Genomic DNA, 121,621 nt, shown 5'->3' with positions numbered 1-121,621 from the left:
AATTAGTTCCTTACACCTGCCTTGTATATACCATGACTTATTTAACCATTTTGTTGTTGACGGTGTTTTGGTTTATTTTCTCAATGTTTCACTTTTGTTACCCACTCAGGTCCTCGGAGTCTGTAATCAATAGAAATTGATAAGAGGCCAAAGGAGAAATTCAGGAAAGGTCTCTTTGGGACTCGCTGTGAGGGAGTGAAAACAAGCAACAGGTGCCCTTGCTCGCCCTCCGAGGGGGTTGGATGGTTCCGTAAATGGGGTGGGGGGGGCAGACCTGGGTCGGGCCGGAGGCGTGGCTTAGACGGTCTGCCCCCGCTGCCGGTGGTGCCGTGTGCCGGGATCATGCACAGGACCCTGCTTTTCCTCGGCACCTCAGAAATGGCAGTTGTGTTTTGGCCTTTTCCTATCTTATGTTCTTAATTGTCCCCGCTGGGCATGTTTGCAGTTACTTTTAGTCCCTTAGAGTTTCTTTGTATCCTGTTGCCGGAGAAGACGTTTGTCCAAGGGCAAGTGCAAGCACTGCAGTACAGGGTCCCAGCCTATCTCACTTTCACACACACCACCCATCCTTGCCCTTGAATCCTGTATGCAGCTGTGACAGTGGTCCAGAGAGGCGGTGCACAATCACAGGATCATTAACAGTTTGGTGACACAATTTTTATGGAGCCCCGTGTTTAAATATCACGATTTACGTGGAACACTTATGTGATTTGTGTCGCTAATTGAACAAATTCTCTGTGTGAAAAATTGGGCAAAGTATGGTACCAAATGGTATACTGTGAAAAGAGGTCCCATGCCAGTCCCCATGTCACTTCGTTGGGCCCATTGAAAGCCATCAGAATTTCCAGGTGCTTGTGGGGTTTTCAGATCTCTGCGTGTATCGACGTGTGATCTGTAAGCCCGAATGACCACTGACATGTACGTTTTAAATTGTAATAGAAACTGCCAGATTGTCGTTGGAATGGCTCCCAGGGTCTGAGAAGGGCTGTTCTCCCCCATTCTGGGCAATAGCTCTGAAGTTCATGGTCACATGGAAGGGTTGAGTCAGCCCTCAGTTGTGTTAGCTGGGTTCACCTTACTCACCGAAGCTAGCTTTGCATCTTTTCGAAGTTTCCTTCTATGGCAAGATTCCCTCGCCAGGTTTTGCAGAACTAGAAGATTTGATTCTTCTATTAATTTTAGTCCACACTTCTTTTTTTCCTACCATGTCTGACTTCTCAGAGTGAATTCTGGAAATTTTCAGTGTCCTACACGCTGTGGTTTTTCTGTTGTTTTTCTTTAACGGAGGCATGTGCTCTCCAATATGATAGCCAGTAGCCACCATGTGTCAATGCTTCCTTCCTTTTCAAGACAGAATAATCGGCTGTGTTGATGGCTCACATCGGGTTTATCCACCCATCTGTTGATGGACACTTGAGTTGTTTCCACCTTTCAGTTGTGAGTAATACTGCAATGAACATTGATACACAAGTATCTATTTGAGTACTTGTTTTCAATTCCTTTGGATATATTTTGTTGACCTAAAACTATAAAACAGCAAAATGGGTTTATTTGGGAACAGCAAAATTGCAGTCCCGGACTTGTAATTTATGGTGAGCCACAGGCAAGTCTGGAGGACAAAAGAGAGCAGGATTCTTCTATAGAGGAGAAGGGGGAGTTGGGAGGGGCTGTTATAAACAGAGTCCATTGGAGGAAACTGGGGGTTCAGACTGTAGTGGTTTTTCATTGGCTGAGTGCTGGTGCTCTCTCATTGGCTGGGCTGTTGCCAGACAAGGAGAAATTCTTCCTCCTCCTGCTGAGTAGTAAAGTAGTAACCTTCCTGCTAGAGATGCAGAGATATGTCTCTTACTATTGAGTTAGAAAGGCTTAAGAGCTCCCCCTTCTGGCCTCCCGAAATTTTAAGTGAGGATTTTGTTTATTTTCAGAATACCTAGGAGTGGAATTAATAGATCATATGCTAATTCTCTGTTTAACTTTTTGAGGAACCACCAAATATTTCTATAGCACCTGCCCCATCTTACACTCCCACCAGAAGTGTACAGGGGTTCCAGTTTCTCCACCTCCTCACCAATGCGTTACTCAAGGTTTTTTTTTTTTTTTTCTGTGTCCTGATGCTCTGACAGCCGGGGCCTCAATGACCCTAGAGGGATCTGCCCCTCCCAGGGGTGGCCAATCCCTAGACAGTAAACAACTCACCCATGAGTTCACCTTTCACACACAAACCAGCCAGTGCAGAGCTGCATCCCAGCCCCTCCTGTACGGGGCTCCCACACTCAGGGCCACTGTCCCCCTGTCCTAGTCACCCCAGCAGCCCCTCCTCCCCAGAGCCCTGGAATCATGCAAACTAGCCGATCCTGAGCCTGCTCATCCTGCCTGCCGGCTCCTTCCCCAGGGAACCGCAATAAAGCTTCTTGCCCACATTCTCCCTTCATCCCCCTGCCTCCTGAGCATGCCTGGTGCTTCCCCGTGTGGCCCTGTGTGCCCCCTCCCCTGGGGGGGAGTGTCTGTGAGAACACATTATCTTTTCAGTGGCACTCACCTTCTAAACTGCTGGCCTCGCCATAGCTGAATAATAATAATCCCTGCATCTCAAAACAGCCAAGACTTGCTCCATTTTTTAACTTATAGCTTAATGAAATCTATTTTATCTTTTTTTTCTTCTTTTGTAGCTCATGCTTCCTGGGTTCTATCTAATAATTCTTTGTTCCTAGAACTCAAGGATAGACCCTAACGTTTCCTTCTCAAAGGTTTGCATTTTACAGATGGGCCAACAGGCACATGAAAAGATGCTCAACATCACTAATTAGTAGAGAAATGCAAATCAAAACTGCAATGAGATATCACCCCACACCAGTCAGAATGGCCATCATCTAAAAATCTACAAACGATAAATGCTGGAGAGGGTGTGGAGAAAAGGGAACCCTCCTACACTGTTGGTGGGAATGTAAATTAGTACAGCCACTATGAAGGACAGTATGGAGGGTCCTTTAGTATTTTTTAAAATATTTATTTGTTTTTATTTCACCGCACCGGGTCTTAGTTTCGGCACAAGGGATCTTAGTTGCGGCACGTGGGATCTTTAGTTGTGGCATGCAGACTCTTAGTGGCGGCATGCATTCGGGATCTAGTTCCCTGACAGGGGATGGAACCTGGGCCCCCTGCATTGGGAGCATGGAGTCTTAACCGCTGGACCACCAGGGAAGTCCCTGGAGGTTCCTTTAACAACGAAAAATAGAGTTACCATATGATCCAGTAATCCCACTCCTGGGCATATAACCGAAAAAGACAAAAAAACTCTAATCTGAAAAGATACATGCACCCCATTGTTCACAGGAGCATTATTTACGATAGATAAGACATGGAAGCAACCACAGTGTCCACTGACAGATGAATGGATAAAGAAGATGTGAGATATATATATATATATATATATATATATATATATATATATATATATATATATATATATATATATATACACCTACACAGTGGAATACTCCTCAGCCATAAAAAAGGAATGAGATAATGCCATTTGCAGCAACATGGATGGACTTAGAGATTATCATACTAAGTGAAGTAAGCCAGACAGAGAAAGACAAATACCATATGATATCACTTATATGTTGAATCTTAAAAAATGATATAAATGGGGCTTCCCTGGTGGCGCAGTGGTTGAGAGTCTGCCTGCCAGTGCAGGGGACGTGGGTTCGTGCCCCTGTCCGGGAGGATCCCACATGCTGCGGAGCGGCTGGGCCCGTGAGCCATGGCCTCGGAGCCTGCGTGTCCGGAGCCTGTGCTTCGCAACGGGAGAGGCCACAGCAGTGAGAGGCCCGCGTATCGCCAAAAAAAAAAAAAAAAAAAAAGATATAAATGAACTTATTTACAAAACAGAAATAGCCTCACAGACATAGAAAACAAACTTATGGTTACCAAAGAGGAAAGGTGGTATAAATTAGGAGTCTGGGATTAACAGATACTACTATATATGAAATAGATAAACAACAAGGTCCTGCTCTATAGCACAGGGAATTTTATACTCAATTTGTAATAACCTATAAGGGAAAAGAATCTGAAAAAGAATATAGGTAGATAGATATGTATAACTGAATCACTTTGTTGTACACCAGAAACAAACTATTTACAACTCTAGTTGTAAATCAACGGTACTTCAATAAATAAAAAGCTTTGTACTTTAGCTTTTACATTTAGATCTATAATCCATCTCAAAATAACTTTTGTTTATAGTGTGAAATTGGGATTAGAGTTTATTTTTGTATGGATTTCCAGGTGCTCCAGAACCATTTCTACCTTGAATTGCCTTTTGGCAAAATTAATGGAGCATATATGTAGGGTCTACCACTGGATATTTAAATTCCATTCATTGATTGAGTCAACTGTCCTTATGGCACTACAACACTGTCTTGATTACTACATGTATTGATTTGCTGGGGCTGCCATAGCAAAATACCACAGACTGGGTGGCTTAAACAACAGAAGTTTATTTTTCTTCCGATTCTAGAGGCTTAGAAGTTCAGACTTCTAAGATCCAGGTGTCAGCAGTGTTGGTTCTTTCTGAGGCCTCACCTTGGCTTGTAGTTGGCTGTATTCTCCCCTTCTCCCCGTGTCCTCACGTGGTTGTCCGTGTGTGTGTGTGTGTGTGTGTGTGTGTGTGTGTGTGTGTGTGTGTCCTAATCTCTTCTTATGAGGACACCAGTCAGATTGGATTAGTGTTGGAGTAAAATGAGGATTAGGGGAATTCCCTGGCGGTCCAGTGGTTAGGACTCAGCCGTTTCACTCCCTGGGCGCCGAGTTCAATACCCAGTCTTGGAACTAAGACCCCGAATGCCTCGGGGTGTGGCCAGAAAAAAAAAAAGGGAAAAAAATAAAATGAGGATTAGGATCTCATTTTAACCTAATCACCTTTTTAAAGATCCCCGTCTCCAAATATAGTCACATTCTGAGATGTTGAGGGTCAGGGCTTTAACAAATGAATTGGGGGGCACACAATTCACCTCTGCTGACACTAAACACTATCCTTATACTAAAATTTATAGAACTGCACACTGAAAGAATTAAATCAATTTTACTGTTTAATACTCTAAAAATAAAAAAAAGAAGATGCAACAAATGGTTTGTGTTGGATCTTGGTTAGGACAACCAGCTATAGAGAACACTTGGGGATAATTAAAGGAAATGAAGATACAGGCTATTGTCAACTAAAAAAAATGCACAACTTAAAAGCTGAGAATTGTTTTTTTGTGTGTGTTTTTTTTGTGGTACGCGGGCCTCCTACTGTTGTGGCCTCTCCCGTTGGAGCACAGGCTCCGGACGCGCAGGCTCAGCGGCCATGGCTCACGGGCCTAGCCGCTCCGCGGCATGTGGGATCTTCCCAGACCGGGGCACAAACTCGTGTACTCTGCATCGGCAGGCGGACTCTCAACCATTGCACCACCAGGGAAGCCCGAGAATTATGTTTTATTTGGTGGACTTTCGTAGGACTTCAGGCCCGGGAGACAGCATCTCAAATAACTCTGAGAGACTGCTCTGAAGAGGAAGGGGGGAAGCCAGGATATATAGGAGTCTTTGCAACAAAAGCAGGTAGAACAGAAAATGAATTTTTCTAGTTATAAGTAAAATGGTCAACTGTATAAAAGTTTACAGTTTTTTACTCCAACTCAAGTTGGAGGGTATTGTTTTTTAAATTTCTGTGAACTTTATTGACCCTCGCATGATACAGACCCTGTGCTTAAGAACACACCTTGCAGCACTCGCCAGTTATTGCTGTATTTTATAGCAGAAATACACAAGCCATCTTTAAGGAAGAAAATATAAAAATGCTTATAAGTAGACATATGTTTTGCCAAAAGAAAGGTACGAAATGCCACATTCAAACTAAATGCTTCAAATGACCAATTGAAGGGGCTTCCCTGGATGGCGCATTGGTTAAGAATCTGCCTGCCAATGCAGAGGACACAGATTCGATCCCTGGTCTGGGAAGATCCCACATGCCGCGGAGCAACTAAGTCCATGCGCCCCAACTAGTGAGCCTGTGCTCTAGAGCCCGTGAGCCAGAGCTACTGAACCCACATGCCGCAACTAATAAGCCCATGTGCCTAGAGCCCATGCTCCACAACAAGAGAAGCCACTGCAATGAGAAGCCCTCACACCACAGCGAAGGGTAGTCCCTGCTGACCGCAACGAGAGAAAGCCCGCGCACAGCAACGAAGACCCAATGCAGCCAAAGATTATATATATATATATGATTTTAAAAAAAGACCAATTGGAGAACAAAACCGTCAGATTGGGAAGGTGTGTGGCATTTGGTTACAGTGAGACAATCACAAGACTGAGTGCTGAGGCCCCCAGACAAAATGGGTGCAGCCAGTGCAGAAAAGACAACTTCTAAAAGGTGTCGACAACCAGCCAGACACAGCCAGCCCACTGCCCCCACCTCCAAAAGGCCGTCTGTGCTTCTGGGTGAAGTCACCCAGCCATCAGCAGTGTGAGCAGATAAGCCACTAACTGCTGGGGTTCAGTGTCCAGAGGCTTCCGAGTGGCAGTCAATCTACCTTGAGTGCTGAGCTCACAGGTCTGGCTAAATACCACCAGTGGTTCATAGGCCCGAGGCAGCTCTTGTTGTAGCTCTAGTACCTGGTGTGTCTTTTAATAAAGGACTTGAAGTGGACAAACGCTAGCCTCAACCAGATGCCCTTAAAAACACATCAGCTGGGATTTTCCTGGTGGCATGGTGGTTAAGAAACAGCCTGCCAATGCAGGGGACATGAGTTCGACCCTTGGTCCAGGAAGATCCCACATGCTGTGGAGCAACTAAGCCCGTGTGCCACAACTATTGACCCTGCGCTCTAGAGCCCGCCACCCACAACTACTAAGCCCATGTGCTGCAACTACGCAAGCCCGCGGGGCTAGAGCCCGTGCTCCGCAACTAGAGAAGCCACCGCAATGAGAAGCCCGCGCACCACAACGAAGAGTAACCTCCGCTCGCCGCAACTAGAGAAAGCCCGTGGGCAGCAACAAAGACCCAACGCAGCCAAAAATAAATAAATTAATTTTTTTAAAAAATCAACTGATTTTCTTTGTCTACAGAAAGTAACAAACCAGGAGAGTATAGGGTAAGGTGACCCACTTTCAAAAGCCTGTCAAAGCACATCTTCCCCTAGAAGCTTCATCAACAGAAGACGTTTCCAATAAACTCAAGAGTAATTTGCCGCTTTACCTGGCAGATGGCGCGGTGTTGTTACCGTCCAGTAACTGCACGGCATCTACTAACTATTCACATCACCTCACTTAGCTGGGATCCCGTCTACCAGTCAGTGTAACCATCACTCATATTAGACTCTGACGTCAGCGTCAAGTCTTGAAACCACTGTCCGTTTGCAAATCTGAAGAACTCTAGATCAGAAAGCTGCTGTCTGCGCTGGCACTCTCAAGATCAGACAAGCAGCACGCTTTGGGGAACACGGCTCCATTTCTTTGATTCTTTCTCCAGCAATGGACAAAACTGATCTTTGGCTCATGCCTCACATAGGGAAACAAGCAGCTCCCTCATACAGAATACTCTCCGAAACACAAAATGAAATATGCTCAATTTTTATTGTTCAAGTTAAACTTGCACACTAGCAATTCGGTTCTATTTCCCCTAACCAAAATGTACCCCTTATAGAAATTAATAACAACCTAAATCTACTTTTCATTCAAAAAATCACGACAATTTTAAGAGTTTAAAAACTAGCTCCATTCCATTAACAAACCAAAACAATAACCACCCCTCAGACGTCTCTAGCTCAGGCCTCTGTCCTCTCCCTGTAACTCCCAGGCCAGTAGGCCAGCAGATAACTGGCCTTCCATCCTCAAGTTTACCCAGTAACTTCCCTGCTTCCAAAAAGCCTTTGTATTCCACCTCAAGAACTGCTACTCCAACAAGAGATGACAACGATTCGTATCAACAAATAAATGTCACACGTACTCAAATCAGTCAAGAATTGCTGCAAGAACTATTTCCCATTCCAGAGACCCAGAGGTTATTAACCCCCTTGGCAAGCAAGACCCTGCCACAGGCCAAGAAGAACACAGACACCTGGCTGAGAAACTGGCGGACACCAGCTCCTTTAAGAATACCAAACAACCTTCCCTCGAGGTCCCAGGGAGGACAACAGTTTTACAAATCAGCAATATTTATGAAGGGTATTTTCTGAAATGAGCAGTCATATGAAATGCTATTAAGTGTTTTCGCCTAATTTAATCAGAATATTAAGAGTTTTCACGTCCAATGGAAACTTATTTAAGCTTTTCTTGCTTTTTCTTATGTCAGTTAAAATAGTTCAGTTGCTTTAGGGATATCCCAGCCTTTTTGTATTTCAGAGTTTTCTAGCGACACAATAAAAAACGGAACTAAAAAACATTTCCTTGCAGTTTAAAATGCACACCTGAGAACTGTGGCATCTCACAACTGTGGATATGCTGACACGAGTTCTGCACGCCCGCTGCGGCCTCGGGGTCCGACTTCCCACGGGGGAAAGGTCCCTGGCCCTTGGGTTGCTGATCTCAAGCCCCAGAGGCGGGGGAGGGGACGAAGGGAGCGGCTTTCCCGTGTCAAAGGTGAACATGCTTTGCACGTGGTGATGTTAACTGCGAGTCTTTGTTTTTAAAGGGAACATTTCCACAGTGACCTCGGCCCTTGCAATGTCCCGCCTTTTCTCATCCTTACTCCGGATATGTAGCGAACAGCGGGGAAACTGAGTGTGGACTACCAGGTGCAGGAGGAGGACACAAGGGAGCCGCTCAGCTGTGGGCAGTTGCCACAGGGTCGCCCAAGCAGGGAGCCCAAGTTCCAGGCGATCGGATAAGCTACGCGTGTCCCTGTGGCCTATCACTCAGGAGTAGGGGCGGGGTCTGGTTAAAATGTCCAATCAGCGGCGACTGGGCGGGGTCCGGACAACTTGCAATCAGAGTAGGATGGGGTGAGGAGAATTGAGCGTGGGGGCGGGGCAAGGATTACTGTCCAATCAAGGTCGGGGGCGGACGCAATTTCTGTGCCAGGGAGAGGCTGTCCGCCCTCTGCTTCGCTCGTGCGCACGCCGAGCTCGTGCGCGCCTGCCCCGCGTAGCCTCAGGTTTACGTTCCCCATCGCTCTCACCTGCCCAAGTCTCGGGGCCGCTGACATGACGCCGGAGAGAGCTCTGAGCGAGGTGGAGATGGTGAGTGCCCGAGCCGGGGTCGGAGACCAGGAGGGGCTGGTTCGAACCGGCAAGGAACCCGCTGGAAGCTGACGGGGTCCCGCGTCTCCCTCCCCGCTCCCCCTGCTAGTCTCCACCCCAATAAGCTCTCCGCCCTGGGGTGGGGTCTTGGCGTCCTGTCCCGTCCCCACGCGGGGGTCCCTCCTCGAGTCCTTTGCTGGGTGGGGTCGGAGGGAGGACAGGACTTGGGGAGGGCGGTTGGGGTGTCTGCAGGGGACCCACCCTGGACCTGACGGTTCTGCTTTCACTCTGGCTTCAGTTTTCAGTTAAGGGAAAATAACGGATCCTTTCCCCCTCTCCTTCCACTTAGAGTAGTAAGTTCCTCAGGTCTGTTCTTGGTCTCCTGGCGCGGAGCGTGTTGTTTCGACTCGTGTTGTTCTGGGAAGGGTCTCAGGAATGTCCTGTCTTCCACTGCAGTTGTGGGGAAAATGCAGAAAGTTCTGTGGAATTAATTGAAGAACGCTCAGCTAAAGTTGGAGTGGAAATGGACCTATAGGGAGAGCTCTCTGCGTCCCCCTCCCTCTCCCCAAGCTTCATCAATTACTCCAAACAGGTAGAGACCACCCTCTACATCTCCAACGGAAAGGCGCATCTTACTACCCAGCAGAAAGAAGAAAACCTCTCTGGGCCAGGACAGCCCAGGCACTGAGAAGCCTCCATATTTTGGACGCCCAGCTCCTCCAATGGACTCCTCGGTTATTACAGCCCCTCCAAACTACTCCTTTTCCCTATAATAGTAAGCGCCCCTTCATTATTCTCTGGGTTTGCCGGTGGTCCGTCATAGATTGCGGTTACTCCCTCTATTGCTGAACTCACTTTTGCTGGTAAGATAAGTGGCTATTACACTGATAAACTTGACAGTACACTGAAATAAGCTCAACAAAGAGGTGGATTCATGTCTTTATAAAAATAATAGCGACTCTTCCATACAAGTTACAGAGTTCCTGACGCTCTGGTCCTGTTCCATTTCCTGTTAACACGTGGCATTCAGATTAATGAAAATTCTGTAAAATGTGACCTGTAAAAGCAACTAGTGTTCAATTCTGATTAATTTACAAACACTGTGTTACCATGAGGGTATTAGCTGATAACTGTTACCTGGGTTCTTGGAGCCCTTAATCAGTAGAAATTTATCAGACCAGGTGAAGAGTTCAGGCAAGGCTTTATTGAGGTTCCTGCTACAGCACGAGGGAGCGAGAACAAGTAACTGGTGCCTTTGCTGGATGCAGGAGGAGGGGCGGGCTGGTCCATTAAAGGGGGTGAGGGTGGGGGTAGGTGGGTGCGTGGGGCCGGAGGGGCGGCTTAGATGGTCTAGGCCACCCCCTTGGTGGTGCAGTGTGCGGGGATCATGCACAGGACTCTGCTTTTGCTCCCGTACCTCGGAAGTGGCAATTGGGTTTTGGCCTTTTTGTATCTTGTTGTTCTTAATTTGCCGCCACTGCGCATGCGTGCAGTTATTTTTAGTCCCTTAGCGTTTCTTTGCATCTGTTGCTGGAGGAGATGGCTGTCCAGGTGCAAGCACTGCAGCAAAGGGTCCCGGGTCCCAGCCTGCCTCAATGCCTGTCTTCTGAAAGGAATAAGCAGGATCCAGTTATTAAAACCGTAAAAGTGCCCTAGAATTTTCCTCTGCGTTATCCGTGAACACAGGTGGAAGCAGGGATCCTGCAGGCTCCCATTCACACTCTGGGAGGAGGGGCTTTGTCTCCTGTAAATGACCCACGGAGCTTGAAGCAGGGGCATCCCCTGGGGTGGGGGACAAGCTGAGCGCAAAGCTGAGCCTGCGAGGGAGGTGAAGGGAGGTGCCCTGGGGTCTTGCTGCCCCCTCACCCCATGCAGGTGGCCTCCAGACCATGGAACTACCACAGGAGGAGCTGTTGATGCCATGATCATGAGGGGAGGGGACCCACTTCCAGTAGTGCTGGGGGTAGTGTGTCCTCTCTGAGGTGTGCTGTGCTTGCCGTGGGGCTGCTCTTAAATCGTGTGACTTTTGCATTAAGTTAATGATGCCAAAATGATCTTGGCTCTGTGCACCGATGCGGAACAGAAATATGGAGAGAGAGTTTTGAGGAAAAGAAAGAATAGCTGGATTCTTTGCCAGGCAAAGGGGGGAACACAGTAGGCTAGCGCCTCAAGAGCTGTGCCCCCTCCAGAGGGTAGAGAGAAGTTTTTTATACTCAGGACTCTCGGTCTGGGGTGGGTGATAAGGATCAAAGTTGTGAAGGTCTTGCATTTTTTTCTTGCATTATTTCAAAGTGGTCACAGCTGGCGTTAGGCAGCCTGGCAACCGGGTCTGGTATCCCTGAAGTTACAGGACTGTGAAATAAAGAGCGCTACAAGGGAGTGTAGGGGAGAAGAGTGCCAGGTGCAGAGTGTTGATTCATGTGGATTCCTAGAGTAATCAGCTTTGGGAAGGACGAGTCTAGCTACAGGTGTTTGTTAGTAGTAACAGCTACAGGATAACCAAGGTCGCTTATCTCAGGCCCGTTTGGCTGGTCTGTGCCTAAGCCCGTTTGCTTCTTTCTGTTTTGCTGCAACATTAATAATAACAATATAAACACCTGTGGACTCAGCCCCCAGGTGTACAGGTAGGCCCTGGTACCTGTCGGCATCTCCTGAGCTTCTCCCACATCTTCTCTCCCTCCTGTTGCCAAGGTGACCTCTGTCCTGATTCTTTGTTATTATTCATACCTTTACCATCTCTTATCACCAAGCAGTGTGTCGTCTGATTTTGCCCCTTCAGTTTCCAATAAGTGAACGTTAGTTCATAAATCACCAGTAATGTCACACAGAAGTTTCTCTGGGGTTTCTCAGCCCCAGTCTGTTTCACACGTGCTGGTGTCTGAGGCTCAGCTCTCCCCATTGACTCATGTGTTCCAGTGCCTTTGCTGCCTGGGTTCTTCCAAGATTTCTTTTCTTTTTTTGGCTGCACCATGGCTTGTGGGATCTTAGTTCCCAGGCCCCCTGCAGTAGAAGCGCAGAGCCCTAACCTCTGGATGTCCAGGGAATTCCCCAAGTGCATTTTTTGATTAGCTAGCAATGCTGCGACAGTCATTCTTGTTTTTATCTCCAAGTGCGAGATGCGACTTGAGTTTCTGCACTTCAGAGAAAAAAGCGTGGCTTCGTAGCTTATGGATAAGTTTAAATTTACTCAGAAAATGCTGGTCGTGTCTGGAGTGTATTCTTGTCCCGCTGTTTATTTCTTCCTTGTGGTCCCCATCGCTGAGTGACCTCGATAAATATTTGTCCACCTCGAGTGGGAGCCGGGGTCTCTTTGTGGTTACGTAGGGTTCTTACCGGATGAGGGTGTGGTGGTTCATCTTCTGTGTGATGTGTGTATTTGTATGTTTATTGATTTCTTCAGTTTTCTTTAGATGCTCTGGGCATGAATCCTCTTTCGTTTGCAGGCACTGCCGATATTTTCTCCCCATGTGTGGTTTATCTTTTCATCCCCTTTATTCTGTGCTGGTGAATGGACTCAGGGTTAACAGAAATAAATTGGTCAGTCTCCTCCTTTGTAGCTTCTTTTTTATTTTCCTTATATAAGAAAAATCCGTATGCAGAAGTCGTGGGACACTTGCCTTTAACTTCTGAAAGTACTTCCCTGGCGGTCCAGTGGTAAAGACTCTGTGCTTCCACTGCAGGGGGTGTGGGTTCGATCCCTGGTCAGGAAACTAGGATCCCTCATGCCTCGGGGCTCGGCCAAAACCCCCCCAATAATCTGCATTAAATGGATTATTATACATGACATTGACAGTGTTACCCACCCCCCTACCCCACCTCCCGTAGACAGCCGTTTGTCATCGCCCTGTGAGCCAGTGCCTGCGCTGGAGGAGATTCCTGCCCCATGTCCATTGTTTCCCCAGGTCTGTGAGTCCCTCCTCCTGCTAATGCTGTGTGGCCCCAACTACTGTCCGGACTTAAATGCTTTGATGTGTTTTAGGGAAAGTTCTTCCACCTTGTTCTGTAGGAAACTTGGCTATTCTTAGACATTTGACTCTCATTTGTTTTTAGAAGTAGTTTTTCATAAAGAAACGAAAAAACCCGACCTGGTTTTGGATGTAATGGAATTTTCTTAACACTCTGCATCTGTTTGGGAGAGTTGCTATCGTGATGGCATTGTGTCTCTTTTCCGAGAACACGTACTCTCTCTTTCTTTCTACTTTGATGTCGTTCGGTAACACTTTATAATTTTCCCTTTATGATCGTTTCAGGGACTTCCCTGGCGGTCCAGCTGTTAAGACTCCGAGCTTCCATTGCAGGGGGCCCGGGTTTGATCTCTCATCGGGGAACTAAGATCCCGCAAGCCAAGTGGTGCGGCCGAAAAGATAAAAACCATCATTTTATGTCCTTCATTAGAGATTGCCTTGGAAGAAACTACAGCTGTCCGCACTGTGTTTGTCTGTTTTACTTTCACACAGAACATTTCACTTCTGATACTTCTGGTCACCAGAGCTATAGGGGTTTCCCAAACCCAGCAATTCTGTGACACCAACCAGGTGTCCTACAACCCAACTCAGTTCTGACACCGTCCACCTGGAGACAGTGTCAGACCCCCCACAGGTTAAGGGCTCAGTCCCTAAGGACCGTCCCCCCACCTTAGATGCTAATCAAAGGTAGTTGGTCCCTACGTTGCCCACAACTTCTGTCTGACTTGGCTACAGATCAGAGTTTCCCATCACCCCCTTCTCAGGTTCAGTTAATTTGCTAGAGTGGCTCTCAGACCTCAGGGAAACATGTGATTATGTTTACCAGTTGAGTGAAGCATATGATAAAAGATACACACGGACGTCCAGATGAAGAGATACACAGGGCGAGGTCTGGGAGCGTCCCGAGTGCAGGAGCTTCTGTGCCCCTGGACCTGGGGTGTGTCACCCTCCTGGTGTGGATGTGTTCACCTTGAAGCTCTCAGAACCCCCTGCTACTGGGATTTTAAGGAGGCTTCTTCACACAGGCGTGATCACTTATTCACTCCGTTTCCGGCCCCTCTCCCCTTTGGAGGTTGGCGGGAGGGGTTAAAAAGCCCAAGCTTCCAATCATGGTGCAGCCTTTCTGCTGACCAGCCCCATCCTGGAGCCCACCCAGTTGCCTCCACAGAACGAAAGATGCTCCTGGTGCACTTATCGCTTAGGAATTTACAAGGGTTTTAAGAGCTCTGTGCCAGGAACTGGGGTAGAGATCACTATATAAATTTGGTATTATTTCCCAGACATACTTTAGGACTTAAAATTTCTAACAAATTGAAAAGGTGCCATTAAAGTTAGTTTTAATGGTCTAGGTTATCCTCTCAAAATGTCTTTTAGCTGCTGTTACTAGTGATTCACAATGCACCAAGATCTGTTTTTGTATTGCATTTCTGGAAACTTACCAAAACCCCTATACTCTGATTTTAAGCTTATTCTCTGGTTCAGCTTCTTTGTGGATCTTCCATATGTAATACTTAGAGATATTTCATGTTGGATTGTATTTGGTTTACAATGTGATAGTTTCAGATGTACAGCAAAGTGATTCAGTTACACATATACATATATCTATTCTTTTTCAGTTTCTTTTCCCATTTAAGTTATTATGGAATATATATTTTTAAATTTTATTTATTTATGTTTGGCTGCGTTGGGTCTTCGTTGCTCCACGGCATGTGGGATCTTCCCGGAGCAGGGCTCGAACCCGTGTCCCCTGCAGTGGCAAGCGGTTTCTTAACCACTGCGCCACCAGGGAAGCCCTATTATGGAATATTGAGTAGAGTTCCCGGTGGTCTTTTTGGTTCTTGTTGGTTATCTATTTTATATATAGTAGTGTGTGTATTTTTAAAAATTAATTTTTATTGGACTATAGTTGCTTTACATTGTTGTGTTAGAGTACTGTGTGTATGTTAATCCCAAGCTCCTAATTTATCCCACCCCCCAGGTTTACCCTTTGGTAACCATAAGTTCGTTTTCGAAATCTGTGAGTCTGTTTCTGTTTTGTAAATAAGTTCATTTGTATCATTTTTTTCAAATAAGATCCAACATATGAGCGTTATTATATATTTGTCTTTCTCTGTCTGACTTCACTTACTATGACAATTCCTAGGTTCATCCATGTTGCTGCAAATGACATTATTTCATTATTTTTAATGGCTAAAAAATTCCATTGTATATAGGTACCACATCTTCTTTATCCATTCATCTGTTGACGGACATTTAGGTTGTTTGCATGTCTTGGCTATTGTAAATAGCACTGCAGTGAACACTGGGGTGATGTATTCTTTCAAAGCATGGTTTTCTCCAGATATATGCCTAAGAGTAAGATTGCTGGATCATATGCTAGCTCTATTTTAAGTTTTTTTAAGGAACCTCCTTGCTGTTCTCTATAGTAGCTGTACAAATTTACATTAATACCAACAGGGTAGGAGGGTTGCCTTTTTTCCACACCCTCTCCAGCATTAGAATTTGTAGACTGTTTGATGATGGCTATTCTGACTGGTGTGAGGTGATACCTCCTTGTTGTTTTGATTTGCATTTCTCTAATAATTAGCAATGTTGAGCATCTTTTTATGTGCCTCTTGGCCATCTGTATGTCTTCTTTGGAGAAATGTCTATTTAGGTCTTCTGCCTATTTTTTTCGTTTTTAAGATTATTTTTTTTGATGTGAACCATTTTTAAAGTCTTTATTGAATTTGTTACAATATTGCTTCTGTTTCGTGCCTTGGTTTTTTTGGCCATGAGACATGTGGGATCTTAGCTCCCCAACCAGGGATCGAACCCACCACCCTGCATTGGAAGGCGAGGTCTTAACCAGTGGACTACCAGGGAAGTCCCTTTCTGCCTATGTTTTGATTGGGTGTTTGTTTTTTTGATATTGAGCTGCATGAGCTGTTTTTAAATATTGGCGATTAATCCCTTGTTGGTTGCATCGTTTCTAAATATATTCTCCCATTCTGTGGGTTGTCTTTTTGTTTTGTTTATGGTTTCCTTTGCTGTGGAAAAGCTTTTGAGTTTAATGAGGTCCCATATGTTTATTTTTGTCTTTATTTTCATTACTGTAGGAGATGGATCAAAAATACTGCTGCGATTTATGTCAAAGAGTGTTCTGCCTATGCTTTCCTCTAAGAATTTTATAGTGTCTGGTCTTACATTTAGGTCTTTAATCCATTTTATTTTTGTGTATGTTGTTAGAGAATATTCTAATTTCATTCTTTACATTCAGGTGTCCAGTTTTCCCAGCACCACTTACTGAAGAGACTGTTTTCTCCATTGTATATTCTTGCCTCCTTTATTGTACGTTAATTGACCATAGGTGCGTGGGTTTATCTCTGGGCTTTCTGTCCCGTTCCATTGATCTATATTTCTGTTTTTGCGTTAGTGACACATGGTCTTGATCACAGTAGCTCCGTAGTATAGTCTGAAGTTAGGGAGCCTGATTCCTCCAGCTCCGTTCTTTGTTGACCCAAAGATTGCTTTGGCTATTTGGGGGTCTTCTGTGTTTCCATACAAATTAAAAAATTTTTTGTTCTAGTTCTGTGAAAATTGCCATTGGTAATTTGATAGGGATTGCACTGATTCTGCAGATTGCCTTGGGTAGTATAGTCATTTTGACAATATTGATTCTGTCAATCCAAGAAAATGGTATATCATTCCATCTGTTTTTGTCATGTTCAGTTTCTGTCATCAGCATCTTACAGTTTTCAGAGTACAGGTCTTTGCCTCCTTAGGTAGGTTTATTCCTAGGCATTTTATTTTATTTTATTTTTTATTTTTTATTTTTTTGCGGTACGAGGGCCTCTTACCGCTGTGGCCTCTCCCGTTGCGGAGCACAGGCTCCGGATGCGCAGGCTCAGCGGCCATGGCTCACGGGCCCAGCCGCTCCGCGGCATGTGGGATCTTCCCAGACCGGGGCATGAACCCGTGTCCCCTGCATTGGCAGGCGGACTCTCAACCACTGCGCCACCAGGGAAGCCCCGGTATTTTATTCTTTTTGATGTGATGGTAAATGGAATTGTTTCCTTAATTTCTCTTTCTGATCTTTTGTTGTTAGTGTATAGGAATGCAACAGGTTTCTGTGTATTAATTTTGTATCCTGCAACTTTACCGAATTCCTTGATGAGCTCTAGTAGTTTTCTGTAGCATCTTTATGGTTTTCTATGTATAGTATCATGTCATCTGCAAAGAGTGACAGTTTTACTTCTTCTTTTCCTTTTATTTCTATTTCTTCTCTGATTGCCATGGCCAGAACTTGCAAAACTATGCTGAGTAAAAGTGGCGAGAGTGGACATCCTTGTCTTGTTCCTGATCTTAGAGGAAATGCTTTCAGCTTTTCACCATTGAGTGTGATGTTAGTTGTGGATTTGTCATATATGGACTTCATTATGTTGAGGTATGTTCCCTCTATGCCCACTCCCTGGAGGATTTTATCATAAATCGGTTTTGAATTTTGTCAAAAACCTTTTTTCTATCTATTGAGATGATCAGATGGTTAAAGTGGTGTATCACAGTGATCGATCTGCAGATATTGAAGCATCCTTATATCCCTGGGGTAAATCCCACTTGATCTTGGTGTATGATCCTTTTCATGTATTGTTGGATTTGGTTTGCTAGTTATTTATTTATTTATTTATTTATTTATTGCAATGCTGCATGGCTTATGGGGTTTTAGTTCCCTGACCAGAGATTGAACCCAGATCTTCAGCAGTGAGAGCATGGAGTCCTAACCCCTGGACCGCCAGGGAATTCCCACGGTTTGCTAGTATTTTGTTCAGGATTTTTGCGTGTGTGTTCACCACTGATATTGGACTACAATTTTCTTTTTGTTGTGGTATCTTTGTCTGGTTTTGGTATCAGAGTGATGGTGGCCTCATAAAATGAGTTTGGGAGTGTTCCTTCCTTTGCAGTGTTTTGGAATAGTTTCAGAAGCACAGGCATTAACTCTTCTCTAAGTGTTTGACAGAATTCACCTGTGAAACAGTCTTGTCCTGGACTTTTGTTTGTTGGGAGTTTTTAAATCACAGTTTCAATTTTAATACTTGTGATTTTTCTCTTCATATTTTCTGTTTCTTCCTAGTTCAGTCTTGGGAGATTGTACTTTTCTAAGAATTTGTCCATTTCTTCTAGGTTGTCCATTTTATTGGCATGTAGTTGCTTGTAGTAGTCTCTTATGATCCTTTGTATTTCTGTGGTGTCTGTTGTAACTTCTCCATTTTCATTTCTAATTTTTTTGATTTGAGCCCTTTCCATTTTTTCCTAGATGAGTCTGGCTAAAGGTTTATCAGTTTTGTTGTTTATCTTTTGAAAGAAGCAGCTTTTACTTTCATTGATCTTTTCTATTCCTTTGTCTTTAATTTTATTCATTTCTGCTCTGATCTTGATGACTTCTTTCCTTCTACTAACTTTGGGTTTTATTTATTCTTCTTTCTCTAGTTGCTTTAGGTGTAAAGTTAGGTTATTTATTTGATATTTTTCTTGTTTCCTGAGGTACAACTGTATTGCTATAAACTGCCTTCTTAGAACTGTTTTTGCTGCGTCTTGTAGGTTTTGAATCGTGTTTTCGTTTTCATTTGTCTCTAGGTATTTTTGATTTCTGCTTTGATGTCTTCAGTGATCCATTGGTTGTTTAGTAGCATATTGTTTATTTAGCCTATATGTGTTTGTGTTTTTTACAGTTTTTTCTTGTTGAATTATACTCTCATAGCGTTGTGATCAGAAAAGATGCTTGATATGATTTCAGTTTTATAAATTTACCGAGGCTTGCTTTGTGGCTCAGTATGTGTTCTATTTTGGAGAATGTTCCATGTGCCCTTGAGAAGGATGTGTATTCTGCTGCTTCTGGTTGGAATGCTCTATAAATATCAATTAAGTCCATCTGATCTAGGGACTGCCATGGTGGCACAGGGGTTAAGAATCCGCCTGCCAATGCAGGGGACACAGGTTAGAGCCCTAGTCTGGGAAGATCCCACATGCTGCGGAGCAGCTAAGCCCATGCGCCACAATTACTGAGCCTATGCTCTAGAGCCTGTGAGCCAAAACTACTGAGCCCACGTGCCACAACTACTGAAGGCCCCGCGCCTAGAGCCTGTGCTCCACAACAAGAGAAGCCACTGAAATGAGAATCCTGTGCACCACAATCAACAGTAACCCCTGCTCACCGCAACTAAAGAAAGCCCATGCGCAGCAATGAAGACCCCTCGCAGCCAAAAATAAATAAATAAGTAAGTATTAAAAAGAGTCAATGTGGGGCTTCCCTGGTGGCGCAGTGTTTGGGAGTCCACCTGCCAGTGCAGGGGACGCGGGTTCGATCCCTGGCCCTGGAGGATCCCACATGCCACGGAGCAGCTGAGCCCGTGCACCACGGCTGCTGGGCCTGTGCTCTGGAGCCCATGAGCCACAAGTACTGAAGCCAGTACACCACGGCTGCTGAATCCCGCGTGCCTGGAGCCTGTGCTGTGCAGCGGGAGGGGCCACGACAATGAGAAGCCCGCACACCACAGGGAGGAGTGGCCCCGGCTCACCACAGCTGGAGAGGGCCTGCTTCCGGGCTCTGTCCAGCTATTCCTGCCATGCTTTTGTGCAGCCTCGCCAGGGCTGTCTACCCACATGCAATGAAAGGCCCCTTCAGGGAAACTGCCCCTGCCCTGGCTGGGCAACGAATAGTCCTCAGCCAGGCGGCCAGCAGCTCCACGGAAAGCATCTAAACACAAGGCGTCTGCTGCACGTGGCTCGAGTATTGGGGTATTTCCTGAGTGCCACCTGGGCTGTGGGCCCACGAGACCATCGTCACGTGGGAGGTGCCGGGGCACCGGTTCACCTCTGTCCTGCCAGCGCCAGTTCAGGAAGGAGGCCTCTGCAGGGGTGAGCCTGTGTGGTGCTGCATGTGCAACCCAAGGCATCAGGGCAGCTGGGGGCCAGCAGCCCGGTCTCAGGGCCTGGAGGGCCTCGGCTCCAGCAGGGCCCAGGGAGTAGCCGTCGTGGTGCGCCACTGCTCTGTAGCGCTAGGAGGGCTACCAGATGCCTGAGCAGCTAACAGCACATAAATTGCCTGCCGTAAATTGGGCCTGTCGGCCTACAGACCCCTGAACGTATGAGATGGTGTGTTTGTCCAGTGGATGAACCTACACTGACATGTCGTCACCACCCACAGTCCGCAGCTGACTTTGTATGTATGTTCTGTGGGTCTAGATGAAGATGCGTCCACCTTTATAGTGTCCTGCGAAACACGTTCGCTGCCCTAAAAAATGCCCTGTGCGCCTCCTAGTCACCCCTCCCCCAACCCCGATCCCCGGCAACCACTGGTCCTTTTACTGCCATCTCCACAGTCTTGTCTTTTCAAACAGATTTAGAAAAATCTTTTGATATGCTGTGATTTTTCTTCTTTAGACCGTTGAAGTGATTTTTAAAAATTATTTATTTTTATGATTTTTTGCTGTGTTGGGTCTTAGTTGCCGTATGTGGGATCTTCGTTGTGGCATGTGGGATCGTTCGTTGCAGCGCATGGGCTTGTCTCTAGTTGCGGCCCACGGGCTCTCTAGTTGTGGTGCATAGGATCCAGAGCACATGGGCTCTGTAGTTTGCAGCATGCTGGCTCCCTAGTTGAGGCGCGCAGGCTCAGTATTTGTGGTGCGTGGGCTTAGTTGCCCTGTGGCATGTGGGATCTTAGTTCCCTCACCAGGGATCAAACCCACGTCCCCTGCATTGGAAGGTGAATTCTTAACTACTGGACCACCAAGGAAGTCCCCTGAAGTGAATTCTGAATGTTGAGCCAGCCTTGCATACCTGGGATAAATACCACTTGGTTATGGTGTATAATTCTTCTATATTATTTGATTCAGTTTGTTAATATTTTTAAAAAATATTTATTTTGACTGCACTGGGTCTTAGTTGTGGCTTGCGGGATCTTCCTTGAGGCATGCGGTCTTCTTAGTTGCGGCATGCAAACTCTTAGTTGCGGCATGTGGGATCTAGTTCCCCGACCAGGGATCAAACCTGGGCCCCCCCATGGAGTCTTACCCAATGGACTACCAGGGAAATCCCCAGTTTGTTAATATTTTGTTTGGGATTTTTACATCACTGTTTGAGAGAGACTGATCTATAGTTTCCTTGTAATGTCTGTCTGGTTTTGTTATTAGGGAAATGCTTACCTCATAGAATGAGTTAGTGCACATTCCCTCTGCTTCTGTCCTCTGAAACTAATTGTAGAGAATTAATTTCTTCCTTAAATGTTTGGTAGAATTCACCAGTGAACCCATCTGGATCTGGTGTTTTCTGCTTTGGAAGGTTAGTAATTATATTATTTTTTACTTTACTTTTTTACTGAAGTACAGTTGATTTACAATAGTGTGTTAGTTTCAGGTGTACAGCACAGCGATTCAGTTTTATACACACACACGCACACATATCTTCTTCAGATTCTTTACTCTTACAGGTTGTTATAAAATATTGAGTATAGTTCCCTGTGCTATACTGTAGGTCCTTGTTAGTTATCTATTTTATATATAGTAGTGTGTATATGTTAATCCCAACTTCCTAATATATCCCTCTGTCCACGCCCCTTTCTCCTTTGGTAACCATAAGTTTGTTTCCTATGTCTGTGAGTCTCTTTCTATTTTGGAAATAAGTTCATTTGTATGTTTTATTTTCTTTTACTTATTTTATGTTTTAGGTTCTACATATAAGCGATATATGATATTTGTCTTTCTCTGGTTTACTTCACTTAGTATGACTATCTCTAGGTCCATCCATGTTGCTGCAAATGGCATTATTTCATTCTTTTTTATGGCTGAGTAATATTCCATTGTATGTGTACCACATCTTCTTTATCCAGTCATCTGTTGATAGAAATTTAGGTTGCTTCCATGTCTTGGCTATTGTAAATAGTGCTGCTGTGAACATTGGGATGTATGTATCTTTTTGAGTTACAGTTTTGTCCAGATATATGCCCAGTAGTGGGATTGCTGGATCATATGGTAATTCTGTTTTCAGTTTTTTAAGGACCCTCCATACTGTTTTCCGTAGTGGCTGCACCAATTTACATTGCCACCAACAGTGTAGCAAGGTTCCTGGAAGGTTACTGATTGTTCATTCAGTTTCTTTCATAGATATAGGACTATTCAGATTATCTATTTCTTCTTCTGTGAATTCTTGCAGGCTGTGTCTTTCAAGGAATAGGGCCATTCCATCGAGGTTATTAAATTTTGGGGTATAGTTATTCATAGTATTCCATTATTACCCTTTCAACGTCCATAAGACGTGTAATGATATCCCCTAGTTCTTTGCTGATAATAATAATTTCTGTCTTCTCTATTTTTTTCCTAGTTAGCATATGATTTTATTGATCTTTTCAGAGAGCCAGCTTTTGGTTTAGTTGATGTTCTCTACCAATTTCCTGTTTTAAATTTTATTGATTTCTGCTCCAAATTTTAGTATTTTTTTCTTCTGATTTAGTATTGTTTTCTACTTTAGATTTAATTTGCCCTTTTTCTAGTTTCTTAAGGTAGAGGTTTAGATTATTGATTTTTGATCTTGCTTCTTTTTTAATATATCCTTTCAGTGCTTTCTCTAAGCATTGCTTTCACTGCATCCCTCGCATTTAAAAAAAATTTATTTTATTTTTGGCTGCATTGGGTATTCATTGCTTCGTGCGGGCTTTTCTCTAGTTGTGGCGAGCACGGGCTTCTCATTGCAGTGGCTTCTCTTGCTGCAGAGCATGGGCTCTAGGCACGCATGCTTCAGTAGTTGTGGCTCATTAGTTGTGGCACATGGGCTTAGTTGCTCCATGGCATCTTCCTGTACCAGGGCTTGAACCCGTGTCCCCTGCATTGCCAGGTGGTTCTTAACCACTGTACCACCAGGGAAGCCCGCCAGGCAGATTCTTTTTTTTTTTTTTTTTTTTCCGCCGGGCAGATTCTTAACCACTGGGCAGGTGGTTCTTAACCACTGTGCCGCCAGGGAAGCCCTGCATCCCTCAAATTTTGATAAGTGTTATTTTCGTTTTCATTAAGTTCAAAATATTTTTTATTTCTCCGGAGATTTCTTCTTTGATCCATTTGTTATTTGGAAGTTTGTTGTTTACGAGTACTTGGGGGACTTTCCAGCTACCTTTATGTTATTTCCAATTTAATTCCACTGTGGCCTAAGAGCATCCACTGTGATTTCTATTCTTTTAAATTCATTAAGGTTTGTTTTATGGCCCAAGATATGGTGTTTGTTGGTGACGGTCCCATGTGCACTTGAGAGGATCTGTGTGCTGCTGTCTTTGGATGACGTCGTCCGTAGTTGTGAATTATATCCAGTTGTGGATGGTACTGTTGAGTTCATTTATCTTACTCACTTTTTGCCTCCAGGATCTGTCATTTCTGATAGAGATATATTGAAGTCTCTAACTTAAATAGTGGATTCATCCATTTCTCGATGCAGTCGTATCAGTTTTTGTCTCTAGCATGTGGACTCTGTTGTTAGGCGCACACGCACTAAGGGTTGTTATGTCTTCTTGGAGAATCGATGCCTTTATCATCATGTCGTGCCTCTCTTTATCTCTGAGAATTTTCCTTCCTCTGAAATCTGCTCTGTGTGAAATACAGCTACTAAGTTTTGTGGGTTTTTGTTTTTCGGGGTTTTTTTTGGGGGGGGGCTGCGTTGGGTCTTCGTTGCTGTGTGCAGGCTTTCTCTAGTTGCGGCGAGCGGGGGCTGCTCTTTGTTGTGGAGCACGGGCTCTAGGCGTGTGGGCTTCAGTAGTTGTGGCATGCGGGCTCAGTAGTTGTGGCTCGCGGGCTCTAGAGCACAGGCTCAGTAGTTGTGGTGCACGGGCTTAGCTGCTCCACGGCATGTGGGATCTTCCAGGGCCAGGGCTTGAACCCATGGCCCCTGCACTGGCAGGTGGATTCCCAAACACTGCACCACCAGGGAATTCCCTGCTGGGTGGCTTTTAATATTTGATGTTGCTCCTATGCCCCCCAGTCCATTGGTGATTGCCAGTCCCAACAGGACAGGGACAGGATGGCCCTTTCTGTGAGCAGGACAGCTCTAGTGGAAAAGTGTCAGAAGAGTGAAGGGTGCTGGGATCCTAAAAGGAAAAGTATTGTAACCGTAGGGGTTATCTCTGTGGATATGCTGCAGACTGGGCAGGGTCCAGTGGGCTTGCTCCTGACTGCTCGAGGCAGGTCCAAAGCAGAATCTGAATGAGGTGTTAATTATCATTTGGGGGCCGTGAGTGTACAGGGTGAGGGGCAGGCTTTGTGCTTGCATACAGTTAGTAGCCTTTAGAAAGTACCACCACGACGGGGGGGGGGGTGGTGGTGGTGGTTATTCTGGTTATCCTGATGCTTACCCTCAGGGTGCCCCGTACGGGGTCCTGATTAGGGGTTTGTTTAGCCTGAGTGAGGCTCAAGGTATTTTGGAGGGAATTAGCACACAGCTGATCACCGTGAGGAACTGCAGGTTAGTGACCTGGGGATGTAGGTCTGGCCCTGCGTAAAGACAGACAGCGTTGTTTTGCTTGTAAGGCCGAGGCTGCTGTCAGAGGTTTGCACAAATACATGTGTCCTGGCAGGTTGTGGCCTACTTGGTCGTGGTGTTGGAGGGGATTCTGGCGTATAGCGGGGAGTGGCTTGTGCCTACGATGTGGGTACAAAGGAGGGCAGCAGCTTTGAGTACGGAAGGTGGTGGTGGGAATAACGAGGGAGTCGGATCTGTTGTGGCTGCATCGGGTGGGGAGCAAACGCTGTCATCAGCGCATCAGCCGGCACACACGGTGGCAAGAGGTCCCTGATCACAGGCTCTAGGTAGGTCAAGGTAGGACCGTTGTGAGGCGGTGCCCCCGTGGCCGATGGGGGTTAGAACACACGGCTTGACTTGTCATGAAAGCCAAATGACGTTACTGGTGCCATGCAGTTGGCAGGGGACCTACTGTTTGTTCTTTTGTTTTTTTTTTTATTGGGGTAGTTGTTTTACAGTGTTGTTAGTTTCTACTGTACAGCAAAGTGGAGTTCCCTGTGCTATACAGCAGGTTCTTATCAGTTCCCTATTTTATATATGGTAGTGCCTAGTAAGTATTGTGACAGCGGCAAGGAATTAGCCATTTCACAAAAACAGTCTTCTCGAGGGCCCCCAGCGTCTGTCACCTGGAGGCACTGGGGCAGCTCGACCTTGAGGTTGACTGTCACCAGTCTCTTCCCTGCTGATGTGAAGGTGTCCGGGAGGGGAAGGTCCCACCGTCCCACGAGCTTGGGGAGCATGATTTCCCTCGTAATTCTCTTGGGTTGAGACGTCACCCACTGAGACATTGGTGTGCCTGGGGTGGCCTTCCCAGGTGGAGACCCGTGAAGGGCAGAGTGGCTGAGAGGTGTTAAGTTCCGGGCAGATCTGCTGGAGGCCTGTGCAGGGCACAGCTACAAGCACAGGCTCTGCCGGCGGTTGAGCGGATCAGCGCCATCGGAGCAGCAGGGGTGCATCTTGGGAAGGGCACGGCCGTGTCCAAGACCGAGCCTTGTGGGGACCCCATCCATGATGCACACAGATTCCGGACACATTGATGGGCTGATTGTAGGCACACGTTGCGGCCTACAGCTTCAGAATCCGGAGTTCACCCTATGAGACCATGGTAGGATCATGACAGCCCAAAACTGCCAGCCATCTGGGTCTGATTCGGTTAACACTGGGAAGGCCGTTTTTGCCTGGGATGTATAACTTGAGGTTTTGTAAAAGGAGGGAGCAACTTGTTTCAGCATTGTTTCTACCGGCACCATTTAACGTGGAGAGAGGTGAGCTCTGGTTAGAATCTACGCCCAGTCACGTGCCAGCCGAAGCTCTTCTCACAGGGCCTGCCTGCACTGGCACTCAGCCATCCCGTGGTGCAGTCACGCACTTGGCTGACGTGTTCCCGCACAGCTCCTGGGACGGCACTGGGCTCCAGGGGTCCACTAGCAACCCTGCTCTCCGGGCTGTACACACTAAGAGCCACAACCAAGGAGAGTCAGATGTGCACTTGGCTTGCTGGGGCCGCCTTCGAGTTGAGAAGCGTGGATACTGTGTGTAGCTGCTCTGGGGCAAGAGGCTGTTTGTCTCTTTCTCTAAAGTCGGGTAGGGACCTGGCCCATGTCTGCTGATAGTGACACTGGACTCCGGGCTTCCCCTGTGGATTTCATTTCCTAACGATACCAGCATCCACTAGGTGGGGAGCCTCTTGTCTTTTCTCTGAGATCCACGCAAGTTGCGCTAGTGGGTCCTGGAGCTGTAATTTCAATCTCCTGCAAAACTTTTGATGAATATGGTTTAATAAACCAGCTGTTCAAACAGTGGGGCGAAGCCAGTGGCCTTAGTAGGGGCTTGTCCCCTTGGGGGCTCTCTCTCTATATCACATTGCACAACCAGCCCTTGATCGACCTGATTAGGTGCGTGGAAGACGGTGAGATGGTGGGCAAGGGGAGCATTCCTCTGCTGAGCAGATGTGAACGATGCCTGACGTCAGAGGACTGAGGGTTCCCTTTACGTGCTCACAGAGGAGTCCGTGGAGAAGACTGGCAGCTGGTGTGTGTATGGTGGGGTGTGGAGATCTGAGGGCCGGGGGTTAGGCAGTGTTAGAGCTTGTGGTCATGTTTTTTTGTCCATTTTGGGGACCACCTTTGTTTAAAGGCTTTGGGGGCGGCGGCCTGCCTTTGAGTAGACCATGGTATATCTCTAAGTTTAGCCACTTGGGGCTGCTAAGTTAGTTGGAAATTTTACAAGAGTCCATGTGCCAGAGCCCATGACCGAACAGACTGGGCGGTGAAATGGGTACCTTGATCTGAATCCATGATGCCTGGTGGGCCGAAAGGGACGGGCACATACCTGGTCAAGAAGGAGATTACAGCATTTCTGGAGGGAGTGGCCAGCAGAAGTCCAGGGGAGGAATCAATGACAGTGGTTGAATACCCACTACCTCTAGCAGAGGGTGGCAGCAGCCTGATAAAATCTATTTCTCACCAGAAGGTAGGGTCTGTCACCCGGGGTGTATGCATGTGCCTACCTGGGAGGCTTCCAGAATTTTGTTTGAGAGCAGAGGGGGCAACTATCTACCACCACTTAGGCTTCCCCGTGGACCCACTCTGTTAGCAGGTGTGCATCTCTGGAGGAATAGCTGTGTCTGGACCTGTGTCACAGCTCACGTCGGGCTCTGGAACAGGTCTCCTTCTGGTGTTGGCATGTGTACGCAGAGCCACGAGTATCCATCATCAGTGTGTGTGTTGCCATCTCTTTCCAAGTGGAGGTGCCCCAAGGAGGCCATTGTCCAGACCAGACTGTGAGCCCATTGGCTACTGCTCGGGAGTCAGTGAAAATCTGTGTCCTTGGGGGTCTCGTTTTGATGGCCAGTGGTAGAGCCAGGCACACCACCATCAACTCTGCCAGGCAAGCCCTCCTAGATGGGGGATATGCCACCAGCAGGAAAGCACGGCACAGCTGTCCAGCAGGCGGCCTTGTGTACAGGGGTGGTGCTTCTGTCAGTGAAGAACACCAGCTCCCTTTCCGTGTCAGACAGTTGGTCCCAAGGGGCTTCGCAACTGTTAGGCCGACACTATCTTCATGTCAGAGGGCAAGGGGCTGAGCATGGGGGAAGCCACATCCTCCTGTATTCGGGAAAGGCCCTTGACATCAGGTATAGCCCTTTCCTGAAAGTGTAATTTCCATTTCAGCAGTGAGGCCTGCTGACGGAAAATCAAATAACAGTCAAGAAAAAAGAAAAGAGAATTTTATTCGAGTCCAACTGAGGATTATAACCCAGGAAACATTCTCAGAAAGTCTGAAAACGGCTCCATTGATCAGGAGTCAGAGATGCAGTTTCATACATTTTTGAGACAAATTATGTCTCATATTGACAGGTTAGCACTGTGTACATAGCTCAATCCACAAGTTGGGGTTTTTTTCCCCTTAATATTGCATGTACAGACAAGCCTTTGGTCAGTGCGACCCCCTGTACCCTTGTATGAGATGAAAAAGAAATACATTAGTCATAGAATTACAATATTGAAATGCTGGCGTCTAAAGAAAGAGTCATGTTTTTCTCAAAGGTTGATTTCATCCTGCTGCTTTGAGGAGAGCCGGTTAATGTAGCCTATAGATATGCACATTGAACACTGGGAAAAGCTTGTCACAAAGGGAGCATGTCATTTGTTTTCTTTCTTAGTTTGATTGTCCTGCCATAAAATATTTATGATTTCCCTCATCATCTTCCCCCTTTAGATCATAAATCTTTTGATAGAAAGCATTAGATGATCAACTATTTGGTCCTTTGGTGCCGAGGTGGTTGCTTACCTGCCTCCGATTCATCATGTCCCTCCATGCTGGGTCTCGAGAGCCCGGTCCTTTTTTTTTCTTTTGGGGGGAGGGGGATGCGCTAGTAGGATGCTTGGCAAGGGCTGGTAGCCAATTCTAGGGTGTCCAATAGGACTGAGGCCAGTTGTACTTTATGTGCACTGTGTATGTCCATTACCTTATACAGAATTATAGAAATGATCAGCAGTTTCAATTTGTTTAAGCATCATTATATATTTTATCATAGTAATTTAATGCAGTAATCATAGAAATACACTGATGAAGGCAAGTTTTATAGATTATACATTTGATCAGTCATCTCAGTTTGTTGTACAATCATTGTAGGTGTGCTTTTGGCCGTAGACTTAGAACAAGCAGGGATACATGTCGTGAGTAATTTGATAGCCAGGAAAAGAATGGCAGTGCATAGAATAACAATTGTCTGTAAAGCAAGAGGAAAATGTTGCCTAGTCCTGAGGGTAGCTGACTAAAAAGGTCACTTAAAGCAGGGGTCCCCAACCCTTGGGACGCGGACCACTACCAGTCCTCGGCCTGTTAGGAACCGGGCCGCACAGCAGGAGGTGAGTGGCACCTGCCACCCCCCATTACTTGCATCACTGCCTGAACCATACCTCCCTGCCCCCGCCCCGGTCCATGGAAAAACTGTCTTCCATGAAACCGGTCCCTGGTGCCAAAAAGACTGGGGACCGCTGACTTAAAGGATCACTCTTTCTTACATCTTGTAACCATTTTGCTCTTCGGAAAATTTTACCCGGGCATGTCTCAACCTCTGGAGGTGTTAACCTAAGTGCAACACGTGTGGCCAATAGCACAAACACCTCCCTGTTTGGGCAGTAGGAGATCTAGGGCAATTCCGTTATCTCACACAACTTGGGCTAAGGAATCTAAGCATTTCTGCTGTGCTGCAGTGCTTCTTGGAGTTTCTTCAACCATCTGACCAATGGTGGATGATAGGTTTCTAAACGTATCCCTGTTCACATATACTCCTGCGCTAGGAACCAAGATTCCGAAAAGACTTTGCCACCAGGTTTCTTTGGTATCCTCCTCTCATGGATCTCCTGACTCTGTAATGGGGAGAAAAAGGAGGTCCATCTCTCTTTTTGGATAGACAATGGGGTAACATAACGTCCCGCCTTCTACTTGCCAGCTCTTCACACATTTATGTGAATACCCTTGGGAAGGTGGGTCAGTTCCAATACCATATATGAAGACAAAACCTGGGGGAGCACAAGTGACTCCTCCCAGAGGGCTTTTGTTGATGGCTTTGTTAACTGGAAGTTCTCGTAACACAGTATTAAACCGTGGGCCATTTCTTTTGCAGACTTTCCAAAAGCTATCCGTATGATATTGGAGGTGGGGGAGTTGCTGGCATACGTGACTTGTATCTTTCTCTTTAAGACCTCTGTTAATTAAGTACGGGACACGGGGACTTCCCCGGCGGTCCAGTGGCTACGACTCCGTGCTTCCACTGCAGGGGGCTCGGGTCTGATCCCTGGTCGGGGAACTAAGATCCCGCAAGCTGTGCGGCACGGCCAAAAAAAAGTAAGCGACAGAGTGAGGAGGGCCTAGGGTGAGTTGTGTGCCATCTCTAAGAACCGAAGATAGTGTCAGTCAAGGGACGGACATATTAGTGTTTTGGAGAATTTGAACCTGAAAAGTTAGGCCAGAGGGAGGTGTGTCTGAGTAAGTGGTACCATCAGAAACATCTGAGAAGTCAGTGACAGGAATTACAAGGGGTTTAATCGGCCTTGTACTGACAGATTAATGTGATGAGAAATCCAGCAATCAGTTAACCTCCCCCAGTACCTATACTTTGTGATAGTTTTACTAAAGAGTTTTCTTTCCACCCTAAACACTGGCCTAAGCACACAGCTAGAAACAGAACAGTAACTTTCCATTTCTTTTTCTATTTTTTGGCTGTGCCGCGCGGCATGCGGGATCTTAGTTCCCTGATCAGGGATGGAACCCGTGCCCCCTGCAGGGAAAGCGGGGTGTCTTAACCACTGGGCCACCAGGGAAGTCCCATAACTCCATTTTGATGGAGAGAGGCGGTTTCTTACAGGTCTGGTCTGGACTCTTGGGGTGGCTGTCTACCACTGCTGTCGTGTTCCTCTCATCCTGGTCTGATGGAGCCTCTCTTAGTGCAAGTGGGGTGTCACAAATAGGGGTTGCAGTCCATTCAGGAGGGGAGGCCCTTCTGAGGTGAGAGACGTGACTCCAAGAGATTAGTCCTTTAAGTTTTGCCCCCCCAGGATTTGTTAAGAGTAGCTGGTATGGTCCTTTCCAACGTGGTTGTAGAGAGTCCCTTTTTTGACGTCTTTTCCAATATCTCCAGGCTGTAACCCGTGACCCTTAATAAGGTCTTCGTCTCCCAGGAGCTCACTGTGGAAGGAAATCAGTTACTAATTTTTCATTTTCTTTAAGCACTTTGATGAGTCCCTGACAGTAATGTAGAATGTGACCTTGAAGCAGCGCTGGTTCATACGTACCTTCATCTAAAGGCACAGGTCGCCGCCCAGTAATTATTTCAAAGAGAGACAACTGATGTTTACCAAAGCGGGTAGAGCTAAGGTTGAGGAGTTACCAAGGGAAGAGCTTTTGGCCGTGGAAGATGAAAAGCCTCTGAAAATTTAGCCAATTGTGTTTTAATAGTGCTCTTGGGCCCCTTCTACTACCACTGAGGATTGAGGTGATAGGTGCAGTGAAAATGTTGCATTAGCGGCCGAATCTTACCAGTGGAGTTAATAATCTGTCCAGTAAAATGGGTTCCCTGGTCGCTATGCAACTCAGAAGGAATGCCCCAAAGTGGAATTATTTTTTTCCCAACAGTAATTTGCCTACTGTGAAGGCTACCGGCCTTCTGCAAGGAAATGCCTCCACCCAGTGTGAAAACATGCAGACCGCGACCAGGATGCATTTATAGCCTTCAGAGGAAGGCACGTGGATGGAGTCCAGCTGCCAAACCTACACGGGCTCCTCAGGGAGGGGGAAGTGGCCTTGCGAGCCATGAAGGGGTTTACCAGGATTACATTTAGGACAGATACAACATAGGTCATAAACCTTCGTAAGAGGCCAAGCGACTCACAGAATAGTGTTGAGTATGATGGGAACTTAAGAGAGAATGAACTGAGTGAGAAACAGCCAGAGGAGACCCCATGAGAAGTCCTTCAGTAGCTTTGCATAAAGAGGGCAGTCGCCGAAATAGCTCTCATACAGGGTGGGAGCTCTTGGCGACTATAACATCCTGTGGTCACAGTGCCTCTGAGTTGAATACACCCAGGGCGTGTCCTCTGTCTTCAGGCGCAAAGAGGGAAAATGGTAGTTTATAGTTAGGATGGGCCAGAGCTGGAGCCCGGGCTACTGTAGGTTCCAGGGCATTTATAGCTTTCTCTCCTTCTGTTCATCCATTCAATTGGGTCTGGCTGATCAGTTTTTTTTTTTTTTTTTTTTAAGTATTTTTAAAATTAATTGTTTTGGCCATGCCCCGCAGCATGTGGGATCTTAGTTCCCCGACTAGGGATCAAACCCGTGCCCCCTGCAGTGGAAGCGTGGAGTCTTAAGCACCGGACGGCCAGGGAAGTCCCTCTGGCTGATGAGACTTGAGTAACGCATAGAGGTTATTAGGCCACGAGGGAGAAACTCGGTACCCAATTCCTGCAATACCCAGTTAGACCTAGAAATCCTCTCCGCTGTTTCTTTGTCTGGGGGAGTGAGAAAGCTAGGATTCCCTTAATCCTTTCAGAATCAATCAACAATCCTTCCTTAGATATTAAATGACCTAATTATCGCACGGTTGGTGAGCAGAATTGTAGTTTGTCTTTGGACACTTTATGCCTCTTGACACTAATTGTTGCAGCAAGTGGATAGTGCCTCTTGGCAATCCTGTCCAGTTCTAGAACACAGAAGTAAATTATCTATGTACTGAATCAGAGCAGAGTCATTAGGAAAGTGTACATCAGCCAAATTGGCCTGAAGTATTTGAGAAAAAGTAGGGCTTTCAGTATAGCCTTGTGGCATAACTGTCCAAGTAGGTTGGCCATCTTCCCATGTAAAGGTGAAGAGGTAGGTATTGACTTTCTTTTCTACTGGAATACTCAAGAATGCGCTCCGTAGGTCAACTACTGGGAAATAACAGGTGTCTGATGGGATGGCTGAGAGCAGTGTGGGAGGATTAGGGACGACAGGGTGGCAGGGAATCACAAGAGTACTTAGAGCTCTGGTCCTGAACCAACCTCCAGGCCTTTCCATTTGGTTTCTTACTGGTAAAATGGGAGTATCGCAGGGACTGGTGCAAGGAATTGTAAGTCTTTTCTTAAGGAATTCCTGAATACTTTTAATGCCTCCGGTCTGCGTGGCTATTGTCGGATATTAGGTAGAGGCTTGGAATTATCCGTAGTTACCTTAACAGGAGTAGCCATTTAACCTTTCCCAATATCTGAGGAAGAAGAGGACCATAATTCCTTAGGCACTTGTAATAGCAAATCATTTTACTTTTTTACTGAAGCATAGTGGATTTACAGTGTTGCGCCAGTCTCTGCTGCACAGCAAAGTGACTCAGTTTTACACGTACATTCTTCTTGAAATATTCTTTTCCATTCTGGTTTATCCCAGGAGATTGGATATGGTTCCCTGTGCTCGGTTCCCTGAGCTCTACAGAACCTTGTCGTTTATCCATTCTACATGTAATAGTTTGCACCTACCAACCCTGAACTCCCGTCCCTCTCCCTTCTCCCCCCACCCTTGGCAACCACAAGTCTGTTCTCTATGTCTGTGAGTGTTTCTGTTTTGTAGATACGTTCATTTTTGCCATATTTAATTTCCACACTTAAGTGATAGGGTATTTGTCTTTCTCTCTCTGACTTACTCCACTTAGCATGATAATCTCTAGTTGCATCCATGTTGCTGCAAATGGCATTAACTCGTTCTTTTTTATGGCTAATATTCCATTGTATAAATGTACCCCATCTTCTTTATCCATTCCTCTGTGGACATTTAGGTTGTTTCCATGTCTTGGCTGTTGTGAATAGTGCTGCTGTGAGCGTTAGGGTACATGTATCTTTTTGAATTATAATTTTGTCTGGATATATGCCCAGGACTGGGATTGCTGGATCATATGGTAACTCTAGTTTTCTGAGGAATCTCCATACTGTTCTCCATACTGGCTGCACCAACTTACATTCCCACCAACAGTGTAGGAGGGTTCCCTCTTGTCCACACCCTCTCCAGCATTTGTTCTCTGTAGACTTTAATGATGGCCATTCTGACCTGTGTGAGGTGGTAGCTCACTGTAGTTTTGATTTGCACTTTTCTAATAACTAGTGATGTTGAGCATCTTTTCTCATGCCTATTGGCCATTTGTGTCTTCTTTGGAGAAACGTCTATTAAGGTCTTCTGCCCATTTTTCGATTGGGTTTTTTTGTTGTTGAGTTGTATGAGCTGTTTGTATTGGGTTGGCCAATAAGATATTATGGAAAAACCCAAACTTTGGCCCACCCAATATATTTTGGAAATTAAGCCCTTGTCAGTCACATCATTTGCAGATATTTTCTCCTATTCTGTAGGTTGTCTTTTAGGTTTTCTTTTGTTTATGGTTTCCTTTGCTGTGCAAAAGCTTGTAAGTTTTCATTTCTATTGCCTTGGGAGACTGACTTAAGGGAACGTTGGTACAGTTTATGTCAGAATGTTTTGCCTATGCTCTCTTCTAGGAGTTTCATGGTGTCATGTCTTATGTTTAAGTCTTTAAGCCATTGTGAGGTTATTTTTGTGCATGGTGTGAGGGTGTGTTCTAACTCCATTGATTTACATGCAGCTGTCCTGTAACAGCAAATCATTAATTTCCTCTTGATTTGTCTGAATTTTGATTTTCATAACCATTCACTTTTCAGTAATTATGTTCTCAGCATCTACAGCTTCTAAGTCTAAAATCATTTCACCTACAGGTGAAAAGGCAATATGGGCATTATATGCCTCTAAAAGGTCTCATCCAATCAGATGAATTGGAGCACATTCACCAAAAGGAATACATGTCTTCCTGTGACAGTTCCTAGCTGAACAATTATTGGTTGATTTAAAAACCTGCACAGGAAAGTTTGAAACCCCTACCATGAGAATCGATTGTTTACCCCGAGAGAGAGGGCAGTGACTAAGGGTCAGGTTAAGGACAGAGAGTGGAGGAGACCGCGTGTCCACAGGGCCTTAGAAGTTTCCCCTCTGATAGTTATTTCAGTGTCCCCTAAGGTATGTGAGGAGGAGGGGAGAATGCCCTCTTGTAATCCTCAGAGCACCTCTCTTCCTTTTTAATTTTACCTTGTTCCAAGTCTCGCTTGAATTTGTAGCAATCCCTTTTAAAATGTACATGTTTTTTGCAATTTCCAAGCCTGGCTGGAATTTGGGCAGGTGAGTTTTGGAGGACCGCCAAACTGCTGTAGCTGCAGTCATAATCTTGGCTTTTTCCTTCTCTCCTCTCCATAAGGTTTTAGAAAGCTCATCAGCAGTAGTGACAAGGGCATTAGTATGCATAGTAGCCCAATCAGGTTCCTGTCTTTTAACCAGGTGTACCTCATCTAATCCTTCTAGAAAAATAGAATGTAATACTGAATCATTCTGATGGTTTACAAAACTCTCTGGATCCATGCCAGAGTGTTGTTTGAATGTTTTTTCAAATCTTTCAAAATAATCAAATAGTTTCTCCTGGCCTCTGTTTACACTGATGGATCTTTGCCCAATCTGTTTTTTCTTTTCTTTTTTAAAAATACGTGTTTTATTTATTTATTTGGCTGTGTTGGGTCTTCGTTGTGGCATGCTCTTTCAGTTGCTGCACGTGGGATCTAGTTCCCTGACCAGGGGTCGAACCTGGGCCCCCTGCATTGGGAGCGTGGAGTCTTAGCCACTGGACCACCAGGGAAGTCCCATGCTCCATCTGTTTTCTGTGGGAAGATTTTTGGAATAGCCTGATATAAGTTGTGGGCAACTTCTCTACCTTTCTGGCGATCTGTAGCCTCACACTTCTGAAAATCCTCCATAGGTGCTTTCCAAATTATGTCTTAGAGCCATTCTGTTGCTTTACTTTCAGAGACTAGTCAATGTACGAGCTGGTACAAGTCTGAATATCCAGGCTCGTAAGTTCCTACTGTAAGATCAAATTCCTTACTAAAGGGTCTTTGTAAGGGATCTGGAAAATCCTTAGTCACGTTCCTAAGTTTTGTCCTAGTCCAGGGGCTGTAGATAGAGCAGGTTCCCTCTGCTCATGGGTGTTGCTTTCATTTTCTATCTCACATTCAATATACTTTTCTTTTGGTGTTGGAGGAGGGAGAACAGGAAGGGCAGGCAGGGCAGAGCAGGGCAACTCAGAAAGAAGAGAACATAAAGAAGCTGGAGACGGAGGTTGAGGCTTTCTCTAATTCAGCCACCACCGTTTCTAATCATTTTTGGTTTGTTTCTTACAATGAAGCCATTTTATTATTTCCTCACTTGTGAGGCTTCCAGGTCCCAATTAGAATATGCCTCCCTATATACACTACCGAATGTAAAATAGATCGCTAGTGGGAAGCAGCCACATAACACAGGGAGCTCCGCTCGGTGCTTTGTGACCACCTAGAGGGGTGGGGTAGGGAGGGTGGGAGGGAGACGCAAGGGCGAGGGGATATGGGGACATGTGCATGCATATGGTGGATTCGCTTTGGGGTACAACAGAAACTAACACAGCATCGTGAAGCAATTATATGCTCCAATAAAGATGTATGCTTTTTCTAATTAAACGTGCAAATAAACCAATGTAGGTAAATCAAAAGTACCCCATTTTGGCCATTTCAGGGACAAGTTATCTTTGGTCAGGTTTTCCCATTTGGTTACATACTTGCAAGTATCAGTTCCATGGGCATCATACATAAACTCAGCTGGTGTTACCATAGGTGGCTGTCCAGGAGCTATTCAGCCTTCAAGGCAGTTTCCCACTGTTAGTTTTGCTAGCCTGATTCAGATATGAGACATGATCTGAACAGTTTTCTAAGGGCAGTGCGATGGATCAGATGTGTGCGGCTTCTGAGTCTAGCTCGTCAGGGAGTAGCCCTTGGGTCGGTTTGACTCTGTTAAGTGCTTCGGTTTCTCCTTCCGACAGCCTAAAACTGCCGTGGGTGCTTGGGGCATCAGGGGATCAGCCTTTATTATGCCCCCCGTGGTGAGCAGAACTGACCTAATGGTTGCGGTGGGATCCCCTGTGGGACCGGTACACATAACGAGGATCTATCCTCAGACAATAAAAAAATAAAATTAAAAAAAAAAAAGTGGAAGCAAGTTGAGGTTGTGAGTCTTCAATTATTGGGGCCAAGTAAAACCTGTTGGCCAGATCCTGGACAGCTAAATAGGAGCCTTGAGATGTCAGTATCATGTCTGTAATACCGGGGATGGGAACCTTTGTGGCAGGAGCTGTGCGTCTGTTTCAACAGCACTGGCAGAGCGGGCTGTCACACAGGATGACCCCTCTTTGATGATGGGCTGAAGGCCCCCTGCACATCACTCCAGGTGATACAGCTACCAATTCATGTTGCTGGTGGCACTGCAGGTGGTGCTGGTGATAGATACCAATTCATGTTGCATTTCCTGGTGGCACTGCTTGGCCTGCTTCCCAGTTCCTATTCCCTGAGGTCAGTTGCAAGCATGACTCCATCCATCCTGTTTGTGATGCCAGTTTTTTCTTTGTTGTTTATTTACTTATTTAATTTTTTTAAATTGGGTCTTCGTTGCTGTGCGTGGGCTTTCTCTAGTTGTGACGAGCGGGGGCCACTCTTCCTTGCGGTGCACGGGCTTCCCATTGCGGTGGCTTCTCTTCATATTCGTAACTTTGAATGTGTTATCCCATTACCTGTAACCTCCCTGGTTTCAGCTGAAAAGCCAGCTCATAGTCTTACAGTGGTTCGCTTTTAGGGGACAAGGTGTTTTTCTTGCTGCTTTCAAGCTTTTGTCTTTGACTTTCACCGTTTTCACTGTGACGTATCTGTGTGTGGAACACTTTGTAGTTTATTCTTCAGAGTCCATTGGACATCTGCATATGTAGTTTGATAGTCCATAAATTTAGCACGTTTTCAGCCAGTACTGCTTTGAGTATTTGTCCTCTTCTTTCTCTCCTGCTGCCATCACCTAAACGCTGCCCCACATTTCTCTGAGGCTCTTCCACCTTCATTCATATTATTCTCTCTGTTCTTCAGATTGTACCATCAGTCAGTGTTCAAGTTCACTAATTCTTTTCTTTCCTCTGCCAGTTTCAGTTGACTGTGAAGCTCCTCTAGTGAATTACTTCTTATCATATTGTGGGGTGTCAGAGGTGCCCAAGACCAGCCGCAGGTCTGGGGATTCACTACAGAGCTCACAGGAGGACCTGTTTCAGAAAAGCAGTTATACACAGTTTATATTACAGGGAAAGGACATGTATTTAAATTAGTGAATTAGTACTTAGGGCAGAATCCAGGAGAAACTAGGCTCAGAGTTTGTTATCCTCAGTGGAGTTGCATGGGCAGAGCTTAATTTGCGACAACAGGTATGAAATATTACTACTAACAGGAGAGCTCACCCTAACCTTGGAGTTGCGAGCCTGGGTTGTTTTGTTTTCCTTTTTGTTTTTACTATTTTTGGCTGTGTTGGATCTTTGTTGCTGTTCACAGGCTTTCTCTAGTTGCGGTGAGCAGGAGCTACTCTTTGTTGTGGTGCACAGGCTTCTCATCATAGTGGCTTCTCTCGTTGCGGAGCACAGGCTCTAGGCACGCAAGCTTCAGTAGTTGTGGTGCTCAGGCTTAGTTGCCCCGTGGCATGTGGGATGTTCCTGGACCAGGGCTTGAACCCATGTCACCTGCATTGGCAGGTGGATTCTTAACCACTGTGCCAACAGAGAAGTCACCCACTCTCACCACTTTTATTCAACAGTTTTGGAAGTCCTAGCCATGGCAATCAGAGAATAAAAAGAAATAATAGGAATCCAACTTGGAAAAGAAGAAGTAAAACTCACTGCAGATGAGGTTGATACTATATGTAGAAAATTGTAAAGATGCTACCAGAAAACTACTAGAGCTCATCAATGAATCTGGTAAAGTTGCAGGATACAAAAAATTGAGAGATACAAATTTGAGAAATCTGTTGCATTTCTATATACTAACAACGAAAGATCAGAAAGAAATTAAGGAATCTTTACTACTGCATCAAAAAGAATAAAATACCTAGGAAAAAACTTACCTAAGGAGGCAAAAGACCCGTACTCCGAAAACTATAAGAAGTCAAAGATGACACAAACAGACAGGAAGGTATACCATGTTGTTGAGTTGAAAGAATCAATATTTTCAAAATGACTGTAACTACCCAAGGCAATCTATAGATTCAGTGCAATCCCTATCAAATCACCAATGTCATTCACAGAACTAGAACAAAAAATTTTTAAATTCGGATGGAGACACGAAAGACCCCAAATAGACAAAGCAATCTTGAGAAAGAATATCAGAGCTGGAGGAATCAGGCTCCCTGACTTCAGACTATACTACAAACATGATGAGAACAGAAGTAAACCCATGCACTATGGCCAAGTAATCTAAGAAAAAGACGCAAGAATATACAATGGAGAAAAGACAGTCTCTTCAACAAGTGGTGCTGGGAAAACTGGACTTCTACACATAACACCATATACAAAATAAACTCGAAATGGATTAAAGACCTAAACATAGGAAGAACACTCTTTCACATAAATTGCAGCAATATCTTTTTTGATCTGTCTCCTAGAGTAATGGAAATAAAAACAAAAATAAACAAATGGAACCTTAATTAAACTCAAAAGCTTTTGCACAGCAAAGGAAACCATAAAGAAATGAAAAGACAATCCACAGAAGGGGAGAAAATATTTGCAAATGATGCTAGAGACAAGGGATTAATCTCCAAAATCTACAAACAGCCCCATGCAACTACGTATCAAAAAAAAAACAAACACCCAATCAAAAAATGGGCAGAAGACCTAAAAAGACATTTCTCCAAAGAAGACACAAATGGCCAACAGGCATATGAAAAGATGCTCAACATCACCAATTATTAGAGAAATGCAAATCAAAACTGCAAAGAGATACCACCTTACACCAGTCAGAATGGCCATCATCAAAAAGTCTACACGTAAAAAAAAAAAAAAGTCTACACATAGTGCTGGAGAGGGTGTGGAGAAAAGGGAACCCTCCTACACTGTTGGTGTCAATGTAAATTTGTACAGCCACTATGGAGAACAGTATGGAGGTTCCTTAAAAAACTTAAAATAGAGCTAGCATATGATCCAGCAATCCCACTCCTGGGTATATATCTGGAGAAAACCATGGTTCAAAAGGATACATGCACCCCAATGTTCACTGCAGCACTGTTTTACTGTTTACAATAGCCGAGACATGAAAGGCAACCTAAATGTCTGTCAACAGAGGAATGGATAAAGAAGATGAGGTGCATATACACAATGGAGTATTACTCGGCCATTAAAAAGAAATAATGCCATTTGCAGCAACATGGATGGACCTGGAGATTATCATACTAAGTGATACTAAGTGAAGTAAGTCAGAGAAAGACATATCATATGATATCACTTACATGAGGAATCTTTAAATAAAAAAATGATACAAGTGAACTTATTTACAAAACAAATACACAGACTTAGAAAACAAACGTATGGTTACCAAAGGGGAAAGATGTAGGGGGAGGGATATATTGGGAGTTTGGGATTGACATATACACACTACTATATTTAAAATAGGACCTACTGTACTACTGTATAGCACAGGACACTCTGCTCAATATTCTGTAATAACCTAAATGGGAAAATAATTTGAAAAATAGATACATGTATAAGTACACCTGAAAGTAACACAATATTGTTAACCAACTATATATACCCCAATATTTTTTGCAGAAGGAGAAACCCATCATAAAATTCAAATTAGAATCTCAAGGGGTCTTGAAAAGCCGAAACAATATTGATAAAGAAGAATAAAACTGGACAACTCCTATATCCTGATTTCAAAGCTACAGTACTCAAAACAGTGTGGTACTGGTATAAAGACAGATGTATAGACCAAGGGAATAGAGTGAAAAGACCACCCAATGGGGGAGAGGACAGCATTTTCAATTAACTCTGGGGGGCTTGGGCCTGGGCCAAGGCTCTGGCCGCAGGCAGGGAGAAGCCTGCAGCTGGCAGGGGCAGGCGTGCGCTGGGGCTCAGTGTGCAGGCCCAGCCCGGGGAGGGGCCCAGCTTACTCCACCCCTGGCCAGGAAATGACTCAAAAAACTGTTCGTGATGTGGGGAAGAGAGGTCCCCATTGGGGCTGGGCGGCCAAGGAGCCATGCCTACCTGGGGGGCTGGCTCCCCATCCCATGACCGTTTTGCGGTGTCTGCAGAGGCCGAGGACAAGGTGCAAGAACAGCAACCCCATGTGGAGCGCATCTTCAGGGTGGGGATGAGCATCCTCCCGAAGGACTGTCCTGAGAACCCTCACATCTGGCTGCAGCTGGAGGGCCCCAAGGAGAACGCCAGCAGAGCCAAGGAGTACCTGAAGGGTCTCTGCAGCCCAGAGCTACAGAATGCAATTCACTACTCACCCAAACTGCACTGCGTCTTTCTGGGAGCCCAGGGCTTCTTCCTTGATTGTCTGACTTGGAGCACATCAGCCCACCTGGTGCCAGGGGCGCCCGGCTCGCTGATGGTCAGCGGCCTGACCAAGGCCTTTGTCATGGTCCTGGAGGAGCTGGTGGAGCGGCTGAGCTGGGACTTTCGGCTGGGGCCATCCCCTGGAGCCTCTCAGTGCGCTGGAGAGCTGAGAGAATTCTCTTCTCTGCTGCAGTCCCGGGGGGATGCCCACACAGAGGCCCTGCTGCAGCTGCCCCTTGCTGTCCAGGAAGAACTGCTGAGCCTGGTTCAAGAGGCATCCGGGGGGCAGGGGCCCCAAGCATTCCCGTCCTAGGAGTGGGGAAGCCCAGGTCTGCTGGGTGCTCAGCACCAGGGAGTCAGGAGTCCCCTGAGTGATGGCAGGGGTGGCAGGAGTCGAGGGGAGAGAGACATGCTATGGGGAAGGAGGGGACAAGCACGGTGGTCCCAGGGAGATGGATTTGGGGTAGAAGGAGTGGCCCAGGGAAGAGGCCTGGGAGAGACAAGTGGCCTTCAGGCCACAGGAGGAGGAGAGGCAGGGCAGGCAGTGCCTCTGAAAGGGAAGGCTCTGGGGAAGGAGGGGGTGCCTCAGGAGAGAGGAAGGTTCTGGGTCCAGGGCGAACCTCCTGGCACCCAGGGCCCCTTCAGAAGGCAGCCCAACCCCAGGGAGCCTCTCTCCTGCAGCAGCTCCATAATGGGGAAGCCTCACCTCCAAGAGTGTGCAGCCCCCCACCAGCGCCTGAACCCCCTTGGCACTGCGGAGATGGAGGGGACACAGGAGACTGGGCAGACAAGCAGCAGGTCGTGGCTCAAGGTAGGTCATGGTTCAAGGTCGGGGGTCTCCGTGGAAACGAGGCACCTGGGGGGGTAATTTGGTGACTGGCACGCAGCGTTTCCAGGAGGCCCTCCAGGACCCTTTCACCCTGTGCCTTGCCAATGTGCCACGCAAGCCAGACCTCCGCCATATTGTCATCGATGGCAGCAACGTGGCCATGGTGCATGGCCTCCAGCCGGGGCATTGCCATTGCTGTGCAGTACTTCTGGGACCGTGGCCACCGCGACATAACTGTCTTTGTGCCTCAGTGGCATTTCAGTAGGGACTCCAAGGTGTCAGAGAGGGTCACTTCCTGCACAAGCTGTATTCCCTCAGCCTGCTCTCCCTCACTCCCTCCTGGGTCTTGGATGGCAAGAGGATCTCTTCCTATGACGACAGGTTCATGGTGAAGCTGGCTGAAGAGACCAATGGGATCATCGGGACCTGGCAGAGGAGTCTGAGAAGTGGATGGCAATCATTAGAGCGCCTGCTGCCCCTCACCTTCGTGGGAAACCATGGTGCCTGATGACCCACTGAGGCGAAATGGCCCTACACTGGATGAGTTCCTGAAGAAGCCGGTCAGGGCACAGGGGTCTTCTAAGGCGCAGCATTCTGCCAGGGGCTTCACAGAACACAGTCAGCAGCAGCGGGGGAGAAAAGAAGAGGAAAAAGGCAGTGGTGGCATTCGGAAGACGCAGGAGCCAGAGCGGCTCCGGCACCAGCTGCTGGGTGTTTTGGACTTCATCCTGCGGCGGGAGCCGTACTGCCGGGACGTCAACCAGCTCTCTGAGGCCCTGCTCAGTCTCACCTGTCTGAGTGACTGCCACCCCGTCAGCCCCAGCCTCATCCAGCTCAGCTCATTCTGTGAGGGTCCCTCTGCTGCTCAGACCCTGACCCAGTCTCACCGAGTTGGTGCTTTGTGTCAGGGAAGCACCAAGGAAGCGCATTCGTGTGTGGGGAATGCTCTTGCCTGGGGCACTTTGGGGACAGGTCTGGAAGGTGACCTGATCTCATCTTGAGTCAGGACCTCAACCAGCTCTCAGGAGGTTCTGCTCAGCCTTAACTTCTTAACCTTGCTTTATGCAGGGTTTCTGTAGGGAATGAGGGCTGCTGGGAAGGGTGGGTCACGGAGATGGGGACTGTCGGCCTCTCCTCTATGCTGAGCTGGGGATGGAGGCTAGAGTGGGTGGGAGGGGAATGTAGAACCGGTGGCTAGGAAGCTAAGCCTTCCTCCTCCTGGCTGCTGCTCTGACGGCCAGAGGACAGGACGAGTCCCAGGCCTGGCTGGGCTCCTGGGAGCATCAAAGGGAATGCTGGGCCCTGGAAAGGCTAGTGTTATGGGGTCTGGGTCACAGTGGGGCAGCAGGGATCTGCTGGAGAAGGCAGAGGGAGACTGGGCTTCTGGTCTCAGCTATGCCTGCCTGTGACCTTACAAGTCAGGGGTAAAAAAGCCTGTTGGGAGGAGAGATGAGAACGTGGAGGAAAGCTCCTTGGAGGAAAGGTACTTGGACCAAGCCTCAGGTGTGTCTGTCTGTGGTTGCACAGGCTTCCTAACCAAAACCTCACTTTCAGAGAGCTGAGGGTCTTCTGGCCCCAGGACCTGTGCCCTAGATTTTTTAACACTGCATCCTCAGTATAATATGCCCTATAATGGCTGCGTCCCTTTTAGGCAACCCCCCTGCAAATCCACATACAAAACGGTTAATTAGGGTTTGCAGAAAACTCTCAGGGTTCCTTCCTATCAATGGCAGCTCTCCTGTTGCATTCAGGTGTTTGTTTACAGTTGAACGAATGTGTCAGAAAGTCCGAAGTCCCTGGTTAATGCACTTGCTTGAGCGCTGAGCAGTCAAATAGCTCAAGGGCCTAAATGTAAGACCTACAACAATAAAACTCTTGGAAGAAGACAGGACAAAAGTTTTGCAACAATGGATTTGGCAATAATTTCCTGGATATGACACCTGGATATGATACCAAAAGCCCAGGTAACAGAACAAAACAGTAAGGATAAATTGGGCTGCCTGAGATTAAAGTTGTGAATCTAAAGACATTCTCATCAGAGTAAAAAGGCAACACATAGAATGTGAGAAAACATTTGCAAATCATGTATCTGATAAGGGATTAATATCCAGAATATATAAAGAACTCCTGGTGGCAGAAAAAAGGTAGACGGGAAATTGTTACGCTGGCTGTGCACACTTTCATACAAACGGGTCCTTCACAAGACCAAAGAGCAGAGGAAGCACCTGAGCGGTTGTTCCCGTGCCAGCCACCAGGAGAAGCAGCAAGAAAACACTTCCTGCATCTGCAATTCAAAATGAAATCCTAAAGAAAAAATCCAGGCTTGAGTTGATCACAACCAATGGCGATAGCTCTGGACTCACCAGGCACTGACCACTCTGTCATCTTTGCCCAAAGTTGAAGGCTGATTCTCAATACCAAGCATCTCAGATGAGAGCCAAAATGAACCAGATGGAGAAAACCCACAAAGAAGTTACAGAACAATTGCAGGCCAAAAACCGAGAGCTCCTGAAGCCAAGCAGCTGCCTTGTCCAAGAACAAGAAGTCAGAGAAGTCAGCAGCTATAACCTCTCCATGAGAAACCACGAGAGACCACAAGAGACCACAAGGACGCTCCTGGCAATAGCAACGGATTCCTGGGTTAGGGTGGCAACCTGGCTGTTCTCTGGGAATTGCAAGCTTTCTTAAGAAATCTCTATTTTACTATAGTTACCCTTCTTTGTGCGATTGCAGTGGGCTGAATGGAAACACCTGCTTTGTGCTGTATTATGACTGCATGCTTGAATGATTTGGGGTTTCAGGCTCGCGCTCTCTCATACTCTCCCTCACTCCCCTCTCTCTATCCCAAACCCTTCTCTCAGTACTACTGTCTCTCTCTCGTTACTTGTGCGTGTGTGTGATGGTCACTGCAGAATGGTTTTTTGTTTTTGGTCCATCATTGCATCCTGCCACACCCGTGAGCAAACAGTTTGGCATTAATTACATCACTGCCACCCTCTGAACTTTGAAAACTGCCACCTTAAGACTTGGTACCGTGGAAGAGACTTTTTCTCTCCAATAAACCTTCTGCTTCAGGGTATATATACTCTTTGGTTTTTTTCCAGGTATATTATGTATGAACTTTATACTACGTATAGCCAGAGTTTTTAAAAAAACAAACTTTTTCTTGATAAAGGAATAATGATAGCCTAGCTCATTCTTCTTGTAAAAGTGATGCCTCTTAAAAAAAGTCCTACTCTCTAGCGTTTAGCAAAAGAATCAGATCTTTTCTTTGTTACCTTGGAGTCTTAAAAACTGATGGCTAAGGTGAAACAATTCAATATGTAAGTATGGAGTTAAGTATCTTCTTACATGCTCTTCCAAGAAATCCTCCAAAAGGCACTTAAGGGCAGAAAGAAAGGTTGTCCAGGTTGTACTGGACACTTCTCTCCCCTACCGCTTTCTTGACTGTTTTATGTGACTGATTTTAAATTCTCACACTGCCACCTATTTTTTAAAAAATACCCTTATATCCGTTGTCATACTGGGCCATTTTCAGGTAACTTTTTTTTTTTTTTTTACCTGATTCAAAATGGGATAATATTTGGACTACAGAGCATTCTGGAGGTTAGTCTGAGCTGCTCTAGTAGGGACCATAAGTCTGACTGGGGCAGTGACATCACTCCACCTCTTCCCCACTCCTCCCTACCCAGCCCTGCTTTTAATGGAAATGTGTTGAAAACAGGTGCTTCTCTATCAAAAGCAGCTTGGCCCCAGCCTGAATTTTGTCCTGTTTTCCCTTCAGGCCTTTTCCAGGTGAGAGGATAGACTGGCATTTCTAGCCATTGTCTCAGGTCCTCTATATGATGTTTGTGAAAGGAACTAGAGGTGTGTAGTGTGCCATGAAACAGGAAAACCAGCTACCTTGGAATCATTAATGCAGGGGGCGGAACTAGAGTTAGAGGTAATCATAAGGGCAGACGACATTTGTACCTCAGTCTACCAAAAGTGTAGCAGTAAGTTTAACTTGCTAGGCGTTTCCGAGGAGCAAATGCTTCTAATCGGTGAGCATTCTCACAAGGCTCAGCTATGGCCTTAGAAAGGCCCTGTCACAGTCCGATAAATTGTAGCTGGGCCTGTGTGTATTTTTGATTGGACTAGCACAACCAACAGGTGTAATTTAATTAATGGTTACAGGACATGGTACTCCATTATTCCCCCCGGGCTCAAAAAACTCTATCTCATAGGGGTTTAAACCCCCTTACCCCTTACAAAACTGATCGTCTGCTTTAATATTCACCACCCCCCTACACTGCTTCGTCCCTAGATCTACGCGCACTTTTTTTTAATACATCAACACTAAATCTGACACAAGCCCCATAATGAAATTATACAAATAATTTTCTACTCCACGGGTTAATGTAGCTTAAATTTTTATAAAGCAAGACACTGAAAATGTCTAGATGGGCATTACTGCCCCATCAACACAAAGGTTTGGTCCTAGCCTTTCTATTAGTTCTTAGCAGACTTACACATGCAAGCATCCGCATCCCAGTGAGAACGCCCTTCAAATCATTAAGACTAAAAGGAGCGGGTATCAAGCACACTACGCTAGTAGCTCATAACGCCTTGCTTAGCCACACCCCCACGGGATACAGCAGTGACAAGAATTAGGCTATGAACGGAAGTTTGACCTAGCCATGCTAACTAGGGTTGGTAAATTTCGTGCCAGCCACCGCGGTCATACGATTGGCCCAAATTAATAGACACCCGGCGTAAAGAGTGTCAAGGAGCAATACAAAAATAAAGTCAAGCCTTAATTAAGCTGTAAAAAGCCATAATCAAAATGAAGTTAAACTACGAAAGTAACTTTACCATAAACTGAGTACACGACAACTAAGAGCCAAACTGGGGTTAGATACCCCACTATGCTTAGTCGTAAACTTAAATAGTCCTAAAACAAGACTATTCGCCAGAGTGCTATCGGCAACAGCCCACAACTCAAAGGACTTGGCGGTGCTTCACATCCTTCTAGAGGAGCCTGTTCTGTAAACGATAAACCCCGATCAACCTCACCAATCCTTGCTACTTCAGTCTATATACCGCCATCTTCAGCAAACCCTAAAAAAGGAACGAAAGCAAGCACAACTATCGCACATAAAAACGTTAGGTCAAGGTGTAACCTACGGATTGGGAAGAAATGGGCTACATTTTCTATAATACGAACACCCCTTATAACCCACACGGAAGTTTTTATGAAACCTAAAAACTAAAGGAGGATTTAGCAGTAAATTAAGAATAGAATGCTTAATTGAATAAGGCCATGAAGCACGCACACACCGCCCGTCACCCTCCTCAAGTGCCATAGCAAAGCCCCAGATCGCTAACCCATGCTAAGCAAGCGTACAAGAGGAGACAAGTCGTAACAAGGTAAGCATACCGGAAGGTGTGCTTGGATAAACAAGATGTAGCTTAAATAAAGCATCTAGTTTACACCTAGAAGATTTCACAACTTGTGCACATCTTGAACTATATCTAGCCCATACCCCTCCCCATCACTACTACTATAAGTTAATCAAATAAAACATTTACCATACATTTAAAGTATAGGAGATAGAAATTTAAATATCAGTGGCGCTACAGAGAAAGTACCGTAAGGGAAAGATGAAAGAATTATTAAAAGTAGAAAAAAGCAAAGCTTACCCCTTGTACCTTTTGCATAATGACTTAACTAGTAATAATTTAGCAAAGAGACCTTAAGTTAAATTACCCGAAACCAGACGAGCTACTTATAAGCAGTAACTAGAACAAACTCATCAATGTGGCAAAATAGTGAGAAGACTTGTAAGTAGAGGTGAAAAGCCTAACGAGCCTGGTGATAGCTGGTCGTCCAAGAAAGGAATTTCAGTTCAACATTAAACAATACTAAAAACCACAGCAAGTTTCAACGTATGTTTAATTGTTAGTCTAAAAAGGTACAGCTTTTTAGAAATGGATACAACCTTTACTAGAGAGTAATATAAAACTTAAACCATAGTTGGCCTAAAAGCAGCCACCAATTAAGAAAGCGTTCAAGCTCAACAACAAAAATAAGTTTTAATTTCAACAATAAGTAAAATAACTCCTAACCTGACTACTGGACTAATCTATTTAATTATAGAAGAAATACTGTTAACATGAGTAACAAGAAAAATTTTCTCCTCGCACAAGCTTATATCAGTGACTGATAATATACTGAGAGTTAACAGCCAATAAATATAACCTAACACTAAACTATTTATTAAACATACTGTTAACCCAACACAGGTGTGCACCAAGGAAAGATTAAAAAAAGTAAAAGGAACTCGGCAAACACAAACCCCGCCTGTTTACCAAAAACATCACCTCTAGCATAACCAGTATTAGAGGCACCGCCTGCCCAGTGACAATCGTTAAACGGCCGCGGTATCTTGACCGTGCAAAGGCAGCATAATCACTTGTTCTCTAAATAAGGACTTGTATGAATGGCCACACGAGGGTTTTACTGTCTCTTACTCTTAATCAGTGAAACTGACCTCCCCGTGAAGAGGCGGGGATAACACAATAAGACGAGAGGACCCTATGGAGCTTTAATCAATCAACCCAAAAAGCACAAAATAATACCACCAAGGGATAACAAAGCTTTATATGAATTGACAATTTCGGTTGGGGTGACCTCAGAGTATAAAAAACCCTCCGAGTGATTAAAACCTAGGCCTACTAGCCAAAGTATAATATCACTTATTGATCCAAAATTTTGATCAACGGAACAAGTTACCCTAGGGATAACAGCGCAATCCTATTCTAGAGTCCATATCGACAATAGGGTTTACGACCTCGATGTTGGATCAGGACATCCTAATGGTGCAGCAGCTATTAAGGGTTCGTTTGTTCAACGATTAAAGTCCTACGTGATCTGAGTTCAGACCGGAGTAATCCAGGTTGGTTTCTATCTATTACGCATTTCTCCCAGTACGAAAGGACAAGAGAGGTAAGGCCAACTTTAAAAAAGCGCCTTCAAACAATTAGTGACCCAGTCTCAACCTAATAAACTAGCGCAAACATACTCTGCCCAAGACCAGGGCTTTGTTGAAGTGGCAGAGTACGGCAATTGCATAAAACTTAAGCTTTTATACCCAGAGGTTCAAATCGTCTCTTCAACAAATGTTTATAATTAACATTTTAACACTCATCCTTCCCATTCTTTTAGCTGTAGCATTTCTAACATTAGTAGAACGCAAAATCCTAGGCTATATACAACTCCGACCCATTCTTTTAGCTGTAGCATTTCTAACATTAGTAGAACGCAAAATCCTAGGCTATATACAACTCCGAAAAGGACCCAACATCGTAGGTCCATATGGCTTATTACAACCCTTCGCCGATGCAATCAAACTATTCACCAAAGAACCCTTAGGACCAGCCACATCCTCCACCACCATATTCATCATCGCACCCGTACTCGCACTAACCCTGGCCCGCACAATATGAGCTCCCCTACCCATACCACACCCCCTCATCAACATAAACCTAGGAGTACTCTTCATATCAGCAATATCAAGCCTAGCGGTCTACTCTATTCTATGATCTGGATGAGCTTCTAATTCAAAATACGCCTTAATCGGAGCACTACGAGCAGTAGCACAAACAATCTCACATGAAGTAACATTAGCTATTATTCTTCTATCTGTACTTCTAATAAATGGCTCCTTCACTCTATCCACACTAAACGCTACACAAGAAAAACTATGACTGCTCTTCCCCTCATGACCATTAGCCATAATATGATTTATTTCCACCTTCGCAGAAACTAACCGAGCCCCTTTCGACCTCACAGAAGGAGAATCAGAACTCGTATCTGGCTTTAATGTAGAATATGCAGTAGGCCCTTTCGCCCTGTGCTTCCTAGCAGAATATGCTAACATTATCATAATAAACATATTCACAACTATCTTATTTCTAGGGGCATTCCATGACCCCTACACACCAGAACTATGCACAACAAACCTAATCATTAAATCGCTACTATTAACAATATCCTTCCTATGAATCCGAGCATCCTACCCCCGATTCTGATATGACCAACTAATACACCTCCTCTGAAAAAACTTCCTCCCACTGACACTAGCTCTCTGCCTATGACACATCTCACTACCCATTATAACAGCAGGTATCCCACCCCAAACATAAAATAAGAAATATGTCTTACAAAAGAATTACTTTGATAGAGTAAATAATAGAGGTTTGAGTCCTCTTATTTCTAGAATAATAGGAATCGAACCTACCCTTAAGAATTCAAAATTCTCCGTGCTACCACACTACACCATAATCTATAGTAAGGTCAGCTAAATAAGCTACCGGGCCCGTACCCCGGAAATGTTGGTTCATATCCTTCCCATACTAATTAACCCATTCGTCTCCATCACCCTATTAACAACCCTCGTCCTAAGCACAATAATTGTAACCATTAGCTCCCATTGACTGTTCGCCTGAATTGGACTAGAAATAAACATGATAGCCATCATTCCTATGATAATAAAAAAACCTAACCCCCGAGCCACAGAGGCCTCAGCCAGATACTTTCTAACACAAGCCACAGCATCCTCATTACTCATACTAGCCATTATTATTAACCTAATACACGCCAGCCAATGAACTATCATAAAATTATTCGACCCAACAGCATCCGTTCTAATAACAATAGCTTTAGCCATTAAACTAGGATTATCCCCTTTTCACTTCTGAGTACCAGAAGTTACACAAGGTGTTCCCCTAAGCACAGGACTAATTCTACTTACGTGACAAAAACTCGCACCCATCTCAATCCTTTATCAAATCTCACCATCAGTCAATCTACACCTAATAATCACTATATCCTTTCTATCGATTCTAATCGGAGGCTGAGGTGGACTAAACCAAACGCAACTCCGAAAAATCATAGCCTATTCATCAATTGCTCACATAGGATGAATAACCGCTATTTTATTATACAATCCAGCCCTCACCCTACTAAATCTATTAATTTACATTGTAATAACCTTCACCATATTTATACTACTCATCCAAAACTCCACTACCACCACACTACTACTATCCCAAACATGAAATACAATACCTGTTATAACAACCTTTACTATGCTCACCCTACTCTCCATAGGAGGACTTCCTCCACTCACAGGCTTTATACCCAAATGAATGATTATTCAAGAACTAACAAAAAATGATACCCTCATCCTACCCACCCTCATAGCCATCACAGCTCTACTCAACCTATATTTCTATATACGCCTTACCTACTCCACAGCATTAACCCTATTCCAACAACATAAAAATAAAATGACAATTCCACTCCACAAAACAAATAACCCTTTTACCAACAGCAATCGTACTATCCACAATACTTCCACCTCTTACACCAGCACTCTTTGTCCTACTATAGGGGTTTAGGTTAAATAAGACCAAGAGCCTTCAAAGCCCTAAGCAAGTATAATTCTACTTAACCCCTGGCCAATAAGGATTGCAAGACCATATCTCACATCAATTGAATGCAAATCAAACACTTTAATTAAGCTAAATCCTCACTAGATTGGAGGGATACATCTCCCACGAACTTTTAGTTAACAGCTAAATACCCTAATAAACTGGCTTCAATCTACTTCTCCCGCCGCGAGAAAAAAAAGGTGGGAGAAGTCCCGGCAGGATTGAAGCTGCTTCTTTGAATTTGCAATTCAAAATGATTACTCACCACAGGACTTGGCAAAAAGAGGACTTTACCCCTGTCTTTAGATTTACAGTCTAATGCCTACTCGGCCATTTTACCTATGTTCATAAACCGATGACTATTCTCTACCAATCACAAAGACATTGGTACCCTGTATTTACTATTTGGCGCCTGGGCAGGAATAGTGGACACTGGTCTAAGCTTGCTGATTCGTGCTGAATTAGGTCAGCCTGGCACACTTATCGGAGACGACCAACTTTATAATGTTCTAGTAACAGCCCACGCCTTCGTAATAATTTTCTTTATGGTTATACCTATCATAATTGGGGGATTTAGAAACTGACTAGTTCCCTTGATAATTGGAGCCCCTGACATAGCATTCCCTCGTCTAAACAACATAAGCTTCTGACTACTTCCCCCCCTTCCTTTCTACTACTGACAGCATCTTCAATAACTGAAGCCGGCGCAGGCACAGGCTGAACTGTATATCCTCCTCTAGCCGGAAACCTAGCACACGCAGGAGCCTCAGTAGACCTTACTATTTTCTCTCTACATTTAGCCAGTATATCTTCAATCCTGGGGGCTATTAACTTCATTACAACTATTATTAATATAAAACCGCCCGCTATAACCCAATACCAAGCACCTCTCTTCGTGTGATCAGTCTTGGTCACAGCAGTTTTACTGTCGCTACCCGTCTTAGCAGCCGGAATTACCATACTATTAACTGATCGAAACCTAAACACAGCCTTTTTCGACCCGGCAGGAGGAGGCGACCCAATCCCGTATCAACACCTGTTCTGATTTTTTGGCCATCCCGAAGTATATATTCTAGTTCTGCCCGGCTTCGGAATAATTTCACATTATCGTTACCTATTATTCGGGGAAAAAAGAACCTTTCGGGTATATGGGAATAGTATGAGCTATAGTTTCTATTGGTTTCCTGGGTTTTACTGTATGAGCTCATCATATATTTACAGTTGGAACAGACGTAGATACACGAGCATACTTTACATCAGCCACTATAATTATTGCTTATTCCTACAGGAGTAAAAGTCTTCAGCTGACTGGCAACACTTCACGGAGGAAATATTAAATGATCTCCCGCCCTAATATGAGCTTTAGGCTTTATTTTCTTATTCACAGTAGGAGGTCTAACTGGTATTATCCTGGCTAATTCATCCCTAGACATTATTCTCCACGACACCTATTATGTAGTTGCCCATTTTCACTATGTGCTTTCAACAGGAGCTGTCTTCGCCATCATAGGAGGTTTCGTCCACTGATTTCCACTATTTTCAGGCTATACACTTAACCCAACATGAACAAAAATCCAATTTATAATTATATTCGTAGGTGTAAATATGACATTCTTTCCACAGCACTTGCTAGGCCTATCTGGAATACCTCGCCGATACTCCGACTATCCAGATGCCTACACAACATGAAATACCATCTCGTCAATAGGCTCCTTTACCTCACTGACAGCAGTCATACTGATAATCTTCATTATCTGAGAAGCATTCGCATCTAAACGGGAAGTATTGGCAGTAGACCTCACCTCCACAAACCTTGAATGACTAAACGGATGTCCTCCACCATATCACACATTTGAGGAACCAGTATATGTTAACCTAAAATATTCAAGAAAGGAAGGAATCGAACCCCCTCTAATCGGTTTCAAGCCAACATCATAACCATTATGTCTTTCTTTATGAGTGAGATATTAGTAAAGTCTTACGTAACTTTGTCAAAGTTAAATCACAAGTGAAAATCCTGTATATCTCCATGGCATACCTTTTCCAACTAGGCTTACAAGACGCAGCATCACCTGTTATAGAAGAACTCCTACAGTTTCATGACCACGCATTACTGATTGTTTTCCTAATTAGCTCCCTAGTCCTCTATATTATTACCCTAATACTTACAACCAAATTAACACACACTAGTACAATAGACGCTCAAGAAGTAGAAACTATTTGAACTGTCCTCCCTGCCGTTATCTTAATTATAATCGCCTACCTTCTCTACGAATTCTCTACATAATAGACGAAATTAACAATCCCTCCCTTACCGTAAAAACAATAGGACATCAATGATATTGAAGCTATGAATATACTGACTACGAAGACCTAAATTTTGACTCCTACATGATTCCAACCTCGGACCTAAAACCAGGAGAACTACGATTGCTAGAAGTAGATAATCGAATGGTCCTACCCATACAAATAACAATCCGAATACTAGTTTCCTCAGAAGATGTATTACACTCATGAGCTGTTCCTTCCCTGGGTCTAAAAACAGATGCAATTCCTGGACGCCTAATCCAAACAACCCTAATATCAACACGACCTGGCCTGTTCTATGGACAATGTTCAGAAATCTGTGGCTCAAATCACAGCTTTATGCCAATCGTTCTCGAATTAGTACCCTTAGAGAACTTTGAAAAATGATCTGCATCCATATTATAACTTCATTAAGAAGCTGAACTAGCGTTAACCTTTTAAGTTAAAGATTGAGAGTTATAAACTCCCCTTAGTGATATGCCACAACTAGACACATCAACATGGCTCCTTACCATTCTATGATCTTTACCCTCTTCACATTACTTCAACTAAAAATCTCAAAGCATTTTTATTCTCCTTCCCCCAAACCAATGTGCACTAAATTACAAAAACAACAAACCCCCTGAAATTACACATGAACGAAAATCTATTTGCCCCTTTCATAATCCCGATTATACTAGGTATTCCTATCACTACTCTAATTATTATATTTCCCACCATACTATTCCCAACACCAAATCGATTAATCAACAATCGTATAATCGCTATCCAACAATGACTAACCAAACTCACATCAAAGCAACTGATAGTTACACATAACCACAAAGGACAAACCTGATCTCTAATACTTATCTCACTTTTCCTATTCATCGCTTCCACAAATCTTCTTGGAATACTACCCCACTCATTTACACCCACTACTCAACTCTCTATAAATTTAGGCATAGCTATTCCATTATGAGCTGGCACTGTCTTTATCGGTTTCTGTAACAAGACAAAAATATCCCTAGCCCACCTTCTACCACTAGGCACACCCACTTTCCTGATCCCTATATTAGTAATAATCGAAACTATCAGCCTATTTATTCAGCCTTTAGCTCTAGCAGTACGGCTAACAGCGAACATCACAGCAGGTCACCTATTACTACACCTAATCGGAAGTGCAACTCTTGCATTAATAGATATTAGTCTATTCACAGCCCTCATCACATTCACCATCCTCACCTTATTAATCATCCTCGAATTCGCCGTAGCCCTAATCCAAGCCTACGTATTCACCTTACTAGTGAGCCTATACTTGCAGGACAATACATAATGACCCACCAAACCCACTCATATCATATAGTAAACCCCAGTCCTTGACCACTTACAGGAGCTCTCTCAGCATTTCTTATAACATCAGGCCTAATCATATGATTCCACTTCAACTCAATAATCTTACTGACTTTAAGCTTTTTGACAAATACCCTAACAATATACCAATGATGACGAGATATCGTCCGAGAAAGCACTTTCCAAGGCCACCACACACCAACCGTTGAAAAAGGACTTCGATATGGTATAATCTTATTTATCTTATCAGAAGTCCTATTCTTTACAGGCTTCTTCTGAGCCTTTTACCATTCAAGTCTTGCCCCTACTCCTGAACTAGGAGGCTCCTGACCACCAACGGGTATCCACCCCCTAAATCCACTAGAAGTCCCACTCCTCAATACCTCCGTGCTATTAGCTTCCGGTGTATCTATCACTTGAGCCCATCACAGTCTCATGGAAGGCGACCGCAAACACATACTCCAAGCTCTTCTCATCACAATCACACTCGGCCTCTATTTCACCCTACTTCAAGCATCAGAATACTATGAAGCCCCATTTACGATCTCAGACGGAGTTTATGGATCTACCTTCTTCGTAGCCACAGGCTTCCACGGACTACACGTCATCATCGGATCCACTTTCCTTATCGTCTGCTTCATACGCCAATTAATGTTCCACTTTACATCAAACCACCACTTTGGCTTCGAAGCCGCTGCTTGATACTGACATTTCGTAGACGTTGTATGATTATTCCTCTATGTATTAATCTATTGATGAGGTTCGTAGTCCTTTTAGTATTAACAAGTACAACTGACTTCCAATCAGTTAGTTTCGGTACACCCCGAAAAAGAACAATAAACCTTCTATTAACGTTACTGACGAATACAACCCTAGCCTTACTGCTCATACTTATCGGTTTTTGACTCCCCCAACTAAACGTCTATGCAGAAAAAACCAGCCCTTACGAATGTGGCTTTGACCCAATAGGATCTGCTCGCCTACCTTTTTCCATAAAATTTTTCCTAGTAGCAATTACTTTCCTCCTCTTCGACCTAGAAATTGCCCTCCTGCTCCCCTTACCTTGAGCAATCCAAACAAATAACTTAACAACAATACTCCTTATGGCCCTATTCCTAATCTCCCTACTAGCAGCTAGCCTAGCCTATGAATGAACCCAAAAAGGCCTAGAATGAGATAAATATGATACTTAGTTTAAAATAAAACAATGTTTTATGCACATAATTGGACAGAGCCATGTTACTTATCTATCACTCTAGTAGAGGATGTAATTTTCCCTTCTAAGCAAGGGAAATGGCAGTGCTAAATAGTTTTGTAACTTTTGAATGAGAAACGTTTAGGTAAAAAACTGTCAGATAATATTTTTCAGATGCATTTACATTGACTATGGGGAAAAGACTGAAAAAAGTCATTTTTTTTTTAATTTTAAAGACTTGAGAAATTCTGTTACATGAAGTGACAATGTAAAACCACATTTAGTTTTATACTAAATCTTTTTTTAAGGTCTTGGCATTTAATATAAAGCAAATCCACACATTTTCTAACTTTCCACAAGTTCTAAAAAGGGAAGGCAGAAACCTCAGTCTTGAAATTTTGGTTTTTAAAAATCATGACACTCTTTTACCATGAAATTGAGTAGCTAACTTTTGGTGACACCTTTTGTTTATTTGTATGTTTGTAATAATGGACCTTTTAAAACACAGGAATGTTTTGATTTGTACAGACTTTGAAAAATGTGTGTTAATAAAAATTCATATTGAATAAAAAAAAGAAAAAAAAGAAACATACGAGTGGCCAATAAGCACATGAAAAGATGCTCAGAATCACTAATCATTAGGGAAATGCAAACCCAAACTACAATAAGGTATCACCTCACACACATTAGGATGGCTATTATCAAAAAAAAAAAAAAAAAAAAAAAAAAAAACCCAGAAAGCAAGTATGGACAAGGATGTGGAAAAACTGGAATCCTTGTGCACTGCTGGTAGGGATGTAAGATGGAAAGCAGTTGTGGAAACAGTATGGTAGTTCCTCAGAAAACTGAAAGAATTACCATATTCTCCCGCAATTCCACTTCTGGGTATATACCCTTAAAGAACTGAAAGCAGGGTCTCCAAGAGATGCTTGTTTACCCATGTTCATGGCAGCATGATTCACAATCGTTAAAATATGTAAAGCAATGTAAGTGTTCAAAGAGTGAATGGATACACAAAGTGTGGTCCATCCATACACTGGAATAAAAGGAAGGAACTTCTTTACTGCGCTACAACATGCATGAACCTTGAGGGCATTGTGTTCATTGGAATCAGCTAATCACGAGTGACAAATACTGTATGATTCTACTTATAGGAGGTATGGAGTCACATCTCATAAAGACAGTAGAATGGTGGTTGCAGGGGCTGGGGGGGAGGGAGTAGGAGTTACTGTTTCAGTTTTACAAGATGAAGAGTTATGGGCTTGGACTATGATAGTTGCACAACAATGTGAATGTATTTAATACCACTTAAAATGGTTAAGGTGGTAAATTTTATGTGTATCTATGATTTTAAAAAATGATTTTTAGAAGGATGTGAAAAGACACAATAAAACTGTATATATCCATTACTTTCCTAAAACACTTTTCAATTTTTGTTTCTACTCCACTCATTTCTCCACATAATTTTGAAGAAACTCTCAGATATACCATTTAATCCATGAATATTTGGGAATATATGTTTTTTTAAAAACATAATCTAAAGTCCATTATCACACCTAAAAATAAAACAACCTGCGTTTACCATATTCAAATAACCACGAGCAGCAGTCAGCTTCCCTAATGATCCCTACAGGGATATAACAAGATCCATACATTTCCTTTTGTTCAAATGTCCTTGACCTGATAAGGGTTTAGTGCCCGGAATATAAAGAACTCTTTCAGCAAGGCAACCTAGTTTTCAAAAATGGGCAATAGACTTGAACAGACATTTGTCTAATGAAGATACACAGTCAGCAAATACACGAGTAGAAGTTCAACATCATTGGTCACTTAGGCTATCACGGCATACCCACTATGGGGAGGTCACTTAGTCTATCACGGCATACCCACTATGGGGATTATAATGTAAAAAAAAAAACACAGGTTTTCCCAAAAGATGTGGAGAAATAGGAAACCTTGTACACTGCTGATGGGAATGTAAATGGTGCAGGTGCAGCCACTATGGAAAACAGTTTGGCAGTACCTCAAAAAGTCAAAGAATCACCACATGACCCAGCAACTCCACTCACAGGTATCCGCCTCACAGAGATGAATACTTAGGTGCACACGGAAACTTGTACACGGATGCTCAGAGCAGCAGGGGTTTTCTTCCACAACCAAAAGGTGGAAACAACCCCAATATCTATCAACGTACGAATGGAGAGGCAAACTGTGGTGCACACAGACACAGTGGAATCACACGCTGCCATAAAAAGGAAAGAGGTGCTGACACAGGCTGCAACGTGCATGAGCCACAAAAACATTCTGAGTAAACACCAGACCCAAATGATCACATATTGGGTGACTGGGTTTTTTCTTTGTGTGTGGGGGGGTGGCCACGCAGCATGGCATGTGGGAACTTGGTTCCCCAACCAGGGGTCCAACCTGCACCCCCTGCAGGGAGAGTCTTAACCACTGGACCCCCAGGGAAGTCCCCGTGTGACTGCTTTTATAAAAAATCACCAGAACGGGCAAATCCATACAGGCAGAGAGTAGACGAGCGCTTGCCGGGAAGGCTGCAGGGGAAAGAGGGGGCCACTGCTTAAAGGGCACAGGGTGTCCTGGCGTGAGGAAGAGGCTTTCACATTAGAGATGGTGGTTGCACAACACAGTGAACGGACCAGATTGTATATTATTAAACGGTTAGCTGCAGGTTTGTGAATTTCATCTCGATTTTTTTTACAAAGCCGTGCAGATCTTTGCAAAAGACCGTCTAGATTTGGGGATATTTCCATTGACTGTGTTTGGTAACCTAGGACCCTGTCTTCGGGGAAAAAACATTTTTATTTCTAGGAAATTTCTGTGTTACAGTTGCCCTCCTCTCTTTAGAGGTTTAAATGCCACTGCAAGGACTTCCCTGGCGGTCCAGTGGTTAAGACTCCACTGCTCCCAATGCAGGGGGCCCGAGTTCGATCCCTGGTCAGGGAACTAGATCCCGCATGTGACAACTAAGAGCCCACATGTCACAACTAAAGATCCCGTGTGCCGCAACTAAGACCCAGTGCAGCCAAATAAATATTTAAAAAAAATAAATGCAGGGCTTCCCTGGTGGCGCAGTGGTTGAGAGTCTGCCTACCGATGCAGGGGACACGGATTCGTGCCCCGGTCCGGGAAGATCCCACGTGCCGCGGAGCAGCTGGGCCCGTGAGCCATGGCCGCTGAGCCTGCGCGTGGAAACCTGTGCTCCGCAACGGGAGAGGCCACAACAGTGAGAGGCCCGCGTACCGCAAAACAAATAAATAAATAAATAAATGCAACTGCACAGCCATTGTCGCATCAGAGGATTCATCTGATCATTTTGCATCAAAAAAAAAAAAAAAAAGGCAGGCGAGACTAATCCTATTCCAAGTACAGACATTCTCTGGACAAAATCTGTAATAAAGTTCTACACAGTAGGGTCTTGAAGCTGGACTTCATCTGCTTGTGGACAAAAGAACGGGCTGCCTGACAGCCCAACGGTTGACCTGGCACATACTGCCGGTGCTCACAGAATGGTCGGCGGGTTCTGTTAAACAATCCGTGGGGCATAAAACCACACTACCGCTCTGATGGGGATGGAGAACACCCAGAAGGCCACTGCACAGTCATGTCTAAAAACACAAAAAGTATTGCCCAAACCAAAAATAAGACCAGCTCTCAAACCTATTGTATCAATATTTGGAGGAACTTTTTCCACTTTCCCCAATTACAAGTTAGCTCCACGCCATTTTTCCAGCTCTGTAGGTAAGAATTCCTAAAATCCTTTCCATACGCTACCCCATGAGTACGTCCAATCCACAAATCCTGCTTCCTTGCTCCTTCCACAAACCTGGCGAACACGGGGCGAGATCCCCTGATCAGGTCTCTCACCCCGTCCTCCTGAGCGAACACACGGCTCCTCGTGGACTCACTGCAGTCAGTAAGCGGACGCTATTCCACCGTAACTGTGCTGCTGGGTGTGAGGAAGGAATAAAGGTTCTCCCACGTCTCACACTTACAAGGTGAGTGCTTTTATATATCGGGTAATGACGACGAGAGCCTTTCCCGCATTCCTTATATTCCCAAGACTTTATTCCATTATGAGTAGTCACGGGTCTTCTAAGGGCACAGCAATAAGTAAGAACCTTGCCATGTTCTTCCCCTTCATAGGTTTTCTGCTCACTTGTGACCACTGCCATGTCTGAAAAGATGAGTGACGGTAGAGTTCTGCCACATTCCTCACGTGGCATTTACCAGGGAGACATGTTTCTGAAGAGGAGAGAAAAGGAAAGGCCGTCCCACATTCCTGACACGGATAGGTTTTGTCTACAGCGTGAGATCTCACATCAGCGCTTAGATACGAGACCCGTCTGCCCAGCCTCACACTGAAGGCGGGAGTCTAGACTTGGGTATCCACTGCAGCCCCCCAGCACTCGGTACCTTTGTAGGATTCGACTCCAGTAGGGTGTCCTTGTTTCACAGTAAGACTGTAGTCTCGCTTTGGTCTCTCCCCAGTGATCATCTACAGCACTGTTGTCCCACATATGGACGAAGTACATTAAGAACTCATAATCGGGCTTCCCTGGTGGCGCAGGGTTTAAGCACCCGCCCGCCAGTGCAGGGGACACGGATTCCAGCCCTGGTCCGGGAAGAACCCACATGCCGCGGAGCAACTGAGCCCACGTGCCACAACTACTGAGCCTGCGCTCTAGAGCCCATGTGCCACCACTACAGAGCCTGCGCTCTAGAGCCCGCGAGCCACAACTACTGAGCCCGCGAACCACAACTACTGAAGCCCGCGCACCTAGAGCCCACGCTTCGCAATAAAAGAAGCCACTGCAATGAGAAGCCCATGCACCGCAACGAACATCCAACGCAGCCAAAAATAAATAAATATTTTTAAAAATTCATAATCATTAATGATGTAAGGACTGATAGTTTTTCACGATTATTATAACGACATATTTCCCAATATTTGTGACTATGTTTTTGATGCTGCAGTGTGTTTTAAGCATAGTAATCCTCGGATAAGGGTGCCCCAACCCAACATTTGAAAACTATGCTCGCTTATCAGTTTAAGGAGCCTCAAGAGAGAAATAAAAAGTCAGCTTAGGGACTTCCTGGCGGTCCAGTGGTTAAGGCTCCACGCTCCCAATGCAGGGGGGGCCCGGGTTCGATCCCTGGTGGGGGAACTAGATAACCGCATGCTGCAAGGAAGATCTCGCACGTGGCAACGAAGATCCCGTGCGCCGCAACTAAGACCCAGTGCAGGCAAATAAATATTTTTTTAAAAAGTCAGCTTCAAACATCTTAAAAGATGTTGAAGCAGATCTTTGTTTTCACAGTAAAGCTGTTCATTAGTCTCAAGACTCCATGAGGCCTCTGACCACATCCGTGTGTCTGCTAATGTGTGCCCGCTTCTCAGCCCAAATCTCGGAACAAGGTCAACAGAGTAAGATAGGTTGTTCTCTAAAAGGACAAGTGAAGGAATGATGCCACCCCTACCTGCTGAGGCCGAGTTCCTGAAGGTTCGAAGCCTCACATCTCTGTGGAGTTCCTCTGAACAGGACTTAGCAAAGCCCACTCTGCCCAGGTGAAGTCCGCAGCCGCATCCTCAGAGAGCACTGAGTCCTGAAACAGAACACATGTGTTAGAGCAACAAACCCACGTCCTCCAGCACAAGCAGGAAGGCTGGTGCAGCTCACAGCCCAGGGGAACTGGACTCAATCATACTACGTTCACCCAAGGCTCTGTCGTCCTCCAGCTTCAAATCTAAGCCTTAGGGGTCAGACCTTTCCACTCTATCCAGAGTCCTCTTGTTCACTGATCTCATCACATCCCATAGATCTAACAGCACCTGTGACAGCTTTTTTTTTTTTTTCTTTTTTTGCCAAGCCACGGCAGCATGCAAGGTCCTAGTTCCCCGACCACAGACTGAACCCACGCCCCCTCAAGTGGAAGCATGGAGTCTTAAGCACTGGACTGCCAGGGAATTCCCCAAGCACCTCTGACATCCTGAACTTATTTCCCCAGCAGTTACATTGTGACCATTCCTGGTTTATTTTGTCCCCATGTGCACTATGAAGAAATGACAGAAATGCGCTAGAAATGAACCATGTCTGCATCAAGATCACCCATTTCAAATGACAACAACTATTTTATCTCCCTTTTCTTTGCCCAACACAGCTATCGGCACATGAGACAAGCATCAGATCTACAGAGGTGGTTAACAATGAGAAAACACTGAAGGACTGGGGAGCTGGTATTCTTTTTAATGCACCTTCCAAACTGTCAGAAACCCAGACGGAAATTAGAACGGCCACCACCAGTCTTGACTGGCCATCTTTCTGGAAGAACACTAGGCCATTAAGAGAACACAGGCTTACCGTGCACCACAACAAAGAGTAGCCCCCGCTCCCCGCAACTAGAGAAAGCCCGCGCACAGCAACAAAGACTCAACGCAGCCAATAATAAATAAAATAAAAAATAATAAATTAAAAAATAAAAAAGAACACAGGCCTACTTTCCCAATCGGAATGTTATTTTGGAGAATTTTTAGTTTGGACTTAAGTGTGAAGTTTTGTGCAAATTAACTGTGAGGGAGAAGCGCAAAGCTCTTGACACTGAACCCAAGGCCCCAAAGAAGTAAACAGGATTCTCTGAATTCAGATCCATCAAATATTGACAGGAATATGAAAACACCAAACACCCGTCAAGGTAACGTTCATAATATCTGGCATCTGATCAAATATAAGGCATTCGAAAAAGTTGAAATGTAGGGACTTCCCTGGCGGTCCAGTGGTTAAGACTCCACGCTTCTACTGCAGGGGGCATGGTTTCCATCCCTGATCGGGGAACTAAGATCTCACGTGCCTCGAGGTGTGGCCAAAAAAGAAATAAAAATTTTTAAAAGGTTGAAATGCAAGACTGATGATGATGAGACACCCCAGCACGGACACCATGTTAAACTTAGAGAAGGAACTTTTATAATTGTCTTCTGTATCAGTGATCCCCAACCTTTCTGGCACCAGGGACCGGTTTTGTGGAAGACAATTTTTCCACGGATGGGGGGAGGGGGGAGGGTTCAGGCGGTAATGTGAGCAATGGGGACCGGCAGACGACGCTTCGCTTGCTTGCCCACCACTCACCTCCTGCTGTGCGGCCTGGTTCCTAACAGGCCCAGGTGTTGGGGACCCCTGTTCTATATGACAAAAACCTTATATAGAGAAATGGAGATATTATTTTAAAAGACCCAAATCAAACATCAGGACACGGAAACTACGACATCTCCGATGAAAAATATACTGAATGGAGGGACTTGCCTGGTGGTGCAGTGGTTAAGAATCCGCCTACCAATGCAGGGGACCGGGTTCGAGCCCTGGTCCGGGAAGATCCCACATGCCACGGAGCAGCTAAGCCCGTGCGCCACAACTACTGAGCCTGCACTCTAGAGCCCGCAAGCCACAACTACTGAGCCCGCACGCCTACAGCCTGTGCTCTGCAACAAGAGAGGCCACCGCAATGAGAAGCCCTTGCACCGCAACGAGGAGTAGCCCCCGCTCGCCCGAAGTAGAGAAAGCCCGCATGCAACAACAAAGACCCAACGCAGCCTAAAATAACGCAGCCTAAAATAACTAACTAACTAAATTAACACACACACACACTGCATGGCATTAAAAGCAGATAAAATACTGCAGAAAAAAGAGAGGTGAACATAAAAGGATGGGTCTTTACTGCAAAGATGTGAACTCTGCAGTAAAGTATCAAAAAACGTAGAGAGTATCTGTGAGCCGTGAAAGGACCCCTAACAACCAACTACACATGTAACTAGATTCCCAAATGAGAGAAGGAAGCTAGAAGAAAGTCTTCTAGCTATAATAATCAAAATTATTGCTGAGAATTTTTCAAAGTGAATGAAAAATATAAAGCCCATATCTAAGAAGGCTGACAATCAGCAAGCACAGGAAACAAGGAAATCTCCACCACGGCTTGTCATAACTGTATTTCTCAAAGCCAGAGACGAGGGAATGCCCCAGCTGTACGGTGGTTAGCACTCCATGCTTTCACTGCCCAGGGCCTGGGTTCCAACCCTGGCCAGGGAACTAAGATCCCACAAGCCATGCAGTGAGGCAAAATAAAACAAAAACCAGAGATGAAGAGAATATCTTCAAAGCACCCAGAGAAAAACAACACACAATACACAGATGAACAAACATAAGGTTGACACGAGTTCTCACTGGAAATAATGCCAGTGCACATACATTGCTGTAACATACTTAAAATGCTCAGAGCAAAACTGTATGTCACAGAAAATGTCTATACTAAGAGGAAACACCTTTCTACACTACGGCAACTGAGTCAGACACACAAATGCTGAAAGAATCCATTCCCAGCAAACTGGCACTACCAGAAAAGGGAAAGGAAGTCTTTCAGGCAGAAGAGACAGGACGTCAGCTAGAATGGGAGATCTGTACAAAGCTTGGAAGGTTCCTGGATGTGTAGATATATGGACATAGATATAAGATGGAGGACTTCCCTGGTGGTGCACTAGTTAAGAATCTTCCTTCCAATGCAGGGGACACAGGTTTGATCCCTGGTCTGGGAACTAGGATCCTGGATGCCGCAGGGCAACTAAGCCCGTGCACCACAACTACTGAGCCTGAGCTCTAGAGCCCGCGACCCACAACTGCTGAAGCCTGTGCGCCTAGAGCCCATGCTCCGCAACAAGAAGCCACCACAGTGAGAAGCCTGCTCACCGCAACAAAGAGTAGCCCCCACTCACCACAACTAAAGAAGGCCCACGCGCGGCAATGAAGACCCAACACAGCCAAAAAACAAACAAAAAAAAAAGCTTAGATGGTTTTTCATTTTTTTGTCATTTTAGTCTGAGAAATACTTGATTATTTCAATAAAACGCCGATATACTGGAGGGTTAGTATATATCTAGAAGTAAAACACATGACGACAGTTGCAGGAAGACCAAGAGAGTGGAAATGATGTCTTTTCTGTAGCGTTAGGTTTTTTCACTTCCTTTCCCGTTGGCTTACTTCCTTTTAAAGTTAGAACCGGTAATATCCTTTTTCCTCGTTTTCTCTACTGCTGTTCATTTGCTGTGAAGCCAGGGTAAGTGGCCCCTCATCTTGAAGAATGTCAACATGGGTGAGGGTCAGTCCTTTGACCCCTGGCTTCTGGCCCCATTCTCAAGGCCAACAGGTAGGAGCACCACATCTCTGCCATGAAGGTCAAGCTCAATTCGGGTGTCGACTCCCCAGGTGGCACTGCCACAGTGTGAAATCCTTGAGGGACCTGTAGATGCATAATCTACAATGCACCGATTTCTCCCCAACGTGAAGAAAATTTCTGATGTATTTGCAGTTAAGGATAAAAACAATTGGGACTTCCCTGGCGGTCCAGTGGTTAAGACTTCACGCTTCCACTGCAGGGGGCCCAGGTTTGATCCCTGATCGGGGGAGTAAGATCCCACAAGCTGCGCAGCACAGCCAAAAAAAAAAAAAAAGGATAAAAACAAGACTGCAATTGCACTGCTGAACACACACACGCACACACCCCTGAAACAACAGAGGCCCCAAGAGCAAATGGATGAGTTAATCAGATGACTCACAGGTTCAGATACCAGCTTGCGTGAAACAGACGAGGCAAAGACAGAAAACATTTTCAATATGATATCAGTAGTATATTACTGGGAATACCCATTGATTAAAAGTTCGAAAGAAGCAAAATTACACCAAACACTCTTTGGTGATAAATAGGAGAGGGCAGGGGCTTCCCTGGTGGTGCAGTGGTTAAGAATCCCCCTGCCAATGCAGGGGCCATGGGTTCGCACCCTGGTCCTGGAAGATACCACATGCCATGGAGCAGCTAAGCCTGTACACCACAACTACTGAGCCTGTGCTCTAGAGCTCGCGAGCCACAACTACTGAGCCTGCGTGCCACAACTACTGAAGCCCACATGCCTGAGTCCATGCTCCGCTACAAGAGAAGCCACCGCAGTAAGAAGCCCGTGCACTGCAACGAAGAGCAACCCCTGCTCACCTCAACTAGAGAAAGCCTGCACACAGCAACTAAGACCCAACACAGCCGGAAAAAAAACAAAAAAAAAAACGAAAAACGAAAAAAACACAAAACTTGAGTAGCTGTATTTCACACAGAGCAGATTTCAGAGGAAGGAAAATTCTCAGAGATAAAGAGAGGCGTGACATGATGATAAAGGCATCGATTCTCCAAGAAGACATAACAACCCTTAGTGCGTGTGCACCTAACAACAGAGTCCACATGCTAGAGACAAAAACTGATATGACTGCATCGAGAAATGGATGAATCCACTATTTAAGTTAGAGACTTCAAAATATCTCTATCACAAATGACAGATGCTGGAGGCAAAAAGTGAGTAAGAAGATAAATGAACTCAACAGTACCATCCACAACTGGATATAATTCACAACTACGGACGACGTCATCCAAAGACAGCAGCACACAGATCCTCTCAAGTGCACACGGGACCATCACCAACAAACACCATATCTTGGGCCATGAAACAAACCTTAATGAATTTAAAAGAAGAAATCACACTGGATGCTCTTAGGCCACAGTGGAATTAAACTGGAAATAACATAAAGGTAGCTGGAAAGTCCTCCAAGTACTTGTAAACAACAAACTTCCAAATAACAAATGGATCAAAGAAGAAATCTCCAGAGAAATAAAAAATATTTTGAACTTAATGAAAACGAAAATAACACTTACCAGAATTTGAGGGATGCAGGGCTTCCCTGGTGGCTCAGTGGTTAAGAACCACCTGCCCAGTGGTTAAGAATCTGCCTGGCGGGCTTCCCTGGTGGCACAGTGGTTCAGAGTCCACCTGCCGACGCAGGGGACACGGGTTCGTGCCCCGGTCTGGGAAGATTCCATATGCCGCGGAGCGGATGGGCCCGTGGCCATGGCCGCTGAGCTTGCGCGTTCGGAGCCTGTGCTCCGCAATGGGAGAGGCCACAACAGTGAGATGCCTGCATACCACAAAAAATAATAATAAAAAAAATTTTTTTAAAAATCAATAATCTAAACCTCTACCTTAAGAAACTAGAAAAAGGGCAAATTAAATCTAAAGTAATCAGAAGAAAAAAATACTAAAATTTGGAGCAGAAATCAATAAAATTTAAAACAAGAAATTGGTAGAGAATATCAAGTAAACCAAAAGCTGGCTCTCTGAAAAGATCAATAAAATCATACACTAACTAGGAAAAAAATAGAGAAGACAGAAATTATTACTATCAGCAAAGAACTAGGTGATATCATTACATGTCTTATGGATGTTGAAAGGGTAATAATGGAATACTATTAATAACTATACCCACAAATTTAATAACCTCGATGGAATGGCCCTATTTCTTGAAAGACACAGCCTGCAAGAACTCACACAAGAAGAAACAGATAATCTGAATAGCCCTACATCTATGAAAGAAACTGAATGAACAATCAGTAACCTTCCAGGAACCTTGCTACACTGTTGGTGGCAATGTAAATTGGTGCAGCCACTATGGAAAATAGTATGGAGGGTCCTTAAAAAACTGAAAACAGAATTACCATATGATCCAGCAATCCCACTACTGGGCATATATCTGGACAAAACTGTAATTCAAAAAGATACATACATCCCAATGTTCACAGCAGCACTATTTACAATAGCCAAGACATGGAAGCAACCTAAATTTCTATCAACAGATGACTGGATAAAGAAGATGTGGTACACATACAATGGAATATTACTCAGCCATAAAAAAGAATGAAATAATGCCATTTGCAGCAACATGGATGGACCTAGAGATAGTCATACTAAGTGAAGTAAACCAGAGAAAGACAAATATCATATACCGCTTATATGTAGACTCTAAAACAGTAAATAAATAAAAGAAAATAAAATATACAAATGAACTTATTTCCAAAATAGAAAGAGACTCACAGACATAGGAAACAAACTTATGGTTACCAAAGGAGAAAGGGGCGTGGACAGAGGGATATATTAGGAAGTTGGGATTAACATATACACACTATTATATATAAAATAGATAACCAACAAGGACCTACTGTATAGCACAGGGAACTATACTCAATATTTTGTAACAATCTGTAAGAGTAAAGAATCTGAAAAAGATATGTGTGCGTGTGTGTGTATAAAACTGAATCGCTGTGCTGTACACCTGAAACTAACACACTATTGTAAATCAACTATACTTCAGTAAAAAAGTAAAGTAAAAGATAATATAATTACTAACCTTCCAAAGCAGAAAACACCAGATCCAGATGGGTTCACTGGTGAATTCTACCTAACATTTAAGGACGAAATTAATTCTCTACAATTAGTTTCAGAGGACAGAAGCAGAGGGAATGTGTACTAACTCATTATATGAGGTAAGCATTTCCATAATAACAAAACCAGACAGACATTACAAGGAAACTATAGATCAGTCTCTCTCATAAACAGTGATGTAAAAATCCCAAACAAAATATTAACAAACTGGGGATTTCCCTGGTAGTCCATTGGGTAAGACTCCATGGGGGGCCCAGGTTTGATCCCTGGTCGGGGAACTAGATCCCACATGCCGCAACTAAGAGTTTGCATGCCGCAACTAAGAAGACCGCATGCCTCAAGGAAGATCCCGCAAGCCACAACTAAGACCCAGTGCAGTCAAAATAAATAAACATTTTTTTTAAATATTAACAAAATTGGGCTTCCCTGGTGGCGCAGTGGTTGAGAGTCTGCCTGCCAATGCAGGGGACACGGGTTCGTGCCCCAGTCCAGGAAGATGCCGCGGAGCAGCTGGGCCCGTGAGCTATGTCTGCTGAGCCTGTGCATCCGGAGCCTGTGCTATGCAACGGGAGAGGCCACAACAGTGAGAGGCCCGCGTACCGGGAAAAATAATAATAATAATAATATTAACAAACTGAAGCCAGTAATATAGAAGAATTATACACCATAAGCAAGTGGTATTTATCCCAGGTATGCAAGGTTGGCTCAACATTCAAGAATCACTTCAGGGGACTTCCTGGATGGACCAGTGGCTAAGAATCCACCTTCCAATGCAGGGGACATGGGTTTGATCCCTGGTGAGGGAACTAAGATCCCACATGACACAGGGCAACTAAGCCCAGGCACCACAACTACTGAGCCCGCGTGCCTCAACTAGAGAGCCAGCATGCTGCAAACTACAGAGCCCATGCGCTCTGGATCCTATGCACCACAACTAGAGAGCCCGTGGGCCGCAACTAGAGACAAGCCCATGCGCTGCAACGAACGATCCCACATGCCACAACGAAGATCCCACATACGGCAACTAAGACCCAACACAGCAAAAAATCATAAAAATAAATAATTTTTAAAAATCACTTCAACGGTCTAAAGAAGAAAAATCACAGCATATCAAAAGATTTTTCTAAATCTGTTTGAAAAGACAAGACTGTGGAGATGGCAGTAAAAGGACCAGTGGTTGCCGGGGATCGGGGTTGGGGGAGGGGTGACTAGGAGGCGCACAGGGCATTTTTTAGGGCAGCGAACGTGTTTCGCAGGACACTATAAAGGTGGACGCATCTTCATCTAGACCCACAGAACATACATGCAAAGTCAGCTGCGGACTGTGGGTGGTGACGACATGTCAGTGTAGGTTCATCCACTGGACAAACACACCATCTCATACGTTCAGGGGTCTGTAGGCCGACAGGCCCAATTTACGGCAGGCAATTTATGTGCTGTTAGCTGCTCAGGCATCTGGTAGCCCTCCTAGCGCTACAGAGCAGTGGCGCACCACGACGGCTACTCCCTGGGCCCTGCTGGAGCCGAGGCCCTCCAGGCCCTGAGACCGGGCTGCTGGCCCCCAGCTGCCCTGATGCCTTGGGTTGCACATGCAGCACCACACAGGCTCACCCCTGCAGAGGCCTCCTTCCTGAACTGGCGCTGGCAGGACAGAGGTGAGCCAGAGCCCCGGCACCTCCCACGTGACGATGGTCTCGTGGGCCCACAGCCCAGGTGGCACTCAGGAAATACCCCAATACTCGAGCCACGTGCAGCAGACGCCTTGTGTTTAGATGCTTTCCGTGGAGCTGCTGGCCGCCTGGCTGAGGACTATTCGTTGCCCAGCCAGGGCAGGGGCAGTTTCCCTGAAGGGGCCTTTCATTGCATGGGGGTAGACAGCCCTGGCGAGGCTGCACAAAAGCATGGCAGGAATAGCTGGACAGAGCCCGGAAGCCCCCAGGGTGTCTCCCGCCCCTCTCCAATGCCCTGGGATTAAGCGGATTCCAACGCTCTTCCGACGTCTGCTGTCTCAACTACATTACACTGCTTGGGCACTAGGCTTCTAAGCTTCACACTCAGACAAATTCATATTCGATTAGATGAGATGAGGTGTGTCAGTCTTCAACCAAACATCGGAGGTGAATTACAGTAAAGAGGCTGGATCCATTCGTGATGGGATCTGTGGTCTGACTAGGAAGAACTTCCAGAGCCCCACCCTCTTCCCTGCCCGGCCCGGTCTATGCGAATGGATAAGGAGGCCCACGAGTGCCATGTGTCCTGTGGGTGGGAAGATCAAACCTCATAAACGCCCAGCCACGACGGAGGCCCCACCAGCTCTTCCTCTGGCCACCTGCAAGAGCGTACACCTGCGTCCATCTCCGCAGATTACCAACTATCTTCTGATCCTCTTGGTGCAAATGGCATCATCTTGACAACCAAGCCCATCTTGGGTGGGGGGCAGGGTTGATCCCCGTCCTATAGGGCAACCATAGAACAGAAGAGAAGATGTTTGGGGGCTGAGAAACAGGGGTCTAGTATGGGCAATTTGGAGAAGATGAGGCCGAGACATCCAAGTGTATACGATTTCCAAAGTTTTCAGAAGCACATGTCATAGCAGAAAACCCTCGAGGCCACCCAAGTGGCTACTAGCAGTAGAATCAAGAAATGAACAGGGTGCAGCCCCATCACAGGGCCCTACAGACTAGCAAAAGTGACCAGACTGCCATCCCAGGGGCAGCTAACAGCACTGGGTAACGGAAAACTGACAGAATGCCATTTGCACTCCAAAGAAAGCACACAGAATTAAAACACAGTGACCCAGGGAGGCACACACTTGTCACTCACCCGACAGAGGAGGCCTGTTTGGGAGTCATGTTGAGCAGGGGCTGGTGTGAGGGATTCATCCAGGCCTTGGCCTGGCCGTCCGTCTGTGGATGTCCACTTTAGTAGGTTTAGGTGGGTCCCGCAATGGCTTATGCATTTTCTACAGACAGTATATTTGACAATTAAATCCTATGAAGTGGGGGCTTGGAGAGAAGATGGCAGAGTGGAAGGACGTTGAGTTCGCCCCCCTCATGAAAATACCAAAATCACAACTAACTGCTGAAAAACAACTGACCAAAAACTGCCGGAAGCTACCAAAAAAGTTACCCTACATCTAAAGACAAAGAAGAAGCCACAAAGAGACAGTAGGAGGGGCACAATCACGATGAAATCAAACTCCATCCCCACCGGCTGGGCAACCCACAAACTAGAAAATATTTACACTGGAAAGGTTCACACACAGGAGTTAAAGTTCTGAGCCCCACATCCGTCTCCCCAGCCAGGGAGTCTGGCATCAGGAGGCTGAGTGCCCAAACCAGCTGGGCTTGAAGGCCACTGGGGTTTGATCAGCAAATTCCACACGACTGGGGGAAACAGAAGCCCTACTCTTGCAGGAGGCACACAAGGTCTCGAGCACACCAGGACCCGGGAGGAAAAGCAGTGACCTCATAAGGGCCTGGGCCAGACCTACCTGCTGATGTTGGAGGATGTCCCGTGGAGGTGGGGGGGGGGGTGCGGGCGGCTGTGGCTCACTGTGGGGACAGAGACACTGGCAGTGTAAGTTCTGGGAAGTGCTCATTGGCGTGAGACCGCCTGGAGGCCAAGCTTTTCTCACTAAGACCCAGACCCACCCAACAGCCTGTAGGCTCCAGTGCTGGGATGCCTCAGGCCAAAAAACCAACAGGGCGGGAACACAGCCCTGCCCATCGGAAGACAGGCTGCCTAATGTCTTCCTGATCCTACAGCTTCCTACTAAACACACCCCCTGACACGCCCTGCCAACCAGAGGGACAAGACCCAGCTATACCCACCAGTGCGCAGAAACCAGTCCCTCCTACCAGGAAGCCAGCACAAGCCCTTCGCCAGTCTCACCCACCAGGGGGCAGACACCTGAATCAAGAACTACAATCCCGGGCTTCCCTGGTGGCGCAGTGGTTGAGAATCTGCCTGCCAATGCAGGGGACACAGGTTCGAGCCCTGATCCAGGAAGATCTCACATGCCGCAGAGGAACTAAGCCCATGTGCCACAACTACTGAGCCTGCACTCTAGAGCCTGCGCACCTACTGAGACCGAGTGCCACAACTACTGAAGCTCACGCACCTAGAGCCCACGCTCCACAACAAGAGGAGCCACCGCAATGAGAAGCCCGCGCACAACCAAGAGTAGCCCCTGCTCGCCACAACTAGAGAAAGCCCATGTGCAGCAATGAAGACTCAATGCAGCCAAAAATAAAATTAATTAATTAATTTAAAATAGAACTACAATCTTGCAGCCTGTGGAATGGAAACCACAATCACAGAAAGTTAGACAAAATTAGACAGCAGAGGAATATGTCCCAGACGAAGGAACAAGATAAAAGCCCAGAAGAACAACTAAGTAAAGTGGAGATAAGCAATTTACCCAAAAAAGAATCAGAGTAATGACAGTAAAGATGATCCAAGATCTCGGAAAAAGAATGGAGGCACAGACCAAGAAAATACAAGAAATGGTTAACAAAGACGTAGAGGATCTAAACAACAAACAGAAATGAACAATACAATAACTGAAATGAAAAATACACTAGAAGGAAACAATAGCAGAATAAGTGAGGCAGAAAAACAGATAAGTGAGCTGGAAGACAGAATAATGGAAATCACTACCCTGGAACGGAATAAAGAAAAAAGAATGAAAAGAAATAATGACAGTCTAAGAGGCCCTCTAGAACAACATTAAACACACCAAAATTTGTTCACATTATAGGGGTCCCAGAAGGATAAGAAAGGACCCGAGGAAATATTCGAAGAAATAATAGCTGAAAACTTCCTTATCACAAGAAAGGAAGCACAGAGAGTCCAGGCAGGATAAACCCAAGGAGGAACAAGCCAAGGCACATATTAATCAAATTTACAAAAACTGGGACTTCCCTGGTGGTCCAGTGGAGAAGACTGCACGCTCCCAATGCAGGGGGCCCAGGTTCGATCCCTCGTCAGGGAACTAGATCCTACATGCCACAACTGAGAGTTCACATGCCGCACTAAGGGTTTGCATGCCACAACTAAGAGTTTGCATGCCACAATAAAAGATGCTGCATGCTGCAACTCAAAATTCCACATGCCACAACAAAGACTGAAGATCCTGCGTGCCACAAATAAGACCCAGCATAGCCAAATACATAAAGATTTTATTAACTTACAAAAATTAAAGACAGAAAGAAAATACTAAAAGTAACAAGGGAAAAGCAACAAATAACATAAAAGGGAATCCCCATAAGGTGATAGGGTGATTTTCCAACAGAAACGCTACAGGCCCAAAGAAAGTGGCACAATATATTTAAAGTTATGAAAGGGAAAAACCTACAACCAACAATACCCTACTCAGCAAGGCTCTCATTCAGATTCAATGGAGAAATAGAAGCTTTGCAAAGAAACAAAAGCTAAGAGAATTCAGCACCACCAAACTAGCTTGACAACAAATGCTAAAGAAACTTCTCTAGGTGGAAAAGAAAAGGCCAAAACTACAAACAAGAAAATTACAAATGGGAAAGCTCACCACTAAAGGCAAACATACAGCAGAGGTAGGAAATCATCCACATACAAATATAATATCAAAACCAGCAATCGTGAGAAGAGGAAAGTACAAATACAGGATACTGGAAATGCATTCGAAATTAAAAGACCAGCAACTGAAAACAATCTTGTATGTATATAGACTGCTATATCATAATTCCATGATAACCTCAAACTGAAAATCTACAAAAGATACACACACACGAAAGAATCCAAATACAACACTAAAGTCAGTCATCAAATCACAAGAGAAAAAAATCCTACAAAACCAAATCCAAAACGATTAACAAAATGGCAATAAGAACATACAAATCAATAATTACCTTAAACATAAATGGATTAAATACTCTAACCAAAAGACATAGACTGGCTGAATGGATACAAAAACAAGACTTGTACATATGCTGTCTAAAAAAGACCCACTTCATATCTAGGGACACATACAGACTGAAAGTGAAGGATGTAAAAAGGTATTCCACACAAATGGAAATCAAATAAAAGCTCAGTAGCAATACTCATATCGGACGGAACAGACATGAAAATAAAAGCTGTTACAAGAGACAAAGAAAGACACTACATAATGATCAAGGGATCAATCCAAGAAGAAGATATAACAATCGTAAATATATACGCATACAACAGAGGAGCACCTCAATATATAAGGCAAATGCTAACAGCCATCGAAGGAGAAATTCACAGTAACTCAATAATACTGGGGAAACTTAACACCCCACTTTCATCAATGGACAGATCATCCAGACAGAAAACCAATAAGGAAACATAGGTCTTAAATGACATGTTACACCAGATGGACTTATTTATTTTTTATTTATTTATACATTGAGTCTTTTTAATGCTTATTTATTTATTTTTGGCTGCAATGGTACTTCATTGCTGCATGTGGACTTTCTTTAGTTGCAGCGAGCGGGGGTTACTCTTGATTGTGGTGCACAGGCTTCTCACTGCAGTAGCTTCTCTTGTTGTGGAGCACAGGCTCTAGGCGTGGGGGCTTCAGTAGTTGTGGCACGCAGGCTCAGTAGTTGTGGCTCACAGGCTCTAGAGCACAGGCTCAGTAGTTGTGGCGCATGGGCTTAGTTGCTCTGCAGCATGTGGGATCTTCCCAGACCAGGGCTCAAACCCATGTCCCCTGAATTGGCAGGCGGATTCTTAACCACTGCGCCACCATGGAAGTCCCTAGATCTGATGGACTTAATTGATATTTATAGAGCATTCCAACCAGAAGCAGCAGAATACAGATTCTTCTCAAGTGTACATGGAACATTCTCCAAAACAGAATACATGCTGAGCCACAAAGCAAGTCTCGGTAAATTTATGAAACTGAAATCATATCAAGCATCTTTTCTGATCACAATGCTATGAGATTATAATTCAACAAGAAAAATCTGTAAAAGACACAAACACATACAGGCTAAATATGCTACTGAACAACCAATGGATCACTGAAGAAGTCAAAGCAGAAATCGAAAATACCTAGAGACAAATGAAAACGAAAACACGATTCAAAACCTCCAGGACGCAGCAAAAAGAGTTCTAAGAAGGAAGTTTATAGCAATACAGTTGTGCCTCAGGAAACAAGAAAAATATCAAATAAACAACCTAACCTTACACCTAAAGCAACTAGAGAAAGAAAAACAAACAAAACCCAAACTTAGTAGAAGGAAAGAAGTCATCAAGATCAGAGCAGAAATGAATGAAATTAGAGACAAAGTAATAGAAAAGATCAATGAGACTAAAAGCCGGTTCTTTCAAAAGATAAACAACAAAACTGATAAACCTTTAGCCAGACTCATCCAGAAAAAAATGGAGAGGGCTCAAATCAAAAAAATTAGAAATGCAAATGGAGAAGTTAAAACAGACACCACAGAAATACAAAGGATCATAAGAGACTACTACAAGCAACTATATGCCAATAAAATGGATAACCTAGAAGAAATGGACAAATTCTTAGGAAAGTACAATCTCCCAAGACTGAACTAGGAAGAAATAGAAAATATGAAGAGAAAAATCACAAGTACTGAAATTGAAACTGTGATTTAAAAACTCCCAACAAACGGAAGTCCAGGACAAGACTGTTTCACAGGTGAATTCTATCAAACACTTAGAGAAGAGTTAATGCCTGTGCTTCTGAAACTATTCCAAAACACTGCAAAGGAAGGAACACTCCCTAACTCATTTTATGAGGCCACCATCACTCTGATACCAAAACCAGACAAAGATACCACAACAAAAAGAAAATTGTAGTCCAATATCACTGGTGAACACACACGCAAAAATCCTGAACAAAATACTAGCAAACCGTGGGAATTCCCAAGCAGTCCAGGGGTTAGGACTCCATGCTCTCACTACTGAGGGTCAGGGTTCGATCTCTGGTCAGGGAACTAAAACCCCATAAGCCATGCAGAATGGCCAAAAAAAAAAAAACTACTAGCAAACCAAATCCAACAATACATGAAAAGGATCATACACCATGATCAAGTGGGATTTACCCCAGGGATATAAGGATTCTTCAATATCTGCAGATCGATCACTGTGATACACCACTTTAACCATCTGATCATCTCGATAGAGAAAAGGTTTTTAACAAAATTCAAAACCGATTTATGATAAAAACTCTCCAGAGAGTGAGCATAGAGGGAACATACCTCAACATAATGAAGTCCATATATGACAAATCCACAACTAACATCACACTCAATGGTGAAAAGCTGAAAGCATTTCCTCTAAGATCAGGAACAAGACAAGGATGTCCACTCCCGCCACTTTTACTCAGCATAGTTTTGGAAGTTCTGGCCATGACAATCAGAGAAGAAAATGAAATAAAAGAAAAAGTAAAACTGTCACTCTTTGCAGATGACATGATTCTATACATAGAAAACCATAAAGATGCTGCAGAAAACTACTAGAGCTCATCAAGGAATTCAGTAAAGTTGCAGGATACAAAATTAATACACAGAAACCTGTTGCATGCCTATACACTAACAACAAAAGATCAGAAAGAGAAATTAAGGAAACAGTTCCATTTACCATCACATCAAAAAGAATAAAATACCTAGGAATAAACCTACCTAAGGAGGCAAAGACCTGTATTCTGAAAACTATGATATGCTGATGAAAGAAACTGAACATGACACAAACAGATGGAAAAACATACCATTTTCTTGGATTGGCAGAATCAATATTGTCAAAATGACTATACTACCCAAGACTATCTACAGATTCAATGCAAGCCCTATCAAATTACCAATGGCATTTTTCACAGAACTAGAACAAAAAATTTTTTAATTTGTATGGAAACACAGAAGACCCCCAAAGAGCCAAAGCAATCTTTGGGTCAACAAAGAACGGAGCTGGAGGAATCAGGCTCCCTAACTTCAGACTATACTACGGAGCTACTGTGATCAAGACAGTGTGTTACTGATGCAAAAACAGAAATATAGATCAATGGAACGGGACAGAAAGCCCAGAGATAAACCCAGGCACCTATGGTCAATTAACGTACAATAAAGGAGGCAAGAATATACAATGGAGGAAACAGTCTCTTCAGTAAGTGGTGCTGGGAAAACTGGACAGCTGCATGTAAAAGAATGAAATTAGAACAATCTCTAACAACATACACAAAAATAAACTCAAAATGGATTAAAGACCTAAATGTAAGTCCGGACACTATAAAACTCTTAGAGGAAAGCATAGGCAGAACACTCTTTGACATAAATCGCAACCGTATTTTTGATCCATCTCCTACAGTAATGAAAATAAAGACAAAAATAAACATATGGGACCTCATTAAACTCAAAAGCTTTTCCACAGCAAAGGAAACCATAAACAAAAAGACAACCCACAGAATGGGAGAATATATTTAGAAACGATGCAACCAACAAGGGATTAATCGCCAATATTTACGAACAGCTCATACAGCTCAATATCAAAAAAACAAACACCCAATCAAAACATAGGCAGAAAGGGACTTCCCTGGCAGTCCACTGGTTAAGACCTCGCCTTCCAATGTATGGGGTGGGTTCGATCCCTGATCGGGAAGCTAAGAAACCACATGCCTCGTGGCCAAAAAAACCAAGGCATAAAACAGAAGCAATATTGTAACAAATTCAATAAAGACTTTACAAATGGTTCACATCAAAAAAAAAAAATCTTTAAAAAAATTGGCAGACCTAAATAGACATTTCTCCAAAGAAGACATACAGATGGCCAGAGGCACATGAAAAGATGCTCAACATCACTAATTATTAGAGAAATACAAATCAAAACTACGAGATACCACCTCACACCAGTCAGAATAGCCATCATCAAAAAGTCTACAAATAGGGCTTCCCTGGTGGTGCAGTGGTTGAGAGTCCGCCAGCCGATGCAGGGGACACAGGTTTGTGCCCCGGTCTGGGAAGATCCCACATGCCGCAGAGCTGCTAGGCCCGTGAGCCATGGCTGCTGAGCCTGCGCGACCGGAGCCTGTGCTACGCAAAAGGAGAGGCCACAACAGTGAGAGGCCCGTGTACTGCCCAAAAAAAAAAAAAAAAAAGTCTACAAATAATAAATGCTGGAGAGGGTATGGAAAAAAGGGAAGCCTCCTACCCTGTTGGTATTAATGTAAACCTGTACAGCACTATAGAGAACAGCATGGAGGTTCCTTAAAAAACTTAAAATAGAGCTAGCATATGATCCAGCAATCCTACTCTTGGGCATATATCTGTAGAAAACCATGCTTCGAAAGAATACGTCACCACAGTGTTCACTGAAGTACTGTTTACAATGGCCAAGACATGCAAGCAACCTAAATGTCCATCAACAGATGAATGGACAAAGATGTGGTACCTATATACAATGTAATTTTTCAGCCATTAACAAGAATGAAATAATGCCATTTGCAGCAACATGGATGGACCTAGAGATTGTCATACTAAGTGAAGTAAGTCAAACAGAGAAAGACAAATATATGATAACACTCATATGTTGGATCTTATTTGAAAAAAATGATACAAATGAACTTATTTACAAAACAGAAACAAACTCACAGATTTCAAAAGCGAACTTATGGTTACAAAGGGTAAACCTGGGGGGTGGGATAAATTAGGAGCTTGGGATTAACATACACACAGTACTCTAACACAACAATGTAAAGCAACTATAGTCCAATAAAAATTAATTTTAAAAAATACACACACTACTATATATAAAATAGATAAGCAACAAGACCACCGGGAACTCTACTCAATATTCCATAATAGGGCTTCCCTGGTGGCGCAGTGGTTAAGAATCCGCTTGCCAATGCAGGGGACACGGGTTCGAGCCCTGCTCCGGGAAGATCCCACATGCCGTGGAGCAACGAAGACCCAACGCAGCCAAAAATAATAAAATTTAAAAATATATATTCCATAATAAATGGGAAAAGAAACTGAAAAAGAATAGATATATGTATATGTGTAACTGAATCACTTTGCTGTACATCTGAAACTATCACACTGTAAATCAAATACAGTCCAACATGAAATAACTCTAAGTATTACATATGGAAGATCCACAAAGAAGTTGAACCAGAGAATAAGCTTATAATCAGAGTACAGGGGTTTTGGTACGTTTCCAGAAATGCGATACAAAAACAGATCTTGGTGCATTGTGAATCACTAGTAACAGCAGCTAAAAGACATTTTTAGAGGATAACCTAGACCATTAAAACTAACTTTAATGGCACCTTTTCAATTTGTTAGAAATTTTAACTCCTAAACTATGTCTGGGAAATAATACCAAATTTATATAGTGATCCCTACCCCAGTTCCTGGCACAGAGCTCTTAAAACCCTTGTAAATTCCTAAGCGATAAGTGCACCAGGAGCATCTTTCGTTCTGTGGAGGCAACTGGGTGGGCTCCAGGATGGGGCTGGTCAGCAGAAAGGCTGCGCCATGATTGGAAGCTTGGGATTTTTAACCCCCCCCCCCCCGCCAACCTCCAGAGAGGGGAAAGGGCCTGGAAACAGTGAATAAGTGATCACACCTGTGTGAAGAAGCCTCCTTAAAATCCCAGTAGCAGGGGGTTCTGAGAGCTTCAAGGTGAACACATCCACACCAGGAGGGTGACACACCCCAGGTCCAGGGGCACAGAAGCTCCTGCACTCGGGACGCTCCCAGACCTCGCCCTGTGTATCTCTTCATCTGGACGTCCGTGTGTATCTTTTATCATATCCTTCACTCAACTGGTAAACATAAGCAAATGTTCCCCTGAGTTCTGAGAGCCACTCTAGCAAATTAACTGAACCTGAGAAGGGGGTTATGGGAAACTCTGATCTGTAGCCAAGTCAGACAGAAGTTGTGGACAACGTAGGGACCAACTACCTTCGATTAGCATCTAAGGTGGGGGGACGGTCCTTAGGGACTGAGCCCTTAACCTGTGGGGTCTGACACTGCCTCCAGGTGGACGGTGTCAGAACTGAGTTGGGTTGTAGGACACCTGGTTGGTGTCACAGAATTGCTGGGTCTGGGAAACCCCTATAGCTCTGGTGACCAGAAGTATCAGAAGTGAAATGTTCTGTGTGGAAGTAAAACAGACCGACACAGTGCGGACAGCTGTAGTTTCTTCCAAGGCAATCTCTAATGAAGGACATAAAATGATGTTTTTTTTCTTTTCATCCGCACCACTTGGCTTGCGGGATCTTAGTCCCCGACGAGAGATCAAACCCGGGCCCCCTGCAATGGAAGCTCGGAGTCTTAACCGCTGGACCGCCAGGGAAGTCCCTGAAACGATCATAAAGGGAAAATTATAAAGTGTTACCGAACGACATCAATGTAGCAAGAAAGAGAGAGTACGTGTTCTCGGAAAAGAGACACAATGCCATCACGATAGCAACTCTCCCAAACAGATGCAGAGTGTTAAGAAATTCCATTACATCCAAAACTAGGTCTGGTTTTTTGCTTTGTTTATGAAAAACGACTTCTAAAAACTGAAATGAGAGCCAAATGTCTAAGAATAGCCATGTTTCCTACAGAACAAGGTGGAAGAACTTTCCCTAAAACACATCAAAGCATTTAAGTCCGGACAGTAGTTGGGGCCACACAGCATTAGCAGGAGGAGGGACTCACAGACCTGGGGAAACAATGGACATGGGGCAGGAATCTCCTCCAGCGCAGGACAATCGGCTGTCAACGGGCGGTGGGGTAAGGGGGTGGGTAACACTGTCAATGTCATGTATAATAATCCATTTAATGCAGGTTTTGGGGGGTTTTCTTTGGCCGAGGCCCGAGGCATTAGGGATCCTAGTTTCCTGACCAGGGATCGAACCCGCACCCCCTGCAGTGGAAGCACAGAGTCTTTACCACTGGACCGCCAGAGAAGTACTTTCAGAAGTTAAAGGCAAGTGTCCCATGACTTCTGTATACAGATTTTTCTTATATAAGGAAAATAAAAAAGAAGCTACAAAGGAGGAGACTGACCTGTTAACCTTGAGTTCACTCACCACAGAATAAAGGGGATGAAAAGATAAACCACACATGGGGAGAAAATAGTGGCAGTGCCTGCAAACGAAAGAGGATTCATGCCCAGAGCATCTAAAGAAAACTGAAGAAATCAATAAACATACAAATACACATATCACACAGAAGATGAACCACCACACCCTCATCCGGTAAGAACCCTACGTAACCACAAAGAGACCCTGGCTCCCACTCGAGGTGGACATTTATCGAGGTCACTCAGCGATGGGGACCACAAGGAAGAAATAAACAGGCGGGCAAGAATACACTCCAGACACGACCAGCATTTTCTGAGTAAATTTAAACTTATCCATAAGCTACGAAGCCACGCCTTTTTCTCTGAAGTGCAGAAACTCAAGTCGCATCTCGCACTTGGAGATAAAAAGAAGAATGACTGTCGCAGCATTGCTAACTAATCAAAAAATGCACTTGGGGAATTCCCTGGACATCCAGAGATTAGGGCTCTGCGCTTCTACTGCAGGGGGCCCAGGAACTAAGATCCCACAAGCCATGGTGCAGCCAAAAAAAGAAAAAAAACACTTGGAAGAACCCAGGCAGCAAAGGTACTGGAACACATGAGTCAAGGGGAGAGCTGAGCCTCAGACACCAGCACGTGTGAAACAGACTGGGGCTGAGAAACCCCAGAGAAACTTCTGTGTGACATTACTGGTGATTTACGAACTAACGTTCACTTATTGGAAACCGAAGGGGCAAAATCAGACGACACACTGCTTGGTGATAAGAGATGGTAAAGGTATGAATAATAACAAAGAATCAGGACAGAGGTCACCTTGGCAACAGGAGGGAGAGAAGATGTGGGAGAAGCACAGGAGATGCGGAGATGCCAACAGGTACCAGGGCCTACCTGTACACCTGGGGGCTGAGTCCACAGGTGTTTATATTGTTATTATTAATGTTGCAGCAAAACAGAAAGAAGCAAACGGGCTTAGGCACAGACCAGCCAAACGGTCCTGAGATAAGCAACCTTGGTTATCCTGTAGCTGTTACTACTAACAAACACCTGTAGCTAGACTCGTCCTTCCCAAAGCTGATTACTCTAGGAATCCACATGAATTAACACTCTGCACCTGGCACTCTTCTCCCCTACACTCCCTTGTAGCGCTCTTTATTTCACAGGCCTATAACTTCAGGGATACCAGACCCGGTTGCCAGGCTGCCTAACGCCAGCTGTGACCACTTTGAAATAATGCAAGAAAAAAATGCAAGACCTTCACAACTTTGATCCTTATCACCCACCCCAGACCGAGAGTCCTGAGTATAAAAAACTTCTCTCTACCCTCTGGAGGGGGCACAGCTCTTGAGGCGCTAGCCTACTGTGTTCCCCCCTTTGCCTGGCAAAGAATCCAGCTATTCTTTCTTTTCCTCAAAACTCTCTCTCCATATTTCTGTTCCGCATCGGTGCACAGAGAGCCAAGATCATTTTGGCATCATTAACTTAATGTAAAAGTCACACGATTTAAGAGCAGCCCCACGGCAAGCACAGCACACCTCAGAGAGGACACACTACCCCCAGCACTACTGGAAGTGGGTCCCCTCCCCTCATGATCATGGCATCAACAGCTCCTCCTGTGGTAGTTCCATGGTCTGGAGGCCACCTGCATGGGGTGAGGGGGCAGCAAGACCCCAGGGCACCTCCCTTCACCTCCCTCGCAGGCTCAGCTTTGCGCTCAGCTTGTCCCCCACCCCAGGTGATGCCCCTGCTTCAAGCTCCGTGGGTCACTTACAGGAGACAAAGCCCCTCCTCCCAGAGTGTGAATGGGAGCCTGCAGGATCCCTGCTTCCACCTGTGCTCACGGATAACATAGAGGGAAATTCCAGGGCACTTTTACGGTTTTAATAACTGGATCCTGCTTATTCCTTTCAGAAGACAGGTATTGAGGCAGGCTGGGACCTGGGACCCTTTGCTGCAGTGCTTGCACCTGGACAGCCATCTCCTCCAGCAACAGATGCAAAGAAACGCTAAGGGACTAAAAATAACTGCACGCATGCGCAGTGGGGGCAAATTAAGAACAAGCTACAAAAAGGCCAAAACCCAATTGCCACTTCCGAGGTACGGGAGCAAAAGCAGAGTCCTGTGCATGATCCCCGCACACTGCACCACCAAGGGGGTGGCCTAGACCATCTAAGCCGCCCCTCCGGCCCCACGCACCCACCTACCCACACCCTCACCCCCTTTAAGGGACCAGCCCGCCCCTCCTCCTGCATCCAGCAAAGGCACCAGTTACTTGTTCTCGCTCCCTCGTGCTGTAGCAGGAACCTCAATAAAGCCTTGCCTGAACTCTTCACCTGGTCTGATCAATTTCTACTGATTAAGGGCTCCAAGAACCCAGGTAACAGTTATCAGCTAATACCCTCATGGTAACACAGTGTTTGTAAATTAATCAGAATTGAACACTAGTTGCTTTTACAGGTCACATTTTACAGAATTTTCATTAATCTGAATGCCACGTGTTAACAGGAAATGGAACAGGACCAGAGCGTCAGGAACTCTGTACCTTGTATGGAAGAGTCACTATTATTTTTATAAAGACATGAATCCACCTCTTTGTTGACCTTATTTCAGTGTACTGTCAAGTTTATCAGTGTAATAGCCACTTATCTTACCAGCAAAAGTGAGTTCAGCAATAGAGGGAGTAACCGCAATCTATGACGGACCACCGGCAAACCCAGAGAATAATGAAGGGGCGCTTACTATTATAGGGAAAAGGAGTAGTTTGGAGGGGCTGTAATAACCGAGGAGTCCATTGGAGGAGCTGGGCGTCCAAAATATGGAGGCTTCTCAGTGGCTGGGCTGTCCTGGCCCAGAGAGGTTTTCTTCTTTCTGCTGGGTAGTAAGATGCGCCTTCCCGTTGGAGATGTAGAGGGTGGTCTCTACCTGTTTGGAGTAATTGATGAAGCTTGGGGAGAGGGAGGGGGACGCAGAGAGCTCTCCCTATAGACCCATTTCCACTCCAACTTTAGCTGAGCTTTCTTCAATGAATTCCACAGAACTTTCTGCATTTTCCCCACAACTGCAGTGGAAGACAGGACATTCCTGAGACCCTTCCCAGAACACGAGTCGAAACAACACGCTCCGTGCCAGGAGACCAAGAACAGACCTGAGAAACTTACTACTCTAAGTGGAAAGAGAGGGGGAAAGGAGCCGTTATTTTACCTTTACTGAAAACTGAGGCCAGAGTGAAAGCAGAACCGTGAGGTCCAGGGTGGGTCCCCTGCAGACACCCCAACCGCCCTCCCCAAGTCCTGTCCTCCCTCCGACCCCACCCAGCCAAGGACTCGGGGAGGGGCCCCCGTGTGGGGACGGGACAGGACGCCAAGACCCCACCCCGGGGCGGAGGACTTATTGGGGTGGAGACTAGCAGGGGGAGCGGGGAGGGAGACGCGGGGCCCCGTCAGCTTCCAGCGGGTTCTTTGCCGGTTGGAACCAGCCCCTCCTGGTCTCCGGCCCCAGCTCGGGCACTCACCATCTCCTCCTCGCTCTGAGCTCTCCCCGGCGTCACGCCAGCGGCCCCGAGACTTGGGCAGGTGAGAGCGATGGGGAACGTACACCCACGATACCGTGGGCAAAGCGCGCAAGAGCTTGGCGTGCTCACGAGCTCAGCGTGCGCACCAGCGCTGCTTAAGTACAAGAGCCACGACAACACGGGCCGAAATTGCGCCCGCCCCAGACCCTAATTGGACGGTGCCCTGGGCCCCGCGCCCTGATTGGACGGAGTTCGGGACTCCAGCCCTGATTGGCGAGTTTCCAAATTCTTCCCTGACACTTGATTGGGCAGTTCTCCAGCCCCTACTTACAGGTGAGAGGTTAGTCCTCCAGGCCCCGCCCCCGCCGTTCCTAATTGAACAGCATCACGGACTCTCTGGGAACCCGAGCAAAAGGCCGGCTGAGGTCACGTGTTGTCTGCCTCAGACGGTACCTACGTGGCCTCCTTCCCGGGACGGGTCTCCGAGCGGAAACCCCTCCCTGCAAGGCGGACTCGCCGTCCGCCCCTTGTCCGGAGCGGGGACTGGAAGGACGAGAATGGGACAGGGCAGGGGGTCCTGTTGTGGTGACCTTCGGGGTCAGGGGTCGGCCCGATGCGAGGTCATCCTAGGCCTGTGCCCTTTAAGAACAAAGACTCAGTGACGTCACCGCGTGCAACGAAGGGTCAGGTTCCGTCCCACAGGTGACCTTTGACACGGGGAGGGCCCGCCTTCCATCCCCTTCCCCATCTCTTGGGCTAGAGGTCAGCAGCCCTCAGCCAGGGACCTTTGCCCCGTGGGAATTCGGACCCCCAGTCCCCAGACTACGTGCAGGACTGGTCTTAGCACAGCCACAGGTGTGAGAGGCCACAGACCTCAGGTGTGCATTTTACACTACAAGGAAATTTATGTCAGATCAGGCTTTAGTCAGTCCATGTGAAATTTGAAACGTTAAAAGCTATTATTTCCTTTTTCAGATTATAGAGTGATGGTTGCACAGGTGAGCGACATACAAAAAACAGTGAGTTTTACACTTAAAAGAGTGAACGGGGCTTCCCTGGTGGCGCAGTCGTTGAGAGTACGCCTGCCAATGCAGGGGACACGGGTTCGTGCCCTGGTCTGGGAGGATCCGACATGGTGCAGAGCGGCTGGCTCCGTGAGCCATGGCCGCTGAGCCTGCGCGTCCGGAGCCTGTGCTCCGCAACGGGAGAGGCCACAACAGTGAGAGGCCCGCGTACCGCAAAAAAAAAAAAAAGTGAACGTTATGGTATGTGAGTTATATCGCCATTGAAAAAGAATTAAAAGCAGTAATAGCCATGATAACTCTACCTCCTACCTCCATTTAGTCACCACTAAAATGTTTTCTGACTCTAGATTTGCCTATTCTGGATCTTATATGTATATATAAATCATACAATATTGGCCTTTTCTGCCTGTTTTTTTCCTCAGCATGTTTTCAAGGTTCATCCACGTTGCAGCATGTGTCAGAGCTTCCTTCCTTTTTGTGACTATTATTCTCATCTTATGTACAGGTTACACTTTATCCATTCATCCACTGATGGACATTTGGAATGTTTCACCTTTTAGCTATTTTAAATAGTACTGCAACCAGTATTCATGTACACGTATTTGAGCATCTCTTTCAGTAAAGACAGGAGTGGAATAGTTGGGTCATAGGCTAATTCTATGTTTAACTTTCTGAGGAACTACCAACATCTTATCTGTAGTGGCTGCACCATTTTACATTCCCCCCAGCAGTGTACAGGGTTCTAATTTCTCCATATCCTTGACATTTCTTTTCTGACTTTTTAATTCTACCCGTCCTGGTGGTTGCAAAGTGGTTATCTCATTGTGGTTTTGACTTGCATTTCCCTGATGATTAGTGATGAATATTTTCATGTCTTTATTGGCTACTAGTATGTTATCCTTGGATAAATGTCTGTTTACCTCCTTGGCCCGTTTTTTGTGTTTTTGTTTTTTTTGTGTGTGGTACGCGGGCCTCTCACTCTTGTGGCCTCTCCCGTTGCAGAGCACAGGCTCCGGACGCGCAGGCTCAGCGGCCATGGCTCACGGGCCTAGCCGCTCTGCGGCATGTGGGAACCTCCTGGACCGGGGCACGAACCCGTGTCCCCTGCATCGGCAGGCGGACTCTCAACCACTGCGCCACCAGGGAAGCCCTTGGCCCGTTTTTTAATTGAGTTGTTTGCATTTTTGTGATTGACATGTTAGGCTTTTTAATGTTCTCTGGACAATAAAACCTTATCACATTTATGATTTGCAAATATGTTCTTCTATTCTGTAGGGATGTCTTTCCAGTATCCTTTGATGCACAAGAGATTTTAATTTTGATGATGTCCACTTTATTTTTTCTTGTGTTGCTTGTGCCTTTGGTGTCATATTAAGAAATCATTATGAAATCCAAGTTCATAGATTTATCCCTGTGTTTCCTTCATTCAGTGGGTTACTCAGGATAGCCCGTGGGGTGGGGATGGGATTCTCAGCAGACACTTTCAACTCCTGGAACTGGAAAGAAGCTCCTGGTAAAGCAGGTGTCCCTAGGTAAATTTTTAATGTGAAAGCCAGTGAAGTTTAAGGTATATCACTCTTTTTTTTTTTTACATCTTTATTGGTGTATAATTGCTTTACAATGGTGTGTTAGTTTCTGCTTTATAACAAAGTGAATCAGTTATACATATACATATGTTCCCATATCTCTTCCCTCTTGCGTCTCCCTCCCTCCCACCCTCCCTATCCCACCCCTCTAGGTGGTCACAAAGCACCGAGCTGTTCTCCCTGTGTTATGCGGCTGCTTCCCACTAGCTATCTATTTTACGTTTGGTAGTGTATATATGTCCATGCCACTCTCTCACTTTGTCACAGCTTACCCTTCTCCCTCCCCATATCCTCAAGTCTATTCTCTGGTAGGTCTGTGTCTTTATTCCTGTCTTACCCCTAGGTTCTTCATGACATTTTTATCCCTTAAATTCCATATATATGTGTTAGCATACGGTATTTGTTTTTCTCTTTCTGACTTACTTCACTCTGTATGACAGACTCTAGGTCCATCCACCACACTACAAATAACTCAATTTCGTTTCTTTTTATGGCTGAGTAATATTCCATTGTATATATGTGCCACATCTTCTTTATCCATTCATCCGACGATGGGCACTTAGGTTGTTTCCATCTCTGGGCTATTGTAAATACAGCTGCAATGAACATTGTGGTACATGACTCTTTTTGAATTATGGTTTTCTCAGGGTATATGCCCAGTAGTGGGATTGCTGGGTCATATGGTAGTTCTATTTGTAGTTTTTTAAGGAACCTCCATACTGTTCTCCATAGTGGCTGTATCAATTCACATTCCCACCAGCAGGGCAAGAGGGTTCCCTTTTCTCCACACCCTCTCCAGCACTTATTGTTTCTAGATTTTTTGATGATGGCCATTCTGACCAGTGTGAGATGATATCTCATTGTAGTTTTGATTTGCATTTATCTAATGATTAATAATGTTGAGCATTCTTTCATGTGTTTGTTGGCAGTCTGTATATCTTTCTTTGGAGAAATGTCTATTTAGGTCTTCTGCCCATTTTCACTCTTTTACATGGTAATCATCCATTCCTATGGGAACATACTTTACTTTCATATTTTCATAATTAAGCTACCAATGTAAGTTTTTAATCCTTGATCATTTTAAGCTAACCACCCCCCAACGTTGTTTAGAAAAACACTGCTACTACTAAACATTTGTTCTTATTTGTAAAGCTTAGAAGTGAGATTTGTGAAGTTCTAAGAAACACTAATTGTAGAAAAAAGGGATTTTATGAAGACACTATAGGTATTTGTGAAGAATTGACATCACGGTGATACTGCTCTCTCCTTTCTTAGAACATGCTTTACCTTTCCATTTATTTGGTTTGATGTCATTCAACATAATCCTACATTTTTTACATTAGGTTCAATCTTTCATTAGACTTATTTTGACATGACTGTCATTTCTACTTTTGGACACATTATCTTTTTTTTTTTTTTTTTTTTTTGCGGTACGCGGGCCTCTCACTGTTGTGGCCTCTCCCGTTGCGGAGTACAGGCTCCGGATGCGCAGGCTCAGCGGCCATGGCTCACGGGTGCAGCCGCTCCGAGGCATGTGGGATCTTCCCGGACCGGGGCACGAACCCGTGCCCCCTGCATCGGCAGGCGTACTCTCAACCACTGCACCCAATGAAGCCCGACACATTATCTTTTAAATTAAATCCTCAACCTCTTTTCCATAGTGATTAGAAATGTAGTGACTTTTTTTTTTTTGTCTGTGTTGGGTCTTTGTTGCTGCACAGGCTTTCTCTAGTTGCGGTGAGCGGGGGCTACTCTTCGTTGTGGTGCGCGGGCTTCTCATTGCGGTGGCTTCTCTTGTTGTAGAGCACGGGCTCTAGGCATGCGGGCTTCAGTAGTTGTGGCACGTGGGCTCAGTAGTTGTGGCTCACATGCTCTAGAGCTCAGGCTCAGTAATTGTGGTACAAGGGCTTAGTTGCTCCACGGCATGTGGTATCTTCCTGGGCCAGGGCTCGAACCCGTGTCTCCTGCATTGGCAGGCGGATTCTTAACCACTGCGCCACCAAGGAAGTCCCAGATGGGGCCCTGTTGATAATTTAAAATTCTCTGGATCACCTGTCTTACTAGATTACTATGATCCAGGAAATGTTTTCCCCTGTTGCTTTTTCCCATACCTAGAATTACACTATTACAATTGTTCTGTCTAGAGTTATAAATGAGATCTATTTCCTCAAGATGTTTAGCCATCATCAATTTTGTTGGAGGCCTGGTTACATACTGGGTAATGTAAGAGACAACAATCTTATAAAATAGACAGGATATAAGTAATATACCTAGTAACATTAATGAAGTCACAAGTAGGGATTTAAGCTACGAGCTTCCAGAGCAAAACCAGCTTCCCAAAAGTTCACCAAGGCTAGGAAGTAGGTCCTCTAAGGCAGCAATCTGATTTTTCAGGTAGCTTATTAAATGTACTATATTGGAGTATTCATCTGGTATGAAAACACAGGATTCAGTTTGAATTATGGCACAGGTGCCTCCCTGAGATGTTGTAAGGATATCAAGGACCATATGATTTTGTAACACAGCTTTCCTCATCATAGAGACTGTAAGGTCGGATCTTAACAAACGGCACCGCGAAACAAAGGAAAGCTTCATGTGAGCTTTATTAGGGAGCGCTCCCGGGCGAGGTTCACTGGTCTGAAAGAAAGGGGCCAGAGAAGTCGCGTCCAGTACTGGATAAGGGGGATTTTTATTGGGGTAAAAGCAGAAGGCGGCTTGCAAGGGGAGGGGGTGGTTTGCTATACAGGGTAATTCCTTATTTGGTGAGGATACAGCAGGGCCAGGTGTTGGTTGGTCTGTTGTGGGGCGTAAGCCCATTTTCCCTTCCTGTCAGCCCCATTGTTTTCTGGGCAGGAAGTTAGAGTCTCTTGTTGATTCCCAGAACAGGTGAAGTCGTTATGTCTCAATGCCTCTCCTACCTCATACTGGTCGATGTTTTCTCTTACCCCCCGGGCCTCCTTTCACCCGAACCAACGGACCTTACAGAGACCTCAGAATTCAGTAGGCTAATAGCCTGGTTACTATCATTTAAGGCCTTATGGTGAATTCTGTTAAGACTTCACTGTGGGAAATTACATCTTCCAGTCCTACTGAAGGTACAAAATAGCTGTTAAGTGATCCTACCAGTGAGACACAGATCTTTTGGTTCATCGGGCTCATATTGATGGTAAATTTGCTGGGGTTGCGTCTAAGGGAATCCCAAAGTACATCTTCCTATCCATCATGGCAGAAGTCAGGGCCATAGGTTGAACCCACAAAGCCATCGAGTCCCATTAGGTGCGACCCATTATATTCCTGGTCACCTGACCCAAAATGCTCCATACCAATCACTATCTTTTTTTTTTTTTTGGCCACAGCAAACGGCTTGTGGGATCTTAGTTCCCCAACCAGGGATCGAACCCCACTCTCCCAATGCAGGGGGCCCGTGTTTGATCCCTGTTCAGGGAACTAGATCCTGCATGCATGCCACAACCAAGAGTCCGCATACCGCAACTAAAGATCCCACGTGCCTCAGCTAAAGATCCCGCTTGCCACAACTGAAGATCCTGAATGCTGCAACTAAGATCCGGCGCAACAAAAATAAATAAATAAAAATAACAAATAAATAAATATTAAAATCAATTTCCCTACTGATTGTGCTGTGGCACATCTACATGGGAATGCCTCAACCCAGTGTGAAAACGTACAAATCATAACAAGAACATATTGATAACCATGGGAAGGAGGCATTTGTATAAAACCAACCTGGTATACTTCAAAAGGACCCACAGGTAATGGAAAATGTCCTTGAGAACAATGGATTGGCTTCCATGGGTTATATTTAGGACAAGGACTGTATCCTGAATAGACTTTTGGAGGTATAGTAAAAGAAGGCTTCCAAAAATATTGTTTACCCCATAACACCATCTTATCTGGGTTCCAACGGGTTAACTCATGAGTATATTGTAAAATAGGATATTGAGCTCCAAACAGAAGGATAGGCTTCCCTTTTGGGCCTATCCACAGCTCTGTATTGGAGTTGAATCTTCCTGCATTCTGTGTCCAGGTGTCTTTTTCTTTGTCTGGTACCATTCTCTGAAACTTGAACAATATGTCAGTAAGGTTACTGGGAGGCTGAAAGGGAAAGGCAGCGGTTAGTTGGTCCTTGTTGGCTTGTAAAGCTTCTGCTTGGGAGTGTTATCCACTAGAGAATTTCCTTTTGCTTCTGCAGTGTCACCCTTAGAATGATCTGATGCCTTAACAATGGCAAGTGCCCTTGGTAGCAGAATTGCATCTAGGGACTTCCCTGGTGGTGCAGTGGTTAAGAATCCGCCTGCCAATGCAGGGGACACAGGTTCGAGCCCTGGTCCGGGAAGATCCCACATGCCGTGGAGCAACTAAGCCCGTGCGCCACTACTGAGCCTGCGCTCTAGAGCCCACAAGCCACAACTACTGAGCCCACGTGCCACAACTACTGAAGCCCACGCACCTAGAGCCCGTGCTCCGCAACAAGAGAAGCCACCGTAATGAGAAGCCTACCCACCGCGACGAAGAGTAGCCCCTGCTCGCCGCAACTAGAGAAAGCCCGAGGGCTGCAACAAAGACTCAAATTTAAATAAATTAAAAAAAAAAAAAGAATTGCATCTAGTAACTCCACTACTTATTTCCTATTTTTTTAAATTTAAGTATAGCTGATTTTCAATGTTGTATTACTTTCTACTGTCCAGCAAAGTGATTCAGTTATGCATATATATATATATATATATATACACATTCTTTTTTATACATATATTCTTTTCCAATATGGTTTATCACAGGATATTGAATATGGTTCCCTGTGCTATATAGTAGGACCTTGTTGTCTATCCATTCTATATATAGTAGTTTGCATCTGCTAACCCCAAACTCCCAACCCATCCCTCCTCCACCACCCCCTCTGCCTTGGCATCTACAAGTCTATTCTCTCTCTCTTTTTTTTTTTAAATAAATTTATTTATTTATTTATTATTTATTTTTGGCTGTGTTGGGTCTTTGTTGCTGCACTCCGGCTTTCTCTAGTTGTGGCGAGCGGGGGCCACTCTTCGTTGCGGTGTACAGCTTCTCATTGCTGTGGCTTCTCTTGCTGCGGAGCACAGGCTCTAGGCGCTCAGGCTTCAGTAGTTGTGGCACGCGGGCTCAGTAGTTGTGGCTTGAGGGCTCTAGAGCTCAGGCTCAGTAGTTGTGGCGCGTGGGCTTAGTTGCTCCGCGGCATGTGGGATCTTCCCAGACCAGGGCTCGAACCCGTGTCCCCTGCATTGGCAGACGGATTCTTAACCACTGCACCACCAGGGAAGTCCCCACATGTCTATTCTCTATGTCTGTGAGTTTGTCTGTTTTGTAGATAGGTTCATTTGTGTCTGTTTCCCATTTTTGATACACGGTCCTGAGGATGTTAAAAAGTCCTCTTTGGAACTTCCCTGGCTGTCCAGTGGTTAAGACTCTACTTCCAATACAGGGGATATGGGTTTGATCCCTGGTTGGGGCACTAAGATTCCACATGCAGCGAGGCCCAAAAAAAAAAAAAAAAAGTCCTCTTTGTTTCCAAAGCATACCAAAATCATATGCCACTCCAAAAGCATACTAGTTGTGTAAATATTAACAAATTTTCCTTTTGCCAACAAACAGGCTCTTATTAGTGCTATTAATTCAGCCTGTTGGGTGGAAGAGATATAAGGCAAGGGACCATTTTCAAAGATAGACACTGGAGAAACAATGGCATAGCCAGCCTGGTACCTTCCTGAGGTCCTTGTAGACGTGAACCATCAGTGAGTAATATAAAATCAGCATTATCCATTGGGCTTTCTCGAAGGTCAATCCTAGGAGATAAAGGATTGTCAGTTAATAAAAATAGAGTTGCCAGGTAAGCCAGCAATCCCACTCGTGGGCATATATCTAGACAAAACTGTAATTCAAAAAGATACATGCACCCCTATGTTCATAGCAGCACTATTTACAATAGCCAAGGCATGGAAACAACCTAAATGTCTATCGACAGATGACTAGATAAAGAAGATATGGTATATATATATACAATGGAATATTACTCAGCCATAAAAAAGAATGAAATAATGCCATTTGCAGCAACATGGATGGCCCCAGAGATTATCATACTAAGTGAAGTAAGCCAGAAAGAGAAAGACAAATACCATACGATATCACTTATATGTGGAATCTAAAATATGACACAGGGAATTCCCTGGAGCTCCAGTGGTTAGGATTCCATGCTCTCACTGCTGAGGGCCCGGGTTCAATCCCTGGTCAGGGAACTAAGATCCCACAAGCCTCGTGGTGCAGCCAAAAATTAAAAAATAAAGTAAAATACAACACAAATGAACTTATCTACAAAACAGAAACAGACTCACAGACATAGAGAACAGACTTGTGGTTGCCAAGGGAAGGGGGTGGAGGTGGGAAGGTGTGGGAGTTTGGGGTTAGCAGATGCAAACTATTATATATAGGATGCATAAACAAGGTCCTACTGTCTAGCACAGGGAACTATATTCAATATCCTGTGATAAACCATAATGGAAGAGAATATGAAGAATATTCATATTTTGCTGTACAGCAGAAATTAACAACTCTACTTCAATAAAAATAATAATAATAATAAAATAGAGTAGCCAATTCACCATCTATGCCTTCTAAAAAGGCAGAGTTAAGTAGAGGATCATTTTGGTGGTTAGAGAATGAGTCAGGTGTCACGCCTGAATATTGTTTCGAAGTTTTCTCGAAGCCCTCATAGTAATCCGCGATTGATTCCTCTGGTCTTTGTCTACATTGCTGAATCTTTGCCCAGTCTAAGGCTTTGGGGAAAAGCCCTGGGATAAGTCTGAGTAGTTTACCAGCCAACTGCCTGCATTCAGCTCCAGTCTGCGGGCTACGTAGATGGAAATTCTCTGAGGGTGTCTTTCAGCTTGCTTTCTCTATCCACTCCTGTGCTTTACTTTCGGAAACTAACAGCTATATTAATTGATATAGATCTGCAAAGCTGGGCTCATAGGTTCGGATGGTTAACACAAACTTCTTAGCAAATCCCGGTGGATCTTGACTAGGTTTGGGAAATTCCTTAGCTAAAGCTCTAAGTTCTGCTCTGGTCCAAGGGTGTGCACCTAAGCACCAAGGACAGTTCATCTCTCCCTGTAACAGGTTTCTCCATAAAGGGAGCTGTGATTGCTTCTGATTTTCTGTCTTCCTTTGCTGGGAAAGGGGAAGCAGCAGGAGGCGAGGTTGATGGGGGTGGGGGGAGAGAGAGAGAGAGAGAGAGAGAGAGAGAGAGAGAGAGAGAGGGAGAGAGAGAGAGAGAGAGAGAGAGGGAGGGAGGGAGGGAGGGAGAGAGAGAGAGAGAGAGAGAGAGAGAGCGCGCCTTGGGATCAGGCAATTCAGATAAAAGAGGAAGAGACAGTTAAGGCTAGTGGCTTTTTAAATTCCAAGATACACCTCAGCTATCTGGGGCCAGTATCCTGGGCTTTCTCATCCTGAGTGTCCTCAGGGTGCATCATTGGAGGGTGGGGGGTGGCTGCAGAGGCTGACAGCTTGCTGGGGGACATCCTGTCTCCACCTTGAGTTCCCTCGGGGCTCCCCTTCAGGGGTGGCTGTCCTGTGATGGCTGCAACGTCCTTTGTTTACTGATAGGGAAGGCAGCATTTTAATTTTTTTTATTTTTATTTAGTTTTTGGCTGCCCCGCAGGGCTTTGGGATCTTAGTTCCCCGAAAAGGGACTGAACCCGGGCCCCCCAGCAGTGAAAGCACCGAGTCCTAACCACTGGACCACCAGGGAATTCCCGGCAAGTAGCATTTTTAATTCACAAAGAGTTCAAAACAAGACCTCCTGCCAACCCAGAAAGCCTCTCACAAATGTAGAAAAGAAAGAAAACATATAGAGTCATAGGTGTAGAAAACAAACTTATGGTTACCAGCGGGGAAAAGGGGGGAGGGATAAATTGGGAGATTGGGATTGACATACACACACTATTATACATAAAACAGATAACTAATAAGGACCTACTGTATAGCACAGGGAACTCTGCTCAATATTCTATAATGATCTATATGGAAAAAGAATCTAAAAAAGAGTAGATATATGTATAACTTATTCACTGTGCTGTACAGCAGAAACTAACACAGCATTGTGAATCAACTATACTCCAATAAAAATTTAAAAAAAAAACTTTTATTATTGACAGCACTAAGCCAAAATGTGAGGCACATGGCAGGCAATCCGCTAAGAGGTTGCAAAAACAGAAAAACATTTCGTCCCCTTTTGGAGCTAAATGGATGCAACTCATGAATACCTGTTCTCAAGATAAGCCATAACCAGTCCTCAGGTGAGAGACCCCGAGAGCATCGGTCACGCTTAGTTCAAATTCACTCCTCCTGGTAATTGGGTGACCGTCTGTGTTAGTTAACTGACTTTATTCAAAGGCAAAACCCACTTTTACCTTTAGGACAGGAGGGAGTTTTGCACAGAGGGGCACGAGCTCCCCTGACAACTGCATTTCAGGGAGAAGGCTCTCAGGTCCTCCCGAAAGACTCCCGGGTGGTAAAGCTCGCAAGAGCCTTATTTAGTTTTTAAAAAGGTTTATTTACATTTCAAAGGACAGAGAAAGAATTTACCCCACCACACGTTCTCTAAAGAAAATGCTCTACCAAAAGGAGAAGGGATAAATCTCTTTCCTTATTTTCAACAGGGAGAGTTAGGGCTGTTGTTCTCAATTTGATTTGCCCTTACATCTGTAAAAAACAAAAACAAAAACAAAACAATGGTTAAGTTTCAAGGGACCGGAATGAAAGATTTTAGAAGCTCTTCCAAACCAAGATTGGAATCAAAACTGGGAGGGACGGAGCCTGTGCTCCGCAACGGGAGAGGCCACAACAGTGAGAGGCCCGCGTACCGCAAAAAAAAAAAAAAAAAAAAAAAAAAAAAAAAAAAAAACTGGGATGGGGTGACCTAATATGGTGAAGAAAATATTGGAAAACTGGATATTGTTTCATGCTTAAAATCGCCTTTGAAATATTATGGAGAAGTACAATACGTGGCACTCAGAAAAGAATGCACTAAATGTTGTACGCTACGTTTAATCATTTTAAGTTAAAAAAATCGTGTTCAGATTGTGAATGAAAAATGTTGCCTGCCATATCAGCAGACAAAGGGTGCTGTGGCCATAAAGCCATCAGCCACTACCAGCCCTACCCCGCCGCCCCCAAGCCCCAACAGTGAGCCAGGAGGGAACTCAGGATGGAGACAAAGGGGCTGCTGCCCGCCAAGTCCTCGGCCACTGCAGCCACCCCCCAAAACGGTGCACCCTGGGGGCGGGGGGGTGGGGACTCAGGATTAGAAAGAACAAGATAATGGTCCTAGACAGTCAAGGTGCACAGCAAAGGAATGATGTCAATGAGCCCAGACTCCTGCATCTTCACATACCCAGAAAAGTGCTAAATTCATTAACTTGAGATGTCTGGATTTCTTTTTTTTTTTTTTTCCTTTTAATTTGTTTTTTTGTATTTTGCCCACACCGAGTGGCATGCGGGATGCTTCCCGGACCAGGGATCGAACCCAGGCCTTTGCAGTGAAAAGTCCAAATCCTAACCACTAGGCCACCAGGGAACTCCCTGGTTTTCTTTAATTAACAGTAATCTTTTTGCTGTTCCAACTATTTGGGTTTTGTTGCAAAACTTCTCTGTACCCTGGTTCCTCCCTTACCTCTTTGGAGCGGTCCCTCAGAGTGATCTGAGAAGCTGTCTTCTGGGCTTGAGTCCTCAGAACATCTGCCAAATAAAACATAATTCTCAACATTTAGGTTGTGCTTTTTTTTTTCACTTGCTAAGCTTGAGGAATAAATAATAAATGGGCACCATAGACTGGGCACCCACACTTATGAACAGACTGAGGCAACTCCTGGTCTTTTGAGGGTGCCCCACCCTGACTGCTACTCCCCCAGACCCCAGCGGTCACCACCACCCTGAATTTTGTGGTAATTCTTCATAACTTGTATCATCTATTATTTATTACTAAGTAGGATTGGGTGTAATTCTGCCGCCTTTGAAATTTCAGAAACTATTCCTGGAATTATCCTGAAAAGCCTTTCCTGTGGTGTGTATGTGTCTATGTGTTCTTATCAGGCTCTGTTCAACCGAGTCTGTGCAGTTTCTTTTCTTTTTTAAAAAATTAATTAATTAATTAATTAATTTTATTTTTGGCTGCATTGGGTCTTCGTAGCTGCGCCCGGGCTTTCTCTAGTTGCGGCAAGCGGGGGGCTACTCTTCCTTGTGGTGCACAGGCTTCTCATTGCGGTGGCTTCTCTTGTTGCGGAGCACGGGTTGTAGACGCACGGGCTTCAGTAGTTGTGGCGCACAGGCTTAGCTGCTCCGCGGCATGTGGGATCTTCCCGGACCAGGGCTCGAACCCGTGTCCCCTGCATTGGCAGGCAGAGTCTCAACCACCACGCCACCAGGGAAGTCCCTGTGTACAGTTTCTTAAGCTCACTTAGTGTTTCCCTCGGAGAAAACTGCACCCAAACAAATGTGAAGTTCATGTTATGCTCAATTCACTCCCTTATATGGAAGTCATCTTGTAAGCCATCTGTGCTCAAAACGCAGGTGTTCAGGCAGCCCTGACAGTGCCTGTCCTGGACTAAGAATGTTGCCTGCCCCATCAATAAACAAAGGATGTTGGGCCTGGCCAACCAGCAGCCCCTGCAGCCGCCCTCAGCGGTGCACTCTGGGGCGATTCAGGATGGAGAAAAGCAGGATACTGGCCCTAGATGGTTAAGGTGCATAGGAAAGGAATTATTTCAATCAGCCCAGACTAAAACAGAATAGAGGGGCTTGCCTGGTGGTCCAGTGGGTAAGACTCCCCACTCCCAAGGCAGGGGGCCCCGGTTCGATCCCTGGTCGGGGAACTAGATCCCGCGTGCCACAACTAAGAGTTCGCATGCCGCAGTGAAGACCCAGCACAGCCAAAACTAAAACACGCACACACACACACACACACGCGCACACGCACACACACACACACACACAAAACAAGTACAGTATTGCAAAACTAGCATAGCGTCTTAAAAGAAAAAAGAATAAAATAACAGGGACCTACTCTATAGCACAGGAACTATGCTAAATATCTTGTAATAACCTATAATGGAAAAGAATCTGAAAAAGAATATAGATATATATGTATAATTGTATCACTTTGCTGTACACCTGAAACTAACACAACACTGTAAATCAGCTATACTTAAATTAATAAAGTTCAAAAAATAAAAATAAGCCCAGACTCCGCATCTTCCCTTACCTAGAAAAGTGCTAAATTCACTAACTTAAAAGATGTCTGGTTTCCTTTAATTAGCTGTTCTGACTACCTGGGGATTTTTTTGTTTTGCAAAAACTCATATGGGACTTCCCTGGTGGTCCAGTGGTTAAGACTCCGCCCTCCCAATGCAGGGGGCCAGGGTTCCATCCCTGGTTGGGGAACTAGATCCCACATGCATGCCACAATTAAGAGTGCCTGCCACAACTAAGGAGCCCGTCTGGTGCAACTAAGACCCAGCACAACCAGATAAATAAACTACATAAAATTAAAAAAAAAACAAAACTCATATATATTCTGGCCCCTCCGTTATCTCTTTGGAGCAGTCCCTTAGACCTATCTGAAAGGCGTAATTCTCAACTTTTAGGTTGTGCATTCCTTCTCAATTGACAGTGCATATTTACTATTTATATCTAAGTCAAAATTGAAGGCAATGTTCACATCCCTAAATACTTCCAATTAGTTTTCCCCAACAAACTAATACATCTAGTAATCAAGACAGTGTTGTATTGCCATAAAGACAGTTGAATTGGGCTTCCCTGGTGGCGCAGTGGTTGGGAAGCCGCCTGCCAATGCAGAGGACATGGGTTCGAGCCCTGATCCAGGAAGATCCCACATGCGTGGAACAACTAAGCCCATGCGCCACAGCTACTGAGCCTGTGCTCTAGAGCCTGCAAGCCACAACTACTGAGCCCGCGTCCCACAACTACTGAAGCCCGCGCATCTAGAGCCCGTGCTCTGCAACAAGAGAAGCCACCGAAATGGGAAGACCACACACCGCAACAAGGAGTAGCCCCCGCTCGCTGCAACTAGAGAAAGTCCAAGCACAGCAACGAAGACCCAATGCAGCCAAAAATAAATAAGTTTATTTAAAATTTTTTTTTAAAAGATAGTTGAATTGATGGATGAAATGGAATTTAAAAATCCAGTGGTAGACCCTACATATATGTTCAATTAATTTTGCCAAAAGGCAATACAAGGTAGAAATTGTTCTGCAACACCTGGAAATCTATATATAAATAAATTCTAATCCCAATTTCACACTATAAACAAAAATTATTTTGAGATGAATTATAGATCAAAATGTAAGTGCTAAAGTACAAAGCTTTTTATTTATTGAAGTATAGTTGGTTTACAATGTTGTGATAGTTTCTGGTGCACAGCAAAGTGATTCAGTTATACATGTATCTGTCTATCTATCTATACATGTATATATTCTTTTTCAGATTCTTTTCCATTATAGAGTATTACAAGATATTAAATATAGTTCCCTGTGCTATACAGTAGGACTTTGTTTATTTTATATATAGTAGTATCTGTTAATCCCAAACTCCTAATTAATCTCTCCCCACCTTCCCCTCTGATAACCATGTTTGTTTTCTATGTCTGTGAGTCTGTTTCTGTTTTGTAAATAAGTTCATTTCTGGCTTACTTAGTATGATCATCTCTAGGTCCATCCATGTTGCTGCAAATGGCATTATTTCATTTTTTTATGGCTGAGTAGTATTCCAGTGTGTGTGTGTGTACCACATCTTCTTTATCCATTCATCTGTTGATGGACACGTAGGTTGCTTCCATGTCTTGGCTACTGTAAATAGTGCTGCTATAATGTAAATAGTGCTGCTATGAACATAGGGGTACATGTATCTTTTTATTTTAATACATCTTTACTGGAGTATAATTGCTTCACAATACTGTGTTAGTTTCTGTTGCACAACAAAGCAAATCAGCCATATGCATACACATGTCCCCATATCCCCTCCCTCTTGAGCCTCCCTGCCATCCTCCCTATCCCACCCCTCTAGATCATCGCAAAGCACAGAGCCGATCTCCCTGTGCTATGCTGCTGCTTCCCACTAGCTATTTTACATTCAGTAGTGTACATATGTCGATGCTACTCTCACTTCGCCCCAGCTTTGCCCTCCCACCCCATGTCCTCAAGTCCATTCTCTATGTCTACCTCTTTATTCCTGCCGTGCCACTAGGTACATCAGTACCAATTTTTTTCCCCTAGATTCCATATATATGCGTTAGCATATGGTATTTGTTTTTCTCTTTCTGACTTACTTCACTCTGTATGACAGACTCTAGGTCCATCCACCTCACTACAAATGACTAAATTTCTTTTCTTTTTATGGCTAAGTAATATTCCATTGTATATATGTGCCACATCTTCTTTATCCATGCATCTGTTGATGGACATTTAGGTTGGTTCCATGTCCTGGCTATTGTAAATAGTGCTGCAATGAACATTGTGGTACATGCCTCTTTCTGAATTATGGTTTTCTCAGGGTATATGCCCAGTAGTGGGATTGCTGGGTCACATGGTAGTTCTATTTTTAGTTTTTTAAGGAACCTCCATACTGTTCTCCATAGTGGCTGTATCAATTTACATTCCCATCAACAGTGCAAGAGGGTTCCCTTCTCACCACATCCTTTCCAGCATTTACTATTTCGAGATTTTTGGATAATGGTCATTCTGACCAGTGTGAGGTGATAACTCCTCGCAGTTTTGATTTGCATTTCTCTAGTAATAAGTGATGTTGAGCACCTTTTCATGTGCCTCTTGGCCATTTGTACATCTTCCTTGGTGAAATGTCTTAGGTCTTCCGGCTTTTTTTTTTTTTTTTTTTTTGCGGTACGTGGGCCTCTCACTGTTGTGGCCTCTCCCGTTGCAGAGCACAGGCTCCGGACACACAGGCTCAGCGGCCATGGCTCACGGGACCAGCCGTTCTGCGACATGTGGGATCCTCCTGGGCTGGGGAACGAACCCGTGTCCCCCGCATCGGCAGGCGGACTCTCAACCACTGTGCCACCAGGGAAGCCCCCACCAATTTTTTAACTGGATTGTTTGTTTTTTTGATATTGAGCTCCATGAGCTGTTTGTATATTTTGGAAATTAATCCTTTGTCTGTTATTTCATTTGCAAATATTTTCTCCCATTCTGAGGGTTGTCTTTTTGTCTTGTTTATGGTTTCCTTTGCTGTGCAAAAGGTTTTAAGTCCCATTTGTTTATTTTTGTTTTTATTTCCATTGCTTTAGGAGGTGGGTCAAAAAAGATCTTGCTGTGGTTTATGTCAAAGAGTGTTTTTCCAATATTTTCCTCTAAGAGTTTTATAGTGTCTGGTCTTACATTTAAGTCTTCAATCCATTTGGAGTTTATTTTTGTGTATGGTGTTAGGTAGTGTTCTAATTTCATTCTTTTACATGTAGCTGTCCAGTTTCCCCAGCACCACTTATTGAAGAGGCTGTCTTTTCTCCATTGTATATTCTTGCCTCCTTTGTCATAAATTAGGTGCCCATATGTGCGTGGGTTTATCTCTGGCATTCTATGCTGTACCATTGATCTATATTTCTGTTTTTGTGCCAGTACCATACTGTCTTAATTACTGTAGCCTTGTGGTATAGTTTGAAGTCAGGGAGCCTGATTCCTCCAACTCCATTTTTCTTTCTCAAGATTGCTTTGGCTATTCAGGGTCTTTTGTGTTTCCATACGAATTGTAAGATTTTTGTTCTAATTGTGTGAAGAATGCCATCGGTAGTTTGATAGGGATTGCACTGAATCTGTAGATTGCTTTGGGTACTATAGTCATTTTCACAATATTGATTCTTCCAATCCAAGAACATGGTATATTTCCCCATTTGTTTATGTCATCTTTGATTTCCTTCATCAGTGTATTATAGTTTTCTGAGTATGAGTCTTTCACCTCCTTAGGCAGGTTTATTCCTAGGTATTTTATTCTTTCTCTTGCGATGGTAAATGGGAGTGTTTCCTTAATTTCTCTTCCTGATTTTTCATTGTTGGTGTATAGGAATGCCAGAGATTTCTGTGCATTAATTTTGTATCCTGCAACCTTACCTTACCAAATTCATTGATTAGTTCTAGTAGTTTTCTGGTGGCATCTTTATGATTTTCTATGTACACTATCATGTCATCAGCAAACAGTGACAGTTTTTTTTTTTTTTTTGCTGTATGCGGGCCTCTCACTGTTGTGGCCTCTCCCGTTGCGGAGCACAGGCTCTGGACGCGCAGGCTCAGCGGCCATGGCTCACGGGCCCAGCCGCTCCGCCGCATGTGGGATCTTCCTGGACCAGGGCACAAACCCGTGTCCCCTGCATCGGCAGGCAGACTCTCAACCACTGTGCCACCAGGGAAGCCCAACAGTGACAGTTTTACTTCTTCTTTTCCAATTTGTATTCCTTTTATTTCTTTTTCTTCTCTGATTGCTGTGGCTAGGACTTCCAAAACTATGTTGAATAAGAGTGGCAAGAGTGGATATCCTTGTCTTGTTCCTGATCTTAGTGGAAATGCTTTCAGTTTCTCATCATTGAGTATGATGCTTGCTGTGGGTTTATCATATATGGCCTTTATTATGTTGAGGTAGGTTCCCTCTATGCCCATTTTCTGGAGAGTTTTTATCATAAATGGTGCTGAATTTTGTCAAAAGGTTTTTCTGCATCTATTGAAATGATCATATGGTTTTTATTCCTTAATTTGTTAATGTGATGTATCACATTGATTGATTTCCATATATTGAAGAATCCTTGCATCCCTGGGATAAACCCCAGTTGATCATGGTGTATGATCCTTTTGATGTGCTGTTGGATTCTGTTTGCTAGTATTTTGTTCAGCATTTTTGCATCTATGTTCATCAGTGATACTGGTCTATAATTTTCTTTTTTTGTGATATCTTTTTTTGGTTTTGGTATCAGGGTGATGGTGGCTTCGTACAATGAATTTGAGAGTGTTTCTCCCTCTCCAAGTTTTTGGAAGAGTTTGAGAAGGATTGGCCTTAGCTCCTCTCTAAATGTTTGATAGAATTTGCCTGTGAAGCCATCTGGCCCTGGACTTTTGTTTGTTGGAAGATTTGTAATTATGGTTTCAATTTCATTACTTGTGATAGGTCTGTTTATATTTTCTAATTCTTCCTGGTTCAGTCTTGGAAAATTGTACATTTCCAAGAATTTGTCCATTTCTTCATGGTTGTCCATTTTATTGGTATATAGTTGTTTGTAATAGTCTTATAATCCTTTGTATTTCTGCAGTGTCAGTTGTGATTTCTCCTTTTTCATTTCTGATTTTATTGATTTGTGTCCTCTCCCTTTTTTTCTTGATGAGTCTAGCTAAGGTTTATCAATTTTGTTTTTCTCAAAGAACCAGCTTTTAGTTTTATTGACCTTTGCTATTGTTTTCTTCGTTTCTATTTCATTTATTTCTGCTCTGATCTTTATGATTGCTTTCCTTCTACTGACTTTGGGTTTTCTTTGTTCTTCTTTCTCTAGTTGTTTTAAGTGTAGGGTTAGATTGTTTGAGATTTTTCTTCTTTCTTGAGGTGAGACTGAATTGCTATAAACTTCCATCTTAGAACTGCTTTTGCTGCATTCCTGTAATTGATTTCCAGTCTCATAGTGTTGTGGTCAGAAAAGATCTTGACATGATTTCAATTTTCTTAAATTTTCCGAGGCTTGATTTGTGACCCAAGATGTGATCTATCCTGGAGAATGTTCTGTGTGCCCTTGAGAAGAAAGTGTATTCTGCCACTTTTGGGTGGAATGTTCTATAAATATCAATTAGACCTATCTGGTCTATTGTGTCATTTAAAGCTTGTGATTCCTTGTTTATTTTCCGTTTGGATGATCTGTCCATTTGTGTAAGTGGGGTGTTAAAGTCCCCTACTATTAATGTGTTACTGTCGATTTCTCCTTTCATGGTTGTTAGCATTTGCCTTATGTATTGAGGGGCTCCTATATTGGGTGCATAAACATTTATAGTTCTTATATCTTCTTCTTGGATTGATCCTTTGATAATTATGTAGTGTCCCTCCTTATCTCTTGTAACAGTCTTTATTTTAAAGTCTACTTTATCTGATATGAGTATTGCTACTCTAGCTTTCTTTTGATTTCCATTTGCATGGAATATCTTTTTCCATCCCTTCACTTTCAGTCTGTATGTGTCCCTAGGTCTGAAGTGGGTCTCTTGTAGACAGCATATATATATATATATAGGTCTTGTTTTGTATCCATTCAGCCAGTCTATATTTTTTGTTTGGGGCATTTAATCCATTTACATTCAAGGTTATTATCAATATGTATGTTTCTATTACCAGTTTCTTAATTCTTTTGGGTTTGTTTGTTTAATTTATTTATGTATCTTTGGCTGCACTGGGTCTTCTTTGTTGTGTGCGGGCTTTCTCTAGTTGCAGCAACTTCTTCATCATGGTACACGGGCTTCTCATTGTGGTGGCTTCTCTTGTTGCAGAGCATGGGCTCTAGGCATGCGGACTTTAGTTGTTGTTGTGCACAGGCTCAGTAGTTATGGCACACAGGCTTAGTTGCTCCATGGCATGTGGGATCTTCCCAGACCAGGGCTCAAACCTGTGTCCCCTACATTGGCAGGCAGATTCTTAACCATTGCGCCACCAAGGAAGTCCATTTGGGTGTGTTTTTGTGGGTCTTTTTCTTCTCTTGTGTTTCCTGCTTAGAGAAGTTTCTTTAGCATTTGTTGTAAAGCTGGTTTGGTGGTGCTGAATTCTCTTGGCTTTTGCTTGTCTGAAAAGCTTTTGATTTCCCCATCGAATCTGAATGAGTTCCTTGCTGGGTAGAGTAATCTTGGTTGTAGGTTTTTCTCTTTCATCACTTTAAGTTTATCCTGCCACTCCCTTCTGGCCTGCAGAGTTTCTGCTGAAAAATCAGTTGATAATGTTATGGGGATTCCATTGTATGTTATTTTTTGTTTTTCCCTTGCTGCTTTGAATACTTTTCCTTTGAATTTAATTTTTGTTAGTTTCATTAATATGTGCCTTGGTGTGTTTTTCCTAGGGTTTATCCTGTATGGGACTCTGTGCTTCCTGGACTTGGGTGACTATTTCCTTTCCCATGTTAAGGAGTGTATATATACATTCTTTTTCCTACTCTTTTCTATTATGGTTTATCACAGGACATTGTTACTGCTGTACATTGAATACAGTTCCCTGTGCTGTATAGTAAGACCTGTTGTTTATCCATTCTATGTATTATAGTCTGCATCTGCTAATCCCAAACTCCCAGTCCAGCCCTTCCCCATCCCCTCTCCCGCTTGGCAACCACAGGTCTGTTCTCTATGTCTGCGAGTCTGTTTCTGGTTTGTAGGTAAGTACATCTGTGTCCTGTTTTAGATTCAACATATGAGTGACATCATTGGGTATTTGTCTTTCTCTTTCAGACTTACTTCACTTAGTATGAGAATCTCTAGGTCCATCCATGTTGCTGCAAATGGCATTATTTCATTCTTTTTTATGGTCAAGTAGTATTCTATTGTATATGTGTACCACATCTTTATCTGCTCATCTGTCAATGGAAGATGCAGTAATAGTACAGAGACCTCTCGTGTGCTTTTTCCCCAGCTTCCCCCAGCGGTAACATCTTATGTAACTGCAGTGTGGTGTCAAAACCAGGAGACTGGCTTTGGTACAATACAAAGGCCTTATTCAGATTTCGCCATTTTCTCATGCACACATTTGTGTGTGTGTGTGTGTGTGTGTGTGTGTGTATTTACATGTGTGTGGAGTCCTGTGCCATTTTACCATGTGAGTAGGTTCTTGCACCTGCCAACAAAATCAGGTCACACTGCTGTTTTTTGTTTGTTTTTAATTTTTATTTATTTGGTTGCATTGGGTCTTCGTTGCTGCGTGTAGGCTTTCTCTAGTTGCGGTGAGTGGGGTCTCCTCTTTGTTGTGGTTCGTGGGCTTTTCATTGCATTGGCTTCTCTTCTTGCGGAGCTTGGGCTTTAGGCGTGCGGGCTTCAGTAGTTGTGGCTCGTGGGCTCTAGAGCACAGGCTCAGTAGTTGTGGTGCATGGGCTTAGTTGCTCCATGGCATGTGGGATCTTCCCAGACCAGGGCTCGAACCCATGTCCCCTGCATTGGCAGGTGGATTCTTTTTTTTTTTTTTTTGCGGTACGCGGGCCTCTCACCGCTGTGGCCTTTCCCGTTGTGGAGCACAGGCTCCAGATGCACAGGCTCAGCGGCCATGGCTCATGGGCCCAGCCACTCCATGGCACGTGGGATCTTCCCGGACCAGGGCACGAACCCGTGTCCCCTGCATCGGCAGGCGGACTCTCAACCACTGCGCCACCAGGGAAGCCCCAGCAGGTGGATTCTTAACCACTGTGCAACCAGGGGAGTCCCCACACTGCTGTTTGTCACTACATAGATCCCTCTTTTAAAAAAAAAAAATTATTTATTTATCTATTTCGGCTGAGCCAGGTCTTCATTGAGGCACGTGGGATCTTCATTGCAGCATGTGTACTCTTAGTTGTGGCATGCGGACTTCTTCACCGTGGCATGTGAACTCTTAGTTGCAGCATGCATGCGGGATCTAGTTCTCCAACCAGGGATCAAACCCGGGCCCCCTGCATTGGGAGCCTGATGTCTTACCCACTGGACCACCAGGGAAGTCCCTATAGATACGTTGTTTTTTTTTTTTGGAGATGTTGGGGGTAGGAGTTTATTAATTAATTAATTTATTTTTGCTGTGTTGCGTCTTCGTTTCTGTGCGAGGGCTTTCTCTAGTTGTGGCAAGCGGGGGCCACTCTTCATCGCGGTGAGCGGGCCTCTCACTGTTGCGGCCTCTCTTGTTGCGGAGCACAGGCTCCAGACGCACAGGCTCAGTAGTTGTGGCTCATGGGCCTAGTTGCTCCGTGGCATGTGGGATCCTCCCAGACCAGGGCTCAAACCCGTGCCCCCTGCATTAACAGGCAGATTCTCAACCACTGTGCCATCAGGGAAGCCCTATAGATCCCTCTTGAAGCCATTGTTTTAAGGATGCTTACAATCCCTGATGCGTCCAATATGTTGTTACTTTAACGTTAACTCTCCATGTGGGTTCGTTATGATTGTGTATTTTCTAATTGTTGGTTTAATAGTTTTATGTAAGTTCATTAGATCAAGCTATGAGAAAACCTGAAAAACAACTGTGTAAACTAATTTTTAACTGCTGGAACTTCCTCTTACTCAGAGAGTTGTGCCTAAATCTCCTTTTTTTTTTTTTTTGCGGTACGCGGGCTTCTCACTGTTGTGGCCTCTCCCGTTGCAGAGCACAGGCTCCAGATGCACATGCTCAGCGGCCATGGCTCACGGGCCCAGCCGCTCCACGGCATGTGGGATCTTCCCGGACCAGGGCACGAACCCATGTCCCCTGCATTGGCAGGCAGACTCTCAACCACTGTGCCACGAGGGAAGCCCTAAATCTCCCATTTTGACTGTGAATTTTGCAGTTTCTCCTTTAATTTAATTTAATTTAATTCCTTTAATTCTTTTTTTCCTTACAGTATTTTGAGGCCAAGTTATTAGGTGCATACAGGTTTAGAAATTTTATAGAGCTCCCCAGACCCTTATCTGCAATTCCAAAATCCACAAGTCTTTGAATGTGTAATTTTGGCAACTCATTTTGCAGTAATGTAAGATCATTTCTGCATTAATTTTTGGGAAAATCTGACCTCAACTTTTGTACAGCACTTTGTAGTATTATTTATCCCACTTAGGATGACTCTTTCTACATTTCACTGTAGAATTATTAATATGTTTTGTGTGGGCTGAAGGCTCTGAGCACTGGGCATCCTTGCAGGGCCTCCCCCTGGTGAGTTCTCACACGCTTCCAGAAGGATGACGGACTTCCCAAGTTTCCTGCCGGTGCTTGTGCCACATCTGGGCTCCTCCTGGAGGCTCTTCTGCCCCATAGGGCCTTCCCCAGCACGAGCCCGGCTGTGATCACAGACGCAGAGTCTCTGGTTCTGGGCGAGTGTGAGCAAGTGTGAGAGGTGCCTGGGTCCTGAGTAAGTGTGTGTGAAGCGAGGAGGGTGAATGCATTGCCAGAGACTCCATCACATTTGTGGCTCTCCTGAGGCAGATTACAGGAAGTCAGTTTTGGATCCCTGTTTAATTCTGAATTCTCCTTCAAACACTCACTCCAACTGAGGAACGTCTGTGGAAATGTTTACTTCTGGGAATGTTCCAGAAAAAAAACTTTTGAGTTAGGTTTAGGGTGGGGCCAGCAAACTCTGGCCTGCCGGCCAAATCCAACCCCATGTAAATAAAGGGTTACTGGGAGGGAAAAAGGGGGTTATTGGAACACGGACACGTTCCTTCCTTTATTGCCTGAGGTGCTGTCATAGAAAACCCACGGACCTCAAAACCAAAAACATTTGCCAACTGGCTTTAGGCAGAAAAAGTTTGCATTAGTTTTCTCCTGATTCATACTTTTCAAAGACTTTCCCCAGAGATACAATTTGTCTTGAATAAAAGTCATTTGCCTCACATTTCTCTCCTGACCCCAACTGACTTTACTGAGAGCAAAGGACCAGGATCTATCCCTTCTGAATCTTACCATTTTTATGCCCTCAAATGTGTTTTCTCCAAAAATATCCTGTTTAGAAGTTGACTCCTTGGTTGTAAGCTGAGTCCTCCAGTCTACAATAAAATGGACAAAAAAATTACTAAAGTCTTAGAAAAAGAGAGTGACACTGAACAATAGAAAGAAAAAAAAACAATTAAAAATGGACAAAGGGGCTTCCCTGGTGGCGCAGTGGTTGAGAGTCTGCCTGCCGATGCAGGGGACATAGGTTCGTGCCCTGGTCCGGGAAGATCCCACATGCTGTGGAGCGGCTAGGTCCCTGAGCTATGGCTGCTGAGCCTGCGCATCCGGAGCCTGTGCTCCGCAACGGGAGAGGCCACAACAGTGAGAGGCCTGCGTACCGCAAAAAAAAAAAAAAAAAAATGGACAAAGGATTTTAATACACATTTCTCCAAATAAGACATATAAATGGCCAATAAGCAGATGAAAAGATGTTCAACATCACTACTCAATAGGGAAATGTAAATCAAAACGACAATGAGATACCACTTCACACATAGTAGGATCAAGAAGACTCATACAGGGACTTTCCTGGTGGCTCAGTGGTTAGGAATCTGCCTGCCAATGCAGGGGACACAGGTTTGATCCCTGGTCCAGGAAGATCCCACATGCCGCGGAGCAACTAAGGCTGTGTGCCAAAACTACTGAGCCTGTGCTCTAGAGCCCACGAGCCGCAATTACTGAAGCCCATGCGCCTAGAGCCTGTGCTCAGCAACAACAGAAGCCACCTCAATAAGAAGCCCGAACACCGCAACAAAGAGTAGCCCCCGCTCGCTGCAACCAGAGAAAGCCCACATGCAGCAACAAAGACCCAATGCAGCCAAAACTAAATAAATTAATTAATTTATTAAAAAAAAAAAGAAGACTCATACAGGGGACTTCCCTGGTGATCCAGTGGTTAAGACTCCATGCTTCCACTGCAGGGGGGGCGGATTTGATTCCATGCTGCACAGCATGGCCAAAAACAAAAACTCATACAAAAGAGTGTTGGCGAAGATGTGGAGAAAGTGGACCTCATGCACTGCTGGTGGGAATGTTAAACTGTGCAGCCACTGTGGAAAAGTTTGGCAGTTCCCCAAGAAGTTAAACATGGAGTTACAAGAGAAATGAAAACAGATGTCCACACAAAAACTTGTACCCAAATGTTCACAGCAGCATGATTCACAACAGCCAAAACGTAGAAACAACCCAAATGTCCATCAATTGGTGAACAGATAAACACTATGTGTGCATCCATACAATGGAATATTACTCAGCCATGAAAAGGAGAGAAGCACTGACACTCACTACAACATGGATGGACCTTGAGAACACGATGCTCAGTGAGAGAAGCCAGACACAAAAGGACACACAGAGTGTGATTCCATTGATGCAAAACATCCAGAACAGACTTCCCTAGTGGCGCAGGGGTTAAGATTCTGCCTGCCAACGCAGGGGACACGGGTTCAATCCCTGGTCCGGGAAGATCCCACATGCCACGGAGCAACTAAGCCCATGCGCCACAACTACTGAGCCCACATGCCACAACTACTGAGGCTGCGTGCTGCAACTACCGAAGCATGTGCACCTAGAGCCTGTGCGCCACAACAAAAGAATCCACTGCAATGAGCAGCCCGTGCACCACAACGAAGAGTAGCCCCTGCTCGCCACAACTAGGGAAAGCCCATGCACAGCAACGAAGACCTAAGGCAACCAAAAATAATAATAATAAAATAAAATAAAAATAATTTTTAAAAATTAAAAAAAAAAAAACCCATCCAGAACAGGCAAATCTATAGAGAGTGCACCTGTGGTTGTCAGGGGCTGGGGAAGGAGGGTGGGGACTGACTACTAATGGGCAGGGGGTCTTGTTTTGGGAGTGATGAGAATGTTCTGGAACTAGATAGTGGTGATGGCTGCACAACCCTGTGAATATACTATAAACAAGTGAATTGGACCGTTTAAAATGGTGACTTTTATGGTATGTGAATTATATCTCAATTTTAAAATGCTAGAAAGAAAGAAAGAAATGGCTGGACAAAGGTGAGTAAAACCAGGCAAACCCCATAGAGATATCTTAAAACATGGGCCCCAAAATGTGAAGGGAAATGTGGGGAAGCAGCATCCACCACTGGGTAGAGAACAGGGCTGGTGTTGACCTCTGAGGGGTCTGCTGATGTTGGCAACAAAGGGTAGAAATAACAAATACTTTTTTTTTTTTTTTTTAGTTTTTTTAATTTAGTTTTTTCTCCAGGTGCCCTGGACAATTTTTCCATCCAGAGTCCCTGACTCTTCTTGGTCCCACTGGGAGATCCTGGGAGGTCTGTGGGGCTTCCTGATCGCACAGGAAGATTCGGGATGGATAGTGTAGGAGGACGCAGCCCCGAACTACAAATCCTTCCCCCAGACTGGAGCCGATACTGCCGTCTCCAGGGCTCCAAGGATTGGCAAATCTGACCCTAGACCTGCCAACGGGGACCCAGACTTCTGTGGACGCAGGTGATGGTTTTCACGGGACCAAATCCCCCAGCCGCCCTCACCCTGCACGCCAAAGGGGATCAGGAAACAGGAGGTCGAGTCACTGCTGGGGAAACGTGGCCGCCTGGGGAGGGCTCTTCACTGAGGGCGGGTCCCGGTGCTGTTGCCACGGCTCCCGAATCCGGGGGGGGGGGGGGGGACACTCCAGCAAGAGCAGAAGCCAAATAAACACACCTTGCCTTAAGGTGTGAATCTGCCTGTTCTCACCCAGGTGAGCTTGCCCCTGGACACGCGCACATGTCTGGCGACCTCTGGGATTGTTACGACTGGGGGGCTCCCGGCATCGAGGGGGCGGGGCCAGGGATGCCACTCCAAACCCCACAGCGCCCAGGACGGCCCCCATGTCAGCAGTGCCGGGGAGCCCTGGTCCAGGGAACGTGGAGGAGTGGACAGTGTTCCCAAGCAAGGCCAGGTCTCCAGCATCATTTCTCTGTGGACATTCCTTTGGGAAGGATTCGGCAACACCCACCCCTCGGGGTGAAGTCCACGGCCACATCCTCAAACACTCCGGAGTCCTACGCCACCCCACACGCCTACGGGGCTGGCTGAGGAGGGGAACCAGCACACGCAGCGCTGTTCTGAGCCCGCCCTCCAACCTGGCCGGCACTGTGGGCGCCTGGCGGTGATCACCTACCAGCTAGAGGTTGCAGAATCTCTCTGATGCAGGTCTGGAGGCTGAATGTGGCTCTCTGCTGTCAGACGGGCTCGTCCTACCTCACCCAGACCTGTCCCGGGTCCACAGAGGCCCAGGCCCACTGAGGGCACGGAGGGAACATCCAGTGAACAAGTCAACATCTCCCCACGGGGACCACGAGTTCTTGGGACGTTGGGGCCTCACAGCTCCTTCTGTGTCCCCACAGGACCTCAGGACATGCAGCAACTAGTCGGCTAAAAAGAGGTGTGAGAGAGACCTGTGTGTCAGGGCAGCCCCTCCAGCCCCTAAGAGGCCCAGGGACTTGAGGGAAACCGGAGCCCGGCCTTGGCTGGCTGCTGACTCCAGGCTGGGAAGGAGAGGTGTCCACCCTTGAGAAAATGGAAAGTCCTGGGACTTCCCTGGAGGTCCAGTGGTTAAGACTGCGCCTTCCAGTGCAGGGGGTGTGGGTTCGATACCTGGTTGGGGAGCTAAGATCCCACATGCCTTGCAGCCAAAAGACCAAAACATAAAAACAGAAGCAATAGTGTAACAAGTTCAATAAAGACTTTAAAAGTGGTCCACGTGAAAAGAATCTTAAAAAAAAAAAGAAAAGGGAAAGTCCTTCTGAAGGAGGAGGGATTTTCCATTCATTCACTTACAACCAAATCATCAGAAGCCCAGCAAACGTCCCATCTTCTACTGAGTCCCCCTCATGGAGAGGACAAGATCCTGAGCAGGCAGGGCTGGAGGGAGTTGGGGAGACAGAGGCCAGGTGACCCCACGCATCCCCAAGTCCTCCAGGCCACCACACTCCTACCCCCAGAGACCTGTGGCCGCATCACACCCAGGGCCCACCCGCACAGCCCACGGAAGGGGTGACAATATCCCCAGTGTGCACGGGAGGAGACCAGCTCAGAGAGATTGGCTGTTTAAGGGGGCAAATGAACTTTTGAGTGGGGTTCTGGAGTTGCACCCTCAGAAAATGCCCTGCCCAACTCAGACATCAGCCAGCTGGGCGCCTGGGCCTCCATCTGGCCAGCCTCTGGCAGGACCATGCAGCATCCCCACTGAGGGAAGGTGCCCACACCAAGACCAGGGATTCACCTCACTCGGAGTGCCAGTCAGCAGCTGCCGTCTGGTGAGAACATCCGTACCACTGTTGCTGGGCTCAGCAGCAGCAATGCCAGAATGCTCCCCTTCATGGCCCTGTGGCCTCTCAGGGAATGGTTTCTGGGTCCTGTCTGAGCCATCAGTCACTAATGCCAGCCCCGAACAGGTCCCCATCCCAGGGGAAGAGGCTTAACATGAAAACCACCCCAAGTTTAAGATAGGGAACAGTCTTATTAATAATAAAAGACGCCACCCCTGAGCAATGATGACACACCAGATGGGCTGGGAACTCGGCACAGGTGAGTTCAGTAAATTTCATAATAATTCAGTGCCTGCTCAGGCTGCCATAACAGAATCCACAGACTGGGCACTAATCCCATCATGGGGCCCCACTCTCATGACTAATGACCTCCCAAAGGCCCCATCTCCCAACACCATCCCACGGAAGGGAGGGAGTAGGAGTCAGCATGAACTTGGGGGGACACATTCAGTCTACAGCAGATACTAAGCGTGGATATAAAAGGATGATAAAAGCAACAGAGTTCAAGGTGACCAAATACCACACTGAAGTGTCACAGAGTATAATGAACTTTATCAGGACCATGCAAGGGAACTATGCAGTGGTGCAAACAGGTGAGACTCCATATGGACATGGAAATTTGGCCATGTGGGAGAACAAAGGGAAGAGAGGGGGTGAACGTTCCCAGAACTGAAAGAACTCTGGACAGAGTGCTCCCTTGGGCCCCCCTCCTGGCTGCCACTGCACAGCCTCTTCTGTCTTAGGTCCTAAGTCTCTCTTTGCAATCAGGACAATGACTGGTACTGCTGGTGAGCAGGACAGTTTGTCCATTCCCAAAGGCTCTTCCGCCTATTTCTGCTACCCACACTCCCCCAGGTCATCCTCTCCCCATTGCCATCACCAACTTCCTCTCCGGTCTCTGTCACATCCTCCTCCCCTGATCACTCCCCTTCTCCCTCTGGTGCTACCTAGCACCCTCGGAGCTGCATCATTCAGGGTCCCAAAGTCCCCAACAAGGACACTCCCAGTGCTCTGTCCTCCACACCCTGGACTCCTCACTGCCTAACCCGCCCCCCAACTCCCATGGCCTCTGCTCCTGCCTTGTCATCACCCGCCAGGGTCCCCCCTCTGCTGGTCAAGTTGTGTCCTCCAAAAAGATATGTTCAAAGCCCAACCCCTGGCACCTGAGAAGTGGGCTTTAATTGGAAACAAGTCATGGCAGATTTCATTAGTTGAGATGAAGTCACACTGGAGTAGGGTGGGCCTTTATCTAATGACTGGTGACCTTATAAGAGGGAAACCCGACACAGACACACAAGGAAACGGCCATATGAAGGGACTTCCCAGGTGGTCCAATGGATAAGACTCTGCGCTCCCAATGCAGGGGGCCCGGCTTTGATCCCTGGTCAGGAACTAGATCCCACATGCCACAACTAAGACCTGGTGCAGCCTAAATAAAAAAATAAATATTAAAAAAAAAAGGCCACATGAAGATGCTGGCAGAGACTGGCGTGATGGTCTACAAGCCAAGGAGCACCAAGGGATTGCCGGCCACCAGAAGCTGGAGGAGACAGGAAGCATCCTCTTTCAGAGCCTTCAGACACCTGCCAACACCTTAATAAGCTCCCCCTGTTTGATGCCATCTGAGTTGGTGGTCCTTTGTTACGGCAGCACCAGCCCAGGGGCCCTTCCCCTCAGCGCTCACTCACGCTCAGATCATTTTGATCTCAAACCAAAACTTTCAGCTGACTCCCTCTTTCCTCCTGCTATGTCTCTCTTCCGGCACCCACAGGCCACCTGAAAGGCCCTGGCGCCAGCCAAGCTCTCCCAGATGTGATCTGAGACACAGCACTTCCACCTGCAACCTCAACACCCCCACGATCCATGAAAGAAAGGATTGATAGGGACTTCTCTGGTGGCGTGGTGGTTAAGACTCCACGCTCCCAATGCAGGGGTTCAATCTCTGGTCAGGGAACTAGATCCCACATGCATGTCGCAACTAATAGCTCACATGCCACAACTAAGGAGCTGGCAAGCCGCAACTAAGGAGCCCACTTGCCACAACTAAGACCCAGTGCAACAAAATAAATACATAAACATTTTTTTTTTTAAAAGTTTGACAAGCTGGACTTCCTGCCCTGTGACAGGTGCTGCTAAGAGAATGAGAAGACAAGCCACAGACTGGGAGAAAAAAAATCTGCAAAACACACATCTGATACAGGACTTGTGTTGAAAATATACAAAGCATGCTTCAAATTCAACAATAAGGAAACAAATGACCCAATCTAAAAATGGGCAGAAGATCTAAACAGACACCTCAGCAAAGAAGATACCAATGAGCATATGAAAAGATGCTCTACATCCTGTGTCATCAGGGAAATGCAAATTAAAATGAGAAACCACTACACATCTATGAGCATGGCCAAAATCCAGAACACTGACACCACCAAGTGCTGACAAGGATGTGGAGCTACAGGAACTCTCATCCATTGCTGGTGGGAATGCAAAGTGGTCCAGCCACTCTGGAAGGTTGGCGATTTCACAGGTTGGTGATTTCTTACAAAACTAAACATACTCTCACCATACAATCCAGCAATAGCACTCCCTGGTATTTATCCAAAGGAGTTGAAAACTTATATCCACACAAAAATTTGCACATGGATGTTTACAGCAGCCTTATTTGTAACTGACCAAAACTGGGAGCAACCAAGATATCCTTCAGTAGGTAAATGGATAAAGTATGGTACATTCAGACAGTGGAATGTTATTCAGTGATAAAGAGAAATGAGCCATCAAGCCACAAAAAGACACAGAGAAACCTCAAATGCATATTACTAAGTTAAAGAAGCCAATCTCAAAAGGCTACACACGGGTAAGGCAGGAATAAAGACGCAGACCTCCTAGAGAACGGACTTGAGGTTATGGGGAGGGGGAAGGGTGAGCTGTGACGGGGCGAGAGAGAGTCATGGACATATACACACTAACAAACGTAGTAAGGTAGATAGCTAGTGGGAAGCAGCCGCATGGCACAGGGATATTGGCTTGGTGCTTTGTGACAGCCTGGAGGGATGGGATAGGGAGGGTGGGAGGGAGGGAGACGCAAGAGGGAAGAGATATGGGAACATATGTATATGTATAACTGATTCACTTTGTTATAAAGCATTAACTAACACACCATTGTAAAGTAATTATACCCCAATAAAGATGTTAAAAAAAAAAAAAGGCTACACACTATGATTCCAACTCTAGGACATTCTGAAAAAGGCAAAACTATGGAGACAATAAAAAGATAAGTGGCTGGACTTCCCTGGCGGCGCAGTGGTTAAGAATCCACCTGCCAGTGCAAGGGACATGGGTTCAAGCCCTGGTCCAGGAAGATTCCACATGCCGCAGAGCAACTAAGCCCATGCGCCACAACTACGGAGCCTTGCTCTAGAACCTGTGAGCCACAACTACTGAGCCCACGTGCCACAACTACTGAAGCCCACATGACTAGAGCCCGTGCTCAGCAAAAAGAGAAGCCACCTCAATGAGAAGCCTGCACACTGCAATGAAGAGTAGCCCCCGCTCGCCACAACTAGAGAAAGCCCATGCGCAGCATCGAAGACCCAATGCAGCCAAAAATAAAAAAAATAAAAAACTTAAAAAAGAAAATCAGTGGTTGCCAGGGGTTGGGGGAGGGAGGGATGAAGAGGTGGAGCACAGGGGATTTTTAGGGCAGTGACCCTATTCTGTATAATACAATAATGATGGACACATGCCATTATACATGTGTCGAAAACCACTGAACTGTACAAAGCCAAGGGTGAAACCTAATGTCAGCTAAGAACTTTAGTTAATAATAATGTATCTGGATAAACAAGGTCCTACTGTATAGTACAGGCAACTATATTCAATATCCTGTGATAAAACATAATGGAAAAGAATATTAAAAGAAAGGATGTCTATACGTGTATAACTGAGCCACTTTACTGTACAGCAGAGACTGGCACAACATTGTAAATCAACTATACTTCAATAAAAAATGTTAAAAATAATAATGAATCAATATCAGCTCATCAATTGTAACAAATGTACTACATGAATGCAAGGCAGGGAAACTCTCTGTGTGTGTGTGTGTGTGTGTGGGTGTGTGTGTGTGTGGTGGGCAAAGCGTAGGTGGGAACTTTCTGTACCCTCTGCTCAAATTTTCTACAAACCTAAAACTGCTCTAAAAGATAAGGTTTATTAATTTAAAAAAAATTTAACCAATTAAGATTTTATATATATATATATATATATATATATATCACAAAAAAAGAAAACTACAGGCCAGTATCATTGATGAAAAATAGATGTAAGAATCCTCAACAAAATACTAGCAAACCAACTCCAACAATACATCAAAAGGATCATACACCATGATCAAGTAGGATTTATCCCAGGGATGCAAAGATTCTTCAATATCCACAAATCAATCAATGTGATATACCACATTAACAAACTGAAGAATAAAAACCATATGATCACCTCAAGAGGTGTAGAAAAAGCTCTTCATAAAATTCAACATCGATTTATGATAAAAACTCTCAAAAAAGTGGGCATAGAGGGACTATATCTCAATATAATCAAGGCCATATATGACAAACCCACAGCTAACATCATACTCAATGGTGAAAAGCTGAAAGCATTTCCTCTAAATCAGGAACAAGACAAGGATGCCCACTCTCACCACTTTTATTCGACACAGCTTTGGAATTCCTAGCCACAGCAATCAGAGAAGACAAAGTAATAAAAGTAGTGCAAATTAGAAAAGAAGAAGTAGAAGTAAAACTGTCACTGTTTTGCAGACGACACGATACTATATGTACAAAATCCGAAAGATGCCAGAGAATTACTAGAACTCATTAATGAATTAGGTAAAGTTGTGGGATACAAAATTGATATACAGAAATTGCATTTCTATACACTAACAATGAAATAGCAGAAAGAGAAATTAAGGAAACAACCCCATTTACCACTGCATCGAAAAGAATAAAATACCTAGGAATAAACCTACCTAAGGGAGCAAAAGACTTGTACTCTGAAAACTATAAGATACTGATGAAAGAAATCAAAGAGGACAGAAACAGATGGAGAGATGTACCATGTTCTTGGATTGGAAGAATCAATATTGTTAAAATGACCATACTACCCAAGGCAATCTATAGATTCAATGCAATCCCTATCAAATTACCAATGGCATTTTTCACAGAACTAGAACAAAAATTTAAAAATTTGCATGGAAACACAAAAGATCCCAAAAAGCCAAAGCAATCTTGAGAAAGAAAAACAGAGCTGGAGGAATCAGGTTCCCTGACTTCAGACCATACTACAAAGCTACAGTCATCAAAACAGTATGGTAGGGCTTCCCTGGTGGCGCCGTGGTTGAGAGTCCGCCTGCTGATGCAGGGGACACGGGTTTGTGCCCCGGTCTGGGTAGATCCCACATGCTGCGGTGCGGCTGGGCCCATGAGCCATGGCTGCTGAGCCTGTGCGTCCAGAGCCTGTGCTCCGCAACAGGAGAGGCCACAACAGTGAGAGGCCTGCGTACTGCAAAAAACAAACAAACAAAAAACAAACAAAAAAACAGTATGGTAAGGGCACAAAGACAGAAACATTAAATCAATGGAACAGGATAGAAAGCCCAGAAATAAACCCATGCACTTATGGTCAATTAATCTACGACAAAGGAGGCAAGAATATACAATGGAGAAAAGACAGTCCCTTCAACAAGTGGTGCTGGGAAAACTGGACATCTACACATAAAAGAATCGAATTAGAACATTCTCTAACACCATGTACAAAATAAACTCAAAATGGATTAAAGACCTAAATGTAAGACCGGATACTATAAAACTCCTAGAGGACAACAGGCAGAACACTCTTTGACATAAATCGCAACAATATTTTTTTGGATCTCTGTCCTAGAGTGATAGAAATAAAAATAAACAAATGGGACCTAATTAAACTCAAAAGCTTTTGCTCAGCAAAGGAAATCATGAACAAAATGAAAAGACAACCTACAGAATAGGAGAAAATATTTGCAAATGATGTGACCCAGAAGGGATTAATTTCCAAAATATCCAAATGGCTCATACAGCTCTATATATAAAAAAAATAAAAATAAAACAATGGGCAGAAGATCTAAATAGACATATCTCCAAAGAAGATGTACAGATGGCCAAAAAGCGCATGAAAATATGCTCAATATCACTATTAGAGAAATGCAAATCAAAACTACAATGAGATATCACTTCACACCAGTCAGAATGGCCATCATCAAAAAGTCTACCAATAATAAATGCTAGAGAGGATGTGGAGAAAAGGGAACCCTCCTATGTTATTGGTACAAATATAAATTGGTGCAGCCACTATGCAAAACAGTATGGAGAGTCCTTTAAAAAGTAAAAATAGAGTTACCATATGATCCAGTAATCCTGCTCCTGGGTATATATCCAGACAAAACCATAATTTGAAAAGATATACATACCCCAATGTTCATAGCAGCACTATTTTTTTTTTTTTTTCATAGCAGCACTATTTACAATAGCCAAGACATGGAAGCAACCTAAGTGTCCCTCTACACATGAATGGATAAAGAAGATGCAGTACATATATGCAATGGAATACTACTCAGCCATAAAAATGAATGAAATATTGGCATTTGCAGCAACATGGATGGACCTAGAGATTATCATGCTAACTGAAGGAAGTCAGACAGAGAAAGACAAATATCATATGATATTGCTTACATGTGGAATCTAAAAAAAAAAAAGATACAAATGAACTTACTTACAAAACAGAAACAGACTCACAGACATAGAAAACAAACTTATGGTTACCAAAGGGGAAAGTGGGGAGGGATAAATTAGGAGTTTGTGATTAAAATATATATACTACTGTATATAAAATAGATAACCAATAAGGTCCTACTGTAGAGCACAGGGAACTATACTCAATATCTTGTAATAATCTATAATGGAAAATAATCTTTAAAAGAATAGATATATATGTATAACTGAGTCACTTTGCCGTATACCTCAAACTACACATTGTAAATCAACTATATTTCAACAAAAATTTTAAAAAATTATATTATGCATACTGCTTTGTAACATTTTCATTTAATAATATATATTGAACACTTTCCTCTGTCATCAGATAATTTAAATACAATTTTAATGACTGTTTCATAGTCTTTCAAAGATAGCTATGTGGGGCTTCCCTGGTGGCGCAGTGGTTGAGAGTCCGCCTGCCGATGCAGGGGACACAGGTTCGTGTCCCGGTCCGGGAATATCCCACATGCTGCGGAGAGGCTAGGCCCATGAGCCATGGACGCTGAGCCTGTGCGTCCGGAGCCTGTTGCTCCGCAACGGGAGAGGCCACAACAGTGAGAGGCCCGCGTACCGCAAAAAAAAAAAAAAAAAAAAAAGATAGCTATGTGAAATACAATAAATACCATTTACATTTATGTAAACTTTCCAAAGCCAGAGAAGAATTCCACACACTGCTCAAGGATGCTCACTCAGGTAGTAAAAGTGTAACAACATAAACAGAAAGACTCACAGACGCTAAACCCTGCTTACCTCTGGGGAGAGTGGAAGGGGCTTCAAAGGGAGCTTCAAATACATGTTTTATATTTTTATGCAGCCAAAATGCCACACTGTTCAATTTTATTAAACCTGGGTGGCAAATATGCGAGGGATTTGTTTTATTGGTCTCTGAACTTTCCTTTGTTTGAACTATTTCACACTCAACAAGAAATAAAATGCAGATGGAAGGAAATGGTTTAAATGCCCGAACACAAGATTCAAGAATT

General features: G+C 44.7%; 2 long non-coding RNA genes and 1 pseudogene across 3 annotated transcripts; 1 reads left to right on the top strand and 2 right to left on the bottom strand.

Annotated features, from left to right (window-relative positions):
* Positions 1–27,923: 27,923 nt before the first annotated feature.
* On the bottom strand, positions 27,924–85,304 carry LOC138414034 (uncharacterized). Of its 2 annotated transcripts, none has more exons than XR_011246397.1 (3): positions 85,183–85,304; positions 61,820–61,945; positions 27,924–30,907 (listed from the first exon to the last, which is right to left on the bottom strand). It is a non-coding gene; the product is annotated as an uncharacterized lncRNA (long non-coding RNA). The 2 variants fall into 2 exon arrangements; XR_011246396.1 differs by lacking the exon at positions 27,924–30,907 and adding an exon at positions 36,203–37,898.
* Positions 40,824–50,079, top strand: LOC132421650 (protein KHNYN pseudogene; annotated as a pseudogene).
* Positions 85,305–93,570: 8,266 nt separating the features above from the next.
* Positions 93,571–109,524, bottom strand: LOC132421731 (uncharacterized). Its single transcript, XR_009518765.1, has 3 exons — positions 109,475–109,524; positions 97,512–97,576; positions 93,571–93,627 (listed from the first exon to the last, which is right to left on the bottom strand). It is a non-coding gene; the product is annotated as an uncharacterized lncRNA (long non-coding RNA).
* Between the last annotated feature and the right edge of the window lie 12,097 nt (positions 109,525–121,621).

The sequence above is a fragment of the Delphinus delphis genome, chromosome 3 (genome assembly GCF_949987515.2).
Source record: "Delphinus delphis chromosome 3, mDelDel1.2, whole genome shotgun sequence".
In the NCBI taxonomy this organism is placed as follows: Eukaryota; Metazoa; Chordata; class Mammalia; order Artiodactyla; family Delphinidae; genus Delphinus; species Delphinus delphis.
Note: the sequence above shows the minus strand (reverse complement) of the source record. Positions and strands in the feature narration are given on the sequence as shown.